Source organism: Sorex araneus, chromosome X (genome assembly GCF_027595985.1).
Source record: "Sorex araneus isolate mSorAra2 chromosome X, mSorAra2.pri, whole genome shotgun sequence".
Taxonomy (NCBI): Eukaryota; Metazoa; Chordata; class Mammalia; order Eulipotyphla; family Soricidae; genus Sorex; species Sorex araneus.
In genome coordinates this window covers 359,532,345-359,673,726 of record NC_073313.1, presented here as the reverse complement: position 1 = coordinate 359,673,726, position 141,382 = coordinate 359,532,345, and the positions used below count along the sequence as shown (strand labels likewise).

The 141,382-nt window shown below is 53.9% G+C and overlaps 2 protein-coding genes across 2 annotated transcripts; one reads left to right on the top strand and one right to left on the bottom strand.

The window, feature by feature from the left end:
* Positions 1-26,678: 26,678 nt before the first annotated feature.
* On the top strand, positions 26,679-32,469 carry POMC (proopiomelanocortin). The gene is made up of 3 exons (XM_055122249.1): positions 26,679-26,730; positions 29,461-29,612; positions 31,748-32,469. Exons 2-3 carry the CDS (start codon positions 29,481-29,483, stop codon positions 32,375-32,377), a joined length of 762 nt encoding a protein of 253 aa, XP_054978224.1. The 5' UTR covers positions 26,679-26,730; positions 29,461-29,480; the 3' UTR covers positions 32,378-32,469.
* Positions 32,470-33,457: 988 nt separating this feature from the next.
* EFR3B (EFR3 homolog B) lies at positions 33,458-116,573 on the bottom strand. Its single transcript, XM_055120063.1, has 23 exons — positions 116,389-116,573; positions 80,210-80,286; positions 78,636-78,763; positions 75,697-75,847; positions 63,509-63,630; positions 57,333-57,482; positions 56,276-56,410; positions 55,871-55,949; positions 54,788-54,923; positions 54,413-54,574; positions 53,528-53,639; positions 52,994-53,045; positions 49,469-49,641; positions 48,721-48,796; positions 46,743-46,904; positions 46,056-46,187; positions 45,373-45,440; positions 44,146-44,273; positions 43,121-43,212; positions 41,872-41,920; positions 39,516-39,622; positions 38,340-38,389; positions 33,458-37,655 (listed from the first exon to the last, which is right to left on the bottom strand). Exons 1-23 carry the CDS (start codon positions 116,393-116,395, stop codon positions 37,550-37,552), a joined length of 2,454 nt encoding a protein of 817 aa, XP_054976038.1. The 5' UTR covers positions 116,396-116,573; the 3' UTR covers positions 33,458-37,549.
* Between the last annotated feature and the right edge of the window lie 24,809 nt (positions 116,574-141,382).

Here is a 141,382-nt window from a genome sequence, read left to right as displayed (position 1 = left end):
CAACACACAGCTTAATAAATTCCTAGACAAGGATTTAACAACTCGGGATCAGATATAACAATGTTCACATAAAATTGATTTTTTTATACTTAATGATTTTAATGTTGGAGTTTTGGTATCTAATCAATTTCAACTCTAGAATTGTATCAACACTTGCAGTTTCTATCAACATTAAAATGAATTAAAAAATTTAAGAAAAAACAGGGGCTGGAGCAATAGTACAGGGGGTAGGGCATTTGCCTTGCATATGTCTGACCTGGGTTCAATTCCCAGCATTCCATATGGTCCCCCAGCACTGCCAGGAGTAATTCCTGAGTGCAGAGCCAGGAGTAACCCCTGAGCATCACCGGGTGTGACCCAAAAAAGCAAAAAAAAGAAAAAATAGATGAAGGGCCTGAGAGATAACATACTTCCCTTGCAGTCAGCTAACCTGGATTGCATTTTTAATTTTTTTTAATTTTTTTTATTTTTTTGGTTTTTGGGTCACACCCGGCGATGCACAGGGGTTACTCCTGGATCTTCACTCAGGAATTACCCCTGGCGGTGCTCAGGGGACCATATGGGATGCTGGGATTAGAACCCAGGTCGGCCGCGTGCAAGGCAAACGCCCTACCTGCTGTGCTATCGCTCCAGCCCCTGGATTGCATTTTTTAAATTTTATTTTCCCTTCTCACTTTGTAAAAATATTGTGGTTTACAACGTTGTTCATGATGATTTGTCACAGGCATTCAGTATTCCAACCCCAGTCCCACCACCACTGTCCCCTTCCCCCCACCCCTGTCTCCATTCTCCCAACCGCGCCTCAAGCCTGCCCCCAGAGCAGCCCTCAATCATTTATTTTATATTGTTTGTTATCAATAAGTTTGTAACAGAATGATCAAAAAATATCTCCATAGAAGAAAGTTAGTGAAGACTGTTGTATTTCACCATCGAGCGATTAAACCGTTGGTCAAGAGATTACTAAATGTTGTTATAGATTAAGCCTTCTATGTTTACATTTTTTTTTTTTTTTGCTTTTTGGGTCACACCTGGCGATGCACAAGGGTCACTCCTGGCTCTGCACTCAGGAATTACCCCTGGCGGTGCTCAGGGGACCATATGGGATGCTGGGAATCGAACCCGGGTCGGCCGCGTGCAAGGCAAACGCCCTACCCGCTGTGCTATCACTCCAGCCCCATGTTTACATTTTATTAATCGAGATTGGTCGCCTTCTACATTACATCCCATCCAATCTGGTGTGCTACTCCTGTTTTTTTCTTTTTTTTGGCTTTTTGGGTCACACCCAGCGATGCTCAGGGGTTACTCCTGGCTCTGCACTCAAGAATTACCCCAGGTGGTGCTCGGGGGACCATATGGGATGCTGGGAATCGAACCCGGATTGGCCGTGTGCAAGGCAAACGCCCTCCCCACTGTTCTATCACTCCAGCCCTGGTGTGCTACCCCTGGTTTATCAGTGTTGTAGAGTTTGGGATGTCTCGAGTTCTGTGCACTCCAGGAAATCCAAAATTTTTAATGGGTTGATACACCTGGAGTTAAATTGCTAACCTGAATTTGATCCATGGCACCCAGATATACCCCTGAGACCATCAGGAATAATCCCTGAGCACAGAGCCAGGAGGAAGTCCTAGTCACCAAACTCAAAGCAAAACAGAGCAACAACAACAACACATAGTGATTTCACAAATAACGCTGAGTGACGGAAACCCAGGTAGGTCCCTCATTTCCCCAAGCCCCGCTCCTTCACCACCTGTAACTGTTTATATTTGCAGCAAACTCAAAGATAAGTCAAGCTAGTCCTTAGCAGGAGTGAGTGTAGGGATGAAGGAGCTGGGGATCAATGAACAAGTAGAGGCTTGAGCAAGTAAGATGCTTACCTTGCACTTGGCCGAGCCTGGTTCAATCCCTGGCACCACATATGGTTGCCTGAATACCACCAGAAGGGAGCCCTGAGCACAGAGCCAGAAGCAAGCCCTGAGCACCAACACGTGTGTCTTCCCCTCCCCCCACCCACAAAAAAAAGCTTGAGGCAGAGTTCTAAGATCACTCTTTGCATCCTGTCCCTATCTCCTCACGGCTCTTCTCAAGCAAACACCAACCTGGATACTGCGGTGAAGGGATTTTGCAGATGTAATTAAGACCCCAAATCAGCTAAGTAGGAGGGAGTGTTGTTGGTGAGTGCTCACAGGAAGGAGTGGAGCCTGAGGACGATTCTGTGTGAGGGACCCTCTCTAGGTAGTTTGGGATAATCTCCTAGGTCATTTTGATGGCGGAAAAAGCCCTGTGCCCAGTCTTGAACCCTTAACACGGCTACATAAGGGACTGGAGAAGCCCCACAGAGCTGTGAGGAGGAGCTATATCATATAACGAGCGTCAGGCGCAGCTTGACTGCCCAACCGCTCAAGGACCCGGAATTGCTAATGTTCACGGACGGGAGCAGTTTTGTATCCAACGCAAAAGCTATATGCATTTGTAGTGGTGGTTTAGGGAGACAAGGTGTGGTGGGCAGAGTCCCTTCCACAGGGGACATTGGCTCAAAACGCAGAAGTGATAGCGCGGATGAAAGCCTTGAGGCTGAGTGCAGGCAAAAATGCCAACATTTACATTTGTGGAACAAGTCCCTCCCAAGTAAGGGATGTGAGCATTCTGGCTCATGAATTTGTTTTATCAGACCGTTCCCTAAATCCAGGCTCCTCTCGCTTGTCCAGTATTGGGGTCCTGTTCCCATATCCCCTTGAACCCAGATTTTTTTCTGCTGACGATTTTCCCGTTGGTTTGTGTAGGGCTGAAAACTGGGCTCCCGAGTCTATCATGTACCCGTCTTGGGGCTGCCTCCTGGAGCCGACAGTCAACCAGGAAACAAGAACTTTAGTCTTCTTCTTTTTTTTTTTTTTTGCTTTTTGGGTCACACCCGGCGATGCACAGGGGTTACTCCTGGCTCTGCACTCAGGAACCACCCCTGGCGGTGCTCAGGGGACCATATGGGATGCTGGGAATCGAACCCGGGTCGGCCACGTGCAAGGCAAACGCCCTCCCCGCTATGCTATCGCTCCAGCCCCAGAACTTTAGTCTTCTACCTACCAGGAACTAATTAGGCGGCCAGTGCCAGGGGACTGGGAAGTGAGTTCTCCAGAGCTCAGCCGGCTGGCACCCTCGTCCGTACCGTCTAAGACACAGAGCACAGAACTCAGTCATGGGCCCAGACGTCTGAGCTGCAGAGCTAGTCGCTGAAGACCTGGAGGTGTTGTCATTGCGATGTGTGTCTGAACTTGGCCTGGAAGTCTGTAACTCGCAATATAAATGCATAGGCCCTCAGCCCGAGGGGCAATGAATTGAAATGGTCTCAGACAGCTTCTCCCTGCAGCTGGTTTGGCGCGAGGCAGATGAGGGTAGGAGAAAAGTTGCTGGAGCGATGAGACAGCAGGTACGGCGCTTGCTTTACATGTGGCCGACCCAGGTTTGGACCCCTGCCTCCTCATGGTTCCCTGCACACTTCCAAGATTAATTCCAGGGGCTGGAGTGATAGTACAGTGGGTAGGGTGTTTGCCTTGCATGCGGCCGACCTGGGTTTGATTCCCAGCATCCCATATGGTCCCCTGAACACCGTCAGGGGTGGTTCCTGAGTGCAGAGCCAGGAGTAACCCCTGTGCATCACTGGGTGTGACCCAAAAAGCAAAAAAAAAAAAAAAAAGACTAATTCCAGAGTTCAGAGCCTGGAGAGTCACCCATGAGCATTGCCAGGTGTGGCCTAAACCCTCCCCCCCCAAAAAAAGTAGGGGGCTGGAGTGATAGCACAGTGGGTAGGGCATTTGCCTCACACGCGGCCGACCCGGGTTCGAATCCCAGCATCCCATATGGTCCCCTGAGCACCGCCAGGAGTAATTCCTGAGTGCAAAGCCAGGAGTAACCCCTGTGCATCACTGGGTGTGATCCGAAAAGAAAAAAAAAAAAAGAAAAAAAGAAAAGTAGCTCTCAGTGGAAAAATGGTTAGGATATAGCAAATCCGTTCAAGAAACTCAGGTCACAAAAATGGAGGATGTCTGTGAATATTCCATTCTTTTTTAAAAGAGCACAGACACACTCAATATTGATGCTCCTGGTTATTTATGCTCAAAGCCTCAGGGGTAAGAGGCTTTATTCAGAATTTCCCATACTGGGAGGCAACTCTGATGGCCTTCAGTGGGCGAATGGATAAGCAAACGGTGATGCATCCAGACAATGAAAGATGAATCAGGGACAACAGGAATGAGCTATTAAGTCACCAAAAAAGCCTGGAGGAAGTTTCAATGCATATTGCCAGTGAAAGGAGCTGCTCCGGGAAGCCTCAACCTGGGTGCGTGCGGCTGTGTGACGTTCTGAAAGGGCAGAAGTCGAGAGCTGGAGGGATGAGCAATGCCTCCTGGGGCCGGGGGTGGGCCGGGGGTGGGCCGGGGCGACGGCTGGATGAGCTCAGAGGACTTTTAGGGCACGTGATGCTGTTTGCAATGGAAATGGTTGACGCACAATCTTATGGATGGGCCTGTTGGAAACAGGAACTGTCCAGTCGAGTGGACGTCCATGGAGGACTTCATTATGAACCCAGTGATAAGAGTCATGGCACCCCTTTCTAGCGTGCCTGGAGCCGGTGCGAGGTGGGGTGTAAACCGGATAGATGGTATATGGGAATTTTCTGCCCCATTTTTCTGCTACAACTAAAGCTGCTTTAAAAAATAAAGTCTTGGGGGGCTGGAGTGATAGCACAGCAGGTAGGGCGTTTGCCTTGCATGCGGCCGACCCGGGTTCGATTCCCAGCATCCCATATGGTCCCCTGAGCACCGCCAGGGGTGATTCCTGAGTGCAAAGCCAGGAGTAACCCTGTGCATCGCCATGTGTGACCCAAAAAAGCAAAAAAAAAAAAAAACAACAACAAACAAACAAAAAATAAAGTCTCAGGAGGGGCTGGAGGGATAGTACAGCAGGTGGGGCATTTGCAGGCGACCCGGGTTCAATCCCCAGCATTCCATATGGTACCCTGAGCACCACCAGCAGTGATCCCTGTGCACAGAGCCAGGAGTCACCCCTGAGCACAGCAAGGGGTGGCCCCCAAAAGTCTTAGGGTAGGAGAGAGAAGACAGAGAAGAAGGCACCTGCCTTACGCATGGCCAACCTACTTCTAGGTACTACATGGCCAGTCAGACTCCACTAAGAGGGATCCCTGAGCACAGAGCCAGGAGGAAACCCTGAGCACCACTGGTTGCAACCCTTAAATTAACAAACAAACAAACAAACAAAAATTTGAAGTCTTGGGCTGGGGAGAAAATGCAATGACAGTACAGCGAGTGCTCTGCGCACAGGTTCTGGCTCTGACCCGGGGCTGTGGGGAGTCGCCCACCGAGCACTGGGCCGGAAGTGGTTCCAGAGTCCCCAGAGTAACTCTAAGTGTTCCCTCTCCCCCATTTTTTAAAGTAAAAAACTAAAACTTCTTGTTGGTGCTTTTTTTTTTTTTTCGGCTTTTTGGGTCACACCCGGCGATGCTCAGGGGTTACTCCTGGCTCTGCACTCAGGAATTACTCCTGACGGTGCTCGGGGGACCACATGGGATACTGGGAATTGAACCCGGTCAGCCGCGTGCAAGGCAAAAGCCCTACCCACTGTACTATCACTCCAGCCCCACTTATTGTTGGTTTTATCTCTTTTGATTTTGGGCCTCACCCAGCTGTGCTCAGGGCTGGCGGGACTCGAGGAACCAACTGGGGTGCCAGGAATTGAATTCGGGTTGGTCTCTTGTAAGGGAAGAGTGATGCCCCCCCTCTTGTTTTTTTTTTTCTGTTTGTCTTTCTTTTTTGTGTGTGTTTTTTTTTTGGACCCTCCCCCACCATGAGGTGGAATGCTGGGAGTTAAACCCCTTTGGACTCTTGTGAGTCCAAACGCCCTAACCGCTGTACTATGGCTCTGGCCCCGAACCCTGTCTCTCTAGGGCTCTCTCTCCTCTTGACCATTGCCTGTCCCCCAGTCTCTCTGCAGGGCGGGGCGCTCCTCCCTTGGTGGCCTGAGGGGCGTGTGTGGGGTTGGTGAGCAGATGCAGGGGTTGCCCTGTGGGTTTCATCTGGCTGTAGGATGCTGACAATGTTTCCATCCACAGCTGCCTGCTCCCGGTTGTTGACAATCAGGGGCTGTCTCCTGTTCTCAGCAAGCCTATCCCTGTCTTCCTCGGTCTTTCTCTCCCTTGCCGGCTGCAGACCCGTTAGGTCCCAGGCACCACGTGGTGCTCCCAGCAACACCCTCCTCCCCAATGCTGCCTAGATGCTTCCTACCACTGTCGTGTGATCTACAAAAAACAAGCCAGGTGACAGCCCCGCAGCGGTCTAGAGTGTGGGAGACGGAAGGCAGCTGTCTCCCCCACTGGCCCCCCTGTTGTTCTATGCTCCAAGAAGACGGAGCTCCCACTCCCCTCCCTTGGCACGCTTTTCTTGTAGGGCGACTGTGAGGAAAAGGAAACGTGTTTGAATTAAAAACTACAAGTACGGGATTTGACCCTGGCATATCTGTCACCCAGGCTGCCGGACAAGTATCTCCAGATACTCCTGAAGAAAAAGAGAAACCCTATTTTGTTTCTTTGGTGGCTAGAAATGTCACTATTCCAGGAAGGAAGAGATGGGGCAGGGAATAAGGCCCTTGCCTTGGTCCTCAAAGCCTCGCCAGGACAGACCCTGAGCACGGTCAGGAGTAAGACCTGAGCACAAACTGGGTGTGGACCAAACTAGTCCCCGAGCCCATCCACCCCCCAAAAGAGTAAAAGTCAACATTCTAGTCTTTTTTTTCCTTTTTCTTTTGGGTCACACCTGGCGATGCACAGGGGTTACTCCTGGCTTTGCACTCACAAATTACTTCTGGCAGTGCTCGGGGGGACCATATGGGATGCTGGGAATCAAACCCGGTCGGCCGCGTGCAAGGCAAACACCCTACCCGCTGCGCTATTGCGCTATTGCTCTAGCCCCAACATTCCAAAGTCTTAGAAGATTTTTTGGTGGGAAGTGGGCTAAACCTTGGTTCTGGGCTCAAGTATCACTCCTGGAGGGACTTGGGGATCATATGGATCATATGGATTACTGGGGATAGAACCTGGGTCGGCCAACCATGTGCAAGGCAAATACCCAACCCGCTGTGCTATTGCTTGGGTCCCAAGATACAATCTTCTCAGGTCCTACCCCAAAGCTGTCCCTCTCAAATGCATTCACAGGGACTGGAGCAATAATACAGCGAGTAAGATACTTGACTTGGATGTGACCAATCAGTCCCTAGCACCCCATATGGTCCCCGGAGCACCACTAGAAATGATCCCTGTTATCAGAGCTAGAAGTAAGCCCTGAGCACCGCTAAGTGTGGCTCCCAAACTAAAATAGCACTGCACTGTCGTAGCACTGTCGTCTCATTGTTCATCGATTTGCTTGAGCGGGCACCAGTAACGTCTCCATTGTGAGACTTGTTACTGTTTTTGGCATATCGAATACGCCATGGGTAGCTTGCCAGGCTCTGCTGTGCGGGCAGGATACTCTCGGTAGCTTGCCGGGCTCTCCGAGAGGGACAGAGGATAAAATAAATAAAATAAAACAAACAAAAACCCAAACAAATAAACAAAAATGCATTCTCAAATCTTGCTGCTGCTGAGCCGTCCCAGATAAGCCACGTCCCTAGCTGAGATCTCAGGCGTCTTCTCAGGAAGGGGGCGGGCACCCCAGCACCCCACCCACACCCGACCTCCTCCAGCACACAAATGGCCGAGTTGCACAGCTCCACGACTGTCCCGAGGAGATTCCACGCTGCTGAGCCATTCCAGCCCCACACCTCCAACCTTCACAGTGTGGACAGCCCCAAAGGAGTGCAGCAAATTAGACGGGAAAGTTTCCTGGAAGCCCGTGAAGCTCAGTGAGTGAAAACAACAACCACGAAGGCTCAGTGAGCACCAGGCAGCTCAGTAAACCCTCAGACAATGACTTTGTAACACCATGATGAGATGTATGTCGTAACAAGCAATAGAAAGTAAAGTATTTTGTGCCTGCTAAGAGGGCAGGCTTGGGGGTAGGTGGGAAACTGAGCACATCGGTGGAGGGAAGGACACACTGGTGGTGGATTGGCGTTAGAACACTGAATACCTAAATTGTAATGCAAACAAACCTGAAAATCATGGCGTTGAATAAAACATAGAATAAAATGCATTCGCCGGGCAGGAGAGGTAGTTAGGAGGTAAGGGCGCTTGCTCATAATGCAGCCTACTGGAGTTCCATCCCTGGCACACACGTGGTCATCCCCTGAGTGTCCACCAGGGGTCACTCATGAATACAAGACCCAGGGAGCATTGCTGAATACCACTGGAGGACAAGGCAACACACACACACACACACACACACACACACACACACACACACGCACGCACACACGCACGCACGGACTCCCCACACCCTGTGCATGCATTGTCTCTGGTTTTCTTTCCCTCCTGTTTCACAGTTCGCAGTGGTCTTGTTTCCACCTGCTCTTTCCTGCACCGCTTGCTCAATTTTCCAGCCCCTGTGGATATTTCCTTCCAAGCGTCTGTGCTTCTTGCCTTCTTGGGGACTCTCCTGATACCTTCCAACCATCTGCAGCAGCCTCGACATGAAAGAGAAATTTCCAGATGATTTCAACTCTCAATACTTGAATGCTTCTCAGGAAGACCTCAGACCTAAAGTCTTGCTGTCTCTGCCGGAATCCTGGGTGCTGGGTCATGTTTTACATCCTTGATATGGCAGCCATGTGTCACTGGCACTTTTCAAAAAGTTTTACTGAAGTCGTCGAAGTAACACATACCTTCAGCATCATGTCATTTTTTTTCCTTCTTTTTGGGTCACATCCGGCAATGCACAGGGGTTACTCCCGGCTCATGCTCTCAGGAATTACTCCTGGCAGTGCTCTGGAGACCATATGGGATGCTGGGAATTGAACCTGTGTTGGCCACATGCAAGGCAAATGCCCTACCCACTGTGTTATCGCTCCAGCCCCCATGTCATTTCTGTATACTATAATTAACAACAACAACAAAGATGTTTGCAACTATCAATGATAATGATGATTTATTATCTTTCAAGGTTGCTTAATGGATTTGATTTTTCTCCTCCCTTGATAAGCTAAAACTTGATGATTGTGGCTCCCAGAGTCAGACATATTCCCTGGTGATGGCACTGTGACAGGTCCAAGGATTTCTGTCCACGGGCAAATGGGGTTCGGTGCTTGTGGATATGATGAAGATATGGGGCCCCAAATTTTCTGGAAATATTAGCCCCAGAGATGATCTCTAGTGATCTCTGGTGATCTAGATGGAGTGATGGAGTGTGGGTGATGGAGAGTGATTAGTGCTTTGAAAGCAAATCACCAAGAGCACCTCAAGGCCTCTCGCCATGGGTGGATACAACCAGACATCTGGGCTGGGGGAGGGCGCCCCAGTGACCATTGAGGCACCTTGATCTTGAACTTTAGCTTCATGAATGCTGGACATGAAGGCCTGTGAGCCCCTGGGGGGTAGCATTTGTTACAGCAGCCAAAACGCACAAGGATGATCCACTATATGGATAATCTGGGTGAAGCTCCAGTCAAGATGTGATGAAATTAGGGCTGAAGAGAAAGTGGGGAGGGCATTTGCCTTGCATGTGGCTGACCTGGTTTCAATCCATGGCATCCCACATGGTCCCCCAAACACTGACAGAAGTGATTTCTGAGCCTAGAACCAGTAATAAGCCCTGAGTACCATTAGGTGTAGTGCCAAAGAGAATGTATCTGAAATATTCTTCAAGAATGATCACAAGTTGGGCTGAAGCAATAGTACAGGGGGCAGGGTGCTTGCACCTGGCATTGCATACAGTCCCCCAGAACCACCAGGAGTGATTCCAAAGTGCAGAGCCAGGAGTAAACTCTGACTATTACCAGGTCTGGCCCCCAAAACAAACTATCACCAACAAAAAACCCAAATAAACACAACCACCATGATCATACGTGTGGCTAAGTCTTTTTGCTTTTATGGAATAGGAACTTTCTTTGCTGAAGCCAATAATCTCTTCAGTATATGTGGGCAGGTGGACATGGCTATCGAAGAGATCCGAGTAGAAGTCTATTCGTTTGAATGCCTAACAAGTAGAATTGGATGCTTAAGCTTGAACAGATGTGGCTCATTGCCGGCTGTTTCTATCTTCGTTGTCTATGCACCAACATCCAGTTGCGATGAAGAAGAAATTGAGTTCTACATGGAGCTGGAGAAGTTCTATAAAGAAGACCACACTTTCTACAAGGTCATTGTCAGTGATTTTAATGCCAAGATAGGACCGAGAAGGTTGCCCGAAGAACTCAACATCGGGACTCACAGCCTAGGATGGAACGAACAGGGTGAGAGACTGTCTGAGTTCATCATATCGACCAAGACATCCATGGTAATTTGCAGTTCCAGAAGGCCGAATCTAAATGTTGGACATGGGAGTCTCCCAGTGGACAGTTCCACAACAAAATTGACCACATCATATTCAATTGATGGTTTTGCCTGACTGATGTGACTGTTGTCCCAAAATGGGATCAGACCACCATTCTCCTTTGTGTGAAATTCTACTTCACGGAGCAGGGAGAAAGGGCTGCAAAGTTTAAGAAGAGGACTCCCAGAACGACCACCAACTGGGAGCTCTTTGGCACTATTGTGGCAATATGGGAAGATGCCATCGTTGACAGCATCGACGAGGAATATGATCAACTGGTTCAGCATCTCCATGACTGTGCGAGGAATGCAGAGAGAGTGAGAAAGCCACAAAAAAGACGCTTGTTTTCAGAAACTCTTGTGTTCATTCGTCCAGGTTTGGTTTTATCGTCAAGCAATCAGAATCTAATGTCCGAACTCTCAAAGCTGTGCAGAGAAGAGATAAAGGAAGGCCGCAAAGAGAGAAGAGCAGCAGTGTTGGCCGATGTGGCAGAAGCCAGGGAAAGTATTCACAATGCTCACCTGTCCTTCACCAACTACAAGACCAAGATGACTGCCCTCCGATGTCCTGATGGATCTGTCACATCTTCCAGAAGGGCAATGGAGAAGGTTAACCACGACTTCTACCATGCTATGTACATACCTTAATGATGGATCTCTGCCATTTTATATATGTAGAAAACTATGTTCTTTTCATGTTCCTCAACTGTGCATAGTTTCTGTGTTGACTTCCAAATATCTACGATTTCCTAAAAAACTACTAGACTATGTACAAGTGGGATGTCACTCTATCTCTGCATAAAACCGGACCCAAGGGCTGGAGTGATAATACAGTGGGCAGGGCCTTTGCCTTGCACGCGGCCAATCCAGGTTCAATTCTCAGCATCCCATCTGGTCCCCTGGGCATCACCAGGAGTAAGTCCTAAGTGCAAAGTCAGAAGTAATCCTTGTGCATCGCTGGGTGTGACCCCAAAATGAAAAACAAAAGCAAAAAGAAAAATAAGACCCAACTTGCTCTTTGTTTGTTTTTTGGACCACACCCAGCAGTGCTCAGGACTGCCCTGGCTCTGTGCTCAGGGACTCAGATGGGATGTCAGGAATCAAACTCAAATTAGCTTACATGCAAGGCAAATGCCCTAACCACTGTACTATCCCTCTTGCCCCTCAAAATGCTTTTCACTTTGTGCCAGAGAGATAGTACAGGGTTACGGTGCTTTCATGGCCTTAGGTGGCTGAGGAAGGAAAGAAGGAGGGAAGGAAGGAAGCAAAGATGGAGGAAGAAAGAAAGGAAAGAAGGAAGGAGATAAGGAAGGAAAAAAGGAAGAAGGAAATGAAGGAAGGAAGAAAAGAAGGGAGGAGGGAGGGAAGGAAGGATGGAAGGAGGGAAGGAAGAAAAAAGGAAGGAAGGAAGGAAGGAAGGAAGGAAGGAAGGAAGGAAGGAAGGAAGGAAGGAAGGAAGGAAGGAAGAGAAGGGAGAAAAAAGGATGAAGGAAAGAAGGAAGGAAGTAAGGGAGAGAGGGAGAGAGGGAGGGAAGGAGGGAGGGAGGGAGGGAAGAAAGGAAGGAGGGAAGGAAGGGGGGAAAGAGTGGGAAGTTCTGAAAGCAATTTTCCCCTTGACCTTGAGGCTTTGCTGCAGGCTCGCAGTGAGGGCAGTGAGAAAGTGAGTCAGGGATGCTTTTACCTGGACAGGAAAGCTTTGTCCATTCTGCTGAAAACCCACCTGTACTTAGACATTTGTGTACCATGTGCTCACACATGTGTGCGCTCACTTGGTGCCAGACATATGTGCAGAGCTGGCTCTTGGGGCTGCTCAGGGCTGGTCACTGCGGGCAGCTTGGCCTGGGGTCGTTGTCATTCTCCCAGGACCACAGGACTCAAGGGCTTTTGTGGGCTCCTGGGCATGGGGGCACGACCGAGAGTCCAAGTGCCGCTGACCGTTCCCTGGTTTTGAACAGGACCGAGAAAGGGAGCCCTGGGGCCGCTGAGTGGCAGCCGCTGAACCACTTCAAGTCCCCGGGTGCTGTCACGCGGGGGCTGGGGACTGGAGAGGGTTCCAGCTTGTGGATGGCCCCTCCGCCATACACTAATGGATGTGCGTCCTCTGTGTCCTTCTGGCCACTACGTCACTCTGCCTACCTCGACTCAAGCTGCATTCTTCTGGGAAAGCGGCGAACAAAGGCCTCTGCTCACAAAAGGCCCATTAGGCTCGGCTGAGTCAGAAGGGCGGCTGGCGGCGGGTGCCCCAGCTGCTTCTCCATCCCGTGCGTCTTCCATGTCCCTGACCTTTTCTGGCCAGACCCCACCTCTGGGAAGTCACGAGCTCCCAGTTGGGAAACAGGTGCCAAAGACTTTTGCAACTTTGCCCCTTCTCTTTCCCTCTGAGAGTTTAGGACTTTTTGGGGGTGAGGAGAAGCTACAACAGACTGGCCAGAGGCCTGTAGTTTGGGGGTGTGACACCCCTTGCTGGGAGAAGCTGTCCCCATGCATTCTCAAAGCCGAACCTGGAGAGGGCGCTGGTCAGGACCGCAGCCTGGGCCTTGGACACCGCACTGGTGTCCTTCGAACGCCCTTCGCAAGCCCACCTTTTCCTTGTTCTTCAGTCATGAAGCTGCTTTGTCCAGGGTCTGGACACGGTGTTTGGTTTTCTTTGGTTTTGTTGTTTCTCGGCCACACCAGACGGTGCTCAGGGGCCACTCTCAGAGGTGCTCAGGGGACCATATGCAGTGCCGGGGATAGAACCAGGATTGACTGGTTATACAGCAAGTGCTGTGCCTGCTGTGCTGTCTCTGGTCCCATGCGTGTGCTTTGTATGTTCCTCAACTGCACACGTTCATCCTCATGAATACATATGAGCTCGAGAAAACTACTGGAATGGACGGGCTGCGACATCACCGTGACTTCCCTCGCCAGGCCTCCCCACCAGACCCCTGACTCCGTCTCTTCGATTCTTCCCCAGCGCGTGCTGGGGGACACGCACATGTGTGCCTAAGGCCTGCACAGACGAACAGACGACAGGACCCAATGTCATACAGGACTCAACTAGGAACCCACAAGCCTCAGTCTGGGGACCCCCTGGACACAGGTGAACCTGAGCAGACCAGCAGTTGCAGGGACTCTGGGGGTGGGCGCTGGCGTTCGCCAGGCTCCCTGGGCTCCACAAAGTGGCTGGGCACCCACAAGAAGGGAGGGGAATGGGCCACGCTGTCTCATGGGCTGGATCTGGGCATTAGGGAGCAGAAAACTGGCCGGGCTTGGGGAGGGCATGCAGCAGGGTACAGAGAAAAACAGAGAGGGCGGGAGAGAGGACTGGGAGATGCTTAGCTGTCCTGTCCAGGGGGCCCAGCTGCCCCCAAACTGTGCCACTTCTGTCAACTCACCGTTGGCCACCGTGGTTACTCAAGATCAGAGCTTCAAACCAGACCGAAGGGCTGGAGCAGTAGAAAGGTGCCCACCTTGCATGTGGTCGGTCCCAGTTTACTCTTTGGCACTGAAGATGGTTCCCCAGGGACCATCAGGAGTGACCCTCAGCACCGAGTCTGGAATAAACCCGAGAGCTGCAGCTGTTGCTCAACCCAAACCAAACCGGGGGAACTCAGATCCGGGAGGGACCAAGGGACCACCCAGCCCTCAGGCCCCATCAGCCGTATCAGGGGAGGGGACCTAGGCCCCAGCTCATCTAGGGGGGCTTCCATCCTTCCTCTCCCTCCGCAAGACTGCGCTGTAGACCAGAAGGGGACGGACGTGCCAGGTGGGGGGGGAGCCCGCAGGGGGGCTGCTCCCTGGGCCTCTCTGTCCTCACCTGCCCCCCACCCCAGGCATCTGGCATCTGGCGGGCGTCTGCGCTAATGCAGCATTAGTAGATAAAAGCATTCTCGAGGGGCTCTTCAGAAGGCCCGGTGGCTCTAATAAAGCAAATTAAAACTCCATTCAAAGGTCAATTGAAATCGCTTTCATTCCAATTCTCCACACAAATTGATTCCTTTTTGCCCTTAAGTTCAAGCCAAGGCCGTGAAGTGGCCCCCAGATGAAGGGGGAGCAGAGCGAGCGGGCCGCAGCTGGAATGCTTGTTAGGGATAAAGAGGGGGTAAGCTGAAGAAGGGGGCTGGCTGTCTGGCCGTGGATAAATCTAGACTTTTGGTGGTGATCAGAACGCAATAGTTCAGAGCACGAATGATAATGCTGTTTACTTGGAATCTATGTAATGATTTATGGAACCCGTGTTCCTTCAATAAATATATTTTTTATTTTTTTAATCTTTATTTTTAAAATTTTTTAATTTTTTTTTTTTTGCTTTTTTTTTTTTTGGGTCACACCCAGCGATGCACAGGGGTCACTCCTGGCTCATGCACTCAGGAATTACTCCTGGCGGTGCTCGGGGGACCATATGGGATGCTGGGATTCGAACCCGGGTCGGCCGCGTGCAAGGCAAACGCCCTACCCGCTGTGCTATCACTCCAGCCCCAATTTTTTTAATTTTTTAATTTTTATTTTTTTGCTTTTTGGGCCACACCCGGTGATGCACAGGGGTCTCTCCTGGCTCTGCACCCAGGAATTACCCCTGGCGGTGCTCAGGGGACCATATGGGATGCTGGGAATCGAACCTGGCTCAGCCTCGTGCAAGGCTAACGCCCTACCTGCTGTGCTATCACTCCAGCCCCTAAATATTTTTTTAAATAGGAAATTTTCTTAAAAAAAAAAAAAAGACAAAACGTCAAGAAAGTGCTCATTCTGTAGCCCCTATTGATGTAGTGCTGCTGAGGCTCCAACGTGGAATGTTAGATCATTTTAGATTGTTTAGATCGATTAGATCATTAGATCATTTAGATCATTAGATCGTTTAGATCATTAGATCATTTTAGATCATTCTGGGGTTAAATGAAGTGGGGGAGGGCCCAGAGCAGCAGTGCAGGGGCCTGGACTGGGGGGTCCCAAGTTTGACCCTCTGGAGTTCCACACACGCTGAGGCCCTTCTGCTGTCTGGGAGCCCCAGTCCACAGTGAACTTCTGCAGCTCTGAACACAGCCAGTGTAGACGAGCACCACAACTACAGAAGACGCGCAGTGGGAGCCTGGAGAGACGATGCAGTGGGTAGGGTGTTTGCCTTGCATGTGGTTGACCTGGGTTCGATCCCCAGCACCCCGTGACCCCCTGAGCACCCAGGTGTGATCCCTAAGGGCAGAGCCAGGAGTCGGCCCTGACATGGCTGAGTATGGCTCAAAAACCAAGCCAGCAAGGAGGAGGCTGGAGCACGTTGGCTTCCACAGAGAGGGCGGCCCGCAGGTGGGGCAGGTTCAGGCGCGCAGACCCTAGAGCAGAGCTGCACAGCCACGGGTGGGGAGCACAGTCACCCCGCAGACACAGGTGAGGAGCACAGTGGGGAGCACACTGCAGGTGGGGAGCACAGTTACTACCGATGGCCAAGGGAAGGAGGTGGGCAGGACATGAAAAACAATATATATATTAAATATTTAAAAAATAAAAATATATTTTATAAATTACATATATTATATATATTATACAAAATATAAATATATATATTTTTTGCTTTTTGGGTCATACCTGGCGATGTTCAGGGGTTACTCCTGGCAGTGCTCGGGGGACCATATGGGATGCTGGGGATCGAACCTGAGTTGGCCACGTGCAAGGCAAACACCCTACCCGCTGTACTATAGCTTCAGTCCCTGAAAAACTTTTTTTTTTAAATTTTATTGAATCACTGTGAGATAGTTACAAGCTTTCATGTTTGGGTTACAATCACACAATGATCAAAACCCATCCCTCCACCAGTGCACATTCCCCACCACCAATATCCTGGGTATACCCCCCCTTCCCCACCCTCCCCCTGCCTCCATGGCAGACAATATTCCCCATACTCTCTCTCTACTTTTGGGCATTATGGTTTGCAACACAGACACTGAGAGGTCATTATGTTTGGTCCATTATCTACTTTTGGTACACATCTCCCATCCTGACTGGTTCCTCCAGCCATCATTTTCTTAGTGATCCCTTCTCTATTCCATCTGCCTTCTCCCCTCTGCTCATGAAGCAGGCTTCCAGCTATGGGGCAATCCTCCTGGCCCTTATATCTACTGTCCTTGGGTGTCAGCCTTATGTGATGCTATTCTATTTTTTTTTTTTTTTTGCTTTTTGGGTCACACCCAGCAATGCACAGGGGTTACTCCTGGCTTTTCACTCAGGAATTACTCCTGGCGGTGCTTGGGGGACCATATGGGATGCCGGGGATCGAACCCAGGTCGGCCGCGTGCAAGGCAAACGCCCTACCCGCTGTGCTATCGCTCCGGCCCCTGTGATGCTATTCTATACTCCACAAATGAGTGCAGTCCTTCTATGTCTGTCCCTCTCTTTCTTTTTTTTTCTTTTGCTTTTTGGGTCACACCTGGTGATGCACAGGGATTATTCCTGGCTTTGCACTCAGGAATCACTCCTGGCAGTGCTCAGGGGACCATATGGGATGCGGGAATCGAACTCAGGTTAGCCATGTGCAAGGCAAATGCCCTACCCACTGTGCTATCACTCCAGCCCCTGTCCCTCTCTTTCTGACTCATTTCACTTAGCATGATACTCTCCAGGTCTATCCATTTAGAAGCAAATTTCATGACTTCATCTCTCCTAATAGCTGCATAGTATTCCACTGTGTAGATGTACCAAAGTTTCTTTAACCAGTCACCTGTTCTAGGGCACTTGGGTTGTTTCCAGGTTTTGGCTATTGTGAACAGTGCTGCAGTGAACATATAGGTACAGATGTCATTTCTACTGTGCTTTTTTGAATCCTTGGGATATATTCCCAGAAGTGGTATTGCAGGGTCATACGGGAGCTCAATTTCTAGTTTTTGAAGAACTGTCCATATTGTTTTCCAGAAAGGCTGGACCAGTTGGCAATCCCACCAACAGTGAAAGAGTGTCCCTTTTTCCCCACATCCATACCAGCACTGGTTGCTTTTGTTCTTTTGAATGTGTGTCAGTCTCTGTGGTGTGAGATGATATCTCATTGTTGTTTTTATTTGCATCTCCCTGATGGCTAGCGATGTGGAGCATTTTTTCATGTGCCTTTTGGCCATCTGTATTTCTTTTTTGAGGAAACATGAATCTATAAGGTACATAGAGAAAAATGTAGGCAGAACTCTCCATGACATTGAAGCTAAAGGCATCTTTAAGGATGAAACAGCACTGACCATGCAAGTAGAAGCAAACATAAACAAATAGGACTACATCAAACTAAGAAGCTTCTGCACTTCAAAAACAAAGTGACCAAAATACATAAACAGCCCACAGAATGGGGAAAGAATATTTACCCAATACCCATCTGATAAGGGATTAATATCAAGGATATACAAGACACTAAGTAGAATTGTATAAGAAAAAAACCTTCAACCCTATCAAAAAATGGGGTGAAGAAATGAAAAACAATTTTTAACGGAAAGATTAAAGAGAGAAAGAGTTGCCTAAAACATTCTATCATTCCCGGGCCGGAGCGATAGCACAGTGGGTAGGGTGTTTGCCTTGCACGCGGCCGACCCGGGTTCGATCCCAGGCATCCCATATGGTCCCCTGAGCACCGCCAGGAGTAATTCTTGAGTGCAAAGCCAGGAGTAACCCCTGAGCATCGCCGGGTGTGACCCAAAAAGAAAAAAAACATTCTATCATTCCCTAATGCAGTCTTTTTTTCTTTTTAGGTCACGCTCGCTGATGCTCAGGGGTTACTCCTGGCTTTGCACTCAGGAATCATTTCTGGTGGTACTCAGGGGACCATATGGGATGTTGGGAATCAAACCTGGGCTGGCCGCATGCAAGGCAAATGCACTACCTGCTGTGCTATTGCTCCAGCTCCCCCAATGCAGTTTTTCAGGTCATTTTTGGATGCTCATTCTCCCAGTGGGGCTCAAGGAACCACGTGGTACCAGGGATTGAATCTTGGACTCGGGCACATGGTCCAGCTCTTTCAGCCATCTCCCTGGCCCAGTGGCCTTTTGGGGAAACCAAATGTTTCCCCAGCTCCTTAGGGGAGATATTTTTGTTTTGGGGCCACACCCAGTGACAGGTTACTCCTGGCTCTGTACCCAGGGATAACTCCTGGTGGTGCTCAGGTGACCATATAGGATGGCAGAGATCGAGCCTGGGCCGGCAGTGTGCAAGGCAAACACCCAACCTACTGTACTATGCTCTGGCCCCCTATTTTCTTATTATTTTTGATTTGGGGCCACACCCAGTAGTACTCAGGACTTATTCCTGGCTCTGCATTCAGGGATCACTTGTGGGGGGGGTGCTTAGGGGACTATAAGGGGTGCCAGGAATTAAGCCAGGTCAGCCGCATACAAGGCAAGTGACCTACCCACTGTACTATCTCTTCAACCCCTCATTTACTTAAAATTAAAAAAAAATAATTGATTTCTTACAACACCACCAGTATTATTTTCTACCTGCAGTGTTGTCACGCCGTGCCCACCCAGAGTGCCAGGATCCCTCCAGCACCACCCCAGCGCCCCCACCCCAACTCACACAAACAGCACCCTCACTCCCACTCCCACTTCCCTGGACCTTAGCTCAGGGTCTGTTTCCACTGTAATTGGCTAGTTCTTTTCTTTATACTTTGCTCATGAGCTAAATCATCTGGCATTTGACTTTTTCTTTGTGACTCACTTTACTTATAAAGTATAACCCTCTGAGTCCCCTCCAGTTGCGGCAAGCTGTCTTCATCTTTTCTCACAGCTGAGTAGTGTTCTATTGTGACTTGCACTGCAATTTCCTTTTTCTCTTCTGTTTGGGGCCACAGCAAGTGGTGCTCAGGGATCACTCCTGGTGGTCCTCAGGGGACCATCTCGGGTTCCCAGAATTGAAAGGGGGTTGGCTGTGTGCAAGGCAGCACCTAACTCGCTGTGCTATCTCTGCAACCCCTATATGACATTTTCTTTCACCATTCATCTGTGGTTGAGCATTAGGCTGTTTCCAGATCCTGTAAATAATACCCAGTGAACACAGGTGTGCTGGGATGCCGGGGACAGAATCCAGGTCGGCTGCTTGCAAGGCAAATGCCCTACCCACTGTGCTATCGCTCCGGCCCCTTGCTACTACCTTTTGAGTTAAATTTTTTTCCTTCTTGATCTTGGGATTGATGCCCAGGAGGGAAATAATTTCTGTGTCATGTAAATTTCTGTGTCTCCCTGATGTTTTGGGTGGTCCACACCCAGCTGTGCTCAGGACTTACTCTTGGCCTTGTGCTCAGGGATCCCCTCCCGTGGGGCTTGGAGGACCATATGAGGTGCCAGGAATGGGAGCCAGGTGGGCTTGGAGCAGAGCAAGTGCCTTAACTCCCGGGCTCCATCCCCAGCCCCTGCTAGGATGTTTCTAACCCACCCCACGATTTTCTTCATTATTTTGTTATTTGTTTGGGGGCCCACACCTAGCAGTGCTCGGGGAATCACTCCTGGGGTGCGAGGGGGACCATACAGGGGTGCCAGGGATCAAGCCAGATTGGCTGTGTGCAAGGCAACTGCCCCATCCACAGCACCATCACTCGGGGGCCCCCTTCATTGTTTTGAGCACAATTTAGAATTATTTGCTGCACCACTGTTCCCTGGGGCCTCAGAGAGGGTCCTTTCCAGGCCTTGCACGGGTGCAACCCCTCACGGCCTGGTACTCCCCCCCCCCCACAGCGCGGGGGGAGGGGGGAGGGTACTCTCTCCAGTACCGAGCATGGTCAGGTACTGTCCCTCACAGCATGGGGTTCGGGTACAGCCCCTCACGGGGGCGAGGTCTGGGACAGGTACCCCGCAGGCGCAGGGTCAGATACTCCCCCTCACAGCGCGGGGTTCAGGTACCGCCCCTCCAACCCGGAGTCGGGGGCTCCCCCTCTGGGCGCTGGCGCGGGATCAGGCATCTTCCCTCAAGGCGCGGGGTCAGGGTCTCCCCCTCACGCCGGGTCAGGTACTCCCCCTCACAGTGGGGTCGGGGACTCCCCCTTTCGGCACCGGGTCCGTCCGGGGACTTCCCCTCACGGCGGCACAGGGTCCGGTACGCCCCCTCACAGCGCGGGGGTCCCGGTACAGCCCCTCACGGGGCGGGGGCGGGTCTCCCCCTCAGGGCGGGGTCCAGGACGCTCCCTCACGTTGGGGTCGGGACTGGCCGTCACATCGGGGTTCGGGGACTCCCCCCTCACGGCTCAGAGTCAGGGACTCCCCTCACGGCGGGGTCGGGGACGCCCCTCACGTCGGATTCGGGGACCCCCCCTCACGGCGCGGGGTCCGGGGGTGCCCCCTCACGGCTCAGAGTCGGGGACTCCCCTCACGGCGGGGTCGGGGGTCGGGGTCTTCCCTCACGGCGCGGGGTCGCGGACGCCCCCTCACGGCGGGGTCGGGGTACAGCCCCTTTCGGGGGTCGGGGGTCCGGGACTCCCCTCACGGCGGGGTCGGGGGTCGGGGACGCCCCTCACGGCGGGGTCGGGGTACAGCCCCTTTCAGGGGTCGGGGGTCCAGGACTCCCCTCACGGCGGGGTCGGGGGTCGGGGACGCCCCTTCACTGCGGGGTCGGGGTACAGCCCCTTTCGGGGGTCGGGGGTCGCGGACGCCCCTCACGGCGGCCCGAACAGCCGCCGCTCCAAGCCGCCTGTCCCCGCGGCGGCCCCGCGGTGCCCCTTCCTCTCGGCCTCCCTCCTGGTCGCGGCCCCCTTCTTTGCTCTCTGGCCCCTCCCGAGCCCCCTCTCCGGCACGGAGCTGGGCCTGGCCTTTCTCCGTTCCGTGGGCCCCCCTGACAGTGCTCAGGGGCTCCGCCCGGGGCCACAGCGGCTGGTGCGGGGGCTCAGCCCGGCCTCCCACACGCGACGCGGCGCTCCTGCCTGCGAGCCTTTCTCCCGCCAGCCGCCTCTTCTGCTCCCTGAGGAGGCGCGAGGGGCTAGGCCGGGATCATGGGGGTCAGAGGCCCCCCTGTAGCTCCTGGGCTGTGTCTCCCGCCCCTCCCCACTCCCCTGTGCAGGCCGTGGGCTGGGAAGAAGCGGCCGGGCAGAGCCGGCCCCCCACGCGCCTGTCTCCCCGCACAAGCTCAGGGGGTGCAGGGCAGCTCCCCAGGGCCTCCCAGGAAGCCGGCTGGGCTCAGAGCAAGCTGCGGGCCGTCACCCCGCTGCCTCTGCTCCCCCCCCCCCCCCGCGCGCCCTGCACCTGCCTGGCAGTGCTCTCGCACCCGGGTGCTAGCGCGGCTCCAGCTAAACCCCGCCAGGTGGGAAGCCAGGATGACGAGCGCGGCCAGGTGTGGAGTGCGCACCCGCCCCAGGACGCACGGCTGACGGCAAAACCCTCCTCCTGGCTGCACCTGCTTCTGTCTGTCCATCCCGCCCTCCCTCTCTCTCCTTCCTGCTCTCCTTTCCTCCCTCCCTTTTCTCCTTCCTTTCTTCCTCCCTCCCTCCTTTCTTCCTTTCCTTTCCCCTTTCTAACTCCTTTCATCCTTCCTTCCTCCCTCCCTCCTTCCTTCCTTCCTTCCTTCCTTCCTTCCTTCCTTCCTTCCTTCCTTCCTTCCTTCCTTCCTTCCTTCCTTCCCTCCCTCCCTCCCTCCCTCCCCCTCCCTCCCTCCCTCCCTCCCTCCCTCCCTCCTTCCTTCCTTCCTTCCTTCCTTCCTTCCTTCCTTCCTTCCTTCCTTCCTTCCTTCCTTCCTTCCTTCCTTCCTTCCTTCCTTCCTTCCTTCCTTCCTTCCTTCCTTCCTTCCTTCCTTGCTTCCCTACCTCTCGGGGTCCAGCACTTCCATGGTCAGGACAAGCACTGCCCGGAGCTAAGGGGAGGCCAGGCTTACCTAAGAGCACTTGTTTCACCTTATTTCTCCTCTCTGACAGCCTTGAGGGTTGGGGCCTCTCCGCCCTCATTTCACAGACAGGACTATTGGAGGCTGCTCAGAGTCCTACAGTGGCTCCTCAGTGACAAGGCAGGGGTCACGCAGGGACCTTGTTAAAGGTCCTCTGGTCCCATCTTGCTTCTACTTTTTGTTAAAAGTTTTTTTCTTGGGGCTGGAGCGAAAGCACAGCGGGTAGGGTGTTTGCCTTGCATGCGGCTGACCCGGGTTTGATTCCCAGCATCCCATATGGTCCCCTGAGCACCACTAGGAGTAATTCCTGAGTGCATGACCCAAAAAAGCAATAAAAAAAGCTTTTTCTTCCAGGGTGGGGAGGATGTCACAGCTCGTGGTGCTCAGGGATGAATTCTGGCTCTGTGCTTGGGAGTGACCCCTGTGGTGCTCAGAGGCCATATGCGGTGCCAGGGACTCAAACCCTGATGTAAGGCAAATGCCTTAACCCCTGTACTGTCTCTCTGGCCCCTGAACTTCCTTCTACCTAAGACTTGGAGTATTATCCAAATCCCGTCCCATGCCACCTTTGAAGACTCTCGCACCTCTGCACTCTCTTTGTCCTCGATCAGAAATTACCTACGATCCCTGCCCCACATTCACAGTCAGATTTCTGGGAAGAGTTGTTTTTAAGAAGACCAAAGGGAGAAGCAGATACACCCACAAATAATAGGGAGCTCTAAAAGACAATCTCTCAATAACATAGAAAAGATTATAAATAATCAGAGTGGCTCTGGGTATATGAAAAATAGAGAATGTTGGGCCAACCACAGAGTACATATTCTTTTAAAGTACACATAAATATGAATTAACGTCATTCACTAAGTAGCTTAATGAGGGGTTGGAGCAATAGTACAGCAGGAAGGGCACTTGCCTTGCACGTGGTCAACCTAGGTTTAATCCCCAGCATCCCAGCATCTCAGGGCTTACTCCTGAGCTGCCAGGAGTAAGCCCTGAGTACCACAGGGCGTGGCCCCCCAAACCAAGTGAACAAAAAAGTAGCTTAATGAGAACTGAGATCAAACAAAAAAATTGGCCATAAGGAAATTAAACTGAAAGTTTGTTTCAAGGCATAGAAAAATCCCAGTATTAGGCTGATGACTGGTGGTCGCCTTGGTGCTGTGATGGCGCTGTGTCTTGGTTCTACTACCAGTGCCTGCTGGTCATGGCACTCTGCTTACAGGAGCCTGGGGGTCTCCCTCATGGGGGATGACTCTGTACACAGTGTATGTCTTCATGCTAGGAGAGATCTCTGAGCACAGAGTCAGGAGTAAGTCCTGCGCCTCATTGGTTTGCTTCCACCCCTGGCCCCCAACCCCCAAAAAGATGTGTCAGTATCATGCCAAACAAGATTCCCACAAGCTCAGATGTCAGGACCACAACCATAGCTTGTAGCTTTAGCTAAGAATGTGATTTGAGGTGCCTGAAAGCATCGCAACTGAAGGAGAGCAAATTTGGTAAGTGCCTCTGTGTGTGTGTGTGTGAGTGTGTGTGTGTGTGTGTGTGTGTGTGTGAGCACGCATACAGGCACGCTACACCAGCTAAGCTCAAGGCTTCTTTTTTTTTGCTTTTTGGGTCACACCTGGCGATGCACAGGGGTTACTCCTGGCTTTGCACTCAGGAATTACTCCTGGCGGTGCTCAGGGGACCCTATGGAATGCTGGTTGAACCCCGATCAGCCACGTACAAGGCAAATGCCTTACTAACTGTGCTATCGCTCCAGCACCTCAAGGCTTATTCTTGGATCTGATCCAGGGGTCACTCCTGGCAGTGCTTGGGAGACACTATGCAGTGCCAGGGGTTGATCCTGGCTGGCTGCATGCGAAGGAAATACCAGGTACCTCCCGTCCTCCCTCTCCAGTTTGGCTGCAAAAATATCTTAAAAGAAATTAGGGACTTGACCCCAGGGCATGTCAAGGAGCCCCATTATAATCCAACTGAACTCAATCCAGGACACGTAATGGGTTGAACACAGAGGAATCAGCAAGCATTTCTACCATGTTCTCAAACAAAAGGGAAAGAATGAGGGTATCTGAGATGGTCAGAGGAAGCTGCGTGTTTTCAAAGAGGGAGTGGGCCAGAGAGAGAGCACAGTGGGGAGGGCGCTTGCCTTGCAGGTGGCTGGACTGGGTTCAATCCTTGACACCCCATATGGTCCTCTGAACACTGCCCGGAGTAACCTCTGAGCACAGAGTCAGGAATAATCCTGAGCACTGCTGAGTGTGGCTCTCCACCCACCCTCCTTTCCCCCCAAAAGAAGAGAAGAGCCGGTGATAGAGAAGTGGGGTGCTCGTGTCACTTTGGGGGAGCATGTGTGGTGGGTGGGAATAGTAACCAGTTCACCTTAGAGAAAAGGCATCTCCGTCCAGCACCCAGAGGCCACCTCTTCCCAGAAGTGGCTGGGCTCTCTTGCCCCGGCACCCAGGCAGAACCCCAATTCTGCCCAGGACTCCAGCTACCCTGGAGCTACCCCCAGCTTTGACCACAGGTGCCCCATCGGTGCCCCAACAGGCCCGGTGATCCAAACTGTGCTGCAATGGCCTTTCCGTCCACCGTGGCTGGAGTGGGCTTTGCCACGCAATGGAGAAACAAGCAAACAAAGGAGCAGAGATCGGAGCTGGGTCAGTCTGAACTCTTCCTGCTCTGGGCTTCCTGCTAGCTACGCCAGGAGCCTCTTGAAATTATGAAATTAAAGAAAAAAGAAGATAAAAACCACCATTTAAGTGCAAGGGCTTCTAAGCCCTAGGGGCAGGAGTGGGTGGGTGGGGGGAGAGGTTAGATGGAAGATAAAAGTGGAATTTGTTCTGGCAACCAGCTGCTGAGCGGGAAGAGGGCTCTCTGCAGCAGAGAGTGACATTTTGTACCCCTGGTGGAACAAGTGGTGGGGACGCGGGGGCGGGGATGGGCGAGCTTCAGGGAGCAGGTGACTGTGGATGAGCTAAAATGCAAGAGACCAACGTTCCCGGATGTCTGGAGGGAAGAGGGATATTTTACTTGGGCGAGGAGCGGGCAAGCATAAAGGGATGGAGGTTTGAGGGAAGTGATCTGAGGCTGTGGTGGTTCATCTGACAAAAGTATCTGGGTGCCAAAGAGACAGGTGGGAGATGGCCCTAGAGGGGCCCACAGCTGAGTGGCCAGTCCCTGTGTTTGCTCTTAGGGAGTTTGGTTCTCTCCTCTGCTCTGAAAGGAAAGGGTGGTTGAGTGGAAACACCAATCAATCAGAAATTCTCCAGGGAGAAGTGGAGTCTTCTGGGAAAAGTGGAACAGAACCATCCGCAGTGGGGAGATGAGACAAGCACTAAAAAAAAAAAAAAAGTCTTTGTTGTTTTGAGGTGACACCCAGTGATGCTCAGGGGTAACTCTGAGCTCTGTACTCAGGAATCACTCCTGGTGATCCTTGTGGGACCAGATGGGATGCTGGGGATCAAACCCGGGTTCGTCACATGCATGCAAACGCCCTGCCCACTGTACTATCGCTTCAGGCCTGAAATTTGTTTCTGTTTGTTTGGAGGTCACTCTCGGATGCTCCCTGCCAGGTGCTCACTCCTGATCTTGCTGGGGGGGATCAAACCCAGGACTTCCCCCCCACGCCCTGCAGTCTTCTGGGCCTCTTTTCTGCCCAGACCCAGGACAGCAGCCCCACACCCTCGCCTCCTCTGCCTTCTGGTTCTTAACTAGGCTAAGCTGGGTTCTCTGCTGCCTGGGGTTTCGGTGCTGGCCCCCTGGTGGCCATCACCGGAGGGTCCCAGAGCACCCCAACAACACCCTCCCCTCAGGTCAGCACCCAGGACAGTGCTCTTCCCTGTCCTCAGCATCCTCCTAGTCCCGAGGTGAAACAAGTCCGCGGTAACCTGCTCTGAGCCTCGGGTGAGTGACTCTTGACCTCCTCCATGCACTAAGGCGTGACCCCAGAACCCCACTGGGGCGCCTGGCTGGGTTTCCTGACGTTGGGGATGGGGAGGCGTAGCCCACTCCCCACCCCCAACCCCGGACTGATGTCCCTCCACCCCACACGAGGCAGGTGTCAGCGCTCACGCACACAGTTAGCTTCGCCCTCGCCTCTGCACCGACCCACACTGGGGTGCTAAGCCCGCGGGCGCCCTGGCCACCCCATCCTTAATTAAGTTCCTTCCTGAGCAGGCCAGGTGCGCCCTCGGCAGCGCCGTGTTAATTCCCGGCCCGCGGCCACGGTGGCCCCGACCCCTTCCGGGCTCCGGTGTCCTCGCGCTGAGCTCTACCTAGAAACCCCCCTCCCGCGTCCCCGCGCCCCACGGCCCCCCTCCTCCCCTGCGCGCCGGTTGCGCCGCCGGGAAGCGCCCCGCCCGCCTGCCAGGCGGGTATAAAAGGACCCCGGGAGCCACCTCTGGCCAGGCGGGGGAGCAGGGGCTGGAGACACGCGCCCGCCCGGAGCGTCGCCCCTACAGGTAAGGGCCTGACTCTGGCCCTGGGCTCCCGGGTTCGGTCCAGAGTTTCCGAAACTTTCTGCCCAGAGCGAGCGCAGCATGCGGGGGCCGCGGGGAGCTGCGTGGGGGCCGATGGCTGGGGCGGGGGGCGTCTTGCAGGGCTTGGAGCAGGCTCCCGGGAACTCCGTGGGGGGCGTAGAGGGGCAATGGGTGGTCCGCGGTGGAAAAAGAGGCTGGGAGGCTGCAGGATCCCTAAGACTCTTCTTCCCGCTCTCCGGGCAGGTTTCGGGGGAGGGAGTCGGGTCTCTGCTCCCCGCGTTCTTTCTCCCGATTTCCTGGGCGGGTGTCATTTCTTTCAGGATACCTTCGGCTCCAGCGCAAATTAACGCTGGGGACGGCGGCAGCGGGGAAAAGGCTGGAAGTTGCAATCCGTTCCTTGCATTTCAGAGTTTTGGGAAGCTTGTGAGCCCTGTACCTTCGCTTCCGCAGCCCGCCTCGGTGCACAGACGGGTCTGTGGGTCCTCTGGCCCCCGGACCCAGTTAAAGGGAGGAGGAGGGCCGGGAGCTGTCCGCGGTTCTGAACCACCCAGCCCGCCCGCCGCCCCAACCGTCCACGACCCAAGCGCCGCTGAGTTGACGGAGGCCCCGTGATGGGGGGGTTTTCCGTGAAGGACTCAGGGGGAGTCTTCAGAACAGTCGCACCCCTCAATTTCTGGTGTTTATAGGGGGGCCTGGCACCCACAGGGGCCAAGCGAGAGACGGGAGTGGGAGGCTGTAGTTAAAATCAAGCAAGGGTTATGGAGCAGAGGGACAGGTCAGCATCTCTTAGGTCCAGGAGAAAACGCTCAGTCCCTGGCAGGCCTGGGCTCAATCCCTGGCAACTCATGGTACCCCAAGCGATCCCCCAATGCAAAAAAGAATAATAGATATTTAATGACTGAGAATGCCTTTGCCACTTTTGTTTTAATGTTTGATACTGGTGCAACCTGGTGTGAGAACAAAATTTTACAGACAGGCAAGCCTAGTGTATGATGGGAGAGTAGCAGGATGTCCCCAGGGGTTCACCTGGGAAATGATAATGGGTGTAACCCCGTTATAAAGTCAGCGTCCAGATGGACAAGGCGTGCATTTCTAGTCACGTTCTCCCAGACTTTTGATGATTGGATTATGACTCTCTTGTCACTCACAAGGAACACAGTTCTTTCTGTCTTCACTTTGTTGCCAAAGGAAAAGAAAAAGATGCAGGTACCAGAAAATTAGAAAATACACATAAGCCAGAAGAAAAGGAGTTGCTTTTGGCAAATTCGCTCCCCTCGGGACGATCAGACCAGGATGTTTTTGTTTCTCCGTTTTATACTGGTTCGCGGTTTCTGCTCTTGTAAATCTGGGCAATTTTTCTGAACCACCTGGGCTGTGTAGCCTCAGAATTTTCATCTAAATTTACTGGTCCACCACGTTCAGGCTTCATATTCGAACTGCAGCATCCAAGACCACCTGAGCAGCGCCATCCGCGGGAGACGCGGACGCACCGGCGCGCTGGCCGCCAGCGCCATCTAACGGCGGCTGTGCATACTCTCAGGCGCACCCGCAACCTCTTGGAAGTTTCTAGCCGGCAGCTCAGGACAAAAGGTGTGGGGCGGGGCGGAAAGAAGGAAGTGACTTTTTGGAGTAGAAAGTGAGCACCGGGCAGATATTTCACTTCCAAAGTCTTCCCTATAAAAAGGACTTGAAAAAATAAATCAAAAGGACTTGGCAGACGTCTCTGCGTCTAAGGGATTCCTTTGGGCAAACTATTTTTTAAAAATAGGGAATGTCTGTTAGGACAATCTCTCATCCACCTGCATGTGAATTGCTTTTCTCAGCGACTTAGATTTCTTCCTACCAGCAGGTTTGAGACGATCTTCTGAGATCCACAATGAGTGCTGGGTTGGAGCTGAGCTGGTGTCCGGACTGGCGTCATTTTAAGGGAGCCAGAGCTGAGAAAGGGGAGAGGCGGGGCAGAGCGCTGAGGGCCTTGGCGCAGGGGCCTCCCCTCCCCACTGCTCCTGACCACTGCAGTCCAGCACATGCCCCCCGGGGGGGGGCCTGACCTCCTGTGTACAGGTGTCCCCCCTCCTTCCTTTAGGCCCGCATAGTGACTGCACATCCAGCCCTCTCAGAGAAGAGGTCATGTGATGGGGAGAGGAGCCCCTGGGGAAGGAACAGGACAGAATCTGCTTTCAGAGGGAATCTCCCAGAAGGTCCGCAGGGAAACCGTGATGGCCTCAGTGGGGTTGGCTGGGCTGGCCAGGGGCTTTGTCTATAAACCCGCAGGAAGCGCTTTCCGAGCGAGGACTGTATCCTGGTGGAGAACAGACCTCACTGAGCATAATTGTGTCTCTCCCCGGTTACTCGGTGGCTCCTGACCACAGCCCTTTGCCATTCACAGGGACTCAGTTTCCCCTCCTCTAGGATAAGGATGGGAACAAATGATCCCTAAAACGGCTTCCAGCCCCAACTGCCTTTGTGAGGGGCTGTCTGCCTTTAACGGGAGATAATGGAAAACTTGCGAGGAGGTCACCCAGGTCCCACTCCCCCGTCTCCCTCCGTGGACACCAACATCAACCGTCACCCGGACTGGCTTCTGTCCTCAAAGAGCCCTGGGCGCCACCAGTGAGCCTTGTTACTATTGGCTCCAGGCCCTTCCTGGTGAGTGGCCAACATTGTTCTGCTCCTACAGGGGTCCCCCCCAATCTTGTTTGCCTTCTGCAGAGCCTCCGCCTGCCTAGAAGATGCCGAGACAGTGTCGTGGCCACCCGGGGGCCCTGCTGCTGGTCTTGCTGCTGCACGCCTCCGTGGAAGTGCATGGCTGGTGCCTGGAGAGTGGCCGGTGCCAGGACCTCACCACGGAAAGTGACCTGCTGGTACGTGGGCCACGGAGGGTCCCAGGGGCTTGGGGGCTGCCACAGGGTGCATAGGGAAATGCAATTCTTTTCCAGCCGTTTGGTAGAAGCAGGCCTCTCGGGCTAAGCCAAAGCTGAACTGAGGAGGGAGGGGAGCCAGTTCAGGGAGACAGCGCTCACCCACACTTTGATTCTCTGAACTTTCTGCCCTGTTTTCTTGGATGAAGCCCCTGCTCCACTTAACTAAATATTAAAATATTTAAAATAATAGATACTATTAAAATAATAACCATGTTAATAACTGCACTGCCCCTCCAGGGAGCCTACATTTCCAATATTTCACAACCCCCATTATCCTGTCAAGTATTTTTCTTTTACTTTATTTTTTTTGCTTTTTGGGTCACACCTGGCGATGCACAGGGGTCACTCCTGGCTTTGCACTCAGGAATTACCCCTGGCCGTGCTCAGGGGACCATATGGGATGCTGGGATTTGAACCCGGGTCGGCTGCGTGCAAGGCAAACACCCTACCCGCTGCGCTATCTCTCCAGCCCCTTCTTTTACTTTATTATTCTGTGGGGTGGGGGACCCAACCTAGGGCCGATGTGGGTCATGTGCTCCAGCCCTGAACCATGTCCCCAGTCCCAAAGGATTCCTGTTTAAGTGCTCTCAGGTCTCTGGCTATTGTCACTTGCCATCTTCTACCAGTTACAGAGCCAGCTAAGTAGGATCACAAATCATTTCTAAGGAAAGATGGGAGATCCCAGGTCCCATAATCCTCCAATACTGACCTACTGCAGGCTTCCAGAGCATGCAAAGGGAAGCGCTCCTTAAATCACCATTGGTGTGTGTGTGTGTGTATGTGTGTGTGTGTGTGTGTGTGTGTCCAATCCAAGGACTAAGACACAATGCTGGTGTCAGTGATGTTCCTGGGTTCAGACATCACCACTGCTTCCTGCGTGTCAGTTGTGTGGCTGCATGCAGGTGGACAGAGAGGCTTTCTTGGCAGCCAAGCACTGTGCTCATTCTTTTTTTTTTTTTTTGCTTTTTGGGTCACACCCAGCAATGCACAGGGGTTACCTCCTGGCTTTGCACTCAGGAATTACTCCTGGCGGTGCTCAGGGGGCCATATGGGATGCTGGGAATCGAACTCGGGTCAGCCGCGTGCAAGGCAAACGCCCTACCCGCTGTGCTATTGCTCCAGCCCCTGTGCTCATTTTCTATCCTTGAATGCAACATAGAAACTAAGAACCTGGGAAACTGTGTGTTCAGACAGAGTCCAGCCACTGGAGTGCAGCTCCCTCCCGAGCAGCCTCTCCTGAGGAGTGTTGCAGTCAAAGGGGCTTTCCCCAAGTCCTGGGTGATGAGTGCCACAGGGGAGTGTCTGGGCACTGTCAGCACAGACCTAGGCCCCCGCCACCCCTGCAGTGGAAACAACCCTGACTCCTCTCCTTCCAGTCAGGAGGAGGTGACAGGGAAGGAAGCCAGAGAAGGGAAAGGAGCAGCAGCAGAGAGAGATCAGAAGACTTGACCCTACAGCAGGGGAAGGGGCAGACGGGACGGGGAAGGCTCACAGAGGTGCAGGGACATGATGGTGCAGGGACATGATGCCACAGGGCCACTGTAGGTCTGCAGAGTGTGTACGTGTGTGTGAGATTTAGGATCCCATCTGTGGTGCTCAGGGCCCTCTCTGGTGGTGCTCAGGAACCATGAGGTGCCAGGGATGGAACCTGCCTGCAAAGCATACACCCTCGTAACTCTTGAGTCCCACTTCCCCCTGCACTGGAGTCGAAAGCCCCGCCCAGACTCTACTGAACCATTCTTATCGGTCAGTTTCCAGCAAAAGCCAACACCTGCCACCCGGCAGGTACACAGGCGCTTATAAGGCCTCGCCTGCAAAAGCGTCAAGAGCTAAGTACCCAGGGGAAGGCGCTTGCAACCCGCAGATCCTCCCCAGACAGGAGCTCAGTGTGTACAACGAGGATGGGGGCATTTGCTGTCCTGGGGTGCGTGTGGGGGAGCCCGGCAAGTCTCCCACGTGGTGGGCAGCAGGGGGCGGACGCAGCCTGAGGCGCCCCGCGGCGGGCGGGGTGGGGGGCAATCTGGAGAGGCCCGGGGTGGGGGCGCGGCCCGACGTGGTGCCTTTCCCCCCCGCAGGCCTGCCTCCGCGCCTGCCAGGCCGCTCTGACGGCCGAGACGCCCGTGTTCCCGGGCAACGGCGACGAGCAGCCGCTGGCCGAGGACGCCCGGAAGTACGTCATGGGCCACTTCCGCTGGGAGCGCTTCGGCCACCGGAACGGCAGCGGCGCGGGCGCGAGGCGCGCGGCGGAGGAGCCGCTGCCCGCGGGGGCCGATGAGGACGCGGCGGCGGCGGCGGCGGCGTGGGCGGCGGCGCTGGGGGGCCCGCGGCCGGGCAAGCGCTCCTACTCCATGGAGCACTTCCGCTGGGGCAAGCCGGTGGGCAAGAAGCGGCGCCCCGTGAAGGTCTACCCCAACGGCGCCGAGGACGACTCGGCCGAGGCCTTCCCCGGCGAGTTCCGGAGGGACCTGGCGGCCGCCGCGCCCGAGCCCGCCCTCGACGGCCCCGACGGCCTGGAGCCCGGCCTGCTGGCCCCCGCGGCCGCCAAGAAGGACGGGACGCCCTACAAGATGGAGCACTTCCGCTGGGGCAGCCCGCCCAAGGACAAGCGCTACGGCGGCTTCATGTCGTCCGAGAAGAGCCAGACGCCCCTGGTGACGCTGTTCAGGAACGCCATCATCAAGAACGCGCACAAGAAGGGCCAGTGAGGCGCCCCCCCACCGGGCCACGAGGCCCGCCAGCACCCCTCCCCCCGCACACCCTCCTGGCAGCAGGGACAATAAAGACATGCATCTCATCACTCCGGAGTGGCCTGTGGGTCCGTTTCGCCGCCTCCCCCCCCCGCACCCCCAGCTTCGCCTTGGCCGCTGCCTCCCCCACGTGTCACCCACTCCCCTCCCTCTTTTGCCTTCTTTCCAACAGCGGGGTGTGCAGCTGCGGCTTCTTGCAGCCCCGCTGCCCACTGCAGGGCTTCTGCCTGCGCTCTGGCCGCCCCCTGGGCTTGGCGTCCGAGACTCCCGGAAAGTGTCTTTATTTTTCCTTGTTAGGTCACACCTGGCGATGCACAGGGGTTACTCCTGGCTCTGCACTCAGGAATCACTCCTGGCGGTGCTCAGGGGACCATATGGGATGCTGGGAATCGAACCCGGGTCTGCCACGTGCAAATCAAACGCCCTACCCGCTGTGCTGTCGCTCCAGCCACCCCGGAAGGTGTCTTTGATCTGGCCCCATGGAGGTGTCGCTGCAATGCTTGAATTACGGCTTGGCAGCCACATCCCTTCTCCACACACTCACAGACCCGCTGCCAACTCTCTGTGGCCACTTATGCATAGACCACCCCCCATCCCCCAACCCCACACACATTTAGATGTTCAGGAAGTTCAACACTCAACAGGAATTAGCCTGGTAGTCCTGGTGAGAGTCCTGGTGACGTGGGTCTAGGTTCTCTGATGGAACTGCCCGAGCCTTCCCACCTGAGACGCTCCCATGCTGGGAGTCGTGGGCCCGTGTTTATAGCCCAGGCGCAGTCATTCCCAACCACCTTCCTTCTGTGGCAAGTGAAGTAATGGCGGGTGGGGGTGGCTAAATGTCAGCCGTTAATGGTGGTATTTTCAGATTCTGTTGGCATCTCTAAAAACCATTTTACTTTAAAGAAATCAAATCGACAACCATGGGGTGACATCATTAACATTTATTTGAAAAGGGCATCATGAAGGCTCATGGGGAAATCACAACTAACAGTCCTAAGAATGATCTTGCTAAGAGTCTTTCTTCATAGACTCCCCACACCCCCGCCCCTTCCCCCCTTCTTTAAAATGACTAATTTTGAGTCAATAAGTTCAAATCCAGAAAACTGCCCCAGGCACTAATTCTGCACTCAAGTATAAATACATCATCTATTGGCTACGTCACGAGGAACTACGTGCCCACCAGGGCACACATACTCTTGCCCCGGTGGCAAAGGCCCAAGGGATGCAGAAACATTCCAGTGTTTGAAATTTGCAACTTGATTCCTGTGTGGCCTGAATCAAGTTACGGGGGAGGCGCTCCAAGAGGGAAGGTGGCTCAGGGCCCTGAACGAGAGAAGACCTGGTCATCGACAACTGGAAGGTTTCTCTGGGTGGGGGGCCCGGAGAAACCCAGAGGCCCGGCCCGCAGCCAGGGAAGGTCCGGCAGGGCTGATCTGGTTCTTAGGTCAGTGGAGGCCTGGCACGGGGCCTTCCAGCCCCAGAGCCTCCCACTTCCAGCTGCCCACACCCCACCGTGGCCACCCTTCAGCCATTAGGCCTTGGGAGGGTTTGGGATAAGGGGAATGTTTATGAGATTCTCGGGTTCCTGGGATGAAAGGGCTCGCACTGTCCATATGTGTCCCCGCGTGATGGCAGGGAGACGTCTTGTTTCGGCAACTCCCTGCAGGGTCCAGAGAGGCAGGGGAGGTCTGCGTTGACAAGCCACTCAGACCAGCAGCTCAGGCTTGGCCTCCAAGGGTGACCAGGCGAAGGGGCCTCACTTCTTAGAGCTGCTCCCGAGGCTCCAGGCAGACATGGGGACGGGGAATAGCAACTGGAAGGTTCCTCTGGGGGCCCAGAAAAGCCTCGAGGCCTGGCCTGCAGCCAGGGGAGGCCCTGCAGGGCCGATCTGGCTCTTAGGCCAGTTTAGGGGAAAAACAGCAGCCCCGACCCCTTCAGACTTCTCCCCGTGCTGCAGATGCCCCAGGAGCACTCTCCCTGTTGCTCAGACCCTTGAGAGTCTGAGGCGGAGGCATGACACAGGCTTTTCTAATTCTTCTTCTACCGGTGTGGGTTGTACTTCTGGTGAGGAATCAGAAGTCACTTATTTCGAGAAATCACGTATTTCTCCTTTTCAGAAAGGGTCAGGGGACAGGCATAGGGCAGTGGGGACTCCACAGCCAGAAGAGAAGGGGTGTCTGGGGCCATGCGGCGTTTCTTGTGGACCTTTTGCCTGTCCATGACTCGAGCAGCTGAGCCAACCCGAACTGCAACTCTCCCAGACGGCGTGCAACCCTCTCTCCAGCCTTTCCTTGTGCATACAGGGCTGCCCCGGGGGCCTGGGGACAAGCTGACTTAGAGGGCCTTGATACCCCAAGGTCACAGAGAAGGGGACGAAAAGGTCATGGGCACTGCCAGGCCCTGGGGGGCTTGGAGACAGGAAATGTTCTCCTGGGCTGAGGCCTGGACACCCACAATCTCAGCCTCTCCTGGGGAGGAGATTGCTTAGGCCGCATCGTACTTTCTGGCCACGGAAACACTCCCCTTACACTTGCTGAGGCTTTCGAAACTTGCCCAAGTGTGTTTGGCCAGAATCCTGGTCCTACTCCACGTCCGCTGGGCTGATGCCCTGGAATTATAAGCCTAAAGGGAAACTGAGACGAAGGCACCCAGGACAATGACTGGCCAGTCCTCCCAAGGCAGCCCAGCGATGGGAGAGGCTGCGGCATCAGACGGAACCAGAGGAAAGAGGCATCAGACAGAACCAGAGGAAAGAGCTTAAGTGTACGACAAAGGGGGAGTCACACATTTTTGTCATTATTTTCCCCGGGGTGGGGACCAGGGCCACGGTGAAATGGATGTGAGGGTTCTAGTGCTGCCTCTAGCAAGTGGTGCCAAGACCATTCCCCACCGCCACCTGTCCCAGGGCCCTGAAAGGCAGCAAGTGGCTATGGGGGAGGGTCCTGCTGCCCAGGGGGTGTCAGAATAAAACATGGTTTCTGTGGGAGCCGGCAGGAGAGCAAGGGGAAGGATCTGGTGAGAAGGGATGAAACTAGAATCTGAGATTTAGATTGTCTTTGAAGTTTCTTCCAAAGGCCATTTGCCTTCACGTTGGTTTCAAGTTATTAACTTTTATTTATTTGCTTATTGGCTTTGGGGCCACACCCAGCAGTGCTCAGGGTTATTTCTGTCTCTGCACTAAGGAATTACTCCTGGCGGAGTTTGGGGGACCATATAGGATGCTGAGGATCAAACCCAGGGTGGTCACGTTCAAGGCACACACTCCTACCTGCTGTGCTACCTCTCCAGTCCCTATTTTTAACCATGGCTTGTTAAAGAGAGAGTGACATGAGAAATGTAAGTTCATGCTTGAGAGTTTGGATTGAGGAGAAGCCAAAAGCCATGGGAGGTGGGGACAAACTGCCTCTAAGGCATCACACAGGCTTCCTGCGAGCCAGGGTCCCCCCAGGCAAAGACCGGCCGGGAGCCTCAAGGAGGTCCAGTGAGCACCTCTCCTATCCGTGCCAGTGCTGGGAAATTCCCTCATCACAGTTCTCCAGGGCTGCAAAACCTGTCCCATCAATCCACTGGGTGACATGTCCCTGGGCAGTTAGAACACATACAAGGGGGGAGGCGGGGGAGTGACTCAAGGGGGTCGGGGAAGCCTGCACTCTTAGCAGCAACAGCCGATCCTGACCCCACACCACATAGCCCAGGGACGGTATTCCCAAAATTCCTTTGGTCAAGCAAATCAGGTTTTCAAGGGGAAATTCTCTAGAGCGGTATCATTTGACTGTTCACATCTTAGGGGAATTGTATCAGCCCAGGGAAGCTGTGAGAAGCTTGGCTGTAAGAGAAGAAAAGGGCTATTTTCAGTCTGGGGCCTGGAATCCCTTAGAGGCACAAAGGCCCCCTGGGGAGATAGGGAAGGGAGCAGAAGCACCTTCTCTGCTCCTGTCCTGCCCCCCAGTGCACAACACAGTCACAGCCCTCCGGGTGGGGTGGGGGGAGCGCCTGCAACGATGGCTCTGTCCTGCCTTTCTCCCGGTCCAGAATGACCAAAGGGCGCGGGACTAAAGGGGCAGCGAGATGGCTCAGTGCTCCAGAACATGCTCTGTCTGTGGCAGGTCCAGGTTCGAGCCCAGGCACCCCACATGGTTCCCTGACATCACCGGAAGTGGCTCCCCATTCCCAACTCTGTTGATGTGGCCCGCCAACCAAATCAAAACAAACCAAACCAGAAAGCCCACTAGATATCCAAGAGCGAGGAAGAGGCCGCAGGGGAGGAGCTGGAGTCTAAAAGGTGTCACCTGGGAGTCGGTGACTCCTGCCCCAGCTGCTGAGCCACCCCTGCACTTCCTCCTCCCGTGCTGCCTTCCCTGGACGCAGGGGCTGTAGAAACACTTTGGGATCCTCAGGAAGAAAGACATCCAGGAGAAAGAATGCAACTCGGACAAAATTCCAGGAGAGACACACAGGAGTGGAGCAAAGGCCACGGTCACCTTCAGCCTGTCGCTCGCAGGTCCTCACAGCCACCCCGCCCCTCCACTTCACCCTCTCTGCCCCTGCAGTCTCTCCCGGCCACTGCTACCACGTCCCCTCCTACAGGCTCAGCACTAACAAGTGACTGAAGGAAGCACAAAGAGAGTCCTGGCAGGAGGGGCTGAAAAGGGCAAAGACCCCAAAGACGTGGGGACCTCTGGCCCTAGAGGGGGGAAGGAGGAGGGCTCTGGGTAGGGAGCAGCCATCTTTCTTGCAGTTCTTCCAAGGTCGTCTCCTCTGTCCCACGGTGTCTCTACCTCGTCCCCTCCTGGGCCAAGAGCAGCTCTGCCCGCCCCCGCCAGGTCACCCCAGGAAAGAGGGTGACTCGCCACAGCAAGCAGGCACCTCAGTCTCTCTCCGAGATCCCCGCGATTCTCGGTCCCTGCTGACATAAGGGAGGAGACAGAGGTGCAGGTGAGATGCTTGCTGGGCCCCAGGGGTAAGTGGCCGATATCTCTCGAGGGTGACAGGAAAGCAGCAGGAGGGTGCAGAGTGCTTCTGGTCCAGCCCGGGAGGTGTGACGCCCTGTGTACTTATGTTCCAAGACGACAGTCGGGGTTCCATGGCATTTGGGTGGCGAGCCCCTGAGAGGTGCTGGTCTCCCGGAATTCAGTACACACAGAGATCAGGGAACTTCATCTCATACACGGGGATGGAGTGGTTCTGAGGCTGGCCATAGGCGGCGGTGATGGTTCCTGAAGGGCTCGGAGGGGGCCTGGGCAGGGAGAAGAGGAGCATGCATCAGGCAGAGGTTCTGGGGTCCCACTCTGGTGCAGGGGGTTTCCTCTTTGAACCAGAGGCCAGAGACTTGGTTCCTCCGTGATTCCTGAGTTTCAAGTGGGTTCTAGAACCTAGCACTGCTCAGGGTTTACTCCTCAATTTGTGCTCAGGGCACACTCCTGACGGAACTCGGGGAACCTAGTGGGGTACCGGGAATCGAATCGAGGTCAGTCGTGTGTGAGGCAAACTCCCAACTCAGTGGACTATCTCTCTAGTCCCTGCTTTTTTTTCGGTTTTTGGTTTTTGGGGCCATACCCAGCAGTGCTCAAGTAAGTTTATTCCTGGCTCTGTGCTCAGGGATAACTCCTAGTGGGACTTGGGGACCATATGGGGTATCCGGGATCAAACTGGGGCCAGTCACATGGCACGGGAAGTGTGCAATTTCTCTGGCTATGCTGCCGCCTAGGAAATAAAGAACGGCTTATGCACTGGGAGAAGGCCCCGCCCACCAGAAAGGGACACACCCACTTTGAGAAGCCCCGCCCATCCGGTCAGGACATGCCACTGTGAGAAAGTCCCCGCCCACTGACGTAAGAACACGCCCACTTAGAGGAGGCCCCGCCCACTGTGAAAGGAGCACTCGGGCTGTGCAGTTACACGAGGAGGGATAGCTACTTACCGGATGGTGATTTCAAAGATCTGGTTGAGTTTGCTCTGCAGCAGTGACGCCTACACACAAAGAGAGAGACCATGAGCGGAGGATTCGGCAGCTCTACCCACCTGTCTAGGACACTGGGCCAGGGACAGCCTCAGGAAGGGAACCGTGGGAGCGGTTTCTGTTACTTCCCTAATGGGGTCAGGCAGATGATCCCAGTGACGGGACAGCAGAGAGGCCAGGATGCCAGGGCATGCCAGCAGCAGTTCACTGAGCTATGGGGAGAGCAGGGCTGGCTGCACATGGGCTCAGGAGGTCTGGCTGGTTCCAGCGCTTTCCTGAACTCCAGTGGAGAAGTGGTGCAAATGGATGTGTTAGGAAAGATACTTCCAGCTTCCTCCCACGCCTGCTCGGCCCGCGGGCGCAGTGCAGTAAGTGGGCCTGGAAGTAGGACCATTCAACAGCTGCAGCTGCCTCCACATGGGACAAAAGGCGCGGACAATAAAGGCCCAGAAAACCCTCCCATCGACTTACATGTATGTGCATATAAGAACTAAACCCTCCCATTGACTTACATGTTTTGTGCATATAAGAACTAGACTTAACATAATATCCAAAGTACTAGGAAAGAAAGGGCATGCTTGTTAAGGGACAAGAAAACAGTAAGATAAGGTAGGAACCGTTTTTATGAGATTTTGGGTGTTTACTCATTGCTTCTAAGAGAGAAGGCACATCAGAGATGTCAGGAAACAGCCCCTTGAGGGGGACATGGCACTCCCCCTGCCTGGCTGGCAGCCGTCAACCCTCACTCCCTCCCTTGGCCCTGGCTTCTTCCCTGATCACTTGGCAGTGGCCGAGAATGAAATGAACAAAGGGAAGGCACCCTGACACCCCCTCCCCCCATCCCGGGTACTTGCACTGAGGGTTCTGACTCTCTCTAGCTTTTTTTTTTTTTTTAACTGTCCTGACACCAGCTATGGGCCAGAGTTCCCCACTCAGATGATAAGGAAGGGTCTGGGGAGTGCCTGGGTCGTTCCTACATCTCATGACTTGCGGCTGATGGGTGCACATGGAGAGAAGGGAGTTCTCTGGGATGGAACTGAAACCCTGATTTCTGGGGGTGTCACGAGCTCCTAGGAACTCACTCCTTCCCTGTCCCAGGTATGGTGTGGCCCTCCCACCCAGCGCCACCCCACTCACCCGGGCCCCACAGTGGGCCGCAATCTCCTCAAATGGAGCCTTCTGGAACTTCTCCACCACCTGCCGCCGCCGCTCACGCTCCTGTTCCTCCACTGCCACGCTGTCCACTGCAGCACAGAGGGCCAACTCTGAGTCCCCCTCACAGGGGTGGCCAGGCCCAGAGGCAGGACGCGCCTGGCTGCCCTTGGTGACAATGGCCCAGTTCTGCCTGCATGCGGCCAGCCTGCCTCCTTGGATAGGCGTTTAAGTAAGCACTGTGGTCAGGGACAGCAGAGGTCCAGGGTGCCACCATGCAGTCCCCTGAGCACTGCTGGGAGAGGATCCCCAAACCCAAAACAAACCAACCAATCAAACAAAAAGGTAGCTTACCCACTAGTGGGTGAACCCCGAAGTTGGAGTTTGGTGGCCCTCAGTGAGAGCACTGCCTTGGGGAGTCACAAATAGCATGTTTGGTGTGGAGGGCGCTGGGAGGGTAAGAGACAAGCCTCGAGCTGGGGGATAGTCCAGTGGGTGGGGCGCTTGCCTTGTAAGAGGTGACTTGGGTTTGATCCCTGGCACCTCATACGGTCTCACAAGTCTCCCGGGAGTGATCCCTGACCACAGAGCCAGGAGTAAGCCCTGAGCACCACTGGGTGTGCCCCCCTCCTGTCCTGAAAATACCCCCCCCGCCATGAATTAAAAACACAACCAAGGGGCTGGAGTGATAGCACAGCGGGTAGGGTGTTTGCCTTGCACGCGGCCGACCCAGGTTCGATCCCCGGCATCCCATATGGTCCCCCAAGCACTGCCAGGAGTAATTCCTGAGTGCAAAGCCAAGAGTAACCCCTGAGCATTGCTGGGTGTGACCCAAAAAGCAAAAAAAAAATAAAAAAATAAAAATAAATAAAAACACAACCAAACCCAGGAAACTCCAGGCACCAGAGGGCAGGCAGCTCAAGAATTTAGTCAAGCAACAGCAAGGGTGGCAGGGCGGCTGGGGCCTGGGTTGGGGCCGAGGCATGAGGGCTGAGGCCCTGGACTCCACACAGTCCTGTAGGTGACCGGGGTGCGAGAGAGGAGGACAGGAGCTAAGGGCAGCCGGGCGCTCACACAAGGCCCAGCCCCACTCACAATGTCTGGTGCAGCAACACAATGCTGAACGGTTTGGCCTTCAAGCCCTCCTGGTCCTCGCCAGGAGAAACTTTCGCAGGTCCGGGATAGCCCCTCCCAGTGATCCCACAAGGGAGGGCAACTGTGCCTTTGACGCTCTGTTCCTGGATCCGGATTGATGTGATTTATTCCTAGTATCTTATATGCGTCAACTTGTTCCTCAAATCATACAAAAATCCAAGTACTTATACAGAATTGATATTTATTTATTTATTTGTTTATTTATTTATTTATTTATTTATTGCTTTTTGGGTCACACCTGGCTCATGCACTCAGGAATTACTCCTGGCGATGCCCAGGGGACTATATGGGATGCTGGGAATCGAACCCCGGTTGGCCGCGTGCAAGGCAAACGCCCTACCCGCTGTGCTATCGCTCCAGTCCCTTGATATTTATTTTTTAGCCTGTCTGACTGTCTATCTCAAGAATCAATTTTAGAGTCCCTTTTTTTAGTGGTCTCAGGACATCCCACATGAAAAAGTGCTTTGCCACTGAGCCACACCCCTGATTCATTTAATTACATTTTTTATTTAAGGGCCATACCCTGCAATGCTCAGGCATCCCTCCTGGCTCTGCACTCAGAAATTCCTCCTGGTGGTGCTCAGGGGACCATACGGGATGCTGGGGATCAAACCTGGGTCAGCCGTGTGCGAGGAAAATGCCTTACCTGCTGTACTCTTTCTCTAGCCTCTAATTTATTATTATTATTATTATTATTATTTTGGGGGGGGTGGAAGTGGTCATACCTGGCAGTGCCCTGGGCACCATATATGGTGTCAGAGATTCAAGTGCCTTCCCCACTCTACTATCTCTCCAACCCTGATCACATAGTTTGTGTGGGGGGGGTTGGGTGGGGGGGTTGGGGAACATACCCAGGGGTGCTCAGGGGACCACACACAGTGCCAGGTTCCAAACCACTGCTGCAGCCACATCCACAAGGTAAGTGCGTTCATCTGGGAAACACTCTCGGCCTCACTGGTGGCCTCTAAAGGCCCCTCACCTCATGGGAGCCTGCACCGGATGTGGGCCCCAGGGCAGAGTGCACTGTCCTTGAGGCTTCGGGGTAGGGGTGCCCAGGGAGCTCCCAGCCTATCCACTCACGTATGTGCGAATCACACGGGAAGTGGGACGTGGGCAGGCGGCAAGGTGACACACACCCAGAGCGACCCCCTTCCCCCCACCCCGGGTTCCCCCAGCAGCCACTCACCGATGGCCTTCTTCAGCGTCTCGTAGGTAATCTCCTCAGCTGGCACGCGCTGGGGGAGAGGTGACAGAAATACTCAGTGGGGGGGTGCAGCCTCAGCCTCCTCCCTTCCAGAGGGCAGATGGACACCCGCTTCCTGGGGCGGGAGGAGGCCGGTGTCCAGAACTGTGTTGTCTATCCCGGGGCAGCAAGGTGGAGGCAGGGAGGCTGACTTGGCATCAGCGACTGTGTCCGCCAACGGCTCCCCACCCTCTGGGCTTGCCCCTTTCAGCCCTGTTGAGGGAACCCTTAGAATAGAGCCCTCAGAGAAGTCAGGGCACAGTGATCCCAAGTGAGAGCTCAGGACTAGAGACCGGAAGATGGCTGACAGGAAATCATCAGCCGGGGGGCGCTGAGGATTGACTAAAGGAGAAAAAACGCTGAAGTTAGTTCAAGGCACTTAATTGCAAGTACCCTCTGTCCTCGCAGTGCCCCAGATGGGAATCAGACCACTAAAGTGAGCATTGCAGGCCACGTGGCCCCAGTGACATCCAAAGTGCGAGGAGCCTTGACTTACCTTCGGGAACTCCTCTAGACCAGGACCCTAGGGTGAGGCCCACAGTTCACTGCCTTTCTAACCCTCACATTGAACACAGAGAATGAGAGCACTTGGAAAAGAGTCCATTAATGCCCAGTTCAAAAAGTGGCATAAAAGGTACCCCCACTCATGGCTCATCCAACCAGTTGGGAAAACAATCGATATTTCTCAAAAAACCAGGAATTTAGGTTCCAAATGACCCCACAGTTCCACTTCTGGGCACCTACCCCAAGGGTCTAAATACTCGATTTAGAAAAGACAATATGTCCTTTGTTCAGAGAGAGCGGCTGAGTTGTCACTCATGCTGAGGATTCGCCCTCAACTCATCTGCCTGCACGTTTGTCTGTCCATCCGTCCGCTCATCATCACCACCAGCTAATCAGACGTGAGGCATGTCACAACTGTGTGGTGGAGAGAGACCTCTCTGCCGAGAGGAGGCAGGGAGAGGAAAGGGGGTCCGCAGTGCGGGGAGGAGGGACCCAGTTGTGGGTGTCTATGCCGGCAGCCTTTCATGGGAGTTCAAAGATACCCTGGGGGGGAGGGTGTACAAAATATTTTTCCAGATGGAAACATCTGTAGTGTCCGTGATGGGAATTAGCAGAAGACAGGACTTATTTGAGAAATTCACTTTCCGTGCTGCAGCCCGGGGCACTCCCGGGGCAGACAGACGCTCACCTCCTCCTTCTCGGGGCTGTTCCTCGACTCCACCTCCACTTGCAGGGAGATGGTTTCCCCGATGCTTTTCCGCTTGGATAAACGATCCTCATCTGGGGAAGGAGAGGCCGGGGCTGGGGTTCCCAGTGCTCTGAGGGAGCCCGGGGCCACACCCCCCAGAATCCCCTCCCAACCCCCATGCTCCCTTGACTGGCCTGGCTGAGGAGAGAGCTAGAGTTCAGGAAGGCCGAGGGTCCCTGCCTGCCTGAGGGTGGGAGCCAGCTCTAATTTAGGGCTCAGACTTTGAATCTGGGGCTGGAGCAATAGCACAGCGGGTAGGGCGTTTGCCTTGCACACGGCTGACCCGGGTTCGATTCCCAGCATCCCATATGGTCCCCCGAGAACTGTCAGGAGTAATTCCTGAGTGCACGAGCCAGGGCTAACCCCTGTGCATGGCCGGGTATGACCCAAAAACCAAAAACCAAAAAAAAAAAAAGACTTTGAAACCTGATGAGCGTCAGGTTTCATGACAGACCCCAGAGCTGTCATGCCTTGCATGCCACCGACTCACGTTCAATCCTCAGTATCCCATCTGGTCCCTTAAGCACTGCCAGGCATGATCTCTGAGTGCAGAGCCAGGAGTAAGTCCTGAGCACTGGCGGGTGTGGCCCTCAAACCAAAACCCAAACCGAAACAACACCAAGTGTATGCGCCTCTCCAGCTTCCCCCAAGGCAGCGACAGTCATTGGCCTGATTCTGCAGTTAAGGAAACGGAAATGCAGACACCTAGGGATTTGCCTAGGATGTTTTTCAGGATGTTAGGCAGAATGGGGCCTCTGGTGCCACAGCCCAGATAGGGACTTTCCCAAACAGCGCGGACTCCCGTCAGCGTCCAGCCTCTCCCGTGGGCCGAGAGTCTGGTCTGAGCAGGAGAGGTAGGAGAGCGGGGGCTCTCACTGTTCCCACATCTGCAGCCCGGGTGGCACAGCTCAGGGGCCCGTGTGAGGCCCACAGACCCGCAGGGAGTCATGGGGCCGCGCTCATACCTGTCAGCTGCGGGACATAGGGCAGGGACAGCCTGTCTGAGTTGTAGCCGCTGCCTCCCAGCACTTCGCTGATTTTGCTCTGGCGGAAGAGGAACTCGATCAGCACTTCCTCAAGATTCTGGGACAGCCTGGGGACAAGGAGGCGAGACAAGTCAAAGGGTGGGACACTGAGGCGATCTCCAAATAACCTTCCTCAGGGTAACAGCAACGCGATTTTGCTTTTGTTTTTGTGCCACGCACGGTGATGTTCAGGGGTTACCCCTGACTCTGTACTCAGGGATCGCTCCTGGCAGTGCTCGGGGACCCTATGCAATGCCCAGGATGGAACCCTGGTCTATCGGGTACCAGGCATGCCCACGACCTGCTGTACTATCCCGGGTCTATGGGGTACCAGGCACACCCACGACCTGCTGCACTATCCCGGGTCTTTGGGGTACCAGGCACGCCCGCGACCTGCTGTACCATCCTGGGTCTAGGGGGTACCAGGCACGCCCACGACCTGCTGCACTATCCCGGGTCTTTGGGGTACCAGGCACGCCCGCGACCTGCTGTACCATCCCGGGTCTTTGGGGTACCAGGCACGCCCACGACCTGCTGTACCATCCCGGGTCTAGGGGGTGCCAGGCACGCCCACGACCTGCTGTACTATCTCTCCGGCCCTCAGCAGCATTCTTTATGCATGCTGACAGAGAAGCAAAAGGTGGGGGGGAATGCCAATCCCAGGGGCTGGAGTGGTAGCACAGCGGGTAGGGCGTTTGCCTTGTACGCGGACGACCCGGGTTGGATTTTCAGCATCCCATATGGTCCCCTGAGCACCGCCAGGAGTAATTCCTGAGTGCATGAGCCAGGCATAACCCCATGTGCATTGCTAGGTGTGACCCAAAAGGGGAAAAAAAGAAAAGTCAATCCTAGATCCCCTGTCACTGACGTTTTGTATTTTGAGATCTTTCCCTTGCGCTCCGCTGGTGCTGAAGAGTGCTGCCCTGCCCCCCCCCATCTCCTGTGGAGAAGGCAGTGTGGACTGACAGGGTGTGTGTGTGTTGGGGGGGCAGGTGGTCCGTCGGAAGTGACTGGTCCAGGATGCACTGTCCTGGCACAGATCCTCATCACACTGCAGGGACTCAAATCCCAGCCAAAGGCAGGGCCCCCTTTCTATGGCCCGGAACCCCGGAACCCAAGCACCGGGCTCAGACCCCCCATCTCACTCGGGGCCCGGGGGCTTCTCACCTGGGCCTCTCCACAAACACGTCCTCAGGGAGCATGTACGGAGCCTCTTTCTTCCTGGTCTCTATCACCTGCGTTTGGGGAGGTCTGGGTGTCACCACGAGGGGAGCTGGGTGTGAAGGGTGCTCACTCCCCCCGCCCCCCAGCCACTTGGGTAGTCCCTCCTCCCACAGTCCCCGGGGCTGAGGAGCAGAGGGCGGCGCTGGACCCGCAGTGACCCTCAGAGCCACGGGGAAGCCGGGAGGCCGGTGTCTGTGAGAGCCGTTTGGTTTGGAAATGTTTCACACAGGCAAAGCGAGTGGGAAGGAGAGGGATGGAACAAAGATGTCACCGCAGGCTCTTTCCACAGAAGCCCGCCGCTCATTGCTTTCATCGTGCTTGGAAACGTTTCTAGAAAAATCTTTTTTAAGGCTTATCCCTCCCATGACCCGAGGGCTTTGTGTGTGGGAGCACGTGCGTCTGAAGGTGGGGGAGCAGAAGGAGGTGGGGTGCACCCGCTAGTAGAAGTTACCTCCTGCACCCTCCCACCCTGGCAGGTCATGGTACGTGGTAGGAAAAGCTGCTTCTAGAAAGTTCTTAGGAATTCTCTCGCCAGTCCTTAGTTCCATGCTTAGAGGAAGCACCGGGCTCAGGCAATGGGAACCCACGGCTCGGGCTGCCTATGCGCTCGGCGGCACCACACCAACCTCGTGGACGTGCTGGCAGAAGGCGGGCACCGTGGTCAGCTGACTGATGAGGTTCAGGTAGGCCGCGCCCAGGGCGTAGAGGGCACAGCGGTTGTACACGGGCAAGTTCTCCTCATTGACCTGGGCCACATCCTGTGGAATACAGAGGGGCCTTGGGAGGCTTCAGTGACAGGTGACATGGGGGTCCTCCCCTCCTCCACCCCCTCTTCCCTAGCCTTTTGTTGTTTGGAAGCCACATTTAGTGATGCCCAAGGCTGACTCCTTGCTTTGTGCTCAGGGATCACTCCTGGTGGGCTCCAGGGATACTTTGGGACAGGTGTGCACACGATACACCGCTCCTGTCTTCCTGGGCCCTCCCCAGCCTTGTCAGATGAAGCCTGTTCTGTTCACCCTACCCGCTGGACGATCGCTGTGGCCCAAAATGATTTGTTTTTAGTCAGTGCTTAAGGGGAGACCCAGCAGGTTGGAGGGTGAGAGGCTGCCTGGATCAGGAGGTGGTCTGGTGTCGCTCATGGTGAAGTCATTTAGTCTGCAGGGGGGTGACTCCCAGACAGGGCCCTGGGCCTGGGGTGTGGCTCCCTGGGGGAAGGGCCACGCATGTGTCTCATTGTGGGACTGCATGGCAATCGCTCATGACCTGCCTGTCCAGGCCAGCCGTCCCCACCCTGCTGCCCCCACGGGCCCTACCTGAACGGCCAGCACCAGGCGGATGAGATCGACCACCACCTCCTCATTGGCCAGCTCGATGCTGATGAGCGCCAGCAGGCCGTAGAGAGCCTCGTAATGCTTCTGGATGTTCGACTCCTCCTTACAGCTCAGGTAGATGTGTCTGTAGAGCTGCTGGGAGTGCTGAGGGCCCAGGGAGCAAGGTCAGGGTTGAGGTCATGGCAGGGTGCGCTCGGAGGGACAACCAGGGAGTGCAAGACCAGTCGAAGGGAGGTGGGACTGCGGTGTGCACCCCACTCCCACCTCAGGAATAGGATGACACTTCAATTTTTTTTTTTTGTTTATTTTTTTTATTTTTTTATTTTTTTTGCTTTTTAGGTCATACCTAGCAATGCACAGGGGTTACTCCTGGCTCTACACTCAGAAATTACCCCTGGCGGTGCTCAGGGGACCATATGGGATGCTGGGAAATGAACCCGGGTTGGCCGCGTGCAAGGCAAACGCCCTACCCGCTGTGCTATCACCAGCCCGACACTTCAATTTTTAATTTGTTTTGTTTTTTGTTTTATTTTATTTGTTTGTTTCTGGTCTACACCTGGTGGTGCTCATGGTTTACTCCTGGCTCTGTGCTCAGGGGTCACTCCTGGAAGGCCTCAGCACCCCATAGATTGTGCTGGGTGGGTCAGCTATGTGCAAAGCAAACACCCTACCTGCTGTATTGTCACTCTGGGCCCTAGGATTCCTTTTTGAAACCCTATAAAGGCCATCTACGGTAGTGCTGGGGGTCACAGTGATGCTTAGCCTGTGATGCTGGCCTGACAATTGGGTGCTGGGGGCCATGTGGTGCTGAAGATAAAGGTCAGGACCTTGCACGGGAGAGAACTATCTCTTGGCCCCATGAGGATGCCTTTAATATATTGTTGCTTTCTTGGACCACATCCACTGGTGCTCAGGGTTTACTCCTGGTTCTGTGCTCAGGGATCACGTCTGGCAGGGATTGGGGGACCATATGGGGGTTCCGGGGATCAAATCTGGGTGTATAAAGCAAGCACCCTATTCGCTGTACTATCTTTTCAATGGCCCCTACTAAAATAAAAAAAATTAGGCACCATGGTTTATGAACATGGATGTTCATAAACATATGAAACATAGGGTTTCATGCATGAAACATCCCAACACCATACCCTCAACCAGAGTGTCCCCTTCCCTTCACCACTGTCCCCTTGCACGATCGCCCTCCCCAACCCATTGCCTGCAGTAAGTTTCCTATTGAAGACCAGTTCTCAGCTTTTGTGGTGTTTGGGCATTAGTTACCCCCCCCCCCACTATGCTTTTATATACCCCACGGGAGAGATCAGTTTGTCCCTCAGCTCTGACTGACTTCACTCAGCATGATGCTTTCCAGATCCATCCATGTTAGCAAATTGCATGACTTCATCTTTTCTTACGGCTGAGTAGTATTCCACTGTATATATGTACTATAGTTTCTTCTTCTTCCTTTTGGTTTTGTTGTTTCAGAGTTAAACCCGGTGATGCTCAGGAGTTGCTCCTGGCAGGGCTCAGGGGACCGTATGGGATGCTGGGGATTGAACCTAGATCAGCTGCATGCAAGGCAAGCGCCTTCCCTGCTGTGCTATCACTCTGGTCTGTACCATCGTTTCCTTATCCAGTCATCCATTCTTGGACACGTGGGTTATTTCCAGATTTTGGCTACTGTGAACAGTATGAGGATGCCTTTAAAGTGACCCCAGTGGATGTGACCATAGGAGGTTGGACACCAGCTGCTATCTAAATCAGCGGCACAGCTGGGGTCCCTGCACAGGCTCACAGCTGTGGTCCTCCCCTGGCGTTAGCCTGAGCAGCCCTGCACCCTCTGGTCACCCTGAACGGGTGCAGTCAAGAGGGAAGGAGGCAGCCTCTGGGACACTGGTGGGCAGTAGCCTTGGGGATGGAATGTTGGGGCCCACGGGGCCTGGGTGTTGGGGATACAGCTGCTCACCTTCTTCATGAAGACGGTGTCCTGCCGGGAGCACTTGTCCACTTTCAGCTTCAGGACAGAGATGTCACTGAGGGTACTGGAGGGGACAAGGGGCCCAGTCAGAGCTTCGTGGCCTGGTGCCACCCTGAGCTCTTTGTCATGCCAAAGCCTCCTGCGTGGGCAGCCCCACCCCGGTACCCCAGCTCTGCCCTCAGTCCCTCTTCTATGTTTTGTTTCTGGGTCACACACAGCGGAACTCAGGGATCACTCCTGACTCTGTGCTCAGGGATCACTCCTGACAGTGCTTGGGGAACCACATGTGGTGCTGGGGATCAAACCCGGGTCAGCTGTGTGCAAAGCAAGCGCCTTCACCTTGAAAAGCCACTCCAGCCCTCTAGCTCCACTCTCGCCCCATTCTCACATCCCTCTCCCGACCCCCATACCTAGATTATTCTCTGCCCTTTCCCGTCACTGCTGCTACCCCTGCACGCCCCCCTGAAAACACCCTTGAGAGTCCTGCTTCTTATTCTCCCACCTCTCCAGCCTAACCCTTTTCCCCAGACATACGTGCCCCCTCACCCCTCCCCTCCTCAGAGGACCCTGGGGCTATGTCTGCCCCCTGCTGGACGTCACCGAACATGGCATCAAACACTTCACCAAACATGGCTTGTCTCCGGCCTGAGGGTCAGGCCCTATGGGGGGGGGGTCTTCTCCCCATCACCCATCAACCCCAAGATCACCTGATGGCACCCATCAACCCCAAGTTCACCTGATGGTGGAGAACTTGTGGCGGTTGCCATGGCGATCGATGAAACTGATGAGAATCTCTAGAACAAAGAGACGGATCTCTGCGTCCTCCATGAGGGCGGTGGACAGGAGGCGGTCCAGGAAGTTGCTGGGCAGTGCTGACATCATGTTGCTGCACTGGAAGCCTGTGGATACCTGCGGGGGCACCCGGAACACCGCGTGCTTAGCAACCCCGGGGCCCTCGCTGCCACAAGGTGAGGGAGGAGCAGCGGAGTGCCAGTCCCGTCTCCCGCCGCCCAGCCCGGCTTCTCCTCCCTCCACCTCTGGCTCCAGAGGCTTTAGGCAACTTTTGGGAACGCAGCAACATGCATTTGGACAACTCGCCCGGCTTGGTAAAGACACACACGGAGAAGCAAGGCGGGGCGACCTTGAGAGGGGGCAGGAGCTGGAGGGCCTCTGAATCTTACGGTCCAGCCCATCCGGCCCAAGTGAAGGACACTGGCCATGAAGACAAGGCTTTACTAAGAGAATGGACTCTCTCTCAAGGGCAGAAGGAGTAGGACCAGGCTAAGACGCTTGCCTGGCATGTGGCTGACCCCAGTTTGATCCCTGACAGGGAATATGGTCACCCAGGAGCCCTGGGCACTGAGCCAGGAGTACGCCCTGAGAAGCCCTGGGTACATTCCAAATACAGAGATCGAGAACAAGAGTGAGAGCGAGAGAGAGAGAGAGAGAGAGAGAGAGGGAGAAAGAGAGAGAAGGAGGGGGGAGAGAAAGGGAAAAAGGGAGGGAGGGAGGGAGGGAGAGAGAGAAAGAGAAAGAGAGAGAATGGACGATCTCAAAGAAAAGGCGAAATTCAACAGAGAAGAAGCCAGGCGTTCTGGTGAGCAACGCGGCCGGAGAATGCTCCGGACCCGAGACTGGGCCAGCAACACCAGGGATCCAGATGGAGGAGGTGCAGCCAGCATACCTTCTCCAGATGGAGCCCTGGAGACACTGAGCAGCAACTAACACGGCTCCAGGATGCGGGACTGGGACAGCTCTAAACCGTGCGGCCGCTAATGCGGCCACGCGACCTTTTCTAAACACTGAAAACATACAATCTTTTAATGGAAAACTAATTATCAAATGCTTCCTTGGTAGTAGGGCTGTCTTTCTTGGGGGGAAACTCCAACAACAATAGTGAGTTTTGTGTTGAAATATGGAACGTAATCAAGGTAAAGAGAAAATGAAGTGAATTTCATCAATTATACAGTTGGGGGTTGGGGGGGCGGGGGCGGGGGGTATACTGGGGATTTTGGTGGTGGAATATGGGCACTGGTGAAGGGATGGGTGTTTCAATATTGTATAACTGAGACATAAACCTGAGAACTTTGTAACTTTCCACATGGTGATTCAATAAAAATTAAAAAAAAAAAAAAAAAAGAAGAGGCGAGAGGGCAGAAGAGCCCACAGCTGAGACTTCAGAGTCCCACACAGCATCTGGTGGGGTCTCGTCTCCCAGGGCACAGGGCATCTCCTGATGAAAGTCAGGGGCCTAAGAGACACATCATACACAGTGGCTCCGAAGCATTCAAACACAGTAGGAAGCGTTTTCCTGTCAACTCCACATTACAAAATAATGCCTTCGATGGTTCTGAAGGCTCTTGAGGACCTAGAAAAAACCCTCAGGCATCAACAGTGAATGTGCAGCATCACAAAAGGGAAAATATGAGCGTGCCCCAGTCTGTGGCCATTATAAGATGCTGGCGACAGATCAATCACGGCACACAAGACAGCAGGTGAACAAGCCCAGGGGGTGCCCAGCACACAGGCCTTTCTAAAGAGACAGGGACATGAAGGCCTTGGGTGGGGGACGGGGCAGGGCCGGGGGAGCGGGAGGAAGGGGGCTGGGCCTGGCTGGGCCAGGCAGGGAGAGGAGAGGGGAGTCTGGGGAGGGTAAAGGGGGGTGGGAGGGACCTTCCAGCTCCAGTTTGAGAGGTTTGAAATCTGGATGCATGCCCGCTGGAAAGAGGGATGTATTCTTCAACATAAAGTAGTATGTGGGGAGCAGTATTTCTAGAAAATTCTTCTTAGGGTTATGTTTGAGATAGGAGATAGGAGGGGCCAAGACAGCTAATGGTAGAGCACATGCCCTCCATGTAGGAGGCCTGAGTCCTGACCCTGTCTATGCGGCCCTCCTGAGCACCACCACTAGAAAAACACAAGCCCCACAGCTCAGGGGCAAAAGCACCTGCTTGGCTACTTACAGGATCCCAAGTTTGACCCCCCACCCTGCCCGTGCTGCTTATGGGCGCCAGGCCTGGTGCTGGTATTTGGGACCTCAGCGCTGCAATAGTGTTGCTATCCCTGGTGCCCCACAGTTTTGTGTGCAGACACCCCAACTGCAGTGGACCTCTCAGCGAGCACTGCGAGTAAGAGATGAGTGAGCACCACGGCCAAGTAAGTGTGCGACCTTTAGGGAGCCCGTGTGTGAGCACCAGGGGACCCTGCAACCCCAGTGACCAATCGGAGGGCGGGTGGATCGCAACCAAGGGTGTGTGAGACCCAGCACCCCAGCAGCCAAGGGAAGGGAAGCGGGGAGGTGAGTGGAGAGAGGGAGATGGAGAACCAGGAGAGGAACCAAGGATGAGGCCTAGAGAGAGGGGAATGCCCGGGGGCTGGGACAAAGGCAGGCTGTAGGACCCCGCCCAGCCTGGCACCCACTGTCTCTCAGCAACGCTGTGTTTTCAGAAGATGGAAGCATGCCCTCCGTGTAGGAGGCCCTGAGTTCTAATCCCCTACCACCCAGGCCGCCTGAGCCCCACCACTAGAAAAACACAAGCCCCACAGCTCAGTGGCAAAAGCGGCTGCCTGGCTAGTGCGGGACCCCAGGTTGGAGCCCCAGGGCTGCTCATGGGCACCGGGTCTGGTCCTGCTGGCTCTATTTGGAACCCCCAGGGCTGCAATCCCTGACATGGAAACCGCCATGCTTGAGAACAACTCTGAACTCCAGGGTGGACTGCAAAGGTATAAAGAGGGACAGTGAAGGGCAAGAGGGAGACAGGGCGGGGCTACTTGGAGGGCGCCGGGGATGCAGACCCTGGATTCCAGCACAGCACAGCGCCCTGCTAAGGGACTGTGTGAAAGTCAGAAAGAGCCTGGCAGGGGCTGGAGCGATAGCACAGCAGGTAGGGCGTTTGCCTTGCACAAGGCCGCCCGGGTTCGGTTCCCAGCATCCCATATGGTCCCCCGAGCACCGCCAGGAGTAGTTCCTGAGTGCGGAGCCAGGAGCAACCCCTGAGCATCACCGCCATGCTTGAGAACAACGACTCTGAACTGAGTGTGCACTGCAAAGGTATAAAGGAGGGCTGTGTCACCCGGTGTGACCCAAAAGAGTTAAAAAAAGAAAAAAGAAAGAGCCTGGTCAGGGGTGGGACAGAGCTTCTGGCTTATCCCCGGCTGGCATGTTTGTGCAGTGCCTCGCCTGCAGCGTGCTGCGGGGTCATCCCAGAGTTCCTTGGAAGAGGCGCCTCCTGTGGGCGGGGAGCAGCGCGGAGAGACTCACCTGGAGGAGGGATTTCAGCAGCATGATCTGCGTCAGCCGGTTCCTGTTCTCCCTGTGCAGGAAAGACACCAAGACTCAAGGGGGGCCGTGGACCCAGAGGCCACCTTCTCGGGGTTCTTCCTGAGCCATCCGCCACCAAGAGACACCCATCTGTCTCTTACAGGTGACTCCAGGGCCGGGCAGTAGCCCAGGGGATGAACGGCTCATCCCCAGAGAGGGAGGGATGGCTGAGCTCCCAGGGCCCCACCACAGGCTGCTGAGGGGTTCGAGAGTGGAAAATGAAGCAGGAGGGAGGGGAGAGGAGCTGGAGCGGTAGGACAGCAGGGAGGGCGTTTGCCTTGCACATGACCAACCTGGGTTCGATCCCTGGCACCCCGTAGATTCCCTGAGCACCGTCAGGAGTAACTGAGCATCGCTGAGTGTCCCCAAAAGCCCCCAAAAACCAAAAACCAAAAACAAAAAAAAAAGAGGGAAAGGCTCAGGTGCATAGGTGCAGGGGAAGGGAGACCCCAGCGAGGCCGGGCTGCGACTCACCCTGTCCTCCCGGGCTCCACGGGGTGGTGCAGCGAAGGCAGGGGCACCTTGCTCATGATGAACAGGATCACCTCCGAGCGCTGGTAAGTGGGCAAGGTGCTGGCAAAGGAGCCTGCAAGACAGAGAGGGGAGGGGGCTGGGCAAGCTGCTGTGGACAGCGGGGGCGTTTCCCCGGAGAAGCAAGACCCTCCAGAGAGGCACCAGGACGCAGGGCAGCTCGCGGGCTGCAGGACCTCGCTGACTCAGGCTGCCAGGACAGGCCCCCCGGCGAGCAGGGAGAGGGCCTCAGGGGTGGGCCCTTCTCCAGCCCAGCTCCAGGCATCCTCGGACCCACGGCTCTCTCCCTTTCTCTCCCCTTCCTTTCCCTTCCTCACTCCCCTCTCCCTTTCCATCTCTCAAAACTGGAGGTGAGAGGGGGGTCTGGGGCGCAGTGAGAGTTTGCCTCTCAGCCTTTGGGGGCAAGTCCAGGCTGAGAAACCCGGGGGAATGGCTCTGTGCTCTCACACGGGACACTGAGGCCTGTCCTTGAGCCTTGCGGTGTTGGGAATAAACGAGACAGGACAGGTGATGGTCCTGCAAGGTCCTGATGAGGGGGTTGGGGGTGGAGGAACCCTGAGGGAGTCAGCCCTGCCCTCCCCTGGCCCCGTCCCTCAAGGCCCCGCCTAGGCCCCGCCCCTCACAGCCCCATCCTTCAGTGGCCCCGCCCAGTCCCGCCTCTCAAGGCCCCGCCCCTTCAAGCCCCACCCAGCACCGCCCCTCACTGGCCCCGCCCAGTACCGCCCCTCAAGGTCCCGCCCCGACCCCGCCCTCAAGCTCCACCCCTCACTGGCCCCGCCCAGTCCCGCCCCTCACAGGCCCCGCCCCTCAAGGCCCCCCAGCTCCCACCTATGGTCTTGATGACTGCCTCCTGGAACATGCGTTCTTCATGCTCCTTGATGATCCTGATGCCCAGGCTGAGGGCCCCGTCGTAGCTCCCGGTCAGGGCGTAGTCGATGCTGAGCCGCAGCTGCCTCAGCAGAGTGTTGAACATCTCCAGCACGGTGGGCCCTGGCGCGCAGTGAGAGGCTGGTACCCCTCGCTCATGCCCCCCTGCCCTGCGTCACTGGGCAAGCCCCGGCTCACTTCCGGCCAGCACGTCTTCCACCTCCCGCCGGCCCGAGCTCAGGCAAACTCCTGAGCAGCTTCCTGTGCCGACGGTTCTTTCGGCCGTGGAGGAAGGGGACCCCCCCCCAGCCCCGCTTGCTCACACAGGCCCCTTACCGACAGAGCCTGTGGCTGCGATGACCGCAGCCTCGGACAGGACCTCCACGATGCCCGCCCGCACCGAGGCCGCGCTGCGGCTGTTGGCGTCCAGGTGACTCAGGAGCTGCTGGATAACCAGGTGCGAGTGCTGCGGCTGTGGGGAGGAAGATGTGCTGGGCCCTCCGCTGGGACCAAGGGCAGGTGCAAAGGCCAGGGGGCACTGGAGCTGGACGCCCAGGCACCCGTTCCTTTTCGCCCTGCCCGCTAGACCCAACCCCCGGAGGAGGCTTTCATTTCCACATGCTCCCCAGCCCTTTCCTTCCAAACAGGACAAAGTGAGGTTTTAAACATCACCTTCCTTTCCCTCCTCCCAATACAGGCAGGGACCACGAGAGGCCCCAGGGCTTCCTCCGGAGCTGGTCCAAGGAGGGGCCACCTCTGGAGCCTACACATGACCTGTCCAATGCCCTCACAGGCTGACAAAAGTTGAGCCACTGCCAGTGGTCAGACCTTGGACAATGCCACGCCTGCAGAGTGGGGCTTGTGTTTGCATGAGTTTTAAATTTAAGAACGCTTTTCACTGCATGTTATTTTACTTATTGCAGTGGGGTGGGGTAGTGTTGGGCTGTGCCCAGGGGTGACTCCTGGCAGTGCTTGGGAGACCTATAGGCAGTGCCTGGGGTAGAACTGGGGTTGGTCACATGCAAGATATGCTCTTTATCCCTATGCTCTCCCAAGCCCCTATTATTATTATTATTATTGTTATTGTTATTATTTTATTTTGGGTATGGGAGGCCATACCCAACAGTGCTTGGGGATCCTGACTCGGAGCTTGGGGGTTGCTCTATGCAAGTCAAACCCAGGTCTCCTGCGTGCAAAGCACATGCTCCAACCCTGAGGCATCTTTCCCGCCCCCTCACTGCAATTGACTTCATTTGAAAGGAAACCGGTGCTTCTCTGCAAGCAGGTTAAGCAGCTGTAGACAACGAGGGGTCCGTGCAGGGTCCCCCAAGACTGCTGACTTGATTCGTTAGTGCCCGTCCTGCTCCCTGAGGCTCCTTTGACCAGGGGAGTGGGGGGAGGGGCCGACTAACTGCTTACCTGAATCGAGTACATGATGATTTTAAAGCAGCGGATGGCGAACACCTTGGGTTCCCAGAGAGAGTGATTATCCAGGTGACTGTAGGGGAGAAGTGTGGGAGGTGAAGGGGACGTGCAAGGTGATGTGACAGGAGAGGAGAGAGAAGGCTGGTGACACCTGAGAGAGACCCAGCCCCTCCCAGAGCCTCAGGTAAGGAAGACCCGCTTGGGGTGTGATGAGAGAAGGGAACCAAGGGCCCCCCTGGGCAGCCCCGGAACTGGAAGAAATCAAGGTGCCATAGTAGTGGATGGGGGGAATGAAACGGGGCGCCTTCCCCCTGCCTCCACCTCCCTCCGAACTGCTCTCGGTCACTGTGGTAGCTTTTGCGGTCTCGGGTGCCGGGAGACGCTGGGAAGAACACTCACATGAGGACCGGCTTGATGGCGTTCTTGATGTTGCCGAAGGCAGCCCGGCCCAGCAGTTCCCGAAGACACCTCTCGGCCAGCTCGGCTGGGTTCTCCTTCTCCTTCTCGGGCGCTTGCAGGGGTGAGGGGGACCGGCTGTGGGAACACACCACCAGTGGGTGAGGATGTTAGGAAAGCTGGTAGCGGAGAGTGGGGGTGTCGGCGCCTCTGTGCTCGAGGGGCCCAGATATGCGGAGGTTGTGGGATAAGGGACCACGTTCCTCTCCTGGAAATGCTGTCGTGTTCTGGCAGTAAGGACCGAGGCAGAGCACCAGGGTCCTGGTGTGGCCACGTGTCCTCATGCCCTGGAGGCTTGGAAAGGAAAAGAGGGGAGAGGCAGATACCAGGGAAATGCAACATAAAGAGGGTAGAGAGGAGGTCAAGGCACAAAGGGATGGCAGGGAGATCTGCTCAGGTGTGGCTCTGTGGTACCTGAGGCAGAGGGTGGGCAGAGACCACCAGGACCAAGCTGGGTTGAGCAGGGCGGTGCTGTTCCAGACATAGCCAGCAGGGGGCGCACTGGCTTTGCTCGCTGGCTGCACGCACTCAGCCAGGAGCCTGCATAGCTTTCACCAGAACCTGGGGGTCTTCAACACCCTCTGCAGCAAGATCTTTCCCTGCAGCCCATGTCCCAGGGGCGAGAACCAGGGCCAGGTACACACGCATTCCATATCTGGTGGGAGCTCCCAGAGAGAAACCCAGTGTCTACACTGAGTGTGTTTGGGGGGCGGGAGGGCGTGTCTCAAGGGTGTGAAATACTGGTAGGAAGTGAGGAAGGGTGGAAAAGTGCAGGGAACTGGAGCCCGGGGCAGCCTTACAAGCCTCGGTGCTGCCTGCAGAGACACAAAGGTAACCTCTCTCGTCCTTTGTGTTCTTATCAGCACTGGCTTCCCCCGGAGGCCGGCCCTGGCGGTCCTTCCTTAGGAGCCCAGACCTCAGGGCTCCAGCGGGCTGGCGGGAGGCCAGGTTTGGGGAACAGGGAGGGCCCAGCAGGCTCCCCCGCAGCCCGCCTGCTCACCTCTCGGCCTCCTCCACGTGCTGCAGGTTGAAGAGCAGGGAGGGCACGATCTTGTCCATGTGCTGGGGCTCCCAGATGTTGGCCTGCAGCTCGTCATTCACCGTCTTCCTCACCACCCCCTGGAGCCCTTTGATCCCTGACATTCGGATCCTGCAAGGGAAGGGGTGGGCTGGGGCCAGGAGGTCTCCAGGCCCTGGGGCTCGTGGTCCGGGCAGCGAGGGGAAGCGCAGGAGCATATGGTGGCAAGAGGCAGGAGGGCGGCCCCCGTTAGCTCTCCATGGCGCTCGGCCATCTGGCTGGCTGGCATGCTGGCAGATGGACCCCCGGAAGCGAGTCTTCTCTCCGGAAGACCCGGGCTGCCCCGACACCCCCTGGGGGGTGGCTTTCACCCTAGGGTGCCAATGCGCCCGGCTCTTGGATCTCACCTCCTCTAGAGTCAGCTGGCTTTGTTCAAGCCTGAGCCCATGCTAAAGGTGCTCAGTGCTGCCAGCTGCTAATGAGGCCAGGGGGATCTGGCCTCTGGGGAGAGCAGGCCGGCTGAGACACCGTCGGGAACCCCTTTCATGCAACCCCAGTCCCCACTGTGCTGACCTGGAGTTGGCAGGGCACTGCTGAAAGAAGCCCCCAACCCATTTTCAGTTTTCTTTTTTTGGGTTTGTTTTTTGGAGCCATGCGTGACAGTGTTCAGGGCTCACTCCTGGTGGTGCCGGAGGGACCAGGGGGTGTTGGGGATCAAACCAGGGTTCCCTGCACGCACACTGTGCTTTGCACCACTGCTCCGGTCCAGAAGGAAACCTTTTTTATCTTTTTAAATTGAATCACTGTGAGATTCCAAGAAAGCTTTGTAACCAAGAAAAGAAAGAAAGAAATTAAGATGGGGCCAGAAAGAGTTCCGAGGTAAGGCACATAACCAACCTAGGGTTCTGTGTCTGGCATTGCAAATGGTCCCCTGAACCAGGCATGATCCCTGGGCACAGAGTCAGGAATAAGGCCTGGGCACTGTTAGGTGTGGCCAAAGGAACAAAAAAACAAAGAAGCTTGAGTTTAGACAGTTCCGTTAGTGTCTTATGCGTTACAAAGCTTTCATGTTTGAGTTTCAGTCATATAATGATGGAACACCCATCCCTCCACCAGTGCACATTCTCCACCACCAATGTCCAGTATCCCACCCACCCCCAAATCCCAGCCCTCCCCCTGCTTCTGTGGCAGACAATTTCCCCCATGTTTTCTCTCTACTTTGGGGCATTATGGTTTGCAATACAGATACTGAGAGGCCATCACGTTTGGTTCTTAGTTTACTCTACTCTCAGCACACCTCTCCCATCCTGAGCGATCCCCCAAGCATCATTGACTTAGTGATCCCCGGAAGGAAACCAAATTTACTAGCCATTTATTTCATGCTGAAGTTTCTAACTAATCCAGCATGTTTTTGAACGGTACTATCTGTGAATTATAGAAAAGTGTGCAGAAGATTCACCCGTGGTGCCCACTCAGAGATCACCATTCTGGAGTCATTGTCTTTCCTTCCACACATGACCCATAATAAGAATTATTTCGGGTTCAATCTCCAGGGCTCCCCTAACATTCTTTCATGGCCTCCCTTCATCATTCACTGCACAAACACGTGCAGCAGTGGCATGAGACACTAACGGGACTGTCTAAACTCGAGCTTTGTTGTTTTTGTTCCTTTGGCCACACCTAACAGTGCCCAGGCCTTACTCCTGACTCTGTGCCCAGGGATCACACCTGGCTCAGGGGACCACTTGCAGTGCCAGAGACAGAACCCCAGGTTGGCTACATGCCAAACATGTGCCTTACCTCTGAACTATCTTTCTGGCCCCATCTTAATTTCTTTCTTTCTTTTCTTGGTTTTGGGCCACACCAGCGATGCTCAGGGGCTCTCCCCTTAGGAATTACTTCCGGAAGTGCTTGGAGGACCACACGGGATGCTGGGGATTGAACCTGGATTGGCTGCATGCAAAGCAAATGCCCTACCTGCTGTACTATCTCTCCATACCCCACATACTCACCTTAGTTTCTTAAACTGTGGGTTCCAGTACCATATGGGGGTTGCATGGTACTTAAAAATTTGTTTTAAAATAAGTTTCCTTATGGTTCCAAGGGGACTCGAGTGATAGCATAGTGGTAGGGCATTTGCCTTGCACACGGCCAACCCGGGTTCGATTCCTCCATCCCTCTCAGAGAGCTGGGCAAGCTACCGAGAGTATCCCACCCACACGGCAGAGCCTGGCAAGCTACCCGTGGCATATTCGATATGCCAAAACCAGCAACAAGTATCACAATGGAGACATTACTAGAGCCTGCTCAAGCAAATCGATGAACAACTGGACGACAGTGCTACAGTGCTATGGTTCCAAAAAGATTGTACACCAGGTAGGGCATTTGCCTTGCTAGTGGCCAACCCTGGTTTGATCCCCGGCACCACATACGGTCAGGAGTGATCCCTGAGCACAGAGCAGAGGGTAAGTCCTGAACGCTGCAAGGTGTGGCCCAAAAACAAAACCAGATTTCCCTATGATTATAATCAGTAAATGGTTGTTTTGTTTATCTGTTTTACATTCCTGTCTACCTGGGGTCCCTGAGTTTCCTGGGTGAAAAGGTGTGGTAAGTAGAAAGAGTTTAAAAAGCCCTGTTCTAAATGGGTCTCTCCTGGTCATTTCAGCTGTTTGGACATTTTTTTTTTTTTTTGCTTTTGTGTTTGAACACTGCACCTCATTGTGTAAAACATCTGAGTCCCTTCCAAATTATTTCCCTGAATGGGATTACAGACTAAGAAATGAAATTTTGCCAAATTCCTCTCTGCTCCCTGACACCCAAGCTGTCAGGCTCTGTTCTCTATTCCCTGTTCCTGTCTCCGGGCTGGGGTCTCTGAGACCCTCATCCTTACTGGTGGTTTGATGGCCCTCACGTCACGGAGTCCTTTTAGCTCTCGCCCTTAAGTGATGAACGTGGTCCAACAGGCTTTCCAAGTGTTTCGTTGTCACCTGTGTTTTTTAGCTAGAAATGTGGTGACGTGGGAAGGCCCTGAGCCTCACCTAGTGATGGTTGGGGTGATCAAGGTGCCTGACACTCAGGACCAGGGCCCCTGGCAGGAGAATTGGGGCAGGACCACAGGCGAGTTCTCCCCGGCATTCCACTGCTTTGAGCCTGACCCTGGGGAAAGCACCTGATCCGGGAATGCAGAACCAATAAGTGGACACCAATCCCCTCACCATGCTTGAATCTGGACTCAGTGCGCCTGGAAACGTCTCAAATGTACAGGGAAACACCCCTAGTGCACATAGAAACATCTCTAATGTACATGGAAACGTCCCTAATGCACATAGAAACGTCTCTAGTGCACAAGAAAACATCACTAACGGACATGAAGCAGCCCCAATGCACACGGAAATGGATCCTCCACATACACAGAAACGGCTCCCCAACGTGCTGGCCTCCTTGACCTGCCCCTGGAGTCCGGTCGGCAGGAATCCAGCCCCGGTGGGTGGAACTTCCTGCCCAGGGTTTCCCGGATGCGTGGATGTGAGCACAGCTCTCCTCAACCCCCCTGGGTCCCCAGCATCCTCAGCACCGACACGAGCGGTCCAGGCTAGGGGGCCAAGAGCTCACTGGCCCTCTCGGAAGACACTGCAGAAGAACTGGCCTGGGGCGAGGAACAACTTGGGGTGCCTTGGGAAGGGCTCCATGGCAAGCCAGGTCACAGGGCTGCAGAGTTCTAGGAGGGCTGTGAATGAACCGCGGGGGACTCAGGGAAAGGGGGTGCCTGGAAGTTACAGGAAAGAAAGACAACAGGAGGCAAAGAGATGAAGCCGGGACACCCCTGAGCTGGGGCCTCGGCTCCGTGCTGGTGTGTCTGTGTGGCAGCGCCCGGTCACCAGCAGCCTCGACCCGGGGCCCAGTGCTGGGGCACAGCCCTGTCCACTGACCCTGTCCTACTTTTGGGCGGGGCCGTGTGAGAGAGACTATAGACGTGGTGGGTGTGACTGTGTGGAGTGTAAGTGACTGCACACAACTGTGCAGAGCAGATGTGCTTGTGTGCATAGTTGTAATTGTGTGATTGTGTAGAGAAGATGTGATTGTGTGTGTTGTACGTAGTGTGTAATTATGTGTACAGTTGTGTATGTGAGTGTGTGGTTATGCACATGACTGCAGAGTGGTTATGTGTGCTATTGTGTGCATGATTATAGAATAAGTGATGGTGTGCATGGTTGTGTGCATGGCTGTAGAGCACAAGTGACTGTGTGTGTGGTGGTGAGCATAACTATAGTGACTGTGCGGTTGTGTACATGAGTGCAGAATAACTGTTTGTGTCTGCAGTTGTGTGCATAACTGTAGTGACTGTGTGTGGCTGTGTGCGTGACTATAATCTCTGTGTGTGGTGGTGTGTTGTGAGGGGTGACCCGCTGCTCTCCATCCTGGGCTGGCACTTGTCAGGGGTTGTGCCCAGCTCTGGTCGTGGCCGGCTGGGTGGCACTTCTGGATGTGCCCTTCCACCATTGCGTCTTGCCTGGGAGCTGTTCTGGAGTCCGAGGGCTGTAGTAGAGACCCAGGATGCCAGCGGGCCAAGGGACAGGTGCCAGGGAGGCGGGGCCTGCTGGGCCCTTCCCCGAGGCCTCAGGTATGACCCCCCTGGGATGGGGATCTCAGGTCACGTCCTGTGCTTCCCAGGCAGACCACCAGTCAGGGTGAGCGGCTCCGGGAGGGGCCCCCAGAGCCCCTGGCACCCCGGGCAGGACACGGAGGTCCCGGGAATGGTGCTGGGGCATCTGAGCTTCTCCTCCTCTGGGCTGGACCGGATGCCCCCGACTGCCCCCTCCTGGGCACCCTGTAGTCTCCCGAGCTCCCCGGGGGCACAGGTCAGGCCCTGCTTTGAATCCTTCTGTGCCTCCAGGCACTCACAGGGGCTGGTTCTTTTCTCAGTGAACAGATTTGTCTGTCTGTCTGTCTGTCTGTCTGGAGTCACCACTGGCTGTGCTCAGGGGACCAGAGTGGGTGCCGGGAATTGAATCTGGCCAGCTGCAGGCCAAGCAAGGTGCTTACCCCCTGTACTATCGCTCGAGCCCTCTGTGAATAGTGTTTAATGAGTCAAAGTCTATTGTTGAGTGTGTCCAAGTCTATTCTGTAATTCAGGACGCTGATCTGCAAGCAGATTTACTCAATGAAAAAATTTTTTGTGGTTGTTTTGTTTGGGGGCTATACCAGATGTAGCTCAGGGCCTAGTCCCGACTCTGACCTTGCGGACTGCTCCTGGGGGCTCTCAGGGGACTGGGGTCAGGGGCCGGGGGGGGGGGCTGGGGATGGAACAGGAAGTGCTAAGAGAAAATTCTGTAGAAGGGGCTGAATGCAATGAGGGCAGAGGGCAGTGGTGTGGGGGTCCTGGCGGGGAGGGGTGTCATTGCCAGAGGGGTGTCTGAGCAGGATGGTCACCGAGGCGGTACACATCCACAGGGGAAGGCCCCGGCTCTGACAGTGATCAGGGGATGATGGCGGGGGTGGAGAGAGGGCGGGGAGGTGCCTGTCTGAGGGGGGAAGACAAGGGGGATGGAGGGCAGGGAATGAGGGGTGTGTCAGGCATGCGCTTCTGAACAAAAGAGCACAGGGAGATCCATGTGTGTACGTGTGTGCACGTGAATATGTGTCTGTGTGCCACGAGTGAGTGTGCACGTGTGTCCACTGGCTCCCAATCCCAGCAGGGGGGACCATCCCCTCCTCCCGCCTCTGTCCTTCTCCTCCCCAGTGCCCTGTCTCTTCCGAAGCAAATGCTGACCAGAGCGAGAGTCGACGGAGGGACTGTTTACATGGTGCACAGCTGAACGGCACCTCACAGGGTCCCTGGGGTCAGCCAGGAGTGATGCCTGAGCACAGAGTCAGGAGTGAGCAACACTGGGTGTGGCCCTTCCAAAAAAAAAATTCAACCAGACAAAAGCAAACCAAGAACCAAGCACATCCCGGGAGGCTGCTCTGGATGACCTGCACTCAGCCTGCTCCACCTCCCTCCCCCGGAAGCTTTTGGCTTGGTTTGTTTGGGGGCCATGCTCGGTGGCTCCTGTCTGGGTGCTCAGGGGCCGCCTGCACGGAGGGGGACCATGCGGTGTGGGGATGGGACTTGGGGTGCCTGTTGCTCAGCCTCTGGCCGCCCCCTCGCTTCAACTCACTTTGTCTTGATTTCCAGGTCGTCGTGGCTGGAGTGGCACATCTCGCTGAAGCGGGACACGAAGAAGTCGTAGCTGCGGTGGTAGGATGGCGTGTCCTCCTCGATGTTGGCGAACTTCACAAACTGTGGGGGAGGAGAGCGAGGAGGGAGTGAGCGGTGACAGTCTCGCTTCTTTTGTTTTGCTGGGGGAGGGGGTGTCACCCCGGGTGGTGCTCAGGGGTTACTCCTGATGCTGTGCTCAGGAATCACTCCTGGCCCTCCTCGGGGGACCATATGGGATGCTGGGGATTGAACCCAGGTCAGCCACGTGCAAGCAAACGCCCGACCCACTGTGCTGTCGCTAAGGTCTCACTCTGTGTGTGGGGGGGGCCTAGGATCTGGACTTGCCGAGCTCTGGAAACACTTCCCAGAGCCACACATGGCAGGACCCGTGCTGGTCTGCCTCCTGCTGCGCCCCTGGGAGACCGAGTTCCAAACCCTGTTCATGCTTTTGGTCTACACCACAAGCCCAAAACCACGTGCTCTCAGGCTTCCCTGCTGGGTAAGCAGATGGTGGATGAGAAAATGAAGGGACTCCTGCTCCCTTCTGCATCCCCAGCGACACCACGATCACGGCTGAAAGGCCGTCAGGAATAACGCTGACTCAGAGCAACGGGGAATGCCGGCACCCGGAACTCCAGAATGTGGGACAAAGAAACCTCTAAAGTAAGGAGTGAGAATGTAGTGCGTGCCTGGGCACACGAGAGGCCTCGAGTTCGATCCCCTGCACTGCCGGGCTGAGCACTGAAGCACCATTATGACCCAGAGTGGCCCTGGTCCCTGGGCAATACTGAGGAGGTCCCCACAACTGCAATAACATTTTATTGTTTTTTTGTCTTGTTTTGTTTTATTTTGTTTTTGGGCTATAGGCGGTGATGCTCAGGGGTTACTACTGGGTCTGCACTCAGGAATCACTCCTGGTGGGATCCTGGGAACCAAATGGGATGCTGGGGACTGAACCTGGGTCTGCTGTGTGCAAGGCAAGCACTGTGCTATCTCTCCAGCCTCTGCAATTACATGTTAGTGTTCACAGCTAGATTAAGGGAGTAGGGCATGTGCCTTGCTGCAGCTGACCTGGGTTCAATCCCCAGTTCCTCATATGATTCCCTGAGCACAGTGTAACGCTGATCACAGAGCCAGGAGTAAGTTCTGAGCACAGCTGGGTGTTACCCCCGGCCCCCACCACAAAAATTATAATGAGAGTGATAGAGAAGAAAAGTGTCTGCCATAGAGGTAGGTGGTAGTGGAGTATGGGGGGGGGGGGGAAACTGAGGACATTGGTGTTGGAAAATGTGCCCTGGTGAAGAGATGGGTGTTGGAACATTGTATGACTGAAACTCAGTGATGAATAGCTTTGTAACTGTATACCTCACAGTGATTCAATAAACAAACAAATAAATATTTTTTAAAAATAGCACAGCGGGTAGGGCGTTTGCCTTGCACGCAGCCGACCTGGGTTCAATTCCTCCACCCCTCTCGGAGAGCCCGGCAAGCTACCGAAAGTATCCCACCCACAGAGCAGAGCCTGGCAAGCTCCCAGTGGCGTATTCGATATGCCAAAAACAGTAACAAGTCTTACAATGGAGACATTACTGGTGCCCGCTCGAGCAAATCGATGAGCAACGGGATGACAGTGCTACAGAGCTACAGATTAAAATTTAAGGCGCCCCAGGGGATATTTTTGGTGGTACTTGGCCCTACAGGTCCCTCTGATGTGGACTCACCAGGGCCAGGCCTGGTGGTGTCAGCCTGCAAGACACGGGGTCCTGCCTTAGTGTCCATTGTCACCCTGACCCCCTTGAGCAAAATCTTCAAGTCTGCCCTCCCAGTTCTGTACGTCTGATTCCACACATGCTCAGGAGTTCCAGAAAGATCGATTAAAGTGGCCTTTGGCTCCATCCTTCCTCAACCCGCAAAGGCTGCAACTCAGACGAGGCTGATGCCAGCCTCCAGCTAAATTTAGGGGTGTCGCTATTCTTCCCACGACAGGACGTTCCCAGGCTGCACTGCCCACCGCTAACACCTGACTGGGTCAGGGTGTCAGTCACTCAGGGGGAAGCAGGTAGCATTCCGGGCTTCTCGCTGTAGATTCCCCGCCTCCACCTCACTGAGATGTGACCTGGGGGGACAGACTTTCACTTTCGCTTATGTCACATCCTCCCTGGGTCTGAAATAAATAATCCCATTTTTGTGACTTCATTTATAGTGCATCCACTTGCAAGATGATGAACCGCTTATGGCAGTCCTGTACTGTGGATGCAAGACTACACACGCTAGGGAGTTTAGAACAAGATGGAGGGGAGGCATGCTAAAGAGGACAGAGTGTCCCCCACAGACTTGGGTGCTAACTCTTGGTGACGGAGACCGGAACGGGTGCCAGGAGAGTGCAAACCAGTCCGTTCACTGGTTCCGGAGCTCCTGAGCAGACACTGAGTATTGCTGAGGCTCTGTGCTGGGTCCCAGCTCAGCCTTTTACCCGCAGCAGCTGTTACTTCTCCAGATGACTCTGAGTGAGGAGGGAGGACTCTCAGTTTACAGACCGAGACACGAGACCCGCAGACCATGTAGCTCATGTCTCCAGCCCCCTGGTCTAACTCTGTTCCTCCCAGCTTCTGCGGGTGCCACAGGCCGAGTCCACGATGGCCACTTGGGGGAGCGAGCACAGGAGATACTGTTGGGGAGGAATAAACAGTGACCGGGGTGCCCTAAATTTGAATATGCTGGCGTGGGCGAGACAGGAGGAAGTACAACTGGAGGAGGGTGGTGTGGGCACTGGATCCCAAACAAGGGGACACAGGGCCAGCGGACCAGTGGAATGGCCCGAGACCCACAGGTCACTGCCGAGGTCCTTGCTGCCCTTTATTCCTCTCCAGCCCCCGTGCCCGCCCTGCACACGTCTCTGAGCAGATTCCTGCCTTAGTGGGACGGAATGTGGAGCAAAGCGCCCTGCATTGAGTCTCCCCCACTGAAGAGCCATTGGCCTGCAACGCTGGCGAGGTGTAGGCTGTGCGGCTTAGCTGTGACATCCACTCGTCACCCAGCCCGGTCTCCGCTCTCCGCACAGCGGGTCCCTTTCACTGAATTTTCCCTTTGTTAACTGCCATTGATGCATCAGAATCTAGGCATTTGTCTTGGTCGTGCTTGCACTGTTGACCTTTCACCTGCGTGTGAAATGACTTGGGCCCTATCTGACTCTGTTCACCCCGGCCCTGGGTACAGGGATCACTCCTGGGGGCCTGGGGGCCTGGGGGGGCCACAGCAGGTGTGAGAATGGAACCTCTGTTGGCCGCCTGCAGGGCAAGCCCCCTGCTCACCTTCCCACCTCTCCAGCCCTCACCCGGACGCCCTGGGCGGAGGGTTCCACTGTGGAGAGCTGGCCCCTGGGCTGTCTCACACCGGACAGGACGGGGCACAGACTCCGCAGAGCAGCGGCAGACTCTGGGCTGGCACCACTGATGAGAGAGACGTTCCCTGCTCCGTGCCAGGCTCTTTTAGACTCTATCAGTGAGGCACCCGGCGTCTGGGACTCGGAGCTGGCCTGTGGTCCGGGGGGCCGGGGGTGGGGCTCTGCACTCAGCACCTCGCTGCCTCTGGTAGAGTCAAGCCCCAGCCGTGGGCAGCCAGGACACAGAGGCTGCTCTGACGGCCCCTGGGGCGGCAGGCCACGCCTCTGGGTGCTCTGGGTTCAACCCCCAAACAGCTCTCCGCGGGAGCAGCATGGATGGACTGGTGCTCTGGACCTTCACCCTTCACTGATTCTGATGGACTTTCCACTTGCTCCAAGAGCTGGCGGGTGGGGGAGGGGCACGGGAGGAGGGTGGGGGGGAGGCTGGAAAAAGTTCGATGGGTTGAGGGCGTGCCGCTTCTGCTGGCACTTGAGAGTAGCCCTTTTTAAAAAAAAAAATTTTTTTTTTCTTTTTGGGTCACAGCCAGCAATGCTCAGGGGTTACTCCTGGCTCTGCATTCAGGAATTACTCCTGGCGGTGCCTGGGGGACCATACGGGATACTGGGATGGAACCCGGGTCTGCCGTGTGCAAGGCAAAAGCCCTGCCCGCTGTATTATGGCTCTGGCCCCTGGAGCAGCCTTTGAGTCTCTCCATAAACCAAACAACCAGGAGCCCGGGGCGGGCGGCAGGAGCAGGGCCACAGGTGGGGGGTCGGGCTTCTCCGGCTGTGACCGGAGCTATCAGTCACTTCCCCAGGCTGCGCGGGTGAGAGGAGTGACCTCAATCTTTCATTTGGGCGTTTGTTTTGGACCACACCTAGCAGTGCTCAAGAGCTATTCCCCTCACTGGCTACTCCCCCACTGGTGCTCAGAACCTGCTCCGTGGTGCCGGGACTAAACCCTGGCCTCCTCCCTGAGCCTCCGAACTCTCTCCCCAACCCCACAACCAATGATTCGAAACGGAAAATTCCATGAAAGCCATCGAGGTCATGTGAGGCTGGACACATGCCTAGGATTTTCTGAAACCCTGAGTGGCATTCCAGAACCCCTCCTCCAGGCTGGCCACCGTGACAATATCTCCTCATCGATTTCCTGTCGGGGGGCCCCTCGGTCCTTTTCCCGTGGCCCTCAGCTCCCTGTACCTCTGCTCTGCTGTCCTGCCTGCCTGAGACTCAGTCTTACTTTTCTTCTCAAAGTTATTTTTTTTTCTTTGTCATTTTTTGGGGGCCATGCCAGGCAGTGCTCAGGGATCACTCCTGGAGGGGCTCAGGAAACTGAACTGGCACCGGCCGTATGCAAGGCAATCGCCTGACCTGCCATAGTACTACGGCTCCAGCTCTCAAAGTTTTTTTTTTTTTTTCTTTTTGGGTCACACCTGGCGATGCACAGGGGTTACTCCTGGCTCTGCACTCAGGAATTACCTCTGGCCATGCTCAGGGGACCATATGGGATGCTGGGATTTGAACCCGGGTCGGCCGCATGTAAGGCAAACGCCCTCCCCGCTATGCTATCTCTCCAGCCCCTCAAAGTTTGTTTTTGATGTAATGCTTCTCCATAGGCAGACCAACGTCCCAACCTCTGCTAGACCCCCACAGCCAGGCCCCCATCTCTTCCTGCTCCTTGTCACCTGCGTGGCTCTGGACAAGTGGAACGACTTTTGTTTTGGGGCCACACTCAGTGGTGCTGAGGGATCACTCCTGGCTCCACACTCAGGGATCACTCCTGGCTCCGCACTCAGGGATCACTCCTGGCTCCGCACTCAGGGATCACTCCTGGCTCCGCACTCAGGGATCACTCCTGGCTCCGCACTCAGGGATCACTCCTGGCTCCGCACTCAGGGATCACTCCTGACTCCTCACTCAGGGATCACTCCTGACTCCACACTCAGGGATCACTCCTGACTCCACACTCAGGGATCACTCCTGACTCCTCACTCAGGGATCACTCCTGACTCCTCACTCAGGGATCACTCCTGGCTCTGCACTCAGGGATCACTCCTGGCTCCGCACTCAGGGATCACTCCTGACTCCGCACTCAGGGATCACTCCTGGCTCTGCACTCAGGGATCACTCCTGGCGGGCTCAGGGGACCATATGTGGTGCCCAGAATTGAACCCGGATTGGCTGTGTGCGTGGCAAGCACCCTATCTGCCGTGCAACTGCTCCGGCCCGGGATGATGTCTAAGCCTTTGCTATTCTCTCGTCTGTAAAAGCGGACACCAGGGTCTCTGCCAAGGAGTGGCGGCGTTGGCAGGATTCCATGTGGAGACACTAGCACAGTGGCCACCAGCTCAGACCTCAGGCTCGGGGCAGGGGGGACGGGTCCCATCAGTCACGGTGAAGGAGCCCTGATGGGTTGTGTAGGTAGCGGCCCCCCCCGAAATGGCACGTGGGGGTCGTGGAGAGAATGGAGTGAGTGGCAGCCCCATACCTCCTTGACAAGCCGCGGCCCCCACTGGGGTGGGATGGCACAGAGGGCAGGGGAGGCAGAAGCTGGTAGTCGCCCCCGCCCCCACCGCCCGACTCCAGGCAAGGCACAAACCCAGGCCCCCGGCACCAGCTCGGCGGCTTTGACGCTTCTGGACCCCAACTCTGCCCCTGGGAGGCTGATCTGGGCGAGTGACTCGAGTTTTCTGCCCCTGAGTCATCCCGCTGCAAAGGAGCCCTTGTCTGCCGTGACTGGCACCCAGTGGCTGCTGCCGCCCAGCCCCCCCCCTCGTGTCCTGTGGCTGTCTGTGACCGCTCTAGGAGACCCCACTGGGCCAGGCCCTGGGTGCCCAGATGCTGTCGCTGTGACCGCTTGGCCCAGCCGGACCTTTCCAGCCTCCCTGCCTCACAGCGAAGTCACTTCTGTCAAACTGAAATGCTGGCTGTGAAGGCCCGAGACTATGAAATAATGAAGCTGAGGTGTCTTGGTTTCATGGGTTTGAAGACACAGCCGTGAGGAGGGAGGCCTGTCTCCTTAGCAACACACAGAAGCGTTTGGACATGTGAGACTCGAAAGGCCACCATTCCAGACCCAAGGTTCAGCTGGTGACAGAACAAGGGCGCAAGCTGGCTGGGGCCCGGGGCAATACAGAAAATGAAAGAGGGGGGGAGGGAGGGTGGGAGGGAGGGAGGGAGAGAAGGGGAGGGAGGGAGAGAGAGAAGGGGAAGGGAGGGAGAGAGAAGGGGGAGGGAGGAAGAGAGAAGGGGGAGGGAGGGAGAGACAGAGGGGGTGGAGGAAGGGAGAGAGAAGGGGGAGGGAGGGAGAGAGAGAAGGGGAGGGAGGGAGAGAGAGAAGGGGGAGGGAGGGAGAAGGGGGAGGGAGGGAGGGAGAGAGAGGGGGGAGGGAGAGAGGGGGAGGGCGGGAGAGAGAAGGGGGAGGGAGGGAGAGACAGAGGGGGAGGGAGGGAGAGTGAGAAGGGGGAGGGAGGGAGGGAGATACAGAGGGGGGAGGGAGATACAGAGGGGGGAGGGAGATACAGAGGGGGAGGGAGAGAGAGACAGAGGGGGGAGGGAGAGTGAGAAGGGGGAGGGAGGGGGGGAGGGAGAGTGAGAAGGGGGAGGGAGGGAGAAGGGGGAGGGAGGGAGAGACAGAGGGGGAGGGAGGGAGAAGGGGGAGGGAGGGAGAGACAGAGGGGGAGGGAGGAAGAGAGAGGGGGGAGGGAGAGAGAAGGGGAGGGAGGGAGAGACAGAGGGGGGAGGGAGGGAGAGAGAAGGGGGAGGGAGGAAGAGAGAGGGGGGAGGGAGAGAGAAGGGGAGGGAGGGAGAGACAGAGGGGGGAGGGAGGGAGAGAGAAGGGGGAGGGAGGGCGGGAGATACAGAGGGGGAGGGAGGGAGCGGCTCTCTGGGCTGGGAGCGGGCAGCTGCTGTCTGGGTGCTGCAGCGCCAATGCAGCTCCCGAGCAGAACGAGCTGCTCTGCGCCAGGCGGCCCCTGGCATCATGGCGCCTGCCCTCTGCCAGCTCTGCCAGCCCCGCCGCACAGCATCCTCTGCATCCTCAGGCCTTGCCTGGAGTGGGGCCCCAGGACCTCCTGAGCACCACTGGGGAGCCCCACACCCCGACCAAAAGAAACGGGAAGAGCTGATGACAGTGCCAGGGGGAGGCACCGGGTGCGAAAGGGGCGTGGAGGACGCAGGCACTGGGGGCTGAGAAGGGAGGGCTCGGGAGGGAGCCGGCATTAGCGCCTGGGGCTGCTGTCACCGGCCGGGCAGGGACCAGCGTCACCCCGACGTGTGACTCACAGGGCCGGGCTCCGGGGAGCAGGCTGCTTGGATTTTTGAAGCTCCCCCCTCCAGCAGCTCTGGGCTTCCTGTCTCCAGCCCCCCCCTTTGCCTCACTCTATCTCCAAGGCCAACTTCCCTTCATTTTTTGGTCTGTTCGTTTTTGAACCACACCTGGCGGAGCTCAGGGCTGACTCCTGACTCTGTGCTCAGGGATCACTCCTGGCGGGGCTGGAACCTGGGCTAGCTGTGTGCAAGGCAAGCGCCCTCCCCGCTGTCCCATCGTTCCACCCTCGCAGCAGCCTTTCTGGGCTCCTCTCGGCCCTGTCCGTCTAACCTGCCCGCTGGGTGCTCTCCCAGACACTGTGATTACCCTAGAGGCCTCCTGAGACCCTGGGATTATCCCTGCCTCAGGACCCTTATCTCCACCACACTGGCTGCCCTGTCAGGCTGGGGACGGGCACCTGACCTCTTCGGGGGACCACAAACCACGACTGGGGGAAGAAGTGACGGGAGAGTAATCACGGGAGAAATGGACGTCCCATAAAGATGTCTTTTGAAATAGGGCCCAGAGAAGGTCCTGACACCCCCCAGCTGCTCCAGTGTCCCCCAGCCTGGCGTGCAGCGCCCCTCTCTTCCAGCTCCCCGGCATGGCCCCGGCTGTCCTGTGAGCTGGGCTTGCGGCTGGGTCTTTGCCGGCTGTGTTGCCACCTCAGCTCTAGGAGGTAACTAGAGGACACTCAGGGACCAATAAACCCTGCCTTGACCCTCCCTGCCGCCCCCCTGCAATCCCCCCTCCACCGCCTGCCTCCCCCAACACAAATAGGAAAAATAGGATGGGTTTGCAGTGATTCTGACTGCAAAACCAAAAGGTTTCCCTCGCTGAGGGGAGAGCTGGCTGCCACATGTCGCCTGAGATACGGGCGCAGGGAGGGGCTGGCCAGGCCAGAGTCCTCCGTCCCACACAGGCACAGAGCCCAGCACCGTCGCTCGAAAGGTAGCAGTGAGACAGGACTTGGAAACTATTACAGGAACTTGAATTTGAACTAAATATTAAAATATAGAGCAGGGGTTTGGGGAGGTAACTGCAAGGGCTGGAGCTCGTGAGAGCCAAGGATTTGATGCCAACGCCATCTGGTCCCCTGAGTGCCAGAGGGAGTGACCCGAAAGCCACTCGGCCAGCTAGAAACACACACACACACACACACACACACACACACACACACACACAGAGGAATGATTGTTACTTCTGTCAGATGACTTAACCCCCCCCCACACACAGTCAGCCAGAAACACACACACACACACACACAGAGAATGATTGTTACTTCTGTCAGATGACCTAACACACACACACACACATACACACACACACACACACACACACACACACACACCGGGAATGATTGTTACTTCTGTCAGATGACCTAACACACACACCACAACACACACACACACACACACACACACACACACACACACACACACACACACACACACACACCCCGGGAATGATTGTTACTTCTGTCAGATGACCTAAACGCATTTTGTGACCTGGGAGAATGTATTCTTTTCTTGTTTCTTTGTTTAATCTTACACAGGAAGAGATTTGTTTTGGTTCTGTTTTACTTCTTTTGCGCCACACCCAGCAGTGCTCAGGGCTTACTCTCCGCTCTGCTCTCCAGGGTCACCGCTGGTGGTGCTTGGGGAACTATATGGGGTTCCGGGAATTGATTTGGGGTCGGCCACGTGCAAAGCCAGTGCTTTTAACCCCCGTGTGCTCTTCCCGGCCCCTCGCCCGGCTGCCTCTGCTTCTCGGGGGATTACAGGCAGAGGGGCTGAACGATCCTAGTCGAAGCCAGTTGCCCAGGTGATGAGAACTCTTTGGCTTTCCTTTTCTGGACCGAGGAATCCAACAAAACGAGGGTGCCAGGTGAGCTCACTGGCCTTTCCCTCTTCCTGGCCTGTGAAAGTCCTGGCAGCCAAAACTGACATGCACGCAAACGTGGCAAGTTTCCATGTGCAGCGTCAAAACGGGTCTGGCTGCTGAGGGAAGCGCCTCCAGGACCCCCGGCCCTCCCACGCCTCAGGTCCTCTGTGAAACCAGCCGCCTAAGGCGACAGCAAATGCAGCAGGGCTGAGCCAAGGACACCCCTCCTCGGTGGGGACGCTGGAGCGGGTCCGGGCTCAGGGAACCGGAAGGAGCACGTGGGGGAGAGGGAGGCACAGGAAGTCTGTGTCCACGTGGTACCAGGGTAGCAGGGCCCTAAGTCGGGCTAAATTTGCCTCTAGCGGCCCTTCCTTACATAATCTCGCCTGCCAGTGACGCCCCAGTCGTGTGCTTACTCATCACAGCCCAGGCGTGATTCACCGTGCCGCGGAATGCGGGGACTGGCAGGAAGGGGCTGTTGAAGGCCGTGTCCAGCAGAACACCACCCCCGACCCCCACCCGGCCAGGGACAGCCCAGAGTTGGCAGCACCTGCTTCCGGCTCCCCCGCCAGGGGGCACCCGGGGATGCAGGGTGACTGGCTTCTCCTCCGTGCCGACCTTCTCTAGACGGGTTCTCTCACCCAGGACAAGAGGCACGGGCAACCTGCCGAAAGACTTCACCCTCGGCTCCTGTATGTGTAATTTGTCAAAGACAGCTGGCTCTGGGAGCGGGGAGAGAAGGAATGAGTTATTTGTCTGGGTCCTTGACTCTCCACATGAGAGACTTGTGGTTGAACTGATTTCCAGGGAACATGTGATACCTGGCAACTCCGCGGCCAGGCCGGGGCCTGGAGGCCAGCGGAAACTTCCCTTATGTGCTAGCTGCAAGCCAGATGTCCGTGGGGAGTTGCGTGAGACGCCGTAAGTGGAGCGGGAGGGGCAGGGGTGTGTTCTCGGCCACCAGAGCTGGACTTCCCAGAGCATCGATGGCCCCCTCTGGCAAAGCCACACCCTCCCCAGACAGCCGGGCTGGCGTGATGGGCCCGAATTAATACGAGCTACTCATAGCATTGGAGCAAAGGGGTGGCGACCAGCTAGAGAAGGAAAGAAGCAGCCCCCGATCTTTCCACGCCTCTGGTGCTCCTATCTTGCAGACACCAACTTATTTTCTCTTCCACAGACAAGTTTTCCCAGCATGCCCTGCGGAGCCAGGGGCTGAGCTGTGGGGGTCCTGGGCACCCCCGCCCTTACAAACCGGCTTTCCTTTCCACCTATTTCACTTCTACTGGGACCCCACTTGAAATTATTTAAGGGAGAAATTCCTTGCTACATCTTTCTGCAGCTCCGCAACTACATATATATGTATATATATATGTGTGTGTATATATATATATATATATACATATACAATATATATACACTATATATATATGGGATGGTGGGCTTGCAGGGAATACACCAGAACACTAACTCACAGGCTCTAAAAATGGGCAATTTCATTTTCAAACGATTTTGCTCATCATGAGTTTTTATATGTTAGATCCTTCTGCAACCTTGCCCCTTCTCTTTCCCTCTGGAAACTGAGGACACTCTGGGGTGAGCAAAAGCTTCAGCAGACCAGCCTGAGGCATCTAGTTTAGGGATGTGACCATCTCTCCCTGGCAGAAACTGCCCGCTCATTCTCTTGGGTCTGACTGGGCCAACCAAAGTCTTAAGAGCACTTTGAACTGAGAAGGACCCCAGGCCCCTGGCTGGGCGGTACTGGCCAGTGGACAGTGCAGCAGAGCACTTTGTGACCTCTATCCTCTTTGTTCTTCGTCACCATACTATGCACACACCCGATGACATCTCTCCCCATTTGCTGTACTGTGATGTATGGTTTTTGTATGATGCTCAATTTTGCATGCTCGCCGTTCTCCCTCATGAATATGTATGAGTTTCCTGAAAACTACTAGACTATGTATGAGCTGTGATGTCATTCTATCACCGCTGGGCATAAAATCAGACTCTTGACTCCCCCTCTTTCAAGCTGTTCTCCAGTCCGTGCTAGAGGACGCCCTTCCCAACTTAAGCTGTTTCACTGCCAAGCCCCTTTTCTAGTCTGTTGTTCCTGTTCTTTTTCTAGGATGATATTCGTAATGCTGAAGTTAATGCTTCTTTAAATTTTTAATAACCAAAACCACCATTTGATCATGCCCCCTTGGAAACAAATGCGTCACTAAGGCCAGTTGTGAGCTGTCTTTTGGAATGAACATCAAAATAGGAATCACAGTCCCAAGGCAGACCAGAAGCCCTGCCTTGGCCCAGGACCGGAAGTCCACTCTCCCCACCCTTGGCCTGCAGTTTCTTTCTTTCTTTCTTTCTTTCTTTCTTTTTTTTTTTTTTTGCTTTTTGGGTCACACCCAGCAATGCACAGGGGTCACTCCTGGCTCTGCACTCAGGAATCACCCCTGGCGGTGCTCAGGGGACCATATGGGATGCTGGGATTTGAACCTGGGTCGGCTGCGTGCAAGGCAAACGCCCTACCTGCTGTGCTATCACTCCAGCCCCTTGGCCTGCAGTTTCTTACCGAGTTGGTGCCCAGGATCTGCAGGTTGGGCTTCTCCGACTCCAGCAGCTTGGCCACCATCTTGAGGAAGCTCTCCACGAAGAGGTTGATGCTCTGGCAGTGGCAGGCCATGAGCAGCTGGTCCAGTGCCTCCATGGCAATGCACACATACCTGGAGAGGGCAAACACCGTGGGCACTCCCGTGGCCTCACGTCTGCCCACCCACTCTGTGTAAGAGGCCCTCACACAGGGTGTGCACAAGAGCCCACTCCACTCAGCCTGAAGCCAGAATGAAGGAGAGCAGAGAGGCTGGAACAAACGCATCCACCCATCGGGGTGCAGAGGAAGGGGCTCGCCACTTTCTGCGCACTCACGGGAGTGGGCCGAGGCCCAGAGGAACCAACTCCAGCCCAAACCCAGTGTGACCGGGAACCCGCCTTGATTCAGCCAAGCACGAAGGCACAGAGGGGAAGCTCCCGGCTTGTCAGTGCAGGGGCCCCGGCTGAAGCCCTTCGAGGTACAGAGCCCAGAGTGCCTTAGATGTGACAAACACAGGAGCTCGCCACTAAAGAGACCGTAAGAAATGCCGTAGGTCATGACCTGTGTGTCCCATGAGAATTCCAAAGGACAACGATAGGCTCCGGTGGGGAAGAAGAAAAACTTTAGGAAGTTTATGTGGAATCTGAGAGAAATCCAGCGACATTTCACAGGCTCAAGAATATAACATGGAGATGTAGTACAGGGGCTTCGGTGGGCGACTTTAACATGGCAGGTGGATGACCCCAGTTGCATCCCGGTCACCACACAGTCCCCTGAGCACCACTGGGCAGAGCTCTGGTGGCCCCTGGGCACCATAGAGCCCGAGTTCCATGAGGCGCCCTCCACCCCACTCAAAAGAACAGACTTTGTAAGCTTCTGCTTGGAGAGCTCGGAAGTTCCCTGTGGAGGGGTTCTCTGTGCCAGCAGCATGGCTGAGAGTGTCACTGTGGGCCTGGAGGACAGCTCCTGGAGGGGAGTGTAGCTGGATCGCTTTTCCCCTCCTGACTGAGAAGGCGCTCCCTGCCAACTGCAACTTCTCAACAGGGGAATTCTCCTCAGACCTAAAACTGAGTGAAAACCTTTGGAAACAACATCCTGTGGTGAACGGCTGCCTAATTGCATCAACCTTTCCCACGGATAACGAAATAAAAGCTTCATTATATTTCAAACTCAGTTCTCACACGTTCTGTCCTTTCATCACAATTCTGCTTTCAGGAGTAGCAAAAAAAAAAAAAAAAAGCTCGTGTGTGGGGCTGAGCGTTTCCTACCTGCCAGCCCCTTTGGTCACTTCCAACTGCCAGCCCCTTCGGTCACTTCCAAACACCAGTCTCATTTTTCTTGCTTTTATTTTTTTTTCTTCTCCCTGCTAAAAATAGCCGAGCCTCCCAAACTAACCTTGGGGAGACAACGCCCAGTTACCCCGGTGGTTGTTTCCTTTTTTCAGATGCCCAGAACCGTGGCAAAAATCAAATTCCCACTGAGAAGTGAGAAGATGTTGTAGCTTATGTTTAGGTCTGGTTCTAAGCGCTGTGTATACCGTGAAACACTCTATGTTTCATTGATCTGAAGCATGTTACATGGAGAGCATGTTTATACAAACACTGGTTTTATCTCTGGATCCCATTTCACAGAGGAATTAAACCTTTAATTAAACATTAAATTCCCACACGGATGTTACCCTTATTACTTTGTTTTTGGGCAGTGTTCAGGGACTACTCGTGGCTCTGCACTTGGGTGTTGCTTCTGCTGTGGTGCTCAGGGGAACCATGTGGTGACCGGGATCAAACCCGGGTCTCCTGCACTCGGAGCCCATGCCGCAGCCCTCGGGGTTATCACTCCTCTCTGAAACTTGAGAGTTTTTTCACGCGGGGCACACCCAGAGGCTGCTGTTATTATTGGAAGAAACACCATCACAAACATCTCTGGATATAAAGCTAGATTAAATTTCAGATCGATTCCCTGACTCCCTGGGATGGCAGGATAGAAACGTAATTACGAGGCCAAAGGGAATGAGTGTTTCTGGTTATTTTTTTTTTCTTGTTTTTGTTTCTGTTTTTGGACCACACCAAGTGGTGCTCAGGGCCGACTCCTGGCTTTGCGCTGAGGGATCACTTTTGGCGGGCTCAGGGGACCATATGTGGGGTCAAACTCAGGTCGGCTGCTTGCAAGGCAAGCACCCTACCTGCTGTACAATCACTCTGGACCCAGGATGAGGACTTTTGAAGCTTTGACATATATTTAAAATTCCCTCCTGCCCCCAGTAATATAAGAGTTTGACTCCTTTGTCATATATATAATATATATATTTTTATATACATATATATAACTTTACTTCTTTTTTTATTGTCTTCAATATTTCATGGGTTCTTTCGTGACATCAAAATACTTAAATTTTTAAACAGTTAAATCAATTGGTAAGTCATTTTCTTTTATTATTTTTCTCTCCTGTAAATATAGCAAGTTCTTTCCTCCCAAATGAATAAATATTTCACTCAACTGTTTGGCTCCTGGGCAACCCCCCACCCCTCCTGTCTTCTCTCTGGAACTGGGGTGGTTCCTCCGTGGTGGCAGGGAGTGGGGTGAATGAGCAGGGCTGCCAGGGGGACACGTTCTGGACTAACGTTTCACAGTCCAGACATGTGTGAAGGCTTCTGTAAAGAAACCGGGCCTCAACACGGAGGCCAGAAGACCCGTTTCTAAGAAGCTAGCACCCCCTTCCCAAATATTAGCCAGGGTGTCCAGTACGGGAAAAGCCCAGAGAGAACCACGCACGCTCCCTGAATCCCGGGCTCTGTTTGCTCAACAATCCTGCCTGATGGCATTTTCCTGCAAGGACGCTGTTTTGTCCCATCAGTATAATATTGCTTCCGTGTCTCCCTGCCCGTCCCCCCCACCCCCTCCCACTGTGCCCGTGCTCTCACCCGTATCGATGGCGCCCCACGTCCCGGATGAGTCTCTCTGAGAGGTAGGCGCCGATGCGATCCAGCTTCTCTGGTGCTGACAGGGCGTAGAAGGTCAGTTTCTCCATGTTGGTCTTCACCAGGCCATCCTGTGATACAGAGACCACCCTGCTCATGGGCCCGACTGGCTGGCGGGGGCTCACTCACGTCTACTGGTGGGTCGGAACTCAGTGGAACTAAGATTGGCACGGAACCTCTCGGGTGCAGGCCTGACAAGAGGGGGCTTCTGGGGACAGAGACGGCCAAAACCAAGTCCTGGAGCAACAGTGCAGTGGGCTGGGGGCTTGCCTTGAGTGTGGCCGACCCAGGTTTGATCTCAGGCACTGTATACGGTCCCCCCTCCGCCCTGGAGTAAGCCCTGAGCACTGACCATGCCCCCAAACAGAAACAACACAAAACAAAACAGAACAAAAAGAACTTACAACTCAGCCCCATGCAGGCTAGCTTGAAGTTATAACAGCTGACAGAAATGTGTGTACTCATGGCCTGTGGCTCTCTGTGGTACATGGATGAAGTGTGCTTACCCATGAAGGTACCCATCCGTATATAGGTATATATGTGCACACACGTGTGTGTATGTGTGTATACATGTGGATGTGCATGCGCTAATCAATGGCCAGGCTTCACTGAAGGTGGCTCAGAACCGACCATCCTGGAGGGGGGCCGAGGGTCTAGTTAGGGGGAGAACTCACACCTTCCAAGTAGGCTCGCACCCCCAGTATCACAAAATGATACATAAAATGTAAAAAGTCCTGCGGCGCTGGGGAGATGGCCCAAGGGACTGGAAGACGTGGGGTGCCTGGGTATAATCTCCCGCCCTGCGTGGTTCCATCCCAATTGCTCCATCGCTCTCCAAAATAAACAAGTAAATAAAGTGACCGTGGTCGCTATGCTTGGTGAAGCATTTATTGCGCTGATGTTGCAACTGCTTTGCAAGGTGCCACAGGTAGAAAATTCCTAAAGCTCAGTGAGAAAGCAGGTGCTTGGGCCTGCCTAGGACCCCGACTTTGATCCCTGGCACCCAAACCCAGGCCAGTCATCCAACAGCAAGAGGTTCTGCAGCGACCTGGGGAACTGTCCCGGGGCGGCCAGAGTCCTCCAGCCCCCGGCCCCTGAGCTGTCCGTGCCTGAGTGCCCTTGGTTCTGTCGCTGCCACGTTTCCCAGATTCCAGCATGAGAACGCAGCCTGGCAGCACAGCCGTGGCTGCTAGGAATCGAGCAGTCGGGCACCCAGATGGTGCCCAGAGATGCCAGAGGGGGCTGCGGCAGGCAGAGGGGGACCAGGCAGGCACCCAAAGCCAGATGCAGGGGGGTGAGTGACAGCAGGAGATGCACCGAGAGGTGGGTCCGCAGCTCGGAGAAGGATCGTCCCAGAGAGGAGCGTCAGGACGCCACAGCTGTGGCTGACGGCACACCTGAGGTGACCTCCACAGCTGACCGCGGACATGCAGCAGCATGGCCAGTGGCCGTCCTTCCCCACCCAGCAGGCCTTGCGTCTCCACTGGGGAAGGCCAGAGTCAGCCAGATGCACCCACCTCGGGGTCTTCGGGGAAGATGTTGTCCACCAGCCGCTTGTACCTGGGGCGGAGGGCGCCGCAGCAGCCGCACACACCTGGAACGACAAGGAGAGGCCCGTGAGCGAAGCCCCCTGCAGGGCCCGGGAGCCCGCGAGAGCAGCCAGCCCGGAGCAGCCTCCAGCTCTCTCTCCAGCAGGCCTTGGCTGGAACAGGGGCAAGGTGGCGCTTCCCAGCCTCGTCCCTTCTCCCGACCTGTTCATTCTTAGCCCCTTAGTCTCCTCCACCTCCTCTCGGGGGCTGTTTCCATTAGCCAAGGTTACGCGAAACTAGGATAAATTAACATCACCATGAATTATTAACGCCAGGAGAGTGTATCAACCAAGCGGCACCACCGTGGGGTCGGGTCAGGGCGGGCCAGTCTGCAGGGCTCGACCCCGACACCCACCTCCCGAAGGGCTGTCCTGGCCGGACAGCAAAACACTTGGAACACTATGGAAGGACTTTAGATGCCTGGGCTGTGACGTGATGGGGCAAGGACCGAGGGCCACCCAGCAAGGCGGGCGCGGACAGGAGGCCGGTTCTGAAGCCCCCTGACTGCAACTGATGGCGGAAGTGAAAACTCTTGCAGGCGATGGCCTTTCTCGGCCTTTCCTCCCCAAGTCTGACCCCCCACCCCCCACCCCAGACAGGGGTCCTGGCGAGTGACCTGGGCTGCAGTCAGGACACGTCCACGGAGGCTGGTGACCAGAGTCCCCTACCTAGGGAGTATCGGTATTTTTTGTTTGTTTGCCTTTTGCCACAACTGGCAGGGCTCTGGGGTTACTCCTGGGGGACCATATGGGATGCCGGGGATCAATGCTGGTAGGTCATGCGCAAGGCATTTGCATAAGTAAAGCCAAATAAAATAATCTCTAGCAGTAAAACCCTGGAGAGGGGGAGGAAATTAGTGTTCAAGTCTGACATCTGTAGGATTCCGGAGTTTTTGGTTTGTATTTAGACCCCTGTCACGCACAATTTTTGAGGAAAAAAAAGTAGGAAAGCAAAGGTGGTGGCTGTACTTCAGGGCGGGATGGGGACAGTGTAGACAAAGTTAACATTGTAGCACTGTAGCACTGTCATCCTGTTGTTCATAGATTTCCTCGAGTGGGCACCAGTAATGTCTCCATTGTGAGACTTGTTACTATTTTTGGCATATAGAATACGCGACGAGTAGCTTGCCAGGCTCTGCCGTGGGGGCGGGATAGTCTTCGTACCTTGCCGGGCTCTCCAGAGGGAGGGAGGAATCACCTCCCAGGTCAGCCCGGCCTCGTGCAAGGCTGTTATTTGTTTTTAAATAACCACAGGCAAGGTTGAGGGTTAGGGTGTAGACAAATCTGAAGCTCACCAGCTGATTATATCTGATTGGAGGAAAGATAAAGAAACAAGCCGGGGCAGGGGCCGGGCCAGATGAAATATGACTTTCCTATATTATCTGCTTGGCTTTAGGCTGGGGCTGATCAAATAACCAGAGGGATGCTTTTGGCCCCAGCCGGGAGCAGACAGCCCCGGGACTCAGCTCACTTCAGGGTGGGTAATTGGAGACCAGCTCCTTCCCGATAAGCAAGAGCTGAGGGCATGGGTGGGGGTGCCTGCCTCTGGGTGCCAAAGCAGCTTGCTCAGGGCAGGGAGAGCCTTCCGGAAGAAGGAGAACTCAGAGTAGCTACAATCTCAAAATAAAACAAGCAAACAAAACAGATGACTTCAGGGTACAGACCTCGCCTCACACACAGCACCCTGGTGGATTCACCCCTCGTCCCCTGAGACTCCTGAGCACAGGGCCAGGAATAAGCCCTGGGCATTGCCTGTTGGCCTCAAAACCAAGCCAACAATAAGTAGTTTGCTGCTATCAGAGATAAAGTGATGAGTTTTATTAGGTTTCTTCAGTCTTTTTTTTTTTTTTGCTTTTTTTTGGGGGGTTACACCTGGCAATGCTCAGGGGTTACTCCTGGCTCTGCACTCAGGAATTACTCCTGGCGGTGCTCAGGGGACCATATGGGATGCTGGGAATCAACCCAGGTTGGCCGTGTGCAAGGCAAACGCCCTACCCGTTGTGCTATCTCTCCAGCCCCAGGTTTCTTCAGTCTTGCTCCTGATGCTATTGGTATTTATCTCTCCTGTAGACACAAGGCAGAGTTAATCCCTTCTCTCTCTCTCTCTCTCTCTCTCTCTCTCTCTCTCTCTCTCTCTCTCTTTTTCTCTGATTAATTTCCTCTCTTTCCCTCTGATTCACTCTCTCTATGGTTCTTTCTGACTCTCTGGTTCTCCTTTTTCTCTCTGATTCTCTCTCTTTCCCTCTCTGATTCACTCTCTCTGTGGTTCTCTCTCTGATTCTCTCTGGTTCTCTCTCTCAGATTCTCTCTCTCTCTCTCTCTCTCTCTAGAAGGCCCCTTTACCCTAGAAGGCCCTTTAGAAGAGATCGTCCCTAATCACTTGCTCCCTTCATGTCCCTTAAAAAACATTATGTTTTTACTTTCATTTTCTCCCTTCCCTGCCCACTCCCGCCTTTGCTGTTTCACTGATAATGGGGGCGAACACCCATGGTTGGGATGCTGGGGTGCCAGGGTGGCCCCTGGGCATGGGGGCTGGGGCTGGGGCTCAAACGCAGGTTTCCCCAGTCACACACTTGCACACCAGAAGCTCTACTTCTCACGAAGCCACCCCGGGACCCCTGGAGTTTGCCAGCCCTGCTACTCCCAACACTTTTCTAGATCATTCAGAGGCTGGGACATTGGCAATGGGGCGGGGAGGGCGCTGGCCTTGCTCCCCGCTGCTTGCCTGGTCCTTTCTCTTTCGAGAGTCTGGGCCCTCGGGGGGAGCTCCCTCGGGGTTGGGGGTCTGCACTGAACAGAAGCTCAAAACTCCCCACGTGAGGTCGCTTCTCTCGGGTTTCCATCGCTCACCCAGCCGCCCCTGCAGGACCCCCTGACGCACAGCCCTCACTCCTCTGGGTGCATTCCTCTCCCCCAGCACAGCCCGGCTCCCTCCTGCTCATCTTTAGAATCTCAGACCCGGCAGAGACCAGGCCGGGATCTGGTTCACTGGCAGGGTGAGGGCTTTGGGTGCTGGCAGTCTGGGCGGTAACCACGGAACCAGCCACACACACAACATGGCTCAAACAAAGCAACGCAACACCAAGTAAACTGCCTGTTCTGTGCAAAGCACTTTACAGATATTTTGTATCTCTCTTGTAGCAACTCACTGAGATATGCACTCAGCTTGCAGAGCAAGAGGCAGAATCAAGGGCTAGAGCGGTAGGATAGGGGGAGGGCACCTGCCTGGCACACAGCTGACCTCAGTGCCACGTATGGTTCCCCCCCAGCACTGCCAGAGGTGATCCCTGAGCACAGAGCCCTGAGTACCGCCAGGTATGGGGGAAGAGAGAAAAAGAGAGAAAGACAAAAAGAGAGCGAGAAAGATAAAAAGAGAGAGATAAAGAGAAGGAGAGAAAGTGGAAAAGAGAGAGAAAGAGAGAGGAAGAGAAAGAGAAAAAGAGAGAGAGAAAGAGAACAGAGGCAGAAAGAAAGAGAAAGAAAAAGAACAGAGAAAGAGAAAGAACAGAAAGAGAAAGAGAGAGAAAGAGAAAGAGAGAAAGGGAACAGAGAGAACACAGAAAGAGAGAACAAGAGAGGGAACAGAGAGAACACAGAGAAAGAAAGAGAGAGAGAGAGAGGGAACAGAGAACAGAGAGAGAGAGAGAGAGAGAGAGAGAGAGAGAGAGAGAGTGCCAGTTTCCCTAAGTTTCCCTGCCTGTCCCGTCACCTTGCCCCTAGCTTTGAGGAACAGCTTGGCTGGGTTTAATTTGCCCGGTGGCCCGTCAGTGCACCTGCCACGTGAAATGCCAACCCTTCCCCTCGGTCCAATCGGGGTGCCCCAGAAGGGAGAGGGGCTGTTCCTAGGCCTGCAGATTCTTCCTCATTGTAGGTGGCCCGGGCCCCGCTCAGAGTGCAGCAGGGACAGAGGCCGGGAGGCCCGAGAGGGGAGATTGTGGGGGGACCCAGCCACGCAGAGCCTCACGCAGTGGCCGCAGGTGGAAATGTGGGTGAGCAGGAGGTAGAGGCACAGACGGGGGCATCTTGAGACTGCCACGCAGGGAAGGGAGGGGCCGCCAGCCCCTGGCAGTGCGTGTGGGAGCATTGATAATAGCCCCTCAAAGAAACTAAACCCTCCCAGCCACTGTCCCACCTGCCTGTGAATTCCCAAGTCTCCTCTGCCCATTATTTTACGGACTTGCAGGGGGGGGGGTCCGGCAGGCGCAGCGCGGAGGGAGGCCCGGGCTCGGCCGCCTTTGATGAACACGAGGCCTGCGCAGAGCTGCGTTTCCTCTGGAGAAACATCAATGCCATTCTCCCGTTCATCCAGGAAAACGGCTTGGGGCTCAAAATAGCTTATATTTATTTCCTTAGCTTTATGACCCCTGGGGAAGGCAAGGCTTGATGCTCCCCCACCAAAGCAAACGATTCTTCTCAAACAATTTACAGTAAACTGTCAGGCAGGGCTCAGGGCTCTGACTCCCTCTCCAGATGAATGGGCGGAAGCCGGACAAGGTCCAGGGAGAAAGGGGCGCAGGAGTCGGGGGTTCCTCCTTGGGGCCAGATCTTGGGCCAGGGCTGTTTTCTAAACCTGGGAGGTTTGCTGAGGCTGTGCTAGGAGAAGGGAAGAGAAGGAAGCATGCGGGTCCTGCATCCAGAAGATTGGGTTCTCTTTGGGACATATTTAAAGTGAATGATGTGGGGACTGGAGTAATAGCACAGTGGCTGGGTGTTTGCCTTACACGCAGGTGACCCAGGTTTGAGTCCCAGCATCCCATATGGTCCTCCGTCACTGCCAGTAGTAATTTCTGAGTGCAGAGCCAGGAGTAACCCCTGTGCATCGCTGGGTGTGACCCAAAAAGCAAAAAAACAAATTAAAGTCAATGATATGTTGCAGACATGGCTGGAGTGATAGCACAGCGGGTAGGGTGCTTGCCTTGCACGTGGCTGACCCGGGTTCGATTCCTCTGTCCCTCTCAGAGAGCCCGGCAAGCTACCGAGAGCATCCCATCCGCGTGGCAGAGTCTGGCAAGCTACTCATGGCATACTCAATATGCCAAAAACAGTAACAACAAGTCTCACAATGGAGACGTTATTGGTGCCTGCTCGAGCAAATTGATGAACAACGGGGTGACAATGCTACAGTGCTACAGTGACGTGTTGCAGAAAACAAAAGGTGAAGAAAGTTCTGAAGGTTGATGAATCCAAGAAGACCTCCTGGAAGAGGAGAACCCTGACCTGAATCTCTTAGGGATTCAGAGAGCTGCTCAGTACTGGAAGATTCATGAATGAAAAAAATTCAACAGCTTTTCAAAGGGGAACGTCTTGAGAAAATCTTAAAGGTTCCGTTCCCACCTCAAAGCAGTTACAATAAAAACAAACAAAACAAACACCTAAAACCAGATTCATGCATACAGTGTTAAGACTGTTTCTTTTTTTTGGGGTTTATTTGTTTTAGGGTCACACCCGGTGATGCTCAGGGGTTACTCCTGGCTCTGTGCTCAGGAATTACTCTTGGAGGTGCTCAAGGGACCATACAGGATGCCAGGGATCAAGCCTGGCAAATAACCTACTTGCTGTACTATTGTTCTGGCACCTTAGACCTTAATTTTTGTAGTTTGGTGGGGGTGGGGCACGGGGGAGGCTCCCCGGCAGTGCTCGGGAATTCCAGGACCCATTAGAGGAAACTTTGCTGATCAGACTAGAGGGTGCAGAGCTGTTTGGGCCCGGCAGTGTTGGGGACCACTAGGGGCCACCCCAGGGGTACTTGGCCGACTCCAGAACCGCACCTAGTGACCGATGCTCGAGGCCCCGTTGGTACTGGGGATGCGGTACCGCACCCTAACCCCTGCACCAGCTCTCCGGCCTCAGACCAGACTCCTGACTGAGCACTGGTCCCTGCCTCACCAAATATCTCCCCAAACCTCGCTCTGATGGCTACTTTCTGTTTCATCTTTTCGTTAGACCCTGGCTTATCTCCTCATTCCCAGTTGCTCTCTCCGATTCTGCATTATTTCACATGATGCGGCACGTTGTTCTGGGTAATTAAAGCTGGGGATCGCGTGCAGAGTGCATCTGGTTGGGGCTTAGTGGTGATAAGGGAGGGAGCTGGCGCCAGGTGGCTTGTGCGGGGCGGGGGTGGGGGGGAGGTGGACAGCGTGGAGGGTGGCCTGCAGGGGCCAGGACGTGTCCAGTGAAGATGAGAGGGAGGAGACCAACAGGACATGCTGACAAAAAGCATCCTGGGGCAGGCAGCAGGGCCTGCAGTTCCAGACAGATTGTTATTGGGAGCAGAACAGCAGCCCGCGCCTCCCCAGGGAGCCGGCTGGGGCCAGACCTTGTCTGATTTACAAACCGGTGGCTGCCAGTCACCTGGCCTTCCACGCACACCCAGCACGCTCTCAGCTTGCGGGCCAATCTTGCTTAATCTGATTGCCACTTTAATTGAGGACGGGGATTTCAATAGGAAGAAGCGTGTCTGATTGATTTAGTGTCAGGTGCCTGATTCCTCACGGGCTGGACGCTTCCCTGGGCTTGTGGCACCGCCCGCCAGGTGAGCAGCAGAGCAAAAACCGTTTCCCCGTTCCTTATGTCTCGAAACTGCACGCAGCAAGCAGGAGGGAAGAGGGCCTGGCAGGTCCTCGCGGGAGCCTGGTTTCCAGGCTCTGCTCCAGTGCTCACCAGTCATGCAGGCCTCGCCAGGGCCGGGCGGGCTCTCCATGCCTCAGGTTACCCCTCTGCACCGGGCGGTTAATGGGATCCCTTCCACTGGGTCGGGGAGAAGGCTAGAGACCAGTGCGGCTCTGGATTCTAAGAGCGTGTGCTGAGAGCAGTGCTGTGGTGAGCTGAGTATTAACATCCCTACTCAGGAGAGACGGCAGGGGAGCATAAAAAAACACAGCAGCCCAGAAACGGTTCTGAGAGCCTTCAGGTTCATGCTCCACTGGGGTGTGATGCCGGCAGCAGGTAAGAAAGACAAAGCCAGGGGCTGGAGCAATAGCTCAGTGGGTAGGGCGTTTGCCTTGCACGCGGCCGACCCGGGTTCGATTCCCAGCATCCCATATGGTCCTCTGAGCACCGCCAGGGGTAATTCCTGAGTGCATGAGCCAGGAGTGACCCCTGTGCATTGTCGGGTGTGACCCAAAAAGCAAAAAAAAAAAAAAAGAAAGAAAGAAAAGAAAGACAAAGCCAAACTCAAATGCAGGTAGATGCACGCGGTGTCTGCTGGCACGCCAGGGAGGGGAGTCACTGAGACCAGCACCCCGCTACCTGAGCTGCTCGGAGCCAGGCGCCCTGCCAGCGGCCGCACCTGCACGCCGCGTCTCTGCGGTGGAGCCAATGCCCTCACTCCCCAGAAGGCGCCCAACCCAGACGAGCCTCCAGCCTGCTGAGCCTCGGAGGTCTCTGCCCTCTAGCACCTTATCTTGCTGGTTGGTAAAAATAGAAATGAAAATATATTCAACAGGAACATGGAACATATAATCAGAATCATACTAATTAAGTGTTCCGCAGACACCGAGCAGGATTGCTGAGGTAACCGGAGACGGGACAGGAAGGCGGCAGAAGAGACAGATTCTGCATGTTCTTTAGAAGATTCCTTCAGGTCGTGAGAAATAGGGAGCGCTCCGTGTAGCGAGAGGGTGGAAAGAAAACGCTGACATTTCCCAAGTGCTTATTATTTTACGTGCCTAACTTAAATACTCTACTGGGAAAAAAAGGAAAAAGAACATCCCATGAGGTTCGTATTTTTTTTTCCAGTGGAAAAACCAAAGCTCAGAGAGATTTGTTCGTTTGTCTGAGGTCACCCAGGGTCACGGGGAACAAAGATCAGAATCAGGTGCAGGGGGGCAGAGGGAGGGCCTCTGATTTCAGAGCAACAGTGGGTAGAAGGCTTAGACGGGAGAGACATCAGGCCCCCAGAGTGACACACACACACATGTCACTAAAGAACATTCCTGAAATGAAGCAAGAAACGAGAAAAGTGACCTAAATGTAACGGATGTTAAAATCTGAACATGGACCAAAGGGATGCTACAAGGGGTAAGGTGCTTGTCCTGTGTACACTCTACCTAGGTTTGATCCTCTGCACCACATACGGTCCCCTGAGCACAGAGCCAGGAGTAAGCCCTGAGCACTGCCAGGTGTGTCCCCTGCTCCAAAAAAAAATTTTTTTTTCAATGCAGTTTTGTGCATTGCCCCCAAGTCAGCTGCCTGGTGCTGGCTCTGAGCTGCAGTTCCACATTTTAACCTTGGGCAGGCTGGGCGAAGGGCCATGGCAGCCCTCGGCCCCCTTTGCAACTGTTGATGAACCTGCAATCAAAATAAGAAGTCTTCAAGGGGGCTGGAGCAATAGCACAGCAGGTAGGGTGTTTGCCTTGCACGTGGTCGACCTGGGTTCGATTCCCAGCATCCCGTATGGTCCCAAAGCACCGCCAGATAATTCCTGAGTGCATGAGCCAGGAGTAACCCCTGTGCATTGCCGGGTGTGGCTCCCCCTCCCCCAAAAAAAGAAGTCTTCAAAAATGACGCCTCCTAACTAAGGTGGGGCCACTTCCTAGGAGCAGAGGTGGTCTTGGACAGAGCTCGGCTGACACAGAACTCTGATCCACAAGCGGGTGACAGGGTGCCAGACGAGGGAGCCAGCAAATGACGAGGGACCTCTCAGGCGGTCCCCGATCTCAGGGGGAAGTAGGAGTTGCTCATACAGGCCCTGAGCTGCCGGGAGGGCCCCAGGGTCTGGGCTACTGGGGGTCTGAGGGCTTCACAGGATACAGGGGCAGTTTTCTAGAAAAATAAGGCACAATCCAGAAATATACCAGCCAGCCTGCAGAGAGGCTTGGGAAGCCCATGCAGAGAGAGGGTTACCCCCGGGGCGGGGGGTTCCGGAAGGTCTCCCTGCAGAAGCAGAGCACTCACGGCAGTGGGCCAAGCAGGAAAATCAGCTCCAGAAAGAGAAATCGTTAAGAAACAGTGTCTAGGAACTGGAGCTATATAGTATAGCGGGGAGGGCATTTGCCTGGCACGTGGCTGACCTGGGTTCGATCCCCAGCATCCCATATGGTCCCCCGAGCACCACCAGGAGTAATTTTTGAGTGCAGAGCCAGGAATAACTCTGTTTATCGCTGGGTGTGACCTCCCGACCAAACAAAGCAAAAGAGAAAGAAAGAAAGAAAGAAAGAAAGAAAGAAAGAAAGAAAGAAAGAAAGAAAGAAAGAAAGAAAGAAAGAAAGAAAGAAAGAAAAGAAAAGGTGTCTAGGGGGGCCAGTGCAATAGTACAGCAGGGAGGGTGCTTGCCTGGCATGGGCCAAGCAGTACTGTGAGCCCTGAGCACAGAGCCAGGAGTAAGCCCTAGGCACAGCTGGCTGTGGCCAGAAAAAAAAAAAAAAAAGGAAAGAAATGGGGCATGGGGCTGGGAGCCAGTCCAGTGCCTGCAAGGCATGCGTGCACCCAGCCCAGCTTTGATTCTGGGCACTGCCTGGGTCCAGGTGTGGCGGCCCCGACACCCCTGGGGAAGCCACAGGCCTGAACGGCACCACCTGCTCAGCCCTTGGATGGAATCCTCAGACTGGTGGTTGGTGGAGCACCACCTGGGAGGTGCCCCCAAAATGGGACACGGGGGCCAGGAAGACAGGTCAACAGCCTGGAGCACCAGCGACGCATGCAAGAATTCCCTGTTCAGTCCCCTGAGCTCTGCTGGCTCAAACCTGCAAGCACTGAATTGGGAGGAGCCCCCGAGCACAGTGGGTGTGGCCCCCAGTCCGCCCCCCCCACCCCGCATGATGAAAAAGACAAAGACAGGGGCTAGACACACGTGCATTCGGAGCCCAGCTTACCCAGGCGCTCTTCACCCTAGCCGTCAGTGGAGTCAGGGAAATGGGCAGGTCACTGAGGACGTTTGTCTAGGACGGGCCGCCGTGTCCCTGTGCTTGCCCAGTGGCCACAGGTGGGGAGCGTGTGGGAAGGCAGAGACGGCTCTCGGCATCTCCGCAGAGGAGCCCAGGGCAGGGATGCTGTGATAGGGCAGGCCACGCCCTCTCGGGCTGTCCTCCACCCGGGAAGCCCCGGGGAGCCCAGAGCCGGGCACACGCCGGCACCCTGCAGGCTCAGGGTAATTTCCTGCTGCTGAGGTGCTACTGCAAGCTGGGTGCTTGACTGATTTCCTCTCTGTTCTGTGATGGCGGGGACCAAACCCAGGTCTCCTGCGTGCCAGGCCTGCCCTGTGCCTACGGAGCCACGCCAATCCTCACCGCTACCGTGGGCTCAAATCAAACAGAACGTTTTCCATATGATCTGACATTTACCTTGCTTACCCGTTCAGGTTATTAAAAATCATCTTGCAGGGCGTGTGGATATGCGACGACTTTTTATTTTAAATGTTTCTCATTTTCTGGAGAGTTTCCCTGGGGTGTGTCTGTGTGTGGGGGGTGACAGAAAGTGAGTTTAAGAGTCTGAAGAGTTGGAAGGATTAAGGATGGTGTTGCTGACTCCCAGGGAGCGGAGAAAGGGGGCTTCCGGGAGTCTCCCCGAGAACCTAAGAATGCCAGGTCAGGGCTGGGCTCTCTTGAGGAAGCTGGGGGGCTAGCTGAGAGGGGGGGGGGATGAGACTTGTGAGAAGACCCACCAGGAGGAGTCTGGCCACCAGCTGAATTGACGTGCAATAGTACAGTGGGTAAGGTGCTTGCTTGCCTGACCCACAGCTGACCCGGGTTCGATCCCCGGCATCCCAGGAGTGATCCCCGAGTGCAGAGCCAGGAGTAGGCTCTGAGCGCTGCCGGCTGTGACCCCAGAAAGCCAAAATCAAAACTAAAAACACTTTGAGAGAACAGAAGGCAGGCAGGCAGGCAGGCAGGCAGGCAGGGGACCGAGGCAGCATGAAGGAGAGAGGAGAGAGAAGGCTGGGTGAACCCCAAGAACTGCCACAGCTGTGTCTGCCTGCACAGAGGGAGGCCAGGAACTAGTGACAAACCCAGGGACCTCCCCCACCCCCTCGGGTGCCTCATTAGCCAAATGGCTCCTGCAAACCGGATTAGAAACCTCCCACCCCACGGCATGACTGTCAGGCACATCACATGTGCGTGGTTTGACATCAGTGATGAGAAGGGAGGTGAACCGGGGCCACAGCGTTTAAGTCACACAGAAACGGAGATGCTCGGAAAAGCCGAGTCGGACTCTGGAGGGAAAAGCATGGAGACCGGCCCTCCCAGCCTTGGGTCTGCTCGGCGTCACCTAAACACTCCCCAGGATGTTTATAAACTGAGGAATGCGAAACCTCAAGAGGGGTCCGAAGAAACAGTTAAATGCCAGCCCTGTAAATCTGAAGACCTGGGAAGATCCTCCAAATAAAGGGTCTCACAAGACAGGGGCGAATCAGAGGCCAAGAAGATAGTTCAGTGATGGAGCACAAATCTGCTTGCTCAAAACCTGGCTTCGACCCCTAACCGTGCAACAGAAAAGAAGGAAGGGGGCTGGAGTGACAGCACAGCGGCTAGTGGGCGGGGGGGGGGGGCTTGCCTTGCATGTGGCCAACCTGGATTTGAACCTCGGCACTGCATATGGTCCCCTGACCCCACCAGGAGTGATCTCTGAGTGCAGAGGCAGGAGTAAGTTCTGAGCACTACCAGTGTTGCCCAAAACCCAAGGGAAAAAAAGCAAAGAGGAAGGAAGGAGGGAAGGAAGGAAGGAAGGAAGGAAGGAAGGAAGGAAGGAAGGAAGGAAGGAAGGAAGGAAGGAAGGAAGGAAGGAAGGAGGGAGGGAAGGAAAGAGGGAGGGAAGAAGGGAGGGAAAGAGGAGGGGAAGAGGAAGGAAGAAAGGAAGAAAGGAAGGAGGGAAGAAGGGAAGGAGGGAGGGAAGGAGGAAGGGAGAGAAGGAAGGAAGGAAGGAAGGAGGGAGGGAAGAAAGGAAGCCGGATTCACCATCTAGCCAAGCTCAGGAATGGTCTAAGGAAAGACGGTGTGTGTGAACTGGAGGTGGTGTTCCCCATTTCATTGTCTTTGACCCTGGAAGAGAATCGGCCACTCCCCACTTGTCTGCAGGCTTGGCGAGCAGGGCCCATGGCACCTGTGCCCACAGCGCCCACCTTCCTTCCTTTCGCCTCTTCTGCAGTTTCTTGCCTGACGAGGTCAGGCGCGTTCAGGGTGGTACGGCCGTAGACTCCCTGCCCCGCTTTAGACGTGGTCATGGGCACAGACGATGCCCACATGAAGGAGCCGCAGCCTTCCTCTTCCTCAGCACCCAACGCTCCCAAACTCACAAAGATGGAGGCCTCCCACCCCAGTTCTATCATCCGTGAATGTGTGAGCCCCTGGGGTGGGAAGGCGAGTCTCGTGTCTGGGAAAGGGAGTTTCGAATCATCTCCTAGAACTCATGCGCATCCTTTAGAAATGGGTGGCTGAGCTCAGGGTTGCCGACACAGCCGCCCGAGGCTGCATCTCCAGCCGCTGACTCGGGATTTCAGAGCCAGTCGAGCCTGCCGGAGCCCATCTGGGATTCAACCTCCTAGCCCGGGAAGCGAAGACAAGACAGGAGTAGAACGCTGGCTGTCAGCTTCCTGCGGGGGAAAACAGTGACAGCGCAGACGGGGCTTGGACAGGGTGGGGGTGGGGAGGCAGAGCTCTCAGCCATGGGGGGGTTGGTTCACAGTCATGGGATGGGGGTTTCAGACACGGGAATGGGGATCCTAGGTTTGGGAACTGGGTCCTGGGCCCCGTGGATGGGTCTCAGGCTTGGGGTGCTTCCTGTAGAGCACCAGAGCTGGGTGGGACACAGTGCTCGGCCTCTCCCAGTAGCCCCACCCGCTGGCCTGCACAGGGGGGCAGAGAAGAACGCACTGGGGGCTCTGTCTGAGCCCGTGTTGGTCCTAGGGGTGCGCTAAGGATGCCGGGAAGGAAGAGCCAGCCACAGCCACCAAGCAGCAGCTGAAGTGGGGGGAGCAGAGCTGTGTATGAAGAGGGAGAGCTCCCCACACTCCCAGGGATGGGCTAGGCGGGGTACCCCTTCAGCTTGGATGAAGCAGCCAGCACCCCCACCCCCGTCCCAGCCCCGCATGTGTGAGTGAGCATGTGAGTGCGCACACGCCACGCTGTAACCTAAAATAGGAAGGACAGACAGCTCAGAGGGCTGGGGACGAGGCCACCCCTGGTCCCCGTGGTCACTGCAATCAAATGCCATGTAAAATTCAGCTCGCAGGCTCTGGGCTCACCAGCCTGGCTGGCCGCCACGCGCCCGGGAGAGCAGCCCAGGAGCAGAGCACTCACGGCGCAGGCAGGCAACGCTCCCGGCCCTGACTGAAAATGTGAGTTTTGGTTTGCATTTCTCCCCCAGTGGCCGGCGGGGTGGGGGGGAGATAGTACATCGCGGAAAGCTCATGCCTTGCATAGGGTCGGCTCCGCCGGATCCCCAGCACCTCATCTGGCCCAACAAGCTCAGGCAGGAGTAAGCCCCGAGCACAGCCAGGGGTGCCCCTACCGTCCCCGCAAAGAAGCTTTCTGTGGCAAGTGATACAAATATTATTTCTGTTTCTCCCACTTGCTCTTTAGGATAAAGCTCCTCACCAACTGTAGTAGGAATGAGTTTCTGTTCAAGGATTTGCAACCAAAGAGTTCAACACACACACACACACACACACACACACACACCCCACATACACTCACAGATGCACACAGGTACACAGGTGCACACATGCATAGATGCACGCACACGCACACAGGCATGCAGATACATGGTTACACACACTCACATGCATATACATTGGCATATACACACATTCACAGATAGGTGCAGGTACACAGGCACACATAAAGTTACAGACATTCATACAGGCACGGACACACACACCGGCACGGACACGCACACAGGCATGGACATGCACACAGGCACACACAAGCACACAGACACGGACACACATACAGGAATAGACACGCATACAGGCACAGGCACACACAGGCACAGACACGCACACAGGCATGGACGTGCACACAGGCACACACACGCACACAGGCACACACACGCACACAGACATGGACACACACACAGGCACAGACACGCACACAGGCACACACACGCACACAGACAAGGACACACACACAGGCACAGACACGCATATAAGCACACACACGCACACAGACATGGACACACACACAGGCACAGACGCGCACACAGGCACAGACAGGCACACAGTCACGTATACACACACAGAGTCACACACACGAGCCTGACTATCCTGCTCTGAACTCACTGTTCAGCCCTTGTTGGAGTTCTGACAAAGGAGCTGATGGAAGATGCAGAAACCCCCTGTCTGCTTCATGCCCGAGGTGTGAATACTTCAGTGACCCCAGCAGACATGGGGGGAAAGACGCAGGTCCCCAGAGTCCCGAGTCACAGTCCCCGCATGTAGGGACCTTGGCGTGGGGCGACAGTGCCTGGGTTTCTGGGCTTCCCAGCAGAAACGCAGTCTTCACAGAGTTGACAGCGAGAAAGTAAGACGAAGAGAAGCAAGGGCACTGCCGCATCCGATCGAAGCTAGAAGGCGCCAGCCCTGGGAGGGGTCAGCGGCTGGCATGCGGGGAGGGACCGGGCAGCGAGATGCCCACGGATGCCAGGCCAGGAGGGAGCGCAAAGCCCCATCAGTCACCTTCTGTGGTGTAGAGGGAGGGCTGGAGATGGGCTGGGTGCCAGCCGGGCACGCAGGAGGGGCGGGTTCGATCCACATACTATATTTCTCCCCAGCACCGCCAGGATGAGCTCCGAGCACAGAACTGGGCGCAGACCCTGAGCACTGCTGGCATGGTCCCCAACCCCAAAACAAACCCTACAAACAGGAAAAGAAAATAGGAGGAAGCTCTCCTGGGGGCTGGGCGGGGCAGGCAGGGCTTCCGGGAAGAAGGCAGCCCTGGAGAGGGTCAGGACGAGGCCTGCAGCAGGTGTGAGGCGAGGGGGGGGGGGGCAGGTGTGTTGCCCTGCCGGGGGGAAGGGGTGCTCAGCTTATCTGTTCCCTAGCCTGAACCAAAGAGGTAAAGACTAGAAGTGGGGCGAAAACCTAAGGGGTCACATCGCCAGCCCAGGCCAGGGGATGGGGTCTGGGGGCAGAGCTAAGGGTCCCCAAACAGTCCGGTTCCCCCTCCCCCGCAGCCCCGGGAAGGTCACCAGGCGTGTAGGCAGCTGAGGAGTGAATGGAGGGGCCTTCTGGGGACACGTTCATTTTGTTTGGTTGGGGTTTGGTTTTGGGGCCACACCTGGCAGTGCTCAGGGCTGACTCCTGGCTCTGTGCTCAGGGATGACCCCTGGCGGGGCTTGGGAGACCACCTGGGGTGGCAGGGATCAAACCCAGGCTAGCTGGGTGCGAGGCGAGCGCCTTCCCTGCTCTACTGCCACTCCGGCTCCTTGGGGACACATTTAGACATAGACTTTGTCTGGTGATGGGAGGGAGGGGGGTCATGATCACAGAGGGAGCGAGCGGGATGGTGGGGGGAGGGTGGAAGGGCAGGAGTTTCAGGAAGTGAAAATGGTCAAGAATGGAAAAGCCCAGGAAGGGGAAGGCTTGGGGCTAGGTACCTTCCAGAAGCATTTTTGTCTCCCTGCTGCGTGTCAAGGAGAGAGCAGCAGGAGAGACGTCCAGGGGTCCCTGCAACAAGGCTACCCCCAAAAGGATGCAGAACTTGCCTTGAGGCCTGAGCCTGGGAGAGGTGGGGCTTTTCGCATCTCGGAGCTCTGATGCCAGAAGCGGCAGAGCATGACCAGGCTTCTCTGGATCAATTCCCTGGCACTCACTTCATAAATATTGCTTCTCAGTGTAAGCCGTGTATTGGTTACATTTATGGGAGGAAGTACTTTGTGGGTCTTTTAAGCCCAGGAAATCCTAATAAACTAAAGAGCGGTGTGTGTGGTGTGTGTGTGTGTGTGTGTGTGTGTGTGTGTTTTGTGTGTGTGAGCGTGTGGGTGTGTGGGTGTGGGGGGGTGAGGGGCATAATTAAAGCTGCTGTGTGTGATCCTCAGTGTTCCCAGCGGCTCGTAGCTATTGATAGAGCTAGAGTGAAAGCACAGTGGGTAGGGCGTTTGCTTTGCTCGCAGCAGACCCGGGTTCGAATCTCAGCATCCCATATGGTCCCCTGAGCACTGCCAGGAGTAATTCCTGAGTGCAAAGCCAGGAATAACCCCTGTGCATCACCGGGTGTGACCCAAAAAGCAAAAAACAAACAAACAAACAAAAACCCATAAACCCCCATAACTATATATATGTATATATATAGGAAATTAATCTATCAGAATATCTCCTGACAGCACGTTTAGACACCCCTCTCCCTTTTTTTCCCCCCCAAAGTCAGTAGATGATGGAGGATAAGATGCCTTCTAACAAACAATCCTCATGGCTGAGCAGCTGGCAGCTCAAGAGAACAAATACCAACTCCTGGAATCATGACAGTGCCAGAAATTTCGGGGGGATCTGGCTTCCGTTTGGAGCTGCGGATGAGGATCCGGACTGCAGGATTCACCGCGCAAACCCGCAGACCACATCCAGCCTCCACTCCCGGGGGGAGGCGGCCGTGAAAAGCAGGGCCCCTCGCCTCCAGCTTCCCAAAGGAACCCACAGCGTCAAATATAGAAACCAGAGGAAGTTTCCTGGTCGGGGACGTGGGCTGCGGCTTCTCCAACGCCAACGCAGAACACGTGTGGGTGCCGGGAACCCACGGCCCCCCGAGCAGGTTTCAGGCGCAGTCTCGCAGGAGCGAAGCATCCAAGAGCAATCAAAAGCCCAAACATGTCATCAAGAGAAATCTGCCACAGCATGAGCGGCGGGGCCGGAACCCCAAGCAGGCACCATGCCCAGAGCGCCGGCAGCAGCCAGCCAGGACCCGGGTGGTCCCGGCGGTGCCCAGAGGCAGAGCTCAGAAGTGACACTTTTGAAATGCAAAGCTGAATTGGAGCAAGCCCTGGGAATTCTGCAAAAATAAATAAAAGCAAGTTCTAGACTGAGCCACACTAACCACTCTCCCCTCCCCCCCAAAAAAAACCCAAAAAGTGCCAAGTCAGTAGCCAGCCGTGCGCTGCCAAGACCCATTTTTAATGAAGCAGGGCCAATGCGCATGCGCGGTCTGGAAACACCTGCGCCAGGCGGCAGCGTTCTGCCCACTGCAAAAGAAAAAAAAAAAAAAAAGCCAAAGCAGCCGAATTGAGAAGGCAGCTGAGCCAGTGGGTCCCTGAAGGCAGCAAGCCAGCTGGAAAGAAAGGGCGCCTTAAAGAAAAAAAAAAGCCCGACGTGGAGGCCAGGGATGTGGCTAAGAGGGAGAACTTGCGGGTAGGAGACCCCAGGTTCCAGCCCCAGAAACACACACGAGAAGTGAAGAAGGCGTCTCTAAAACGGATCCTCAGGCCTCTGGAGATGCAGCGCCAGAGCCCTGAGCCCCGCCACTAACCTCCCCATCCGCTAAGTCCGAGCTCTCATTGTGCATGCAACTGGCAGTGAACAGGTCTGAATGCTGCGATATTACACTGCCTTCCCCAGCAGCGCCACGGTGAGCCCAATTACCCCCATTGTGCTGAGGCTGAGCAGAATTCAGTAAGTGCCACAGGGGGCCGTGGGGATTCTAACCTAGCGGGGTCCCACTCCGGGAGCCTCCCCGTCGACCCCCAGATGCAAAGGAGATCCCAAAATTTGCTCATCCCTTGCGGCCGGGGAGGCCTTGGGATGTCCCAGCCAGCACATTACTCACAGCCAGGTGACTAAATCAGGCCATTAAGGCTACTCCGAGCAGAACAGCAAGACGGCGTGGCCATGGGCTGTGACATAACAGTCGCCTGCAGGGAACCGAAAAGTAATCCCATGCGGGGTGTGGGCACTGCCCACCATCAGCCTCGCCTGAGTCGGGGGCAGAGGAACCGCAGGTCTGGGTTAACCAGGTATTGTTTTGTCATTCCAAGTCCCCCCGAGAGTCAGCGTGCCAGCGACAGCGGCTGTGTTCAAAAGACCTCACGCCAGATGGCCTCCTGTCTGGGGTTCTGGCCACTGCCCGGCCTGCGGGCATCATTAGCTCGCCAGCTGCCAAAGGCGTTCGGGCCCTCCTGGCCAGCCTCCTCCCCGCTCTGGTCAGCACTGGGTCTAACACCGGCGCCCCTGAGCAAGCGCGTTCAATGGGGTGCCGGGGACCAGCTGGCACCGGCCCTTGTCTGTCTTCGAGCGCCCGCTGCCAGCCAGCCAGAACAGGCCCGGGACTGTCTGAAGGCGGGCTGGCTTCTCATCCAGCTTTCCTAGGGTCTTGATGCCATTTCACTGACATGCAATAGGTGTGCTGGCATCAGCCCTTCTGATTTTGGATCACGGTGTATACCCTGCATGACCCCGACCCACACAGGTTCGAGAAGAGTTCCCCTTCGCAACCAGTTCTTCCCGCACCCACCCTGCTCCCGGCCGGCCGGCAGCCTGGCTTTGTTTTCAGATGGTTCTTGCAGAGTCATTTCTACTATGTAATTAGAAGAGGCCCAATAACTATCCAAGGTCTTTGATGGGGAGGGGGGTGTGGGAACACTTTTAATTATATTTATGTTCTGCCATCAAAAGACGTGCTGACTCTACCCAAATGTGCTAAATACAAAATCTGCTGTGAAGGAAAACTTAAAAATGGTCTGTGGGAGCCAGAGAGGGAACAGGGAGTAAGGCGCTTGCCAAGCACACGGCCAACCCCAAGCCCCGCCAGGTGTGATCCCTGAGCACAGAGCCAGGAGTAAGCCTCGCACCCACCCCCCAATAAAACAAAACAATCAGTGGCACCAGCACGCAGGAGTGCCCCCCCATTGATGTTCCCTGGGGTTCCCTCATACCCTACAGCCTGAGTAGAGCAGGGGCCGGACCCCCAGGGCAGTGACACTTATTTGTTTCCTTCTTTTTGAATTATGAACTCTCGGCCGCTCACCAAGAACAGGCCCTTACAGCGTCTGCGTGTGAGGCTCCTCCAGAAACCCGCCACTCGAGGTGCCAGCCCCGCGGTTCCGAGACTCATGGTGGGGGCTGCACGCCTTGCCCTTGTGCTCCAAGGGACCCCCGTGTCACTGCTCAGAGGGGCAGTGGACAGCTCCGGGGGGGGGTGGGGAAAGAGCACATTTGCTGCCAGCTCCTGCTGAGGGTACGCAGCCTCCAAATCCAGTACCCACTCAAGTGCTGTTTCCACACGATGCAGACACAGACACGCCTCCACCTTTACACTTGACACGAGTTTACACGCATTTCTTTCCTTAAAAAAAAAAAAAAAACTTTCTTTTTCTTTTTGTTTTGTGGTGGTGCTCAGGGTTTACTCCTGGTCACTCCTGGTACAGCTCGAACCCGAGTCTGCCACAAGCAAGGGTAACTCTGTACTCCTCTCCTGCCCTTTAGACTATCTTTCCAGCTCCTCTTTTTTTTTTGGGGGGGGGGGCGGTACTGCACCTGGCTGTGTCAGGGGCTACTCCCAGCTCGATGCTCAGAGGTCACTCTAGATTCTGCCTGGGGACCATGTGGCACCAGGGATTGAACCCAGGCCCCCCACATGCAATGCCCAAACTCTAGCCCGGCCCTTTCATACCTTTACTCTGAGCTTCAGTAATGTTCTAGGGAACCAGAGAAAACGGCGAGGGTGTTTCTATGATCATGGCGCTGTGTCCAGGGGAGTGTGTGTGTGTGTGTGTGTGTGTGTGTGTGTGTGTAAACTTTGTAAAGTTTTGTGGCAACACTGTCCCTCACAGGGCCAGAGAGATAGTACAGGGGAGAAGTTCCATGCCTTTGGTTTGAGCCCCAACACTGCATGGTTCCCACCAGGGATCATTCCTGAGCACCGAGGCAGGAGTAGCCCCTGAGCAATGCTGTGTGTGCTGCCCCTCCCCCAAATGAATAAAATATCCCTCACCCTAAGCCCCACTCTAACCACTGTCAAGTGTCCAGTTAAGCGCCATGAAGGGCACTCTCGGCCCATCTCCAGACCGCTTCTTATCCTCCAAACTGAGACTGTCCCTAAACTCCGACTCTCACTCTGGTCTCCTTAGTTCCTGGTCACCTGGTCTCTCTAAGAACCCGACTCCTGTGGCCATAGCTGCACCCCGGTGAAGCCCTCCCGTGTTTGCGCACTGAGCTCCTTCGTGTGTCCGAGCTGCCTTCCTTCGGGGGCTCAGTCACCCACCCGGGTGCAGAGATGTCTCTGCCCATCCGTCCACCTCTTCCTGGGCACCAAGGTGCTTCCTGTTGGGGCTCTTTCGATGATGTGGCTCTGGCCACCTCAGGTCTTCTGGAGGCCTTGCTTCTCCTTCTCTGGCCCACACCCGGAGTGAGATGACACAATCTCAAGGTGGTTCTGTTTTGAAATTTTGGAGGTGCAGGCGTGGGGTCTCCTACGCGCTGCGCTGTTTCATTCCCTCCCCCAACGCGCCTCCCAACGTCTCTGCATCCTCGCCAATCCCTGTGTTTCCCTCGGGTTGTTTGCTCAAACAACCATTCTAATGGGTGGGAGGAGGTAGCTCGCTGTGGTCTTGACGTGCCTCTCCCCAGTAATTAGTGACCACGAGCATCTTCCCATGCGCTTGTGGCTTGTTGGTCTATCTGTTTTGGAGAAATGTCTATTCCGTGCCGGAGAGATAGTCTGCCAGGAATGACGCTTAATTTGTTTGCACGCTGCTAGCCCTGGTTAGCAGCATAGGCACTGCATAGGGTGCCCTGGGCACTAAACAGCATGGTCCCTGTACACAGAGCCAGGAGTAAGCCCTGAGCACCACCGGATGTGGCCCCAAACCCAAAACCAGCCAACAACAACAACAAAAAAAAGTCCATTCAAGTTCTTTCTCATCCTTAAATGGCATTTGTGTGTGTGTGTGTGTGTGTGTGTGTGTGTGTGTGAGAGAGAGAGAGAGAGAGACGGGGGTGGGGATGGGGGTAATTGGTGATGCTCAGGGCTTACTCCCAGCTCTGCACTCAGGAATCACTCCTAGTGATGCAAAGGGGACCCTATGGGGTGCCGGGGATTAAACTCAGGTTAGCTGCACACAGGCACGAGCATTTCCTGAGTGCTCTGCCTCTCCGCCCCCCTTCCACGGCACTCTTTATACATTCTGCACAGAGCCTCCTGTCAGAGTTACAAATTCACAAAGTCGTTCTCCCATTCCCAGTCCCCGGGTTGCCTTGCTGTTGTTCGTGTCCTAAGGTGCACAAACACTTTTCATTTTTCTGTTTTGTTTTGTTTTAGAGCCACACCCGACAGTGCTCAGGGCTTACTCCTGGCTCTGCTCTCAGAGATCACTCCTGGCGGGGCTCAGGGCACCATAGGGAACGTTGGGGAGTTGGGGATTAAACCTGGGTTGATCGTGTGCAAGGCAAATGTCTGACCCACTGTACTATCTCTCTGGCCCACAAAAACTTTTAATTTTGATGCACAAAATCAGTCAGTTTTGCAAAACTGTAAATGCCAATAATGATACATCCCATCAGAGTCCTCTGGGGGAGAAGAGAACAATGTGAGAGTAACTCCAATCTCTGTCCGTCCTTAGCTGGGCGTCCGGAGACAAGAAAGGCGCCCACTCTTCACTTAGTTTTCCTTATCTGACCGTGATGCCGTAGGGAGACTCCGCGCACGGGCACCCCCCAGATATCAGGATGTCCAGTGCACCCCTGTCCTTCACACAACGTGAGGGAGGCTGAGAACCTTCCTCACGTTCCTGGGGGAAACAGCCTCATCAGCCGGAGAGCCCAGCCTCCCTGCTGGCACTGAAATGCCCCTGATGCAGCAGAAGGAGGCCGACCAGAGCCGCCCACTCCTGTCCAGAACACCAGCCTGTTCCTCCCCAGAAGGAGCATCGTCTGCAGAGAGGGACCAGGGCCACACAGCAGCGCCGGCACAGCTAGAGGAGAAACGTCTCAAGACAATGAGCCACGTTTACCCAAACTACCTACAAGTCCAAGCCTGGGGGAGGGGGCAAGGGATGAAAGTCTATGTGTGTGACTGTGTGAGTGTGAGTTTGTGAGTATGTATGAATGTGAGTGTGTGAGTGTGTGTGTGTGTGTGTGAGTGTGAGTGTGTGTGTATGTTGTGTGTGTGTGCTACTGACCAGCGTAAGGCAGGGGTCCCACGGGAACAATGGAAAGATCCTGCTACTTTTCCTTCTCTACTTTGCCAGTCATGACCTTCAGCCAAGGTCAGCCTTCCTGCCAGTCCACGCGCTACTCCACCCTCAAACGCCAGCACCAGGGAAAGGCTCCTACACTGCCCTGGAACCTTTAGGCAGGTGCTTCTCGGCCACGGGAAACACACATTTCATTTACAGTTTGCCTCGAAGGGCCTGTTCACCTTTGGCGAAGGAATCGTGCCCCAACAGTATGCATAGAAACCAAAATATAGATTGATCCTGAATGAGGCCACTAAGCGACCTTCCCTTTGGAAGAAGATGGTGACATTAATTCTGAGTTGGTCAACCTCAGAGGGGCTCTAACTGCCCCCACCCTCTCAGCAGGTAGACTGTTTCTCAGGATGAACACCAAAGGGTGGAGGACAAGAGGGTAAGGCCCATGTTTGCTATGTTCTCACATATCCTTCCTTCCTTCCTTCCTTCCTTCCTTCCTTCCTTCCTTCCTTCCTTCCTTCCTTCCTTCCTTCCTTCCTTCCTTCCTTCCTTCCTTTCTTCCTTCCTTCCTTCTTTCCTTTGTTTGTTTTGGCTATTCGGGTCACACCTGGAGATGCTCAGGGGTCACTCTTGGCTCTGCACTCAGAAATTACTCCTGACTGTGCTTGGGGGACCATATGGGATGCCGGGAATCGAACCCAGGTCTGCCACGTGCAAGGCAAATGCCCTCTCTGCTCTACTATCACTCTGGCCCTCATATTCTCCCTTTTCTACCAAATTATCAGCTATGTAGGCAGTTATCGTGAGGTGATGAAATATGGTTGCTGTCATCAGAACTGGGTTCTCTCCGATCTCAGCGAGATTAGCCCATTAGCTAATGGCCCATTAGCAACGGGACCCTGAAAACAGGGGGTGCTGGATACATGTATGGAGGCGGGCATGAATGACATGCAATTATGTTCTAGTTCAGTACAAACATCTGAGCTCCTGCTAGACGCACAGGGAAACAGATGATTAAGATAGAAGTTGTAGCCGCCAGAGGTCGACAGCTTGAGTGTAGAAAGAATGAGATGCAGCGTGACAAATAAGTGACAAAAATAACTGCAGGGCATGAGCTCCATGGGCACCCGCGGGAGGCGGTGACGCTGAGCGTGTTTGCAGTTCGCTCACTTCCGCTCTGGAAGCATCTCTCCGCACACGTCAGAACACGCTGGGCAGGTCTGCTCTGTGAGCCTCCCTCACGGAGAGGCCGACGGGCAAGGGCTGCTGAAATGTTCTTCAACCCCCGGGTGTCCTCACACGAGCTACAAACGTTCTTTCAAGTGTGGTGCACCTAGAAAGATAGTTGGGCTATGGAGGGAAAAATAATAATCTTTTTTTGTTTTTGAAACCCAATTTCTTTCTTTCTTTTTGGTTTGGGAGCCACACTCGACTGTGCTCAGGGCTTACTCCTGGCTCTAATTAGGAATCAGTCACTCCCGGTGGGTGTCAAGATTTAGCCCAGGTTGGCCACATGCAAGGCAAGAGTTCTTGCTAGTGACAGTCCTAGCCTCTCCTCTGTCCCAGCCAGGCTGGCCTGAAGTTACAGGGCAGGAGCACTCACTCCCAGCCCCGAGAGGAGAGGTTTATGCTCCGGCTCACGTAGAAGGTTCGGGGGTCTGTTCTCCCAGCGAAGTGCATAGAAGACGCCTTTAAGAACCCAGACCCGGGGGCTGGAGCAATAGCACAGCAGGTAGGGTGTTTGCCTTGCACACGGCCGACCCGGGTTCGATTCCCAGCATCCCATATGGTCCCCTGAGTACGGCCAGGAGTGATTCCTGAGTGCAGAGCCAGGAGTAACCCCCGTGCATCGCCAGGTGTGACCCAAAAGGCAAAAAAAAAAAAAAAAGAACCCAGACCCAATGCCGTGGGAAGGCACCGGGCAGAGCAGGGTCCCTCCATGAAGGCAGAGCGACTGCCCCACTGTGATGGCTCCTTTCAGACTCACCAGCTCTGGGGGAGTGCGGGGACGGGTAGGGGGTCCCCAGGGTTGGTCCAGAGTCTGCCCTGAGCAATCAGGCAGCAGGGACACAGGATCCCACCAGCCCCACCGAGGGAACCGTGGGACCACACCTAGTCTATCTCTGGCCCCAGAAAAAGTCTTTCTAACAGCTGGAGTTGGTAGGCTGGAACACAGCCAAATGAAGAAGCTTCCACTCCAGGCTCTGAGATGCTTGAACTGACCTGGGACCTTCAGAAGGGAAAGGAGAATGTGAGCACTGAAGCCCGGAGCCCGAAGTCTCTGATTTATATTCAGACTACAAACTCGTGCCATCTTCCTCCATGCAAAGCCGCAACTAGACCGTGGAAAAGCTCCCGACCTCTTCAACTTGGCATAATGCATGGGAAATTGCTGGGCGCTCTACAAGCGGGTTTTCAATGCTTTCCTCTCACGCAAGGCTCCGCGAGCACTTGCACTGGGGGCAATGCAGACAATGGGCTCCTCCTGGCCACAGGACAGCAACAGGGCCAAGTCTGGGTCCCCGAGTCTCTGCTTCCTGGGCTCAACCCCGGAGAGAACGACCGCCACCTCCGAAGGGCCATCCTGAGTTGGAAGAACAGCTAGAAGGACAGGGAGCGCCTGGCTAACACCTTTGTGGGGCAGGGCAGAGGATGCCAGCACACACGCCCGCCCGCAGATGGTCCCTCATGAATCTCTGCAAGAAAGTGCCCCAATGTCACCTGCGATGTCCCTTCTCGGGAGCACCATCTGTCACGCAGGCCTCCCAGACGCACACTCCCCTGCCAGCATCTTGCAGCTGCCACGGTTCTATATTCTGGCTACCAGGCCCTCTCCCTCAGGGGTTTAAGTAAGAGCTAAATAGGACATGTCTGGGGCTAGAGCGGTAGTGCAGTGGGTAGGGCATTTGCCTTGCACACGGCGGACCTGGGTTCGATTCCTGGCATCGCATATGGTCCCCGGAGCACGAGCAGGGATAGTTCCTGAGCTCAGAGCCAGGGATGACCCCTGAACAGCACCGGGTATGACTCAAAAAGCAATAAATATCTAAGACACGTCAGCCCGTCCTTCCACAGGGACTGACCCCCCTGCTTCTGAGAGGCGTGCCCGGGCCCTGGAGGCACCCGGAAGCGTTGCTGGGATGGAGCGAGGGTGACATTTTGTAATGCAATAGAGACATCTTCCCATTTGACCTTATCACGAGAGTCCCATTTTACAGGGCAGGGCAGGGGCTCGGAGAGGGGATGAATCACCCACGCGAGGTCCTAGAGTGGAAAGTGGCATTTAGGGACCTGGACAGCAGAATCTCTCGGTCACACTCAGTGCCAGTCCTACCCCACCTCTGTCTCCGGCCAGACTAAGCCTGAAGATGCAGAGCACTCACTCCCAGCCAGGAGAGGTTGATGCTCCAGCTCGCATAGAAGGTTCTGGTGTCTGTTCTCGCAGTGAAGCGCATAGCAGACGCCTTTAAGAACCCGGCCCCAGTGCCTTTGCTGTGGGAAGGCGCTGAGCAGAGCAGGGTCCCTCCACGGAGGCAGAGCAACTGCCCCGCGGTGACGACTCCCTCAGACTCACCAGCCCTGGGGGAGTGCGGGGATGGGTAGGGGGTCCCCAGGGTTGGTCCAGAGTCTGCCCTGAGCAACCGGGCAGCAGGGACACAGGACCCCACCAGCCCCACCGAGGGAACCGTGGGACCACACCTCATCCACAAAGTTCAAGAGCTGACCTCCACTCCCAACCCCCCGCCAACCTACAGCTACACTCAGCTCTTCTGGGAACAGTGGCCGGGGGTGGGGGTGCACGGGGTGACCCTGTAGTCCTGACCTCGGCCCAGGTTCCTCCCCTACTGTGGCAGAATTTCAGGAGCAGAAACATTGGAAAGTGAACGTTTTATTTAGCAGCTACGAGGGAGAGAGAAATGGGAGCCCCACGAAGGGAAAGAAAGGAATTACACCTCCCTAGGTCGGGAGGGGGTGCGGGTGAGACCCTCCCCACCCCAAGGGATGCAGCCCCAGCAGCTGACCCCCACCACCACTACCCACCGCTGCCACGCTCCAGGCCGCTCTCCACACGCTTGGGCCGAGCCTCAAGCATGAGTGAACATATTTCTAGACCACACAGCCACAAAGGGGCCCGTGACACATCATCATAAAGGGAAATATATATATGTATATATATATTTTATATTAGCCCAGGTTGGCCACATGCAAGACAAGAGTTCTTGCTAGTGGCAGTCCTAACCCCTCCTGGAGAGCCCAGCAAGCTACCGAGAGTATCCCGCCCGCACGGAAGAGCCTGGCAAGTTCCCCGTGGCGTATTCAATATGCCAAATACAGTAACAAATAACAGGTCTCATTCCCCTGACCCTGAAAAGAGCCTCCAATCATTGGGAAAATGAGTAAAGAGAGGGTGCTAAAATCTCAGGGCTGAGACGAATGGAGACATTACTGGCACCCGCTTGCAGGATGACAGTGATACAGTGAAGTCGGGAGGCAGGCGCCCTAGTTCCACAAAGTGAGTTTTACAGGGTTTTTGCAAACTGCCTGGGGGACCGGAGGGGGTTTGGCTTGGGGGCTTTCCCTGGAGCTCAGGGTCTCCTCCTAGGGCTTTCTCTCTGACAAAGGAGCTTGAAGGCTCATCCTGGCTGAGTCCCAGCAGGCTTCCGTCCCTGAAAGGTCCCCTGCAGGGTCCAGTCTTTGCCCTGGGGCTGAGCCCAGCTTGCATCTCTGGGAGTTGGGGCCTCGGGCTGCTGGGAGGTGGGGCTGGGTCCTTGGACTCTTGAGCCTGGGGCTGCCCAGGAAATTCCGGTTCAGAAGCAGGTAGGTTGTTTCTCCAGGAAACTCCCTGCCAGCGCCGGCCAGCACCGTGCTCCCGTGCTCCCTGTGCTCCTCCCTGCTGTCTCTGCCTCGATGAATCTCGTCCACCTGCCTTCCTCTCTCCATCCTCCCGTTACCGATTCTTTGGAATCTGTTCTTTCCTTGTCCTTTCTTCCTGCCTTCTCTCCTTTTTCTTCCTTCCTTCCTTCCTTCCTTCCTTCCTTCCTTCCTTCCTTCCTTCCTTCCTTCCTTCCTTCCTTCCTTCCTTCCTTTTTCTTTCTTTCTTTCTTTCTTTCTTTCTTTCTTTCTTTCTTTCTTTCTTTCTTTCTTTCTTTCTTTCTTTCTTTCTTTCTTTCTTTCTTCTTTCCCTTCTTTCTTTCCCTTCCCCATTTCTCCCCTCCCTCTCCTCCCCCTCCCTTCTTCCCTCCCCTCCCCTCCCCTCCCCCTCCCTTCTTTTCTTCCCTTCCCTTTCCTTCCCTCCCTCCTCCCTCCCTCCCCTCCCTCCTTCCTTCCTCCCTCCCTCCCTCCCTCCCTCCCTCCTTCCTTCCTCCCTCCCTCCCTCCCTCCCTCCTTCCTTCCTTCCTTCCTTCCTTCCTTCCTTCCTTCCTTCCTTCCTTCCTTCCTTCCTCCCTCCCTCCCTTCCTTCCTTCCTTCCTTCCTCCCTCCCTCCCTCCCTTCCTTCCACCCTTCCCAGCTGTGCCCAGGGCTTACTCCTGGCTCTGGGCTCCGGGATCACTCCTGGCGGGGATGCTGAGCCGGGCAACCATATGTGGTACTGGGATCAAACCCAGATGGCCTGCGTGCAAGGCTAGTGCCTCACCCACTTCCCCCTTTCTAAAATGACAATAATCCTAACTCAGAGTTTGGGGACGATGACACTAAGTGATGCCCTGGAAGCACTTAGAGCGTGACTGGGCAGGACCAATGCCCAATGAATGGAAGCCAAAGTAACCACCCTGGTCTTCTAACTAAAAACACATTTAAGGCTAAAGTAGACAGAGGGTCAGATGTGATGAAGAGACAAATAAACAGATGTTCCTGTGCCTTCCAAGACAGTGTGCTGTGCCCTAAGGAGTGTGGGGCAGGGACGCAAGAGAAGACAAATTCCTGTTTGGTGCCAGGCACAGACAGGAGAAATGAGGCATTGAGTCATCAAATAGTGCCCCTGGACTGGGAAGGAAGGAACGGCTTCTCCAGGGCCTGCTCTCAGAAGACTCCCGGGCATCTGAAAGGAAAACAGCCCCAGAGATGGGGTGGGAGGCTGGGCAGGAGCTGCCGGGGTCCTCTCTGCAACCCGCCCGAGCCCCAGCCCACCAAAGGCCAGGGCAGGCAGGGAGGCAGGGCAGGGAGAGTGTGCCACCACGACTCGCACTGGGTCAGCCTCGACGCTCCAAACCAGGCAGAGCAGACCAAGGGAACCAGACTTTCAAAGGAAAAATCTAATTTAGACCCAGAGCTATGGAATAGGTTCTCTTTGAGGAGGAACTCAGAGAGAAATTTCTCTCAGATCTTAGCATCTCAAAAAAGCTCTGGGATTTGTCCTAGGCAACGCCATTGAAAGCCTTTCCTGAAGGATTCTAGGGAATCTGACAAATGACTTTCCCCCTCTCTTTTGGCCTCTGGGGAGCTGAAAATTAACTTTCCCTAAAGGAAATTCAAAACTGGCTTTGTGGGGGCTAGAGAGATAGTGCAGTGGGTAGGGCACTGGCCTTGCATGTGGCTGATGAGGATTCTATCCTTGGCATTGCATTTGGTCCCCTTTTAAATAGCATTTGGGGGCTGGAGCGATGGCACAGCGGGTAGGGCGTTTGCCTTGCAGGCGGCTGACCCAGGTTCGATTCCCAGTGTCCCATGTGGTCCCTTGAGCACCGCCAGGAGTAAGTCCTGAGTGTAGAACCAGGAGTAACCCCTGAGCATCACCAGGTGTTACCCAAAAAGAAAAAAATAATAAAAAAAAATTAAATAGCATTCGAAGCAGTTCCTGACTACAAAGTACTGAGCACTGCTGGATGAGGATCAAAAACATCAAAAAGAGGGGCTGGAGCAATAGCACAGCGGGTAGGGCGTTTGCCTTACATGCGGCCAACCCGGGTTCGAGTCCCAGCATCCCATATGGTCCTCTGAGCACTGCCAGGGTTGATTCTTGAGTGCAGAGCCAGGAGTAACCCCTGTGCATTGCCAGGTATGACCCAAAAGGCAAAAAAAAAAAAAAAAAAAAATTTAAAAAAAACATAAAAAAAAATACAAAAGCAAAAAGAATTGAATTTGTGACAGGGCTGGCTGGCATTCATGACCCTCCCTCCCAATAACTATTATTGGGTTTAATTATTCACATGCTTATTCTATTATTATTATTTTGGGGTGAATGCCAGCTCTGGACTCAGGGTTCTCCCCTGGGCTTCCTGCATGCAAAGCACACCCTCTAGCCCACTGGGCCCTCTTGACCCTTTTGACTTCATTTATTTATTTTTTCTGTTGGCACTTACATTTTCTTTGCTTGTATCTTTACTGTAATGTGTCTGTGCATGTTGTGTGTAGTATATATGCCCCAAAGTCCCTTTAGAATAAATGAAATAATACTGAATATACAGCTCTAGGTACTTGAGCCCCTAGTTTCAAATCATTGATGTTCGCTGCCTGCTTGCATAAGCCACACTCCTGGGCCGTGGGCACTGTTTCTTTAACGTTTCCGCCCACCTGACCCTCTAGCCCCACCCCTCCCACCACCCAGTCCCACTGCTCCTCTTAAAGCACCAAAACACCTGCCACTGTACAGTGCACGTGCTGTGGCGACTTTCTTGGCTCTTTGCGCCTGACGCTGTCACCGGCCCCTTCTGCCCTGGGCCCAACTTCTTCGAATACGTCAACCTGTTCACAGCTTAAAATCTCCTCGGGTTCCTCCTACTAACGGGAGAAGCAAAAACTTATCCTAATCGGATCCCCTTCATCACAGGAATCTCCACCCACACTCGGCCCAGACCCAGGCTGCTCACTGCTCTCTGGGACCCCAGTCCATCGCTGGTGCCCACCAAGGACAACTCCGTTCCATCTTGCACAGCTGTAACCCCACCAAACCCAGCCTGTCTCCCTCCTTTCCCCCACCCCCCACACGCTTTAAAACCTGTTTGGGGCCAGAAAGACAGTGTAGCAGGTAAGACACTTTGCCTTGCACACAGCTGACCTGGGTTCAGTCCCCAGCACTCCTCAGAGCCCCATCAGGAGTCCTGAGCACTGAGAACAGAGCCAGGAGTAAGCCCGAAGCATTACCAGGTGTGGGTTATTCTCCCCACCTCAAAAAAGACAGTCAGCGAATGACATATGCAAATAGTCAACATATATAGAAAGTGTGTGTGTGTGTGTGTGTGTGTGTGTGTGAGTGTGTGTGTGTGTGTAGGTTTTTGTTTTGGGTGACACCTGGCGATGCTCAGGAGTAATCCTGGCTCTGCACCCAGGAATTACTCCTAGTAGTGCTAGGGGGACCATATGGGATGCCAGGGATCGAAACTGGGTCAGCCGTGTGCAAGGCAAATGCCCTCTTTGATGTGCTATCTCTCCACTCCCAAAATATAGCGCAAATATTTTACTTCACAAGTAATGGAATATAAGTTAAAGTGATATACGCTTTATCATAATAACAAGAATTAGTGGGGAATCTCATTTTTAACGTCTCTAGAAGTACAGGGAGATAGGCATTCTCATTCCTGCTAGTGGGAATATAATTAATAAAACTGAAAGTAATTTGACAATTAACAAAAAACAGATTAACAAAAACCAGACCTTTTAAAATTTCTTAATCAATCCATTTAGAGGGCTATCATCTAGGGAAATATTCCAAAATCCAGAGAAAACTTTGGCCATTAGATACTCTTCCCAGGGTTAGAAACTGGAACCTTTATGCACAATTTAAGTATCCAAATAAGAAATTAAATTCAGTGGACAGGTGCATAATTATTAAAAATGGCAACCAGTGAGTTTTAATTAACGTTGGGGGAAATGCTTATATTATAATGTCAAGTTGACAAAACAGAAAACAAAAGTGTGTATAATGAATCATTCCAACCACATAAATAAATGCATGGAAGAAAGAGACGGAGCGATTGTATCTGTTCCCACTTCACTGTGCTCTCCAGATTTCTGGAAGGAGTGGATGACAAAGAGAAGCCTTTCAGTCAAATTTTCCTTCTGTTTGATACAAAGAATAGAATCATAAGCACTATTAAGAAGCTGATAAAAGATGCTTTTATTTTCATTTTACGGATCTTCCTCCCATTTTAAGTTAAGAAACTGAGAGTTGAACTCAGGGAAGGAGATGGATGGATTCGTTCCAGAAATTGGGCTCAAGAGCTCACAGAAGGACACTGAGGGGCAGAGCAAAGGTTCAGACCGGGTTACGGAGTTCTCAGAGCCCCCCAGCATCATTTCTGGGGTAACCTGACCAAAATCCAAGCAAAAAATGAAAGGGTAAGGGAAAGCAAACAGATTACCTGGTGGTAATTGATAGAAGCACGGAAAAGGTGGGTTTTAGTGGGTAAAATTGTGGGTGGTTTTCTCCTTCCTCTCTTTTCAGAATTTTTATAAAGCGATCTTAACTTTTTTTTTTAATTTTTGGGTAACACCCCACGATGCACAGGGGTTACTCCTGACTTTGCACCCAGGAATTACTCCTGGAAGTGCTCAGGGGACCATATGGGATGCTGGGATCGAACCCGATCAACCACGTGCAAGACAAATGCCCCACCTGCTGTGCTCCAGCTCCTTAACTTTTATTTTTTTAAATTTTTTGGTTTTAGGATTACACCTGGAGATGTTCAGGGGCTGTTCCTGGCTTTATGCCTGGCAGTGCTTGGGAGGACCATTTGAGATGACAGGACTCAAACCCTCGACCATGTGCAAGGCAAACACCCCCACTCACTGTACTATTGCTTTGGTCCCAAAACTTAAATTTTTCTTTATGGTCAAAGAAAACTCATTTGAGTTCACTGATCTGTGAGCAGTAGAGAGGAAAAAGACTCTGCATTCTGCCACTGCTAAGGGGATTAGGAGCTGGGGTAGGAAGGGCGTGCTGGCCATGCACCCCTCCCATGAACAGCTACAGCACACACAGGGGGGGCTATAGGAACCCCAAGATGGGAGGGGAGGAGTGTGTATGTGAAAGACTGTGTGTGTCTGTGTGTGTGACTGAGAGTGTGAGGGTAACTCTCTCTCTCTCTCTCTCTTTCTGTGTAGTGTCTATGTGTGTGTGTGTGTAGTGTCTCTGTGTGTGTGTGTGTAGTGTGTGTGTGTGTGTGTGTGTGTGTGTGTGTGTGTGTGTGTGTAGTGGCAGGGTTCTGTGATGAGGAAATGCAGGATCCTTGAGTCTTTGCCACTCAGGCCGAGCCGGTTCTGCCCATCAGTTTCTCTACCACACACAGAAATCATGCACAAGCATGCATGCACACACATGCACATAAATGCGTTCACACATGTGCTCTGGCATGCACATTCCCGGCAAGTGGTGGGCCCTGGCGATTTCCCCTGCAGTCAGCATCTCCCACATAAAGCACGAAGCACACACCCTGGGCTTGAGGCCACCCCTGGGGTGAGGGAGGCTCCATAGAGCCTGGCCCCTCCTTAGAGCCCTTCCCAGGGTCCCCATTCAGAAGGGAGGAGGACCAGGTGGGGGGAGAGGGACACTCACTCCCCGCAGGGCCCCTGGGCCCACCCCCCGGGGAAGAAAGCGGACAAGGACTTGTGCCCTGTGCCGGCGTCAGGGACTCCTGTAAAGGCGCGGCCTGCGTCCTCCTTCTCAGGGGCAGGTTCGCTGCCCTCTTGCCCCGGCACGAAGCACCCTCCCTTTTCTGCCAGTGTGTGAGGGTGCTCAGAGTGTGGCCTGCAGAGTTCTCAGGGAGTGACACGGGGACAAGTGAGGGGGCGGCGCAGGGGAGAAGGTGCGGAGAGAGGCTCTGGGGCGAGGGAATCTGGGTGTCGGGCTGGGGTACAGCCTGAGGAGCTGATGGAGGCGGGGGAAGGGCAAGCTTGGGCTCAGCCGAGGGACTCAGAAGTCAGATGGAGTTTCAGTTCTTAGCACTGACCCCATGGCCTGAGGTCACACAATCAGAAAGGCTGACCCAGCTGCTGGAGTCTCTGTCCCAGAATGCACTGGGCGCCTGACCCTTCAAGTTCAGAAGAAGCAGGAGGAGACTAGAGGGAGGACACTGAGGGGGCAGAGGTCAGATGAGGTGGGGACATAAAGCGAGTACAGGACACCCCCCAAGGGCCTGCGAGGTGGTGGGTCACTTGGTGCTGTGAGGCTGTGCCCTGCCCGCTTACTATTTCTCCAGCCCCATAACAAGAATTCTTTTATGTTGGTTTGGTTTGGGTTTGGGGCCACACCTGGCTATGCTCAGGGCTTACTCCTGGCTCTACACTCAGGGATCACTCCTGGCAGGCTCAGAGGACCACGTGGGGTGCTGGGGATGGAGCCTGGGTCTGCGCCTGGGTCTGCCGCATGCAAGGCAAGTGCCCTACCCACTGTACTATCTCTCTGGCCCCATAACTACATAAACTCTTTTTTTTTTTTTTTTGCTTTTTGGGTCACACCCGGCAATGTACAGGGGTTACTCCTGGCTCTGCACTCAGGAATTACTCCTGGCAGTGCTCAGGGGAGCAAATGGGATGCTGGGAATCGAACCCCAGTTGGCCGCGTGCAAGGCAAATGCCCTACCCGCTGTGCTATCACTCCAGCCCCATAACCACATAAACTCTTGATGGATCATGTTGCTTGGGTGGTGCTAAGGGACACCTTAGCTCTTCTTTCTTTCCTTGTGGTTGTTTGCTGCGGGGACAATCCCAGGAGTGCTCAGGGGCCATTCCAAGCAGTGACAGGGATAGAGTCTGGGTCTCCAGCACACAAAACCTGCACACTCGCTGCTGGGCCCTCTGCCCGGCCTCTGACCTAATCTCTTGGGTGACTGTGGGTGTTACCAAGGGCCTCCCTGCTCATCAGTTCATAAAACCCAGGTGCCAGTTTCCTAAGGTGCATTCTACCCCCCTGGGAGACGTGTGTGCTGGGCTCAGAGACCCGTATCCTCTCTTCCTGTTTCTTCTAACTCTGTCATCTGGAATAAAGCTCTCGGAAAATAAGAGCCAAATAGGAGACGTCTTTGATTCTACTCAACCTGCCAACCACCTCTCTGACGCCCTGCTGACTTCTCTGGGGACAAAGATGACGAACACACAGAGACCCTTTCGCCTCACTAAAGTCAAGGAAACATGAGCCCCCCCCCCCCGCCTGCCAGCCTGCCCCGTGGAGGGCGGGTGCCCCCCCCCTTCGCCCACAAGGCCCTACACGAGGTGAGACTTGGTGGCCCTCACCCCCCAGTGAGGGTGGCCTTGCGGCAGCACGGGCACTATCAGCTTCCTTCCTTCAGAGTGTTCTGTGGAAGACCGAGCGGGAGGGGGAAGCACCCTGCCCGTTCGCATCTGGAGGGAGAACATGAAAACAGATTATAAAGGAGAAATGAAAATCTGCGGCGGATCCCAAAATAGCAGACAGACGCTGGCGTTCCTTTCTGTCCCCTCCAACACTTCTCTAACTTCCTTCGGACCCCCTCCTCCCCCCAGCACCCAGGAACCCCCCCAGATTGTGACTGAACCATCTGGGCGCCCAAGGTGACCCAGCAGGACTGGGGTTCCTGATTCCCCCCCCACTCTGATCGGGCCTAGTCCTAGCTCCTTCCTTCCCCTGCAGGGCAGTCAGATGCTTTTGGATCTGCAGCTCCAGGCTGCTCACTCTGCAGAAAGAAAAAAAGAAAACGGGGAAACAGCGAGTGAGAAAAGAGAGCTCTCTCCTGGGGACCTGCAACCGCCACCTGCTCCCCTGGCCCCGGAGGCTGAGGTCAGCTCCCCCTTCTTCCTAGGCTCACTGCCTCCCAAGACTTGCTGAGCAGACCCTGGTGCAGTCTTGACCTGGTTGACAAGCGCAGGTGTCTTACGGGGGGGTGGACGGGAGCTGAGACATGATGGAGGGGCCTGCTCTCTCTCTCTCTCTCTCTCTCTCTCTCTCTCTCTCTCTCTCTCTCTCTCTCTCTCTCTCTCTCTCTCTCTCTCTCTCTCTGAGAGGAGACACCAGGCGCTGAGCCCCTCCACCACATTGGCGCTGCCTCTGCCTCCAGCAAACTTTGTGACTCACAGCCTCTGCCGAGGGAAGCAGCTGGGTTAAATTCAGAACGGTTCTTCAGCACCTTTCCGGGCCACCTGAACCCTTACCTGGCAATCTGGGTGCAAATGGCTGCTAGACCTGGGTGGGATGGACCTGAGCCCATTAACATTCCTGTGTGTGTGTGTGTGTGTGTGTGTGTGTGTGTGTGTGTGTGAGAGAGAGAGAGAGAGAGAGAGAGAGCGAGAGAGAGAGAGAGAGAGAGAGAGAGATACACAGCACTTGTGCAAGCTGCACAAAACAGCGGCTTTCGAGACTGCCCTGGGTGTCGGCTCCCCTCCTGAGCACTGCAAGGCGGAGCACTGCAAGGCGAGCACCGGAGCGCTGGCTTTCCTTCACCCACACCAGAAGAATTCCCGGTACCCCCTGCAGCGCCGCTGCGCCGCGTAAGGGGCTCGCTAACTGTTGCACACCAGACGAGGCGGTGGCCCGGGCGAGTGGGCGAGAAAGGTCAGCGGACAGTCAGAGTTCTGGCTCCCCCGAACTGCGGGGCGCCCTCGGCGGTCGCGTCTCCCGTCCTCACTGAGGAGGGCGAAAGTGAAAGTTGGGGAGCCTGGGTGGGCCGGCGGCAGGGGCGGGCGGCGGCCAGGTCCGGCAGGGCGGCCCGCGGGTGCCGCCGGCCACCTCCTGGGAGCCGGACAGCAGGCGGGCACGAAGGCGTCCCCGCAATGCTGGCCCGGCGTCGCGATGCAACTCCCGGCACAACGCGCTTTTATTAATTCCGCAAACGCTGGCACACGACCCCCTCCGCCGCTCCTGCGGGTCGGCTCGGCTGCAGGGGCGCCTCCCCGGGTCCCCGACACCCCTCCCCGGCCCAGCCCGCCGCCGGACCACCGCCCACCTGCCCCGGCGCCTGCAAACGCAGAGCCCGCAGGAGCCTCGCAGGAGCCCCGCGAGGAGGGACCCCCGCGGTCCCCGGTCCTCGGCATCTTTGTCTTCCCAGCCCCGGCGCGCGCGCACCGAGCGGCGGGGAGCCCAGCCCGGACCCCGCAGCGGGGGACAAAGGTGGGCGTCCCGCAAGTTTGTGAGCCCCGAGGCGGCGCCCTCCTTACCGTACATCTCCGCCAGGAGGCCGCGTCTACGCCGCGTCGCCTGCCAGCAGCCCCCGGCGCCGCCTGCCTTTCATTCACAGGCGGAGCGGTGGATGGCGGCGCCGGCGGAGGCCCGGGCGGGGCGGGAGCCGAGCGGGGCCGGGCGCTGGGGGCCGGAGCCCGCAGCCGCGCGCCCATTCAGCGGCCGGGACTGAGCGCGGCCCGCCTCCGCCGGGGCCCGGGGCGGGGCGGGGCGGGGACACAGTAGGGGCGGGGACATGCAAATATATCTGGAGACATACTAATATGGGAGGCGGGGAAATGTTAATAAAGGGCGGGTTGTGGCCGTAGGGGGCGGGGTATGCTGATATAGGGCGGGGTATGCTTAAAATAGGGAGGGGACATGCTAATAAAAGGCGGGGCATGGTAATATAGGCGGGGCTATGCCCATACAGGGAGGGGGATGCTAACACAGGGAGGGGTTTGCTAGAATAGGGCGGGAACATGCTAATAAAAGGCGGGGCCTGCCAATATAGGGCGGGGAATACGCCCATATAGGGGCGGAGATATGCTAATATATCTTCAGCCTGCCGCAGGGACCCTCGCCGGGGCCCCGCAAGTTCCCTCCCTCTGCCGTCTCCTCCCTAACGCTTCTTGGGGAAACCCAGATCCCGTGACGCGCCTTTTCCCAGGCTGACACCCACCCTAGAGCGGCTGCATTTCCGCACGGTTCCCTCGGTTCCCTCGGGGGAGTCACCCACCCGCTCTCCGTTTCCCTTCGGAATGCTCAGGCCGCCAGCTGCCCTGCCCCCGACCGCGTGGGTCCCACACGTCCGCAGGAACTCCGGGAGCTCAGGTGTGCCCCCTGCTGCGCCCCTGTCCATAAGGCTTGGGCAGACGTGCGCCAGGAAGATAGGCCGGACAAGCGCCTTCTGGCCTCCCCCGGCCCCCGCCCGCCGTGGGTCAACCTTATTGTCTAATGAACTGCTCGGCCGGGAGCTTGCTGCCCAGGAGCGTCCTTCCTGGGCCAGGTACGCCGGAAACGCGGCCGCGCCGCAGGGGCTGGCAGAGGTCGTGCACGAAAGTCACAAGCCTGGTGGCCTGGATCTTCCGCAGCAGCGACCCAGAGCGACCGCTTCACCTTCTGCGCCCCGGTGGGTCACAGGGGGAAGGACAGCCCCGCCCATGCCCTGAAGACACCTTCCAGCCCAGGTTCACCTGCCTGTCCCGGCCTCCGGCCTGGCCATCTCTTCCCCCGTGTCTCCTCTTGGCCCGTGATTGAGCTTTCTTGTCTTTGAAAGATTCGACCATTGCAAGTTAGGGAGAGGAAGACCCTAACAGACTCCATCAAGTCCCCGCTCTTAGAGGAGGAGCCAAGCGCGACAGGTCAACCTGTGTCCTTTCCCCTAGATCAGCTGGGCTGTGTGTTGGCGGGGTTCCCTCTCTGAACCTCAGTTACTTGAGGACAGTGAGAAAACATACGTGCAACTTACGTGAAAGCCCACCATGGACCCTCCCAGATTCAAAGAAATCTTTCTTCAACCGAGGCTGGGAGAGAGCAAGAATCCAGTCTGTGGACTCTTGGGATAGTGCTCTCTCCATTGCTTCGGGGGCAGGGCAATGCTCAACCGGGGCGGGGATATGCCAGAACAGGTCCGGGCGGGCTGTAACCTTGGGGCATGCTGAAAAAAGGACTTGCCAAACCCTTTTTCCGTTGCTCGTTGACCTCACCAGCCCTTGGCCCGCCCTGGCTGGTGCCAGGTTACTGTTCCTTTCCCTCTTTGCTCCTCTCAGCCCCGAGCGAGCGAAGCTCTGGGAAGGTTCCTGGAGCTCACCTTTCCCCAGCAGCCCACGGAGGCTCCCACGGAGGCTCCCAGCACACCTCTGCGTCTGTTCTAGAACCACCCCGGCTGGCGGCTGGTGGCTGGCAGCTGACGGCTGGCGGCAGCTGCGCCTGAGTCCCACCCGCTCCAGGTCCGGGGCGCTGGGGGGGAGCGGGGTGGGGGGGGGCTGGGGGAATTTGGTTCTTATTTTTTTGTCTTCTTTTTGGGTCACACCCAGCGATGCTCAGGGATTACTCCCGGTTCTGCACTCAGGAATTACTCCTGGCAGTGCTCGGGGAACCATAAGGGATGCCAAGGATCGAACCCAGGGTTTGCCGCTTGCAAGGCAAACACCCTTCCTGGTGCACTGGCGCTCCAGCCCAGAGGAGGAATCCGGAGTTAGAGAGACCTCGGGCTGGGTACCCAGAGGTACGCCCCTTGCGCTGAAAAGAACTGGAGGTCCAGCTCTGCTCCACACAAAATACATTCATGAAGCCCAAGTGTCTGAGGCACAGGGAGAGAGATGCAGAGTCTGTCTTCACGCAGTAACATGTATGGCTGAGCATGCAAGACAAATCCTGATTTGCGGGGGGTGAAGCATTTCACGACAAGGAAGAATTGCATTGCACTCAAGACATTCAGAGGGATGATAGGTTAATTCATTGTCTTTATCAGATATGTAGTGATTCCCTCCCTATTACGGGGCTTTTCACTCTGGAAGATATGCGGGAGACAAGACACGGGCCAAAACCTAACAATAAAATGGAATAACTGCTGACAGCAGAGGGATGGTGGAGGGCTTCACAGAAGATCAGAAACTCGCCATGGGTCTTGGAGCATGGGCAGGATGCCAGCCGTGGGATAATGGAGACGATGACCACAGAGGGGGCAACAGCTTGCATAGCTCAGATGGTAGAGGATGGGAGTGGGGGGAGCAGCATCAGGCTGGCTGGAGCAGACACAGAAGAAGGAAGGAGGGACTGTAGGGCATTCTGAGGCCAGGAAGAGAATCTGGAGGGCCCCACCCCAAGACTGCCATCCAGGGGGGCCAGATTTAGCATCAAAAAATGCAGGATACCCAGCTGGATTTGAATTTTAAGTAAATATGAAATTATTCTTAGTGTATGTACCAGGCAACATCTGGCTCCTATTTACACTTAAAAAAAAAATAGAAGGTTCTTATTACATTTACTTAAAATCAATTTTTTTTTTTTTTTTTGCTTTTTGGGTCACACCTAGTGATGCTCAGGGGTTACTCCTGGCTCTGCACTCAGGAATCACTCCTGGCGGTGCTCAGGAGACCCTATGGGATGCTGGGAATCGAACCCGGGTCGGTCGAGTGCAAGGCTAACACCCTACCTGCTGTGCTATCGCTCCAGCCCCTTAAAATCAATTTTGAAGGGGCAGGAGGGGATAAGTATTGAATCTAGGGCCTCAGCCTTGCAAGGCTTGAGTTCCAGTCATGTTTCCAAATCCCACAATATAAAAATTTGAACTATGTTTGAATGAGCACCCTTATACTTATTTGTTTCAATCAATGATTATATGTTACCATGTATTTTAGATGGATATTCCTTATTCACTAAGTATGTGTCAACCTATGTTTGTTTGTTTTTTTCTCTTCCTTTCTGTTACTGTTGTTGTTTTTGTTCGTTTTCGGGGCCACACCTAGCCATGCTCAGGGGCTACTCAGGAATTAGTCCTGGCGGTGCTCAGAGGACCATATGGGATGCTGGGAATCAAACCCAGCCACTGTGCTATCACTCCAGCCCCACCCAACGTATGTTTTTTTCTTGAATTGTTATTTTTTTATTTTTATTTTTCCAACCTATGTTTTATTGGTAACTTTACTTTCCTGCTTCTGGGAGGCTCCTGTATCCCCATGACTGAGCCTGGCCCAGAACAGTCTGTCCCTCTGCCCAGTCTGTGTTTTCCGGTTCAGCCCGCTGGTTTTCAGTCAATTAGGGCACAGGATTGGGTCACTCTAGCCAGCCTACACCCTTTGATTGCGTGTGCTTCTGATTGTCTTGGGGACACACTGGGAGTGCTCCAGGCTTACTCCTGACTGTGCTCAGGGGATGATAAGGGGTGTCAGAGATGGAACCCGGGTCAGCTGCCTGCAAGGCAAGCACCCTCCCTGCTGTAGCCCTGACTGGGTGTTTGGCCCAAGATGCTGAGGGTTCCTGGGCTCTGCACAACCAGTGCTGAAATGTTCATCCCAGACCTAGGTCCTCGGAGACATAGAGGAGACACTGTGTAAAGACTGCACTGGAGGGTGGCACTGCATGGTCCCCCAGCACTGCTGGTGGCAACTCCTGGGCAATACACTAGGACTGTTGGATAACATTGGGTTGTCCTTGCTCCTCCCGCAGGGAGCTTAGGTTTCTTGGGTTACTCCCACAACAGTGCTCCTGAAGCACACCCAATTCCATCAGGCACTAATAATCCTATATTGCTTTTCTCTTTCCTTTATGTCACTTGCATCGTTTAGCAATGTCCTTTTTGTATGGACATAGGAAGACCGTTCATGCTGTACTCTGTAGCATGGGAGTTAATTGACTCCAAATTAATATTTACTTTCTGGGGACATCTTGCTATATATCTCAGACCACAGTCCTCAGCCAGGTTAGTCTTTCCTAGCCCCAGCAGGGTCCTTAGTCAGTTACTTCTTATTGGGTCATGACAGAGTTTGTCCCATGACCATGCTCTTAACTTATTATACTGCTTATGGCGCTTAGCTTATCCCCTTTCAATGCCAGGGAGTTTTCAGCTTGCCCTGGTTCCATCCAGTCCCTTCATTGGGACCCTACCTTTGGATGCTAGGAACTAAGAGCAACTGAGGCTTAGGTCAAGTAAATATGGATGGATGCTCAGGAGTAAATATTATTTGGAGTCAATTAACTCCCATGTTACAAAAGCATAGCATCAACTGTCTTCCTGTTTCTATACAAAAAGGACATTGCTACACAGTGCCTGATGGATTTGGGTGTGCCTCAGGGACACTGTTGTGGGAGTAGCTCAATAAATCTAAACTCCTATGGAAGGAGCCAGGACAACCCAGTGTTATCCAACAGGGCCCCTAAAGCTAACCAACAAAATTGTGCTGGAAAGCTGGGTGAGCAACCTAAGGTTGTATTGTTCTCTTTCAACAAGCTGGGACTTGCGGGAGCGCACACACTCGGCTCAGGGCATCCAAAGAGCAGAAGCCCACAGCAAACAGATCCAGGCTGGCGCCCTGCAAGCAGCGGACAGGAGATGTCTGCCCTCGGATGAGTCTGTCATCGTGTCAGTGCCACGTTAGGTGGGATGTGTGCACTGAGAGACCACAAAGAGCAAAACAACGCGAGATTGGACAGATCACAGGGAAAGGATGTGAGCCACAGTCCATGGGAGCTGGACGGGGGTGCTGCCAGCCAAGTCATTCCAATGCCACGAAGTCCACGGGCAAGGGGGGACGGGGATTTCTGTCCTACATGTGCCTGTAGTTACCTGTGCAAAGTCTCTGCAGGTAGCAGCTATTTGGGTGGACGATGGAAGGCTGTGACCAGAGAGAATGAGAAAAGGTCTTGCTTTTGCTGATGCTCATTAGGGCACAGGTTCTGTGCAGGCTGGACTCGGGTCAGCTCAGGTACTGCTCTTAGCTCACCTCAGGGTCATTGTTAATATTTCCACTTTACAGCTGGAAAACTGAGGCCTAAAGGGGTGAGCAAATGTTCTAGTAAACAGTCTAGGGGGGTTCAAGTCTGGAACACTCTGCCCAAGATCCATTTTCCTTCCTTCCTTCCTTCCTTCCTTCCTTCCTTCCTTCCTTCCTTCCTTCCTTCCTTCCTTCCTTCCTTCCTTCCTTCCTTCCTTCCTTCCTTCCTTCTTTCCTTTTTTCCTTCCTCTGTCCCTGTCTCTTTCTCTGTCTCTCTGTCTCTGTCTCTGTCTCTCTCTCTCTCTTCCTTCCTTCTTTGTTTTGGGGACAAACTCAGGGATAGGGCTACTCTAGATATGGTGCTCAGGGATGCTCCTAGCGGTTGCTCCTGCCAGGAGTAAACCCTGAACACCACTGGGTGTGGACTCCTCCCCAACAAAAGATGAAATCCTGCCATTTTCAGCAACCTAGACAGACACCTGGAAGGTGTTTACTGAAACAAGTCAGATAAAGACAAACATTGGGGATATTACCCAGATGTGTACAGAGAGGAAACAACTAGATGACTAAATCACTTGTATCACTTGTCTTCCCGTTGATCTTTGATTTGCTTGAACGGGTGCCAGTAACGTCTCCATTTGTCCCTGTTGCGTGCTAGTGTAGACCAATGATATCTGCTTGCTCCAGGAACAGGAAGAGCCTCAAATCGTTCATTCAGGGTCTTGACGAAGAAGTCTGACCATCTCATTGGTGGGAGACCACGTGATCTTTTGATGTCCCGTGGAAGCCAGTCGGTAACTGCTCTAGTCCAGCGGTCATCTCTGAATCACATTACATGTTCAGCCCATCTGATTTTTGATGTCTTGGCAAACAAGACAGTGTCCCTGATTCTTGATCGTCGACGGAGGTTGAAACTCCAGATTCCTTCTCTCACTTGAGTGAGACGTGATATTCCTAGCATAGCTCTTCGATTCCTCTTTGGGATACCCAAGTAGCATTCTCATCCTGTTTCCGTAGGGTCCAGGTCTCTGAGGCATATGTTAGTGCAGGAAGAACGGTGGAATCAAAAAGATGTGCCTGGAGTCAGAGGTCCTTCATCCTCTTAACCACTTCTTTGACACTCTTGAAGGCTTTCCACGCTGCTCTCTTCCTCCTGCACAGTTCTGGCACCAAGTCATTCCTCATGTTGAGTTCTCGACCCAGGTACACATAGCTGCTGCATTTGGAGATGTTCGTTCCATTGAAAGCAAATGGAGTGTCAGGGACTAGTTCATTTTTCATGAGCATCGTCTTGTTGAGGTTCAGCTGCAATCCAACCTTTCCACACTCGCAGTCGAAATCTGCCAGCATTTGTGCCGCTTGGCTAATGTTTGGCGTTATGAGAACGATGTCATCTGCGAAGCAGAGGTGGTGTAGTTGCCGACCGTCAATCTTCACTCCCATTCCTTCCCATTCCAGTCGTCGCATGATGTTCTCGAGGGTGGCACTGAAGAGTTTCGGTGAAATGGTATCACCCTGCCGAACCCCTCTCTTTACATCAATGATCACTTCCTTATAGAACGGTGAGATCCTGGTGGTGAATCCGTAATACAGCTTGCAGAGGATCTTAATGTACTGAGATGACTAAATAAATAAAACAAAATAAACTTTTGGACTATAAGAGAAATTAGTAGCTATCAATAGGGAAGGGGGATGGGAGCAGGCAAATCAGGACAAGGGTACAAAATACCTGGTAAGGAAGAGAATTGAACTTTGGTCAACTTTTGAATTATTTGGTTTTGCTTTGGGGAATCAATCCTGGTGGATCTCAGGGCATCACGCAGCCGCAGGGATCGAGCTTGGGCTCCCACCTGCTCTCGGCTCTTTGAGATTCATCTCCAGTCCTGGAACTTGGTAAGTTAATGTACTTTACACATGTGTAGAATTTCAATGCTGCACATGTAAGCCTACATAATAAAATCTATATAATATATGTTATTACCATGCAATGTTTCTTCAACTAAAAATACATAAAATCAGAGCTAGAGTGATAGTACAGTGGGCAGGGACTTGCCTTGCAAGCAGCCAACCCAGGTTCAATCCCTGTCCCCTCTCCCCCAAATCCACCAGGAGTGATCTGAGTGCAGAGCTAGGAGTAATCCCTGAGCACCCCCAAACAAACAAAAATACATGAGTGAAGTGGGGGTAATTTTGGGGCCTGAAGTAAGAGTGCAGGACCTTAGTGCACCTGCCTTGCAACCTTATGGTTATGAGTTTGAATCCCTGGTGTCCCATATGTGTCACGCATGATCCTGGAACCCTACTTTCTATAATCCCTAACACTGCGAGTGAATTCCGTGCTCCTGACATCCAGATGTGTAAGACCATCACAAAAAGGGGTGTGACCCCTGTGAGCACTGCAACGAAGCTGTATGAGCACCATGACCAGGAAGTGCAACCTCTGGCAAACATATGTGAGCACCGCAGCGCCCCCTGGTGACTACCACAAGCATAATAACTCAACCAAAGCCCCAAGAGTAAGGGAGTGCAAACTTCAGGGCATACTGCTGTGCCCAGGTACAGTGTGAGTCCCAAGCACCGCAGTTAAAGATGGGCAAGCACCACAACCAATAGGTTTGTGCCTCGCCCCCTAAAACAATCAACCAAAAAAATGAGGGGAGGGGAAGGGGGCATAACAAGGAATAAGTGTGGGAGCAGAGAGATAGTACAGCAGGTAGGGCACTTGCCTTGCATGTGGTTGACTTAGATTTGATCCTCGACAACACATGATCCCCTGAGCACTGCCAAGAGTGATTCTTTGTAGATAAAGGACCGAACATGATGACCTCTCAGTATCTGTATTGCAAACCATAATGCCCCGAAGTAGAGAGAGAGTATGGGGGAAATTGTCTGCTATGGAGGCAGGGGGAGGGTGGGAAAGGGGCGGTATACTGGAGACACTGGTAGTGGGGAATGTGCACTGGGGGAGGGATGGGTGTTTGATCACTGTGTGATTGTAACTCAAGCGTGAAAGCTTGTAACTGTATCTCGTGGTGATTCAATTAAAAAAAAAAGTTGAACAAAACCAAAATTTTTCTAATAGACTAGTGTTGTCAAGCATAAGATTATCTTCTGACTGATAATCTTATAATCCTAAAATAATAATTTTTGTAATCTTTAAAAGAAAAAGAGTGATCCTTTGGCAAAGAGCCAGGACTCAGCCCTGAGCACCACCAGCTGTAGCCCAATGGCCCCCACTGATGAATGAATGAATTAGTAAGGCAATCACATCAGTAGTTCTTCCTGATGGCTAGGAGCCTGCCCCTTTTTCTCCTATTTTCTTCCCTTCAACTTCTTTTACTTCGCTGCTCTCTAGGTTTGGAAGGAAGATATTGGAGAGGGTTGCAGGAAGCTGAGAAGGAAGTTAACATCTACCTTCCTGAGTCCATGAATGGTGGACAGAGAGAGAGAGAGAGAGAGACAGAGAGAGAGAGACAGAGAGACAGAGAGAGACAGAGAGAGACAGAGAGACAGAGAGAGACAGAGAGAAAGAGAAAGAGAGAAAGAGAGAGAGAGGGGGGAGGCTAGTTCTGGAACCTGGAGCCTTCCAGAATTGGCTGGGTCAGTCTGGAGTCTGGAGAAACAGTGCCTTCAAAAACATTTTGATCCTCTGGTTAAAGTTAACACTATCACCCTGAATAGGGGCCTTGGCTGGGACGACTCCCACCATCCTCTCTGCCATGAACAATCTCCATGATTTCCAGAACTTCCCTATGGACCACAGATTGAATTTCCCTGAGAAACAGCAAAGGGCTATGTGGAAGATGTGGGTATTTGACAACCACGCCAGCAAACACCCCCCACCCCAGACATCCCTCCCTTGCCCTCATTCCCTAGAAATCTAGTGTCCACAGAACCCCACCACACCTGCCCTGGATCAGAAATGGGGCTCCCTGGCCTCCGGGCCTGCGTTTCTACTCAGATCTGTCTGCTGCATCCCCCACAGCAGGAAGGGACTCCCAGATGGAGTGATGGGGGAAGGAGAGGGCAGCTCAGGGATGCGGTCCGAGAAATAAAGCCTGAGGCCCACTCGAGGGAACAGGGGAAGCCAGGAGAGAAAGCACCCTAAGAGTGTCATAGCTGTGAGGCCAGAAATACAAGTCACGATTCCTGCCACCAGGCAGAGGGACTGGAGGCCCTGGCACATCTCCCTGGGGAAGGTACCTTGACCTACTTCTCAGCAGCTGCAGGGGACTGAGATCCTGTGAAAAGCAAAGGCGGTGGAGGAGCGGGCAGGTCGCCACGGGCTGGAGGCTGCGTCTCGATGCACAGAAGGTGGCAGCCGGGCGGTGGGTCAGGCTCTTGGCTAGGTGTCCGGGAGCTGCCTTGGGCTGCAGGAGGACCCCTGGGCCAGAGTCATTGGGGGTCCTGAGGATAAGGCCTGAGCGTCTGCGGTGCCAAAGGCGCAGAGAAAACAGATTCCAAACTGATTTCAGCAGGGAGGGAAGTCTCAGGTGTGAATTATGGATACAATGAGGTGAATCAGGGGCCAGCGGAGGGGACGTGCAGCCCTGGAGTGTAGGTTCTACACGCTGAAGCCCCCAGAGCGAGCCTCAGTCCTGCATGGTCCCCCGAGCATCACCAGGGATGGCCCCACGACAAGCAAAGCAAAGCGCTGACGGATTCTCCCAGCGCCAGCCTCTTCCCGAGTCCACGTTCTGGAGCAGTCCCCAGTGTGGGCTCTGCTGCCCACAGCCCGGTGCTTCTGTCCCTCTGGTCTACTCATGCCCAGCTGGCCAGGACACCTGCTCCCCTTCCGTTTCCGCCCATCTGCAGCCCGAGTGACCTGCCCACACTTGACACAACAGCCCGCCTCCACTCTTCAGGACTTAAAGGCTCATGGTATCATTTTCACCTGACAGGTGTCCCTTAGCAGCTGAAAGAAGACACAGGAAGTGAGGCCCGTGGGCAGATGGGTGATAACGTGGGTTCAAGCCAGGATGGGGGCTCGTATGGCCTCTGAGTCACAAAGAGCAGGCTCGTCCAGAGACTGATTAAAGAGTCTGAAAGCAGTTGGAGGGAGGGAAACGCCTCCAGAAAGTGGTGTCCCAGGGCTTGTGGGGAGACCAGGGGAAGGACCCGGGAGAGGCTGGGCTGGAGGAAGAAGGGTGCTAGGATTGATACAGTGGGTTGTGGGGTCAGCTCTCTAAGGACGTTCGCCTAGTCACCTGCATCTAAGCATGTTCTGGCTGCTGTCTATTCACGGCCTCTGCAACTCAAACCACTCCCCTTCCCCAGTGCAGTTGGGAGCCCCCAAGATGCCCACTGCGCCACTCTGCACTGGGCAGGGGCTCAGCATGCCCCGGGGCCCAGCCGCCCCAGTTCTCAGCGTCTGAACAGACATTTCTTCGAAGACCACATGCAAAGGGCTGCTGAGTGCATGACAAGGGGCTCGGGGCCTCTAAGCACCTGGGAAACATGGGTCCAAACCCCAGAGTCAACCCTGCCGTGAGGGAGGGGTTCTCAAAAACCTGTGCCCTCCTGTGCCCCCAAGAATGGAGAGAAAGGGGCACCTTTGCGCACCATTTGGGCATATACACGGGCAGGGCCAATATAGGAAACAACATGGTAATCAAAGAAAAATTTAGAAGCAGGATCATGGGAGTACAGTGCCATCCAGCACCCGACTCCTGGGACTGTAGTATGGCTGAAGGAAAAGAAATCAACTTTTGTTGTTGTTTTTTTTTTTTTTTTTTTTTTTTTTGCTTTTTGGGTCACACCCAGCAATGCACAGGGGTCACTCCTGGCTCATGCACTCAGGAATCACCCCTGGCGGTGCTCAGGGGACCATATGGGATGCTGGGATCCGAACCCGGGTCGGCCGCGTGCAAGGCAAACGCCCTACCCGCTGTGCTATCACTCCAGCCCCTGTTGTTGTTTTTTGGACCACATCGGTTCTGCTCAGCACTTCCTCCTGACTGCTTGGGAGACCATATGCAATATGTTGCTCTCAATGTCTTTCTTCAAGTCTGCTAGCAATTGTTTTAAGTATTTTGCTGGTCCGTCATTTGGTGCATATATGATTAAGAGTGTGAATTACTCCTGATGTACAGATACCTTGATCATTAAGAAATAACCTTCACTGTCTCTTCTAACCTTCTTCAGCCTGAAGTCTATGTCATCTGATACTAGAATGGCCACCTGGGCTTCTTTGAGGAAATTGTTTGCTTGAAGAATTGTTTTCTAGCCTTTGACTTTGAGTCTGTATTTGCTCTGGCTGTTCAAATGTGTTTCTTGCAGGCAGCAGAATGTTGGGTTCAATTTTCTAAACCATCCTGCCACTCTGTCTCTTAATTGGTGCATTTACCTAATTGACATTGAGAGATATTATTGTGATGACATTTTGTGCAATCTTTCTGCAAGAGTTTGGCCATAATGCAACGTGGGAGATCAAATCCAGGTCAGCCATGTGCAAGGCAAGCACATTAGCTGCTGTACTATATCTCTGACCTCCCTAAATCATCATTTTGAAAAAACTTCTGAGCTTCCATGTTCATCACAGTGACCCAAATATGGAAACAATGTTAGTGACAGCAGTGAGTGAACAGATAAGGGAAAACATTCTTTTTTATATATAAACACACATATGTACCATGTTATCATCAAAGGCTACATAGTACATGTAACAGGCCAAAGAGCAAATCACAAAGACAACAATTGTGGGTTGAAGAGGTCAAAATTGTTGCAGAATCATAAATGTCTTCATGATGGTTCTCGTTACCAGTCCTACTGCCAGTCTGGCTCAGAAACTCAATTTTCAACATCCTGCATAGTAGCATATGATTCACTGAGCCTAACTCGTGTGCTAACATCTTTGGGAGAGAACCAGAAAAGCTTCCAAAGGCTGGATGAGCTTCCTCCTTGCTTTCCAGAGCAGGAGGTGAAGTACTGTCTTCCCAGTACTTTGGGTTACCTCAGATGAAAACAGCGTTGGGTTGCTAAGTTGATCACAGTATCCAGCTGTCTAGGAAAAGCCCATCACAGTCTTCAAAATAAAAATGAGGATAGAAAAAAACACTGCAAAAATAGAATGAAAGCCTAAGGGGAAGTAATTTGTTAAAATTAAGTATTTTAATGAACAAAACCTCCAGGTCTAGATAAATTTCTTCCCGACATGCTGAGAAGTCTTGGGAAAGTAATTGCAAAGTAACCATCATGAATTTGAAAAACTAATAATAAACCAATGAAGAACAGAGTTGACATTGTTTGAAGAACCCTACAAAAAATGACCAAACATGCAATTGATTATAAACTTCATTCACATCTAGATATTATACAATTTGCAAGCCGTCTGAGGAAAGATTTTGATAACAGAGAGAACTGCCCTGGGGTGCTAGTTGCTGAAACCCATTTATTCAACAGCTTGAACTGACACTCTGCTACTTCCTTAGAGTTTCCTTTCCTTCTTCCATCCCTGCTTCTTCCTGTGTAGTTTTTACCAAGGATCCTTGGGCACCTGATACTTTAAGGTCTTTAGATCTTCTCACTATGATGTCATCATCAATATTGTAAGCTAGCATGATGTCCAATGCACTAGTAAGATAATCAGTTTCCCCCGCTTAAACTATAGTACAGAGGGTTGCTATAATGCAGAGGAAGCTGGTCTATTGCTCTACTATTTCTCTACCAAGTGAAAACAACCATTTTTTCCAGGCATCTTCTAAAACCTGGGATAAAGAAATATTAAAGCTTCAAAAATCAACAATTTTCTAGGCACCAGAAGTTATATTGGTTTCATCCAGTAGGAGATTCCTCTGAAAAAGCAGCGACAATTGGAGGCATCATCTGTGACACGTAGAATACTCAGAAAGTACCAGAGACATCTGTTATTTTCCAGGATCCAGCCACTTCTTTACTGGCTCAACTAAATATGATAGAACGGGAGCCACATTAATAGGAATGTGACAGAGCTTTCAATCTTGCAAAGACTATTACAGTGGCAACTTATTTATTAATGACTGCAGCGGGGTACAGTATTGCTGTTGACTTCTTTTCTATAGATTGGAAGGACTGTACATGCCTCTGTTTACACAATAAACTATATTCCATAGATAGGAAATCCATTTCTGTGATCATGCCAGTGTCTTAGAATGCAGAGTGCAATTCTACACTCAAAAACAAAGGAAATAACTATGGGATGGACTCAGAGGTCCTAGAACCCACAGTGAAATAAATTCTGCCCCAAATTCCACTTCTTATCTGCTGCCCAGAGGCCCTCACTGCAACCAGGGTGCCATAGAACACATCAAGTGTTGGGAAGCATCGGTGTTAGCTCAAAGTCACTGTCCAGTGCTCTGCTGGGTCCTCTCCTCTCCACGTCACCTTGGTCATGGCCACAGCTCCTTTCGGAGAAGAGTACAGAAAGTGCGGGCAGACTACACATGGGTGGTGCTGTAGTTGTCTCCTCAAAGTGCCTTCCTCGGGGGCCGGAGCAATAGGACAGCGGGTAGGGCACTTGCCCTGCACACATCTGTCCCATGCGGTCCCCCGAGGCCCTCCAGGAGTGATTCCTGAGTGCAGCGCTGGGAGTAAGCACAGGTATGTCTCAAAAATCTCAAAAAAAAAAAGCCTCCCCCTCAAAAAAGTGCTTTTCCTAGTTAATGAGTCTGGGTCTAATAATTACACGTCAGACTGTTACTCTATTGTGTTAATAGAGTTGGGTATTTTTCTTCAGCAAACATGGAGTTTGTTTTTTAATCAAAAAATTACTTTATCATTCTGAGTATATATACATATATATTTAATTGAATTCAATTATAAGAATATATATTCAATATATATTGAATTAAATATGTAAGAAGTATGTAGCACTGTAGCACTGTCGTCCCATTGTTCATCGATTTGCTCAAGCAGGCACCAGTAACATCTCCATTGTGAGACTTGTTACTGTTTTTTGCATATTGAATACACCATGGGTAGCTTGCCAGGCTCTGCTGTGCAGGCGGGATACTCTTGGTAGCTTGCCGGGCTCTCTGAGATGGACAGAGGAATTGAACCCAGGTCGGCCGTGTGCAAGGCAAATGCCCTACCCGCTGTGCTGTTGCTCCAGTCCATATAAGAATATATATTCATTTAAATATATATACACACACACTTAAATTGAATCGTTGTGAGATATACAGTTACAAAGTTGTTCATAATTGGGTTTCAGTTATAAAAATGTTCCAACACCAATCCCATCACCAGTGCACATTCCCTGCTACCAATGTCCCCAGTGTCTCTCCCGCCACCCTACCCAGAGCCTGCCTCTATGGCAGGCACTTTTCCTCTCTGTCTCTGTCCCTGTCTCTGTCTCTGTCTCTGTCTCTATCTCTGTCTGTCTCTTTCTCTCCTCCTTTTTTTTTCCCTTTTAGGCACTGTGGTTTGCAACAACTTTAAGTATATTTTTAATTAAATGGGATCCTCGTGGCTAAAGCATTTATTTTGGTACTGAGGATTCGTGATGATCCAAAAAGTCCTGGGAGGGAAAAAATACGCTGAAGGGCTGAAGCTTCTGACAACTGTGCTGGCCCTGCTTCCCAAGAGGGAACTTATGTCCCTGTTCCACTGGCTGTTAAATGCCCTCCATGAGCCTCGGCTTACAGGATCTGTCCACTGTGATATAAATTGGGGAGGCTTCGACGGTAGCATCTTGCAGGACTCCTGCCTGCCTGAAAATAGTCTCCTAAGCACTTTCAAAGGGTTCCTTTGTGAATATTTCCTTTTTTAAAAAAATGTAGGAATACTGCTATTTATTCAGCCACTGATTAAGCTGACTAAAGCAGGCATGAACTCCACGTGAATATTTTCAAGGCCATTTTTAGTGACATAGAAAGAGGACGTGATAAATGTCCTCAGGACGCCCATATTCCAATGTCTTTGAAATCTTTTACTCAACATTGCCTCGTTGGCTTCATTTAGCAGCGTCCTCTATTGCTCTCAGGTTCTAGGCAACCAACCAAGAAAATATTTAGCAACGCTTCCAACTACTCCAGCCAATGTGTTAAATGCAAATTTCTAAAAGATACATTCAAAGTTAAGAAAACCAGCCTGAATCTAAATGTTTGCTTCTTCCCTCTTTCGGAAATACATTCCGCTGTGTGTTCTCCAAAACTCATGTCAATGAACAAACCTCGTTCTGTATGGATGTGTGTGCACTTGGCCAACATTTGCGCTAATCATTAATGTCCAGGGTGTAGTTTATAATTGCCCTCTCGGGCTTGCAGCTGTCTAATTCTAGTCATATGTTTGGAGATGATGAGGAGAGAGAGGAACAGAGCACACGGATAATTGGCATCCTTCTCCCTGACTCCCCCATGTTCTCATGGGGTCACCCTGGGGAAAAGGGGCTTTTTCTGGCCCTTCTCTCGGGCACAGCAGGTGGAGTGGGATTCCCCCAGGTCCCCCCAATTCTCAGTATAGCTGGGTAGATAAATGAAATCGTAATGGCGTTCCTCACCCCATTTTCTCCCTGTCTGATCGTCTGTTCTCTCCTGGCCTCTTTATTTCACTTTGTTTTGAGGTTCCACTCTGTCTTTGGGCCTCTTCAGGGGTCTTGTTTAAAAGCCCCAGATCCTGGATTGTACATAAAACTTGTCTCAATGAAGTCTTTGGAGGAAATAAAAGAAGAGAGGAAGGAAGGAAAGAAGGGAGGAAGGAAAGAAGGGAGGAAGGAAGGAAGGAAGGAAGGAAGGAAGGAAGGAAGGAAGGAAGGAAGGGAGGGAGGGAGGGAGGGAGGGAGGGAGGGAGGGAGGGAGGGAGGGAGGGAGGGAGGGAGGGAGGGAGGGAGGGAGGGAGGGAGGGGGAATGGGAGCTCTCTTAGGTATGTCTTCATGGGAAGCATTAATAATCTTTTTGTTTTGTTTTGTTTTTGGGGGGGAGTCATACCCCGCAATGCTCAAGGGTTACTCCTGGCTATGTACTCAGGAATTACTCCTGGTGGTTCTCAGAGGACCATATGGGATGCTGGGGATCGAACCCAGGTTGACCACGTGCAAGGCAGATGCCGACCCAGCTATGTTATTGCTCTGGCCCCAGCATTAATTATATATATATATATATATATATATATATATATATATATATATATATATTTTTTTTTTTTTTTTTTTGCTTTTTGGGTCACACCTGGCGATGCACAGGGGTTACTCCTGGCTCTGCACTCAGGAATTACCCCTGACCGTGCTCAGGGGACCATATGGGATGCTGGGATTTGAACCCGGGTCGGCCGAGTGCAAGGCAAACACCCTACCCACTGTGCTATCTCTCCAGCCCCTAATAATATTTTTTGAACCCAGGAACAGGGTCTGCCTGGACTGGTGCTGGAGACTCAGTGACTCATGGAATTTTAAAGATGCAGGGTTCCATATACTCTCACTCCAGTGCTCCAGGCAGAGTGCTTTCCTGAACCTTTCCCTAACTGCACAGAAAAGAGATGGAGGGAGACTGCGGATTCATGTGACTCTTATTTGGCAAGGAAAGAGGTTGATTTCTAACCTCTATTCCAATACAGGTTGCCTTTGTCCTGTGGCTGTAAGAAATGAGTTTCTGTTTCACGAAGTCCTAGAAAACGTTTCAATTTGTATTGGAATCAGGGAATAGGAGGACTTGAGATTGGAACCTATTTCTGTTAAACAAACCAGGAGGCGTTACACTCCTGCAGTCCCTTAAGGCCTTCCGGGTTTCCTGCAAATGGCTGCTCTGAGTGAGCCATGATTAGAAGCAGTCTTTATCTCTTACCTTTCCCTCAACTCTGTGACATGAGCAGGATGTTCCTGCTGTGCTCAGTCCTCGGGGTGGCAGATGGCCTCTCACACCCACTCCTCGGGGAAAACTCTGCTGCCCTGTCGTACTCGTCCAGCACCAAATTCCTGCACTGGCCAAGTTCTCGGTCCAGGTGAACACAACCAACCCTGGCTAAGTGAGGCAGGAGAGAAATCCAGTGGGACGCTCTAGAGTCCATGGGTCACCCCAAACACCAAGACCAAAGCCTACTCGGACATCCAGAGAGGTTAGGTGGCTGGCTCTCATCTAGATCATCTTCCCCAGGGGGCCCAAGACATAGTGCAGGGCGTAAGGTATTTGCCTTGCACACAGCCAACCACAGTTCAAATTCCTAGCATCGCCTGGGCTCTCCCCAGCCCTGCCGGGAGTGAGCCCTGAGCACAGAGCCTGGAGTAAGCCTTCAGAGCAGCTGGGTGTGGCCTAAATCCCAAATCGCACTAAGCAAAAAACAAAACAAAATATCATGGCCCCAGGATAAAGTCTTCATCCCTGGTGCCACGGCCATGTCTGATGCGGCTGTCACATGAGATGTCACGGACAAAGGATGTCAATTCTCCGTGACTGTATCGCCATATCCTCAACTCCAGCAGTGCCCCCAAGACTCCCGGTCCCCTTATCTCTCCTGGACCCCCCAGGGAGCCTCTGGGTCACTGGGCCTAACTCACATGCTAGGAACTTCAGAAGGGACCGAGAGGATGAAGAGCTTCCCCTTGTTCCCAAAGGGGAGCGAGCCCTGTCTCCCAGGCTTTGAAACCCCCGTGATGGGAACAGTGTTTGGGTGACGAGTATCTCACTTCATACCTGTTTCCCCCCCCATGAAAGTCTATTTCAGTCTTTAAACTAAAAAGGACTTATTTTGTTTATTTTGTGGTGTGTTGTTTGCTTGTTTTTTGGTTTGTTTTTGTTTTGAGTCATGCCTTACAATGCTCTGGGGTTAACTCCTGGAATCATTCCTGAGAGTGCTCAGGGGACCATATGGGATGCTGGAAATTGAGCCCAGGTCACTTGCATGCAAGGCAAATGCCCTATTCCCCCCCCCATCCAGCCCCCCCCAAAGTAATTTTTTTGTTCGTGGCTTCTTGAGTCATGCCCAGTGATGATGCTCAGGGTTACTCCTGGCTCTGCACTCAGCAATTAGTCCTGGCAGTGCTCAGGGGACTATATGGGATGCCGGGGATCAAACCTGGGTTGACCGCATGCAAGGCACACGCCCTCCCTGCTGTACTACTGCTCCATCCTCCAAAAGTAAATATTTAAAGAAATAAAATCTCCATGTCCAGATGAATTTCTTCCCACCATGCTAAGAAGTCTGGAGGAAGGAATCGCAAACCTAATTGTCAATGAACTTTACGTATTTGCGATAAACTAGAGGGGAATCACGTTGACATTGTTTGGAGGGACCCTCCAAATAGACCAAGTAAGCTTTGCAATTTTTTAAAATACCTAAATCTAGATAGTTTACAATCTTACAACTTTATTTATTTATTTATTTATTTGCTTTTTTGGGTCACACCCAGTGATGCTCAGGGGTTACTCCTGGCTTTGCACTCAGGAATTACTCCTAGCGGTGCTTGGGGACCATATGGGATGCCGGGGATCGAACCCGGGTCGGCCACGTGCAAGGCAAACACCCTACCTGCTATGTTATCGCTCCGGCCCCAATCTTGCAACTTTAAACTCATATAAGGTGTTGATGAAGGAGAGATCAGGGGTACAGAAAGTGGAATTCATGCATTTGTAAAGAGCCACTTGGCAGTGTGGTAAAGCCCTGATAATATAATGATGAAAAAGATGAGCATCTCTTTGCCCTTCATTTAGAGTGTCCCTTCATTTGACAGTTGGAAATGATGAAATCAGCAAATAAGTATATTTCATCATACAGAGAGGCAAGGAGATGGAAGGAGATGGAAGGAAACAGTCCCTGGCCTAGCAGGGCAGGAGTTGAAGGCTGGGGTGCACTTCCTTAGGAAGTGAAGGTCAAGTTGAAACTTGAAGGGTGACTCAGAGAAACAGTCAGAGTTTTCTGGCCTGGAGGGGGAGGGTTGTTTGAGTAGTGCAAGTAAGAATGATGAGTACTAAGGTATGGACTGTTAATCCAAGATGAATTTCTAAGTAGAAATGAAGCAGAGAACGGATTTTCCAGAGAAAGGCAGCCAGACCACCAGCCAATTCCTGATATTACTTTAGGTGAGAGAGAAATAGAGACAGAGAGACAATTTCTTTCACTGACTGTGCATTGTTTAATTTATCACCATCACGATCACGATATCCCATTAATCGTCAATTTCTCGAGCGGGCTCAGTAACCTCTCCATTTGTCCTTTCCCTGAGATCTTAGAAGTCTCTCTCTTGGTCCTCCCAACAATGTCGCACTGGAGGCTCTTTCAGGGTCAGGGGAATGAGATCCAGCTTGTTACTGGCTTTAGCATATGAATACACCATGGGATGCTTGTAAGGCTGTCCCATGTGAGCAGGAAACTCTCAGAAACTTGCTAGTTTCTCCCAGAGGGAGAAGTAGGCTACAAGATATCGCTTCTGGGAGCTTGCTCTTAAGTCTCTCTGGATGTTGGCCGTTGATGGGATTACACACACCTGGGTTCCTCCGCCGGTACGTTCATGCGTGAGGCCTGTCCAAAGGTGTGGAGAGGGGTCTCGAGCATGGCTGTGGCTAGGTTCTGGTGGTCTTCAGCCTCCAAGAGCTCTGCTCGGGGCGGGGAGGGAAGCTAGAGCCCATCCCCTCCGAGGGCCCCCCCGCCCCCGGAAACACAGCCAGGCGTGTGGGCAAGAGACTCTAATTTTTTTTTTTTGAGATTTCCAAATTTATTGACGTAGATAAATTTTATTGATTAGATAATCAATCCTCAAAATGAATTTTGAATTCAAAATTGAATTAAGTATCATGATGCAGTGTATTTGCTAAAATAGACAATAATTTCCTTAAAAATATAGAAGTAACTGAGCATTTTCAAGGAGGCATACTCAGTGGTTCTCAGGACTTTCTTCTCACTCTGTGTCTCAGGGATCACTCTTGCACTGCTTGGGGAAACTCATGGGTGCTTGGACAGAACCTGGGAAGCTGCATTCAAGGCAAACACCTTACTCACTGCACTATCTCTCTGTTCCTGAATATTATTTTCTGGTATCAGAGTAAGATAATTGAAGAAGTCCAATTCTAAAATGTATGATTTTTATTTTATTTTTTTATTAGTTTATTTTTAATTAGAGAGTCATCGTGAGGGTACAGTTACAGATCCATACATCTTTGTGCTCATGTTTCCCCCATACAAAGTTCGATAACCCATCCCTTCACCAGTGCCCATTCTCCACCACCAGTAAACCCAACATCCCTCCCCCCCTCCCCAGTCCCGTCTCCCCCCACCCCACACTGCCACTATGGCAGGGAATTCCCCTTTGTTCTCTCTCTCTGATTAGGTGTCCTAGTTTGCAAAGGTGTTGAATGGCCATTGTGTTCAGTCTCTAGTCTGTACTCAGCCGCATCACCCTTCCCCCACATGACCTCCAACCACATTTTACTTGGTGGTCCCTTCCCTGAGTTACCCAGAATGAGAGACCAGCCTCCAAGCCATGAAAACAATCTCCTGGTACTTATTTCTACTATTCTTGGGCGTTAGAGACTCTAATTTTTAATGTTTAATTTAATACACGAGAAAATAGATAACTAGCACGTTAACTTACAATTTCCCAGATAGTATTATTTCAGGTGAAACTTAAGTTAAAACCTAGGTTCTAGTTTGTTCTTTTTTTGCTTTTGGTTTTGGGCCACACCTGGCAATACTCAGCGCTTACTGCTGGCTCTGTGCTCAGGGATCGTTCCTGGTGGGACTCAGGAACCAGATGGACCATATGGGGTGCCAGGGATTGATCCGGGTTAGCTGCGTGCAAGGTAGGCAACTTACCTGTCAAACAAACATTTCCAGCAGATGTGGTAGCATGGCTGAAATGCACAGTGTTGGTGGGGGGCGTGAAGCTGAGGAGTGCTCAGTGTTGCCTGGAGTCAGCCCCGCCAGGAGCAGCCTCTTCCTGGCCCTCCTTTCCCCACATTCTTGCACAGTTAGTTGCCAGCCTTGTTCTCTGTTGTCTTACTCTTTTTTTTTTCTTTTTGGGTCACACCCGGCCATGCACAGGGTTTACTCCTGGCTCTGCACTCAGGAATTACTCCTGGAGGTACTCAGGGGACCATATGGGATGCTGGGAATCGAACCCGGATCGGCCGCATGCAAGGCAAACGCCCTACCCGCTGTGCTATTGCTCCAGCCCCTTGTTGTCTTACTCTTAAAAGGTCTCACCCTGCCTACGTGTGAACAGCTTCCTCTCATCTGCCTTTTGCAATGCTCTAATATTGGCTATTAAGAGGGCTTCAAGGGCCGGAGAGATAGGACAGTGGGTAGGGCACTTGCCTCACACACAGTCGACCTGGATTCGATTCCAGACACCACATCTATAGTCCCCTGAGCCCCTCCAGGAGTGATCCCTGAGCTCAGAGCCAGGAGTAAATCCTCAGCACAGCTAGGTGTAGCCAAAACAAAACAAAAACCCCACAAACAAGAGTTTCCAGATCTTAAAAGTATTTTCTCATTTTCTCTTTCTCCCTCCCTTCCTTCCTTCCTCCCTCCCTTCCTCCCTCCCTCCCTTCCTCCTCCCTCCCTCCCTTCCTCCCTCCCTCCCTCCCTCCCTCCCTCCCTCCCTCCCTCCTTCCTTCCTTCCTTCCTTCCTTCCTTCCTTCCTTCCTTCCTTCCTTCCTTCCTTCCTTCCTTCCTTCCTTCCTCCCTCCCTCCCTCCCTCCCTCCCTCCCTCCTCCCTCCCTCCCTCCCTCCCTCCCTCTTGTCTCTTCTTTTAGTTTTAGAGTCCCCCTTCTTTGAAACTCAGCACAGACAATGCCCCATTGATACCCTGCTGTTCTTCCTGAGCCACGGCCCTTGTCCATCCTCCATCTGCATCCCAGCCCCTCCGGCCTCCTTGTGAATCCCCAGCCTATTGCTCTGATGCAGCTCAGCAGATTTCAAGCGGGAACTTGGTTCCTGCCCCAGAACCCACTGAGGTCACACTGCGTGGCGCCTACTGACCCGTCTGTGAAGAAGGTCCAGGGTCCTTTGAGAACCCGTCTGTGCCCCCCCCAACCGCCCCCACCACCCCAACCACCTCAAATTGTTGGCAAGGAGTGTTCGCCCACACTTCACAGCTCCATACTCCAACCAGGCGATGGGCGTGACAACGCCACAGAGGGGAGGGGTCCAGCTCTCTCGGGCAGTCACACCGGGTGGGGGGAGAGGAGGCAGAGAAGCCGCTGTCTCACCCCTCTGTCTCCCGAAGGAGAAGTGCCGGGCCTGATTAACAGACAAACGATGGACAGGTGACAGCTGGGTCATGACAGTGGCTCTGCTCCGGTCTGAAACAAAGGAAGCACACAGTCCTGGGTGCTCTGCCCTGGGGACCTGCAGGCAGTTGGAGGGGACCGTCAGTTCTGACCCCAAACTGCACAGTTGAAGCCAGAGACTGAATTCCGAGATGTCACAGGGGAGGTTGAGAACCAGCAGTGAAGCCGAAAAGGAGACGGCGGAGGCAGCCCCCAAAGGGGGCAAGAGAGCCCAGGCTGCAGACACGTTTCCCACCGAGGGACCCCAGGGTCCCCTTCAATGCTGGGGCTTTCCTCTCTCTTTCCTTATGGACTTTTCTCTTCTTAGTTGCAGCGGGGGTGATACAGAGGTTGCCAAGGGTGATAGAAATCACAGGGAAAAGAGTCTGTGAGTCTGTTATGATCCCTTCTTAAATCTAAAAATACATCATATGAACTATTGTCCCTGAAAAAGGTACCTCCTGTATAATATAACTGGACAGAGTTTCAAAAAGATTGCAGAACGTGAAAATGAGTCATGGCAAACTCAATTCATAAAAGCTTAAATTCTTCAAAAATTTCAACCTAACAAAAGTTTATATGGATAACCCTTCTTTGCAAAAAGGTCACAATCAAAGGGATAAGAATAGATGGTTTTAATGCACAGGATAATAGAAACTACGGCCTAAACTATCAAGAGAAGCTAGATATATACAAATAAAACGGCTTATAGGATTGGTATATACCCAAACATCTAGCAAACATGAAATAACAAAAGCCAGCATCAGTAAAGCTCAAGAAGACAAACAAAACCTGCACACTGCTGCATTCATGTATTACTTGTGATGATTGATGAAATTTAGAAAAAAATCTTTAAAGTTCTCACCACACAAATAAATGGAATAAAATATGGCACATCAACAGAGTGTAATATGGGGCAGAGAGATAGTACAGGGGTTAAGGTGATTGATTTGCACATGGCTGACCCAGATTCAATCTGTGGCATCCCAAATGGTCCCCTGAGCATCACCAGCAATGATCCTTGAGCACAGCCAGGAGTAAGCCCTGAGCACCAATGGGTGGCCTAAAAAACAAACACAAACAAAAAAAAAATTAAGAGTCTTCACACTAAGGGACACTTTAAAAAGTGGAATATTGGGGCTGGAGCGATAGTACGGTGGATAGGGCATTTGCCTTGCACACGGCCGACTCGGGTTCGATCCACGGCATCCTATATGTTTCCCTAAGCATCGCCAGGAGTAATTCCTGAGTGCAGAGCCAGGAGTAACCCCTGAGCATTGCTGGGTGTGAACCGAAAATTTTTTTTAAAAAGTGGAATATTAGGGGCTGGAGTGATAGCACAGCGGGTAGGGCGTTTGCCTTGCACGCGGCCAACCCGAGTTCAAATCCCAGCATCCCATATGGTCCCCTGAGCACCGCCAGGAGTAATTCCTGAGTGCAGAGCCAGGAGTAACCCCTGTGCATCGCCAGGTGTGACCCCCCCCCAAAAAATGTGGAATATTATATAGTGATTAAAAATAATGGGGGGTTTGGAGAGATAGAACAATAGGTAGGGCATGTGCCTTACACGTGGCCAACCTAGATTTGAACCCTGGTACCTCATATGTTCCCTTAAGCCTCACCTGGTATGATCCCTGAACACAAAACCAGGAGTAAGCTCTGAGCACCTCTGGTTATGACTCCAAAACAAAACAAAACAAAAAGTTTGATGCTTGTTAAAATGTGTATATTTGAGGGAAATGCAACATTGGAAAATATGAAGGCAATTATTTTAATGACTGTAGATGCTCTAGTGGGGTTAGAAGAGATGCAAGGAGTGTTCTGAGTTTATGTGTTTTCCTTTTCTCTAAAGTGAGTCCATAAAAAAAATTCAAATATATGTGGACACAGATCGTATAAAAGATAAGATGGAGAGTGATCTCTCTCTCTCCTCTCTCCTTTCCCAGGGGAGCCATGATGATGAATTAAGTGGTTTGAACTTCTTGGATCAAAATATTAGATGCTAGAATGAGAGAATGGTTTGAGTTCTTGGAGCCATTTAAGAACATTTATCTGCCACCTTTCATGTTTGTCCAATTTAATGACTCTAAAATGTTCATGATTAGTGTTCTTTGAAAAAAATCTAGGGTGCAGCTTCTTCATCTAATATAACTTCCTCCCTTTCCCCACATAGAATAGTTCAAATTTGACTTCATTATTTGGCATTTCTTAAAAAGAAAAGCAATCTCCAAACCCAACACTGCACGACCCTCTGACGATTACTGTGATTTTTTTATTTTGGGGTCATTTGAGTCATACCCAGCAGTGCTCAGGGACTATGCTAGACTATTCAGGTATCTGGGGGGCTAACTAGTTTCAGCCACATGCAAAGCATTTCCTT

What these genes read in the sequence shown, in the direction of transcription:
- POMC (XM_055122249.1), top strand. Translation starts at nt 29,481, where the DNA reads ATGCCGAGACAGTGTCGTGGCCACCCGGGGGCCCTGCTGCTGGTCTTG. An exon ending in CCACGGAAAGTGACCTGCTG is followed by an intron (nt 29,613 to 31,747) that starts GTACGTGGGCCA and finishes TCCCCCCCGCAG; the next exon opens with GCCTGCCTCCGCGCCTGCCA.
- EFR3B (XM_055120063.1), bottom strand. An exon ending in CACGTGGAGGAGGCCGAGAG is followed by an intron (nt 56,411 to 57,332) that starts GTGAGCAGGCGG and finishes GTGTTCCCACAG; the next exon opens with CCGGTCCCCCTCACCCCTGC. An exon ending in CGCAGCCACAGGCTCTGTCG is followed by an intron (nt 54,575 to 54,787) that starts GTAAGGGGCCTG and finishes ACTGCGCGCCAG; the next exon opens with GGCCCACCGTGCTGGAGATG.